This window comes from Podarcis melisellensis (assembly GCF_964234715.1).
Source record: "Podarcis melisellensis genome assembly, chromosome: Z".
In the NCBI taxonomy this organism is placed as follows: domain Eukaryota; kingdom Metazoa; phylum Chordata; class Lepidosauria; order Squamata; family Lacertidae; genus Podarcis; species Podarcis melisellensis.
This window is the reverse complement of record NC_138547.1, coordinates 22,502,789-22,618,916: the sequence shown is the minus strand read 5'-3', so window position 1 is coordinate 22,618,916 and position 116,128 is coordinate 22,502,789. Positions and strand designations below refer to the sequence as shown.

Below are 116,128 nucleotides of genomic sequence, written 5' to 3'. Positions count from 1 at the left end.
CAGCCTACAGCGCGGCGCAGACGCGGTTCGAGCGACCTGGGAGACCAGGGTTCAAGCCGCGGGGAATGACCACCTGGTCGTCTTTGCCTGCTCTCAACCTAACCTACCTGGCAGAGTTGTTGTGAGGCCACCTTATGCTCCTTGCAGGTGAAGGGGGAGAGTTATTTATTTAATATAATTTATACACCGCTATGAAAAGATAAAAAAATTAAATTGGGTGGGGGTGGGCAAAATCCGCAACGCTACTTTAAAACATAAAAAAGTTAAAACACTAAAACCTCCTGATGGGTTCCTGCACTTACACTTGTAGCCCAATCCTAAACACACATCCTAGGGAGTCAGACCCATTGAACACAATGCACTTTTGTTTTTCTTGTCTACACAGTTTCTCCATCAGTCCTAAAAAGTGGTGGGGTGTTACATAAACTGTGCCCATTTTATATTTGTTTATTATCATTTATTAAGTTTGCATCACACATTTATATGCAACTCTAGAAAGTATTGCTGCATGCCTCCCCAGTCTCCAAGTGGTGTGAGATTCCATGGGTTCCAATCACTTCCTTAAGAATGAGGTACAGTGGAGACTGGTATCTCTATGTTATATGGTTTATTTACACACATATATACAGTGGTACCTCAGGTTAAGAACTTAATTCGTTCCGGAGGTCTGTTCTTAACCTGAAACTGTTCTTAATCTGAGGTACCACTTTAGCTAATGGGGCCTCCTGCTGCTGCTGCGTCACCGCCTCACAATTTCTGTTCTCATCCTGAAGCAAAGTTCTTTGAGGTACTATTTCTTGGTTAGAAGAGTCTGTAACCTGAAGTGTCTGTAACCTGAGGTACCACTGTACAACGATGGAGGCAGTGCCAGATTAAAGCCCGTGGAAGCCCTTAGGCAGTCCAAATATCCAGGCCCCTGTTGCAGATTATCTCCTAATATGTTTTTTATTTTACCAACCAATAATTCTAATAAACCCATTTTGATCCATTGCCGTAGGGCTCCTAAAAGGCCACCTGGCACTAGATGGCATTAACACTCCAAGAGGGCTTTGTTTCCCCCATAGCCACAGCCTTGGATTTAAACATAAATCACACAACTCTCTGGCTTTCCAACCTGTTGCTTTCTGCTCCTAGCTCACATCTCCCAACTCTCTAGCCTTTGTCCTTCTAACTACCAGCCAGTTGAGGGAAGGGCTCAACCCATTTATCGTCTGGCACAGATTCACTTCTTTTGTTCACTTAATGGCCCATTAATTAGGCTTTCATCTCACCAGGAATTTGAACCCTTGTTTACATTTTAACACTTGGGTCTTGGCATACAGCCTCCTCCTCTGCACCAAACTCATAAAAGTATTCTGTGAGGTGACCTAAACGGAGAAAAACAGCAGCTGGTCCACGGTCAGAGAACTGACCTTGAAGTCAAACTGTCCAGCCAGTGTTTTATGGTGTTCAGATTTGCAAGCTTATCTAGATTTCCATTTTTCCTGTGGGTGCCTTTTCATCAAGAGACCTCTGAGCAGTAATATTACAGTAAGACAAAAATATTAAAATATAAGCCAATATACATAAAAAGAATTAGCATAAATCCAAGGAGCAAACAAAATTCATAATGCACAAGAACAGCAAATTAAGAGAAAATGAAACTCCCAGCCGAAGAGTGTGATGAAACAAAGCCCCTATCAGAAAGGATGAAAAGGAGTTTTAACCTTTTTTTAGCCCATTGGACTTTGAATTGCTCAAGAACATATAACAATAATCTTGAACTTACATTAGGTCATATATTTACCTTTGATTGACGCATGGCTCTGTTCAATCTTGCTTAGCAATGTTCATTCTTGGCAGAGATAATGTGAGAGAGCTTCAGAGTCATTGCTCGTGTCACGGAGAAAAACAATTTAAAATGAATGCACATTCTGACCAACTTGGAGGAGTAAACTGCAGTCTTAAGAAATACAAAAACCAATTTCAACATCTTCTATGAGATGCTACCTGAGAGGAATTCTTAAAACTTTCTAGCCCTTTTCTTGCCAGTAATTTCATATTTTGTAGGGTTTTTTTAGGATCCTTGTGCTATTCTTGTTGGCAAACATATCTGTTCACTACCCCAGGCACTGTACTACAGAAAACATTTGGCATTTCATAGTTTCATTACCTCACCAGCCTCTAGCAATATATTGGATGCATACCCATTACCTAGCACTACTCTGTTCCCCTTTTAACCCATGTATAACATTTGTATGTCATCCTCCCCAACAACAGGCATTTCTCTCTGCCTAGCATTTATTTGCACAATATCCCACACTATCTTCCCCTTGATGCACAAGGGCCTCAGTTAAGGATACCCAAATATTCCTTTTATGCCATTCAGTCCATGTCCCAGCTATTCCTCATTCTTGGTAGTTTATTTAAAAATAAAAAATACAAGCTCAATCATATAATTAAAAATGTTCTTCATTATTTTAGACATATTGATCAATATCATTCATTCTTATAGCTATCATCTGGAATTCATCTTACCCTATGCAGTCACTGGTATTGTGATTTTCAGACTCACTTGCTGGATCATCACCTCATCGTGGTGAATAGGCTTATATATTCCTATGACCCTTGTGAGCAAAGCTGCTGGGAGTCTTCCAGTAGGGTATTCCCGGTAGGGTCACGCAAGGCAGTAAGGTCAAAGGGGAGGAGCTAGACAAAGAAGGATCCAAGAAGTTCTCAACGGCAGAACAGGCAGAAGAATCTATCAGTCTTCGTGATACTCATGCCATCGGAGATTGTGCATTGGTGTCTTCCAAAACCAAATCCCAAACCCAAAAAAGTCCCATGATGATTGGCAAATGGTAACGGGGGCAGGACCGTGAAATCTGGAAGCCCCTAGTTATGAACCAGCACATGGGCGGTGGATACATATTCAATCACTCTGACCCAAGGAATGAGGCAGTTGAGCAGCTCAGCAGCTGTGTCCATGACTGAGCAGCCCTATTTAGGATCTACTCTTCTCATCCCAAAAAAGGCGGAGGGGCTAGAAAAGGTTCCCTAAACATAGTCCACCCTCCTTTCCCCCTGAATGGATTACCACGCCCAGTGGGGTTACCACCCAGTGGTCGTAAGACAATTGAACTTTGGAAGATGGAATATACGGACTTTGTTGGATAACACAGATAACAAACATCCCGAACACAGAACTGCCATCATTGCAAGAGATTTGTGACGTTTTAACATCGATATTGCAGCGCTTCAAGAAACTCGAAGAGCAGGAGAGGGACAACTGAAGGAAGAAAAAGGAGACTACACATTCTTCTGGAATACATGAACAAGAACGTTGAATACATGGAGTAGGCTTTGCTATCAAAAATGATCTTGTGAAGCTCTTGTCAGAAGTCCATACTGGCATTAATGAGTGCAGTGTGGTGTAGTGGTTAAGTGCAGTGGACTCATAATCTGGTGAACCGGGTTCGATTCCCCGCTCCTCCACGTGCAGCTGCTGGGTGACCTTGGGCTAGTCACACTTCTCTGAAGTCTCTCGGCCTCACCTCACAGAGTGTTTGTTGTGGGGGAAGAAGGGAAAGGAGATTGTTAGCCGCTTTGAGACTCCTTAAGGGGGGGGGGTGAAAAGCAGGATATCAAGTCCAAACTCCTCCTCCTCCTCCTCTTCTCTTCTTCTTCTTCTTCTTCTTCTTCTTCTTCTTCCTCAATTTGCTCACCATTTCCCCACATAAATATATCCAAGATGTCCTACACATAATAGAAAAATGGATAAAAATAACATCAATACAAGTACAGTCACTTCATTGCAAAACATATAACAATCCAATTCATTTTGTTAATTCATTTTGACATAATATTTTAAATTCCTCAAAACCTCACAGACAACTTTCAAAATTTTACTCAGCTGAAAACCTCAGCAGAAGCCCTTACCCTCTGCTTTTCTTCAGTACCTGCCCATTTCTCAGCATTAGATCCTGTGTTTCTGCATCTCTTAACATGTAGGTGGGTAGGTTTGTCTTTCATTTTTCTTCCTGTTCTGTGGTGTCATATGTCTCTATATGTCTGAAACAAATGGACACACCCTACTGAATAAGATGAGACACCTGCACTGTTTATGAAACAGTTTGCTCTGAGCTAAAACCACAGGATACAGAGCCAAATAAAAAAATCCCCCCAGGTTCACTAAGATACTTATGTTGGTAGAGTACAATAATGGTTTCTAAATTAAGCTTTATTCATAAGATACTGTTTGTTTTTTAAATTAGAAATATACCTACAGATAAAACTGTACCTGTACAACCTCACAGTTGTGTTTTTTGTTTTGTTTTAAAGAATACCTAAAGAATATTTCCCTTCTTATCAGGATAAGAGCTAAGAGGTTCATTTCCACTAGAACTATGTTACTTGTTCTCCTTAAGAATGCATGGATAGTTTTGGAGAAGCTTCAGCTCATTGCACCACAGAGCAATTCCCTAATTATTCAGCCACAGCAGTAGATAATATGCAGACGCAAAATGGGGCATTTTCTTTTGCCTCCATCCTCAAGACATAGCAACATACACCAAGAGCTACAGGAGGAGTCCTAACTGGGTGGAATAGTTTTGAATCCAGGGTATGTCCCCACACCAGGATATGGGTGGGCTCCATACCCAGGCACATCTGAGCCACTAAGGAGAGGTACTGCAGGAGTAGTAGGCCAATGCTGGGCCAACCAACACTTTTGCGTACTGTTGGTTAGTTATGTCCTCCAATAATGCAATTTGCCCAACCTTATTATGCCAGTTATCCTTGGTGGCTCCAGTGTCATCCTTCAAGTATCAAGCGATAACCAACTGAGCTGGCACAAATAAGCGTCCAATAAGAGGTTTAAACAGCAGTCCCACATTTTTTCCCTGGAAAAGGCCAAAAGTATGCCAAATCAAAGGATTTTACAGTTTTTTGCCCTGTTATTTCTTCTATTTATTTCATTAAAAATCCCCAAATTTGGAAACCTTACAACAGAGCCACCACATATATTAGCACAAGCCAACTTCTCTGTATCCTTTCCAACACAGAGGAGTAGCAGAAGGACTGACGTATTTGCTGCAAAATAATTTTTTTTTAGCATGTTCTGTTTGATGGATACAGGTGTTGACTTAAAAATAAAGGTTCCAAAAATAGAATACCAATGGGTATTTTCAAGATTAATAGACCAATCAGATTCCCACACTTCCTTCAGTTTGTCCACTGTGCCAAAGTCTTTATTGATCAGTTGTTACCCTACTAAGGATAGTGACTCAAAGACCCGGCATTTGCTTACACTCTCCTTTAAATTATATACCGTAATTTAAAGATTTGGGCAAATCCCTAGCTAAGGCAAGTGAAATATGGATGAAGTATCTAAATCTATAAAGACCTCCCTGTTCAAAGTTTATAATATTAAATTGCCTATCACATGAGGCAGAGTCCAGGTAATAGTGTAGCATGATTTAGAAGGATATGTTAGGTAAAAGCCTTTATTTTCTGTGTTTCCAAAGTTGTAGAGTCCCTGCCAAAGTGCAGTCTGTTTCTTTTCAGAGAAGTGACATAACACCATTTTAACAAAATGAATGCTGTCTGTATAATCCAACCTAAGATTCCCTTTTCCACCTACACCTACTGATTTATTTGCCTTCTTGCCATGAAATAAATTGGATGTTGAATCTGGTTTGACTCATAATAAATCTTAAATAGAGGAATGTCCCAGCCTTCTTCAGAGGCAGGTCTGTATCTATGAACGTTAGAGGTTCTTGATCTCTACTTTTAAAAGTTAAGAATTCAACTATACTCTGCCAGCAGCTTAGTATCAAGGACAGAATCACTGTTGTTAAAAACAAAAATATACAGGCAGGACAGCTCGGGAAGATTACTTTCTTTATAGCTGCCAGACAGCTGGAATTTTTTTAATTTAGTCTGTTCCATGGGCGTAGGAGGGGCAGCTGAGCCCCTCAAACAAGTTAATTAAAAAAAAAACCTTAAGCTGACCGACTGAGTCACAGATAGCTTAGTTCTGCCCCCGAAACAAAAGTCCTCCTCTCCCCAAAAACCCTGGCTGCACACATGGTCTGTTCCACTAGAAGTATTTTTCTGCCACATGGCACAATAATTTGCTCTAAAAGATTTATGCAGATGTTTATATACCCAAAAGTATTAATTATAGAGAGAAGAATACCTAATATCTGGAGTAAGAAAATTTGGGTACCTGGGTATATATTCAAAGACATCCTATGTCTTTCCAAAATTCACTCAAAAGCCTGCTCTCATTACAAGTTTCCAAGTCATATATGAGGTAGGGGAACAACTGTCTGGAGGCCTTGCAGGATGAGCAGAATGTCATCAGTATAAAAGTTTAACAGCTGTTCTGTGCCATTAGCATTAATGCCTGTGATACTAAGGTTGGACCAAAGAGTGTTAGCCAAAAATTCAAAGACTAATATGAAAAGTTGGGGGACAGTGGGCAGCCCTGTTTGGTACCCCCCTCTCTCTCCACACACACACACACACACACACAAATCTAGATCATTAGCTCATATCTATGCAGTGGTAGGTTGAATAAATAGCATGTGGCAGTAAATTTGAGGCCAAACCTATAACAAGAAAGAGAGCTTAATGAAAAATTACAATTAACAGGGTCAAAAACTTTTTATACATCCAGGGCCCCTAGAATTAGGGGTGTTTTGTGTATTTTATGGAACTTCATGAAACTAAAGACCTTTCAGATCAGCTATATATCTTTGAGGGAACTGGTTATGATTCATGTTCTTTCCAATATGTTAAGTCTGGTAGGAAATAATTTATAATTTATATACCTTTTAAAGTGCTGAACATAATATGGATATAGTACGTTTCCTTCTCAGTGCTTTGTTTTTAGAAAGGCAAATATTCATATCTAGGAGGAAAGCTTAATACTTTTTCTCAATAGGAAGGTAACCCATAATACTGAGGTTTGCATGCCAAATATAAAGATTAGTAGTATAAGGTTATGATCTGGGCAGCATGAGTAGTAATTGCAAATCTTACATTGGATGCTTGGTATCAATCACTCTGGAATATAGCTATAATGGAAAAAATTACAAATAATTTGAGATTTTGACAAGAGCTAGAACCGCCACACACTTTTTCTGTGATTTGGCATTCCTTTATGACATATACCGTGGAACCATTATTTTCAAGGCAGCCCTCATTGCAATTCTGGCAAATCTGGAAGCAGATTTGATAGTATGATAACTTTGATAGATGGTTGGATAGTGTTTTCGAAGCTACCAGCATGAGTCTGATCAAACTACTGGAGGCAGTGGAAGACAGAAGTGCCTGGCGTGCTCTGGTCCATGGGGTCACGAAGAGTCGGACACGACTAAACGACTAAACAACAACAAACTTGGACTTTGTTTTTTTAACCCATTTGCAACCATACTCATTCTTCATTCCTGTTTTATAACTTTGTTTTTCATCTTTTTAACTTTCATCTGTTATAATAATTGTTCTTTCTGTTTTATATACATCATAACATATAATAATAGAAAACTTTACAAAAAAGAAAATAGCATAAGATTAATAATGTACCAGGCTTTTTTAAGGTTATTCAGTTTAATAATATTCATGTCCACTTAATAATCTTTCAAACCCGATGCTATAATTGCTGTAGTTATGCAGTCATCATGATCTCATGGCAAGCTTAAATTTAATTCTGGAAATATGGCAATTATTTTAAATTAATATTTAATTTCCTCTCATTTTGTTCCACTACGAAACATTATTCACTTCTTTAAAATAGGGAGCCACTATGATATACCATATTTTTCGCTCTATAACACGCACCTGACCATAACACGCACGTAGTTTTTGGAGGAGGAAAATCTGTAGGCATGCCACCCGTAGGCATTCCCTCCATAACACGCACAGACATTTCCCCTTACTTTCTAGGAGGAAAAAAGTGAGTGTTATGGTGCAAAAAATACAGTAGTTGCTAAGGAATTGATGGTAGTCTCATTTAAATTTCACACTTGCATTGTTTTGAGAGTAAAGCAACGGAACTTGCAATAAATTGCTTAAGCTCAATTGCCATACCTAAAACGAACTCCCCAAGCTAAATGAAAACATGCTCTACTTTTTGATAAGAACTTAATTTTCTTCATCCTTTACAGCTGTGCAAGTAACGCTTCATCGTATCTTCCTGTTTTTGCACCTGTTAGTTACTGGAGTAGATAAATGTATGAATCATTGTTGTGAAGTAGATAGGAGCCACTGAGTCCTATGGAGAAACCTCCATTGATACAGAGTGCAACCAAGGGACAAAGTACTTTTTCTGTTTGTTTGGCTCTCCCACTTTTATAGGGAAGGGCATTTGTGCAGCTAGAAATCTGCTTTAAAAAATCCCAGCCTGCTATAGAGGTAGAATGGTCAGCTCAACTAGTAAAAAGCAGGACAGAGTAGCATGCCAGGAACAGAGGCATACCTAGGCTCCCTTGTGCCCTTGGCAAGGAACTGTATCATGGCAAACCCCCACCCCACCCCAATCCCATACTCACTTGGCAATGAGATGTATTTGTGCCTCCCTCCTTGTTCAGCAGCAAAGGAGTGGCCTGGGGAGCTTGTGAATGGGCAGGCAGGCTCCTAGCCACTCCGAGCCAAAGTGGAGTGGTGTGATTTTTGTGCTCCTCTGCCCCTGTACCGGGGGGGGGGGGGACGAGACAACCTGGAAGAAAAACTTCCAGTTGGTAGCACAGTAGCCATGATATATGAATTTCTCCCATTTAGTTTGCAGTTCTTGTACCCTTAGTGGGGTATTGCTCTCATAGATGTTCATTAAGCAGTATAGACTCTTGGCTTTCCATCTTGTCACAGAGAGTTGGTGAAGAGATTTACAAAATGGAAAGCTAGAGGGAGCAGGGGTGGGGGGGATGAACCCGAGACAATGTTCCTATTTTCTCCTTCCATACATTAAACATAGTTTGCGTAATCTATTTTTGATAGTAATAGTGTCTTTAATTCTAGTTTTAAAGAAGTGGTAGACTGTGCTTGGGATATTATCAATTATATATGTTTCTAATTGTACCCATTGGGAAGAGTTTGGAATAGGTATGTTAGTTTCTCTTTATACTGTATAGGCAAGGAACAGGTAAGGAAGAGAGGCAGCAGACAAGAGACCTGGGCTTGTAGCAGAGGGTTGAAGTGGGTGAGGAAGCTGGGCTTGCAGTGGTAGTTGGTTTGAGAGAGACAGTGCAGCATCACGGGGAAGCTGTAGAGGTTTGGTGAGTAAAGGGAGGGGATTAGGGGAGGGGGCTTGGGCAAGGTGTAAGGAGGGATGGACTTTGGTGATAAGGGTTGGAAGGGGACTGGTGGGGCTAGGGGATTGGTGAGCAAAGCAACCTGGGTTGTCAGCCCCTAGTAAGTTCATTTGGGGTGGGTGAGTTTTGGGGTGGGTTTTTGGAAGATGCTTGTGTGTGAATATTTTTTTATGAATCGAGATCAGTTCATGCAGTAAGGCTCTATTCTGATAGCCTGAGCATCATGACAACTAGTAGATTCTTATCTGCTGTAGCCTTCATCCACCTTCACAGCCGTTGTAACATGCTGCTTATTATTTTCTGCCTGTTCTGATGCTGAGGACTTCTTAGATCATTCTTTGTCTAACTCAGAGATTTTCAACCTTTTTGAGTCCACGGCTCCCTTAACCAACTACAGTCTTTCTGTAGCACCCATGTGGAGCTTAGAAGCCCAGTTATGTCACCCCTTGCCTGCAGAGCTGGCAGCCTCTCATCCTTTTTCAAACACCCTTCCTTGTGGAGTGTTCCCTCAGCCTCCTTTCCTCTTCCCTCTCCTCCAGCCAGCTGATGCTGCCATCCCTGGTCTCTGAGCTGCCCCTCCCCCCAAAGAGAGGTGCCTCCCAGAGGCACTATTCACCTGTGGAGCTTATAGCCATGGCTGCTGCAATAAACAGCTGTTCAAGCCTTTGGGAAGCAGAGACGCAGAGGACATCAGAGGAGGGAGGGAAGGAAAGAGGGACAGAGGCCAGTGTTGCCTGCAGCACCCCGACCATGATTCAATGCACCCCAGGGTGCAATGACACACTGGTTGAAAAGCACTGCTCTAGCTCCTCTCCTTTGACCTTACCTCCTTGGGTGACCTTGCTGGCAGTACGAGACTCCCAATGGCTTCGCTCACAAGGATCACAGGGATGTGCAAGCCCATGCACCACGATAAGGTGATGATCCAGCAAGTGAGCAAGTTGATAGAGGTTTTTAAGGCAGCAAATGCATGCTGATCATGTGGGCTGAGATATTATGAATAAGTATTATCTATTTGATGGCTAGATCAGAGTAATATTCTATGGAGAGGTGTTGTTATACATCATGACTGATGTAAAAGCCTCATTTGCCTGTAATTGTTTCCATAAAACCTCATATTTGCTTTCTTTGTCACCGGGAACATTAAGTAGGTTGGATGTAAAGACAACAGTGACATTTAAAGCAATTTCAGCAGGCAACATAAGTGCCTGCCTGCCATATCTGCGGGGAAATTATATGTTAATTGTAATAAATAACAAAGTACCGTAATGGACAGCAGAACAAATTTGAGGAAAACTTGGAGAGGACACAAAAAGGATACAGGGAGATAATGAAGAGGCACTTGGCTGGTTCCACCTACGTTTCTGTCACTGCTTAAGTGAAGGGACATGATGTTTCCAAAAAGGTTCTGTTCATGTTGCAACATGGTAAGAGTGAAAGGGCAGGGGGATAAATCTAAATGTCTGAATAATTATTATGTGCCGCAACTGAGATTCCCAAATAAACGGCTGCATCATATAAAATGAGCAATTAGCTAACAAATTGTTGCCAAATTGTTGCCTTGTGGAAATACATATTCAATAAACATGAGTATAATATATTTAAGGACAAGTATCCATTAAACTTCATTTTGTAATGACGCAGTACAAAAAAATGTGTATCTAAAAGAGCAGTTGTGCTTTTAAAGGGGATTTTCTAAGCATATTATTACTTGCTTCAGTGTTAGTTATATTTCACCTAAAAAGGCTAAACTTGTAAGCTAAAATTCATTTTTCTGCTTATCTTTTACCAGACCCCTTCATTTTCAACAGTTCTACCATAGGTGCATATATGAACCAGTGACTTCACAACCCCTCTGGTAAAACAGAGAAAACAAGGTATGACCATGACTGATCTTCACCTGAATCAAGGGCCAATGATATACTAATTTTAAAGTGCCTTGTGTATGACTATGGAAGTAGCAGTCAAGGTAAGCACTAGACCACATACTTTCCCAGGCATACTGTATTTTTCCATCTATAAGATGCCCCCATGTATAAGATGCCCTCTATTTTGGGGACTCAGATTTAAGAAAATGGGGAAAGATGGCCCAGAGTATAAGACGCACCCTAATTTTTGACATTATTTTTAGGGGAAAAAACCTAGTCTTATACATGGAAAAATGCGATAATTCATAAATTTAAACCCAATATCTCTTTCTCATGCCTGGCATGCTTTGCTTCCACTTTCATACTTGAGGTCCACTAGGAATTTAAATAGTGTAGAATTGAGACCTCATTGCTGTTTTGTGCCAGAATTAGAGAGATCCTCAAATAGGGTCAGTGAGCGTGATAGAGCCTCAGATGTATGAATCATGTGCACAAATGAGGGGACTTGAGCTAGGTGGAATCAGTTGTAGACTGGAGATGAGATGTCTCACTTTTGAAGCTTATATGGTTTGCACTCTGTGAAGCAAGTCTGCTTTCGGAAACATAAACAACTTTAATGCTAATACCTCAGTCTTTAAGGAAGAGATTACCTCACACCACACCACACCACGACTTGAGATCTATCTGTTGCCCCAAAATGGAAAGACTTGCATACAGTGGTACCTCAGGTTAAGAACTTAATTCGTTCTGGAGGTCCGTTCTTAACCTGAAATAGTTCTTATTCTGAGGTATCACTTTAGCTAACGGGGCCTGCCACGCCGCCACCATGTGATTTCTGTTCTCATCCCGAAGCAAAGTTCTTAACCCAAGGTACTATTTCTGGGTTAGCGGAGTCTGTAACCTGAAGCGTCTGTAACCCGAGGTACCACTGTATAGACCTATGTTATAAAAAAAATGGAATTGGCTATTGTCAAAAAGGTAATACAAATTCCATTTTGCTCAAAGCAAAGAGAAACTAGACATTTTCTTTACAATTTGGAGGCTTTTTTCATATATTAATTACAATCACAGGACAGATCAATTATCACCCATTCAACAACAGATACTATCATAACATCAACATCTGAGCATCCGATAGCAATTCTAGAGAGGTTAATGGTTGTCTTTTTCATCTCCACTATAGTGGACAAACGAAACTCCACCCAGACTCCTTCCAATCACTCCAAGTTGCACAATGGAGATGTATAGGATAAAATATTTTAGAGGCTGCTAGTGTCCTTACACCAGAGCCTTTCCTTACCCATAAGCATCAGAATTCTTATTTAATTTGTAATCCAACTGAATCACATAGTGTTTCTCTAACTTGAGTTCTAGCTGTTGTTGGACTATAACTCCCATCAGTGGTCAGGGATGATGGGAGTTGTAGTCCAACAACAGCTGGAGACTCAAGTGTGAGAAACACTGTGCAGGCTAGGGAGGTGGTAGGATGGGGAATATGGGATGTTCCTTTTCTGTTATTATGCCTTACTTATTGTTTTCATTTTTAGCTTTATAAAATTGTATCAAATCTAATAAAAATGGGGAGGGGAAAAGTAGGTCTTAAAAATATACATAAAGGGTTACCACCACATCTGTATTTTTCTCCTCTGCAAGTTTCGTGTTGTGGGGAAAATGCCCATGTTTGTTGTAAAAAGCCCTGCTATTTTGCACATTGTTCTCTTAAATTGAATATCCATTTGGGATTTGTAAGGCCTGCATCACTACTTTTGGAAATGGAAAAAGATGGAGACTCACAGTGACAAAGCCATGTTGTAGCAAGAGTGACATTGACTGGAGTCCCTAAACCACTCTGAATTTGTCTCGAGCCAGGTTAAGCACTTTTACACAGACTGAAGATACCCTCTGCTGTATGAACAAAAACAGAAATGAATGAAGTCATTTTGATGTGAACAGGATGAGAGGAAAACTGTGTAATGCACCAAGGGAAAAAACCCTTTATGATAGTCTAAGGGGGTCAGGTGAACACAACTCAAGTAGGCAGAGAAGGTTAAAACAGGTCTTTTTCATTTTTAAATGAAACTCAGGAAGTAGTGTCTGCAAGTCAGAGGTCAGTTTGGAGTGTTATCATGGTATATGGCATGCTTAATGCTGAAGATGACAACAGTTTCCCAAAGCAGAACTTGACCTGACTTTTTACCCATTTAAGGGCAATGGATTTTTTTTTATAAATTTGCTTGCTGTTAAATCAAGGTTAATCTGCTCTTTTAAAATAGTTTCTACATTAGATTTTAGCATGCATACAAAGGTTCAGAGACAAATTAATCAAAAAAGGACATTTGGGAAGACTCACACCAGTACAAAGAAGAGAAAACATGCCAGCAGAAGCTTAGGGCACTTCTAGACTGTCACTATTTCAAAATGCAATTCAATCACACAGCTGCAAATTAAGGCTGCACAATGAAAGTTGTCTTCTTTATTGGACTTCTTTGGGATAAGGGAACATGTACACCCACCCTTGTGGATGTCAGGATCTAGAATAAATCTAGATTGATTAATTGAGGATGAGCACAAACAATTCCATATTGAGAAATAATGCATTTTTTTGCTACAAACATGTGAGTATGTAGCTTCAGTGTTGCCCTCGTAGAATTCACTGGGGAGGAGGATAGGGGAAAACATTAGAATCATTTTTTTCTGCCCACCATTGCCTCTGCCTCTACCTACTATTTGTCTCCCTGCCTTTTGCCCTACCAGCTTCAATGGGTGCCGGCCAACACTGGGCACAAACTAGAAAGCTGCCAATAGAACATTTGGGTTTATGCTTTGTTCATTTTCACTTGTGCCAACAACTCAATTTACAAGCATTCCAGTTTGTTCAAGTGAGATCTTTGCACAGTTTCCGTGTAGATTAAAGTGGTCATTCTGTAGCAGAGCATCAAGAGCATTCTACCACCTGGTGCCTACCAAATGTGACTCCTATCACCCCTAACAATTGGCTGTGCTAGCTGGGGCTGGTAGTAACTGGAGTCCAAAACACCAGGCTGGAGGAAAACTGGACTCAAATGTTTCTCTATATTTACAATCACAAAGGTTCCCTGTTTGGTAGCAATGGAAGTTACAGCCATCGCCCCTCTGAACAGGTGTAACCTGGCAACATCAGTGAGAAAGGGGTTTGCAATCTCTTTATACATAAGGTTTATATACTGTCTTTTCCACACAAAAACTGGAGCTATCAACTTTCCTGGCATGGAAAATTATTCTATTTATAGTTCCATAAAGGAACTGCCAGCCAGTCTCAGTCACAGGCTTGTGGCCAGAAATGTGGCTGACAAGATGAAGGGAGTACTGGGAAATCTTCACAATGAATGTGAAATGATCTGAATAATGTTTACAGTGTATCTTTAAAGTGATGTAAGACACAATAATAGAATCAACATTTAAATATAATCAAAAATAAGTTCAAAGTGTATTTTTTCAACTATCCCTTGATCTTTGCACTCATTGGCTGTAATTCCAGAAATCAGGAACATGCTTACTTCTTTCTGAATATTTGGGTAGAGTACTGATTGCTGCTTATTTCCCCTAGCAGATGGGCCCTGGGTACAGTCTAAAGCTACATACATAAGGCCACTACTTGGCTGAAACCAAGGAGGTCTCACTGATCAGCACCTGAATGGTTGGCTGACTGGAAACAGCTTTGGGTTCGGTGATGGAAGAAAAAGCAGGGTGTGAATGTAATAGCCTAAAATAAACTCAACTAGGTTTTATCTCTCTTACCTCCAGGTAGAGCTCAGGGGGAAGTATGTTGAGACCCTAGAGAATTGCCAGAGTAGGCAGTATTGATCTAAAAGGGCCATTGGTCTGACTCAGTATGAAACAGCTTCCTGGGTAGAAAAATTAAAGCTGAAAGTTTAAGGAGGGGAGAATGTTTTGGCGGGTAAGATAGTAGTCAAGACAATCACGGATCTCTACTTTTGGTGATGAATCAAAAACTTCTGCTTTTAATTACCTCAAGCCTGCCAGCAGATGTCAGTGTAGATTTACAGAACAGGAAATTCATCTGGCCAGAAGGATAAACATTGCAGTAACTGATTCAGGCAGCAAAGCAAAATCACTTTGATGCAGATTCAGATTGAAACTCTGAGAGTTTCCTTCCCATATTGTTGGGGTAAAGTGAGAATAGAGGCTGGGCCCCAATAAGGAAATTCATATATGATGTTTGGCTGAGGTATAAAAACCTGTTAGAAAGAAAAACACCTTGGTGGCTATCCCCAGTGGAAGCAATATCTGTTAAAAGATTAAAAGTTAAAAGATTAAATATGAAAGGAAAATGGCCCACCTATAGAGAGATTTTGATGGAAACCGATAGTGAGTTAGAAATGAAACCATTTGATGAAGTTGGTGATGTATTAACAGGTTGGTTGCAATATTATCAAATAAATGATATATTTAACAAAGACAAAAGAAAAATGGTTTTGAAACTACAAGATCAGTGGCGGAGCTTCATGCTCCGGCACCAGGGGTGGAGAGCAGGTGGGGGCCTAGCCGGCGCGTGTCCTGGGTGCTTGGCACACTGCCCGCAGGGGTGTGGCACATGTCCCAGGGACATGGGATGTATAGATGGTATTTGGTATTTAACTCCAACTAAATTAGCTAAAATGTATAGAATGAGAAATAAGAATTGTTGGGAATGTAATGCTAAAGAAGGTGATTTTTTACCATATGTGGTAGACATGTGATAAAGTTAAATTATTTTGGGAAAAGATTTATAATGAGTTAAAAAACATGTTTAGGTATACTTTCCCCCCAAAAAACCCCTGAAGCATTTCTGTTGGGTATGACAGGAGAGGAAATATCAAAAGTTGACTGGAAATTGTTTATGTATGCTACTGCGGCATCTAGAACTTTATTAGCCCCAAAGTAGAAACAACAGGAATTACCGACGGTTGAAGAATGGCAGATGAAGATGATGGACTATGTGGAACTGGCAAAGCTGGTGGGGAAAATCCAAATCCAGGGTGATCAAGTGTTCAGAGAGAGTGGAGTAAATTTATTCTATATATAGACAATCATTGTAAACATATAAAGACACTAGCAGGATATAGATAAATCTCACAACATTTAATAGAAAGAAGCTTCTACATGTGCTTAAAGACTAAAATAATATTAAGGAAAAAGGTAGAATTGAGATGGTATAGATGTGTGGAAATATGATGTAGGTATACAAAAACCAGATGATGGAATGGAGGGAAGTCGAGTGGAGCTAAACATTTGTAAAAGGAAATAAGATGTTAATGTTAAAAATGGAAAACCATTAAAAAAAAAAGAGAGAATAGAGACTGGGCCCCAGTGCAACTCCTCCACAAACTAACACCAAGTCATTCTTCTAACCATTTATTAGGTGTTAAGAACTGGTCTTATGTGATGTCTACAACCATGGGAAGATGACACAAGGAAGATAATAAACAGTAGGCTCAGCATTGTGGAACAGACCAGAAGCTTAAGGCAACACCAAACCTTGGACAAGGACTGGTTCAGAACCATGGTTAGCAGTCCTGCAGCTGAGGGAGAAGAGAAGGTTATCTCAGCACTAGCCTGGAGTAGCTAGCAGAGCTTTATAACCAGGACTAGGTAGTCAAGACTGACTGCCCTGACAGCAACAATACTAATTGCAAAAAATTGGAAAAGTGAAACAGTACCAACAAAAAGAGTGGCAAGATAGACTATTTGATTACCTTGAATTGGCAAAAATGATGGATGCGATTAGGGGAAACAAAAATTTCAAAAAGAGTGGGGAAAGTACAGAGATTATTTTTAAAAAGAGTGCCCTCAAATTAAAACTTGGACTTGCTTCGAGTAATTTTTGCAAAACAAAATAGGGTTTACAAGTACAGCATATGGAAAAAGGTAGAAAAGACGAAACGAGAAAGAAACAGTTTATCAAGTATAAAATCAGACCCATGTTGAGGAGGAAGGAAGTCTATCAGAATAGAATAAGAATAGGAAATAGAAAATAGGAAAACGTAAGTCCGTGTGTAGAAACTTGCAGATTTATGGATATATGTTTACCATTTGTTTTGTGTTTTCTTTTTTTAGTTTGTTCTTTAAGTGTTGTGTGTGTGTGTGTTGTAATGATAAGTCAATAAGAAGCATTAAAAAGGAAAAAAAGGAAACTCTGCCCCAAGTACTGCATTGTGCAGTTAAGAGTACTGTGCCATTTATGAATCATTTGGCTTCTCCTAGACAATAGAGTTCCAAGCTGCAGGGGTTTCTTTGAGGAAGGCTCCTCAGGGTTCGCCTGAGCTATCAGTCTAATGTTTGAGGTATCTATTTAGGGTTCGAGGGATCAGATTTGGGTTCCAGTGCCAGTGGATGCACACGGGAAAGACCAGAGAGTGAACCAGATTTTTCCTCTGCAAAGCTACTTGAATGAGAGGATTCCTGATCTGAGTCTATGTCAGAATCCAAACACCTGGCATTTGATAGCTGACATGCAATGGAATTTGACAGCTTTTGATAGATAGCATGAAATGGCAGTTAGCAATGTTTGTTAAATGACATGCAATGATCATATTTGATTTCCAGAAGCTTTACAATAAACAGAAATGAATCAAGTGAATATGGACCACAATTTCTGACCAAATAATATTTATTTATTTATTAATTAAATTTATTAGTTCCTTATCATCCCACTGGTCCTGCAAGTGGAATACTTGCTATGTGACAATTCACTTATTTGAACATGAGCAATTCTTTAGCTGTGCGGCAGGGAGAGGGAATGGGATTGCATGCCTTATTTTCCTGTGGAAAGTTTCCAGGGGAAAGTTGGTAGCCTGTGTATCAGATAATTTTTTTGTGAGGGTTATGTGAAAGCAAGCAAGCAAGCAAGCAAGCAAGCAAGCAAGCAAGCAAGCAAGCAAGCTGGAAAAAGGTTTTTGTTTTTGTATATACTCACGATACATTGCACTGAACCAAGCTCTTGTGTACCCTCATTGCAGAACTGCAGCTTCTGAAGGTGGAAGCTTAAGCTAATTCTGCCTTCCTCAAACTGACATCCTCCAGATGTTTTAAATGACAACTCCTATCAGCTGTAGCCAGCATGACAATGGGAGATGTAGTCCAAAACATTGAGGGGGGCACCAGGCTGGGAAAAGCTTATTTAGCCTCTAGCTACTAACCACTGACAGTGAAAAACTTGTAAGCAGATCATCAAGTGGTTAATCAGTTAAAGGTAGCTTTAGATACTGCATCCAGTCTCCTGGTAACCAAATGGCCCCATTCAGAGGTCATGAGCATTTCCGGCTGGATGGGTTTTCTTCACAGAGCAAAATGTTAGAGTGGGTGGCATGTGATATTCAGCTAGAGCTCAACCACAGATCCCTTCTTTTCCGTTTGTGCCTGCTGCTGTTAGAAAGATACAGTTGACTTTTCTCACCATTACATTGACCCGTCAACTATGTGACTCACAATGGCATCATCATGTATACCTCCATGGGATGGGGTGAGGTGGAAGTTGCAGCTTCGGGGTTTTTGTGAGCTCCTGGACTATCAGCCCTCCAACCAATCTATTCTGTTTTTCTGCCTTAGGCAGAACATCTCTTTTGGAAAGGAGAGAGGTATATAAAATTGCGTGTGGTATGGAGAAAATGTAATACAAGAACTCAGGGTCATCCAATGAAGCTGAGCATTAGAGAATTCAGGACAAATAAAAGAACATACATCTTCATGCAGCACATAGTTAAACTGTGGAATTCGCTTCCACAGGAGATAGTGATGGCCACTAACTTGAATGACTTTTAAAGAGGATTTGGCACATCCATGGAGGATAAGGCTACTAGCCACAATGGTTACATTCTGGATTCAGTGGCAGTATGCCTCTGATTACCAGCTGATGGGAATTCCACACAGGAGGAGAACGATTGTATTCATGTCTTGCTTATTTATATTATCATTATTTATTATTTAGAGTTTTATGCCACTTTAAAAAGGATTCAAAGCAGCTGACATGAGAACAGAAATGAAAATCAACACATTATTATAAGAATAGTCCAATACAAAACCATTCCAGTTGTTCAGCGGGTAGTTGCTGAACAACTCCAAGCACGCCTGGAGGATGTGGACCATTTGGATCCCTTCCAGTCAGGATTCAGGCTTCACCATGGGACTGAAACTGCCTTGGTCGCGCAGTTTCTCCAGCTGGCTAGAGACAAAGGTAAGAGCTGTTTCCTAGTTCTGCTGGATCTCTCGGCGGCCTTTGACACCATCGACCATAACATCTTCTGGACCGTCTGGAGGGGCTGGGAGCTGGGGGCACTGTTATATGGTGGTTCCACTCCTTTCTCCTGGGCCGTGTCCAGAAAGTGGTGTTGGGGGATGATTGTTCAGACCCCTGGGCTCTCACTTGGGGGTGCCTCAGGGTTCTGTCCTCTCCCCCATGCTTTTTAATATCTATATGAAGCCGCTGGGAGAGATCATCAGGGGGTTTGGGCTGGGTGTTCATCAGCATGCAGATGACACAGAGCTCTACCTCTCCTTTAAATCAGAACCAGTGAAGGCGGTGAAGGTCCTGTGTGAGTGCCTGGAGGCTGTTGGAGGATGGATGGCGGCTAACAGATTGAGGTTGAATCCTGACAAGACAGAAGTACTGTTTTGGGGGGACAGGGGGCGGGTGGGTGTGGGGGATTCCCTGGTCCTGAGAGCAAGTCCAATAGTTGGCATGATGGGAGATGCTGTCCAGCCCCACATGAAAGGCCACAGGTTCCTCATCCCATGACCAAAGTCAGCTAACTTCTGGCCCTCCAGAAGTTGCTCACCTAAAACTCCATCCCTGACGTTTAGTCATGTTGGCGGAAAATCATGAGAAATAGAGTCCAACAATATCTAGATCTCACTGCATTTTACTATCAATTGAAATGAAACCACAAAGCCAATATTTACCTACTTAGTTACGTGCTTATTTATTTACATGGCTACTTATTTATTTAGTCATTTCCTATTAGTAATTATTTACTTAACTGTTTAATAATACTGTCATTTGATGGTAAGTTGTAAGTAAATTAAAGAAAGCACATGAATCTGACCTTTGAAGAGTTTTGTTAAGTAAACTATTTTATGACTTACCAAATGTCTAGCTCTGTGCTAGGGATGTAGGACAGCTTGAGAAGTGCTTTTAAAAAGGGACATTTTTTAGAACACATTGGAACAGCTGTTATATTTATATGGAGAGCATGATTTTTTGTTTTTTTCATAAGTGTTATGTTAGACGATATATTAATGTATTATATGATCCCTTCTTTCTCCCCTCCCTTATGGCATTTTGTGTATGTGTGTTAATGTAAGTTACTTGGAGACCTTTGGGTTACAAGTGACTAATAAATTTAATAAAGAATAAATAAATAGTCTCTGATTTAATAAGAATTGGGAGGGGTCACATTTGAGGAAGGGTGATAACCATTTAAGTTCTTCTCTGACCTTATATTTCCATCAATAGAATTACTGAGTCCACCAGTTTTGATTTACTCACTTAAGAAATTCAAGAATGAACCACCAACCATGGAAGTTTTCCTGTGACCAGAAGAGTGGGCAAAAAGTACCACCCCCAACTTCCTCACCGTTTTTGAAGTGAAAGCCTAATTCTGAGAGTTCGTGTGGTGCAGTAGTTAGGTCAGGGGTGTGAATGTGCCACTCATGGGCACACATGTGAACAGAGAGGTGCCTCTTCTGGGCCACAGCGTTTCCTCCCCACTTTGAAATTAGGCTTGAAACAAGCATCCTATTGTAGTCAACAGTTTGTAGTGGGATGTGGTGCCTACAATAGTTTCCCTTCCCTTAAGTGCTGTTTATCTTCTTTTCCATTCAGAAGTTCTTGCTTTCATCACTGAAGATCTAGAGTAGAAAAAATTAGATCTTCTAGAGGTGAAGAAGATTTTGGGTGCAGTACCCAGGCCATAGTGGGAACGTTAACATTGACACAAAGAGCAGCAGTATATCAACTGGCACTTAACCCCAGCCTTTCTAAGACTTTGAACTTTCTAAAAGACTTTCTAAGACTTTGAAAATGGGACTTAAAAGGAATTATCATCTTTCAAGCAGCTGAACTTTGATGAGAGTGGATAGGAGCACCAGAGGAAGCAATGGTCTCACAAATATTCCTGGGACCAATACTGGTCATGGATGCCTTTTCTGGTGCGTGTTTGCATGTAGTATTAAGTACCAACTCCCTGACGTTAGCTCTTTCTGACTCCCCTTTTGTCACTTTCTACCTTTCTATCACTTTGCAATTCCCTTGCAATTCCCTGGCAAGTCATCCAGCAGCAATATATAACAAGTAGGGATATGTCACTGTTACTTTAGCAACCTTGCTCAGCAATGGACATTGCTCCTCTTAATATTTGTTTTATAGCTTTCAGTGGATTAAGCCATTTTATTTCTTTAAAAATCTATTTTTTAAAAGAAATTATTTTATTCATACTTCCATGACTTAAAGAAATAAATTGGGCTTTACTTGTATTTTGTTAGTTAGAATGTGAGCCTGATGCATGTATTTTTAGAATTAATATTTTAATAAACAGTTGACTTCTCTTTCACCTCATTTATGCTTATTATTACAATTTTTTTCAATCCATGCAAATTGTATTTTTTGTCCTTTTTTCTGTGAAAAGTGGGTTGTTAGAGGGAAATTTAAAACTCACAGGACCCTGAAAGCTGTGCCATTCTAGAACTAAGAAAGTGGATTCTTTTTGGGGCGGGCGGAAATCTTGAACTGTAAATTCATCATCATCAAACCTTTTATTGGCATCACATATAAACATCCAAAACAAATCAATACAGAATTACCACTTCCCCAGTGGCACAAAACATTTGCTAAAAAAGAGGAGGCAGAGCAGTCTGAACTGTAAATTAATAACACAGTGTTACTTAATAGCTTTATAGAAGTCACTTACTGCAAGTAACATTACTCGTACTGTACTGTCACAGTATCCCCCTGGGATTTTGCAACCTGCCCCGTTCAGCACCCCTCTACAATTCATTTTACCATCACTACCCATTTCCCACCAGTTCAGGCTCCGAATCAATTTGATTTCCTTTCAGGGATTCTCCTTCACCCACAATCATTTCTATATAAAGTTGGCTAATGTCCCACTCACCCCCCATTAAATTCCTACTGAGGAACTTAAGGCAGTCCCCATCCCAATTCATTATAATTCTAAAACATCCACTTTAAAAAAAGAATAATGGTTCCCAGAGGTCCATCCCTAACACTTGTCTTGAACAATGAAGCCTCCACCTTTAGCAGCAGCCTCTCCATATTGTAAGAACAGATGGGTACCGGTAAATGACTGCAAGGGATGCACAATGCATCCACTGCAAGTTGCTGGCCATGCCCAAGTTTAATGTGTGCAACATGTGGAGGGTATTAGCACCACTGGGCTACATTATTATACCATATTTTAATATGGTCTAACCCAATGCATTCAGCTGTCTTGCAGACAGACACCCAGTGTACCACTTCAGTCTGCCTTCTTTAAGATAGGAAAGACTGACTCACACAACTAAAACAGTGTCTCCTTTACACCTTGATTTGGGCTGGTGGCCAACTGTGCAAACAGGGACAGTCAATGCAGTTTGCGCGCACACAGAGACAATGGAATACCACTTTTAACGTAGGCATGTCTCTAGGTCATTCCATTTATCGCTTTGTAAAGTGGGTGATTATTACCATTTCCCCTGCCATCCGCAGAGATGGTAATCTTGTGAATAGAAAGTTGCTTTGTAAAGTTGTGTTGTTGGGGGGGGGGAGGGAGAGGCATGGAAAGAATGCACTGGCCATCTGAGTGAGTGAGCCAAATAATTAAAAATACATTCCATTCTTTAAGTTTTATCAATGCTTGTTTAACTTCTAACAGAGTGCACTGCTTGAAGCTACATTCTGTTCAAGTTTCATTTTTTCAACATTACATACCTGTAACAACATCAACAACTGCATCAACTCTGAGGCAAGATGCATACTAGCCTGGCCAATTACTGGTTCATTGTTGTTGTTTTTTTGAAATTAACAATGGTTGCAATCTTCAGGGGAAAAATGACAAGCTATTTTTCAACAATGGAAAAGATCAGAATGGGAATATTAGTAGAACTGTGACGAGATGGGACAAGCAACACGTTTGGCTAATCGACAACTGAACCAGTACAAAAATACCCAGATTGCATCCCTATCTTATAGGGTGCTTTCAATAAACAGTCATTGCACTTCTCCCCATGTGTGCTGTGTGTTCAGAAGGGCGGGGGGTGGTAGCAGTGGCAGTGGCAGCCTGTGTGCATGTCTTTGGGGTGCTTGCAGAGTGTGTGATGTGGGGTGTGCTGATGATCTCTATGTGGAACTGGGAACTAGGAACCTACTTCAGCATCATGAAGAATGGGAATGAGGAAAACAAGACATCAAACAACATGCAACCACAAGCATACAGGCAATCACCAACACCAGACAACAGTAACTTCCATGGGAATCCTATGAATATTTAGTCAGAAACTAAGTCTCACCATATTCACTGGACCTTACTCCCAGGTAAGCAGAGGTGGGATTGCAACATTAATGAACTGTGTACCAATGTTCTCCAAGCTTGGGTCTCATGGTGTTGCTGAACTGCAGCACTCTACTTCCCCACCACCTTAGCCCAATGGTCAGGGTTGATGGGTGTTGGAGTTCAACATCTAAGGTTAAGGACCACTGATAAGACAATAAGCCATACCATCAGCGCAATAAAACTGTCATCAGGATTTGCTTATAAAACCCTCAAGTCTTTTAAGGCATACCCAGACAAAGCAGAGGGTGAGATCTACAATGGAACCACCTACCATTTTTGAAAGTGTAAACACAGCTACTTTGTTTTGAATCTGTAGTTCTTTGCTGGGGAAAGGTTAAATCCCCCCTGGACTGTTTCCTTGATGCAAATCCCCACCCACACACTTCAAGGGAAAAGTGAGCCAAATGTTCCTGCAAATTTGTTGGCACAACAAGCAGATTATTTATCAAAATCCATTTCTGTGCAATGTACTGTTTATGCAATAATGGGTTTATGTGGTTGCAGGTTGCCTTCTTGGAAAGTTAACCCTTCAGCTCCTTCTGATTTTGATCTTCTCTCCTGACTGCTGCATATTCCAAAGCTGTAATTATTCACATTGAACCCCAAGGAACGAAACCTGTATTTTATGGATGATAAAGGAAGTTTGTTTTCTGCTGCTCCAGAGTGTAGGACCCAAATCAATGGATTCAAATGACAAAAAAGGAGATCCCAACTAAACATTAGGAAGAACTTTCAGATGAAAAGAATTGTGGGACAGACTACTTTGGAAAGTGTTGGACTCACCTTCCTTGGAGGTTTTTAAACAGAAGTTGGAAGACCAACTTTAGCTGTGGTTCCTGCATTTCAGGGGATTGGGCTAGATCATGCATCTCCAACCTTTGGCCCTCCAGATGTTTTGGACTACAACTACCATCATCCCTGACCACTCTTTCTGTTAGCTAGGGATCATGGGACTTGTAGGCCAAAACATCTGGAAGGCCGCAGGTTGGGGGTGCCTGGGCTAGATCATCAGAAGCAATCAAGTCAGAGGGTGCAGAGTTTCCAGCGAAGGAGCCAGGGGTCTTAGCCTGCTTCTGGGGATCAGGAGGTCACTGGGCCTGATTTACATGAGCCCGTAGAAGAAAACGCCAACACCTGCAGAGCCTTCTCCTGAGATATCCAATGCCTCCCATAAGATATTACAGGTCCACTAGTGCATGAGCTTGCCAGGCACAAGACTTTGGAATGGAGAAGGAGTCTTCACATCAGTGGTTTGGCCCTTTAAGAATCTGCAAGGTGCTTAAGCCTGGGGACAGAGGTTTAAGAAGGCTGAGGTCACTACAGCTACCAGTTTTCTTTGGGGGAAGCAATGTGCTTTAAATATGTGGTCCAGATGTGACCTCAGCTTGCTCTCAACCTTGACTTGGAGCTCTGTGCAGACCTGCGCCGCTTCCTTCTGTGATTACCCCAAATGGCATTTGGCTTGAGCTCTGAAGAGAAGCACCACAGTGGTACCTCGGGTTACAGACGCTTCAGGTTACAGGCGCTTCGGGTTACAGACTCTGCTAACCCAGAAATAGTACTTCGGGTTAAGAACTTTGCTTCAGGATGAGAACAGAAATCGTGCTCCAGCAGCGCAGCGGCAGCAGTAGGCCCCATTAGCTAAAGTGGTACCTCAGGTTAAGAACAGTTTTAGGTTAAGAATAGACCTCCAGAACGAATTAAGTTCTTAACCCGAGGTACCACTGTATTTAGATATACTACAACAGTGTGTTGTAGATCCTTACCTTGTATACATATCAAATGTTGCAGCATACCTTCCTTATCTCCCAACAGGAGTGTTCATCAGCAGGCTTCCATTGCAGCCAGACCCTCCTTTAGGATACTACAAAGCAGTGGTTTCCAAAATGGGGTTACTTATGTGCCAAGAGGCAAGGGGGTAGCAGGGGGCACCAGAGATTTAAATGATGATCAGACGATCAGATGATCACGGAATCACCATCAATTTTGTTGAATTAATTGAACAGAATAGTTTTGACTGGATTTTGAATAAATGTGCAATTAATTGTTACTGCTTTGAATTTTATTGTGTCTTCCTTAGTGGGTTATGTGAATGCTTTTTATAGGGTGCGGTAGGGAGCACTGGGGATGAGTTTATGGAACCAAGGGGGCGGTGGTCTGCAAAATTTCAGGAACCACAGGTTAAACAGTGATTCTATCTGCACTTTTAAGATCTGAGCCACTGCTTTACAGTGTACCAAGCAGACTGTAGTTCAGTTACAGACGTGTATAGAGACTTCCTCCTTTTCATCTCTTTCTTCCCTTTGCCCTGTGCTGCTGTCCACTTCCTTCTGTCAGTGACACAGAGCAAAGGGGAGAGAAACCTTCTCTCTTCATTCTGTTCTCCTCTGCAAGTGGCAGCAGGATATTGGGATTAGGGTGAGCTGGGAGGGGAGGGAGGACCAGTTGTGCGAGTGGTAGGGGTTGGCAATGGAGTGAGGGTAGGCAGAGTTGTGGCAGTTGAGGGAGCTGTGAGGGGATGGGGTCATTGGGTGAGATGTGGGGTGTTGGCAAGGAGGGTAGGTAGGCAATGTGAGCTGGGGTGGCAGCTCCATGTACAATAACAGCTCTCCTCTCCCCTGCCCCTCCCATAACATAGGTGATGGGCTAGGGAAGGATGGGAGGAAGGAAGAAGGCATTGCAGAGCAGAGCAGAGCAGAGCAGAGCAGAGCAGAGCAGAGCAGAGCAGAGCAGAGCAGAGCAGTGCCTCTTTGTCCTCCAGCTCAGCTTCTGAGTTGGAAAAGAGGGAAGAGAAAGAATTAAGGGGGGGGAGGACAGCAGAGAGGGCTCACCATCCCATCCCCCGCTTTACGTCTGTCAAACTTCAGCAGCAGTTAGCTATTATGGAACAATCATTATTGACCCTAAATGGCATCCCAAATGGCTGGACGTGCTTTACGCGATAGCAAGAGGCCACTTAGTCTTCGGAGAGGAACAGGATCAAGAAGAAAGGAAGCGTTGGCTAGCTGGGTGGGAGGAACCCAGTGAGGAATATGTTGCATGCAAGCGTGGGAACCATATTTAGAGCAAAAGCTGCACTCCCATCTTCAGAGCAGGAAATGCTTCAGGGTCAGCCACACTCTCTTCACCCTTCTAGCAGAGCTGGAGTTTTTTTCTGGGAAGCTAGCTTACTAATTTTGTACACAGTTCTCCCCCAACCCCCAGCCTGCCTTATTTATTTTTCCTCTTGGCCATTTCCCCAGTTGGCTATCATAATATGGTGAAGCATGTCACAATATTAGCAGCGGCTTCCATACCTGACTTTGTCATTCCTGATTGAACAGGTCAACTGGCCACCCTGAAAATTATACTGGACATTTGCACCATGCTTTGAAGCATTTTCTCTTTGTATAAGAACAAGCACGAAGGAGGTTTCCCAGCCTGCTCACAGGTCCTCATAATATTAGTGGAAACAGTTGGTCCTGGCGAGTATTAAAAAGGTAAAGGTACCCCTGCCCTTATGGGCCAGTCGTGTCCGACTCTAGGGTTGTGCGCCCATCTCACTTAAGAGGCCGGGGGCCAGCGCTGTCTGGAGACACTTCCGGGTCACGTGGCCAGCGTGACGAAGCTGCTCTGGCGAGCCGGCACCAGCGCAGCACACGGAAACGCCATTTACCTTCCCGCTATAAAGCAGTACCTATTTATCTACTTGCACTTAGGGGTGCTTTCGAACTGCTAGGTGGGCAGGAGCTGGGACCGCAAGATGGGAGCTCACCCCGCCGTGGGGATTCGAACCGCCGACCATGCGATCGGCAAGCCCTAGGCGCTGAGGTTTTACCCACAGCGCCACCCGCGTCCCATGGCGAGTATTAACCACTTTCAATTTAACCTGAGGACTGCCATTTGTTTAGTTTAATTTTAATTTTATTTGAATTAATTTTGGGATGCATTTTAATCAATCGCTTGCTTGTTTTTATGTATATTGTGCTGTTAATATGATGTTAGCTGCTCTGAGCAGGGGAGGGCGGGATACAAATAAAATTTTATTATTATTATTAGCATTCAAATTCTTCGCACACATTAACCAGTTGCATTATCCATACAGCAACCAAGCAAGTTAAGTAGGGATCAAAGGGAGATATTGGGGTTGGATCACATTTTTATGCAAAATTACCTAATTTGCGCTTCCTGAGGCAATACGAGAACCAAAAACCAGCTTTTGGGGAGGAATTGCACCTCTCCAAATGTTGTGATACAGTTCTTAACAAACAAACAAATATGCACATAGTAGGAGAAAATGGGCATAAAAACACATATATCAGTGAAAATAACATACAAAATTAGGGGAAACTGCAAGCAAAATTGTGTATATTAGGAGAAATGTACACTAAAATGCTGATGGCTGTGAAAGACTGGCTTGCACATATTGGGTTCATGGCAAAGGAAAGATTTGAAGAAGGAACTTCCTGCTAACTAGCTTGTAAAATACCGTAATACTATAAATCTCTCCAAACTTGTTATCACAGCAGACAAGTGGGGGAAGACTGCTGCATACCTTCCAACTGCCATGATTTCATTGTGGCATTCCCAGAAATACGGATGCCATGATGGCCTCTGATTTAATCCAGAAATGTCCCAAAAATGGAGCAGGACCTGAGCCGCCTGGGTAGAGGTGAGGTTCCAGGGACGATCCTACAGTCCCCCTGACTTCTTCCCAAAGCCGGCAAGCATTTATGGGGCTTGGGGAAGGTGGGGAGGCTTTGGACATCTGTCCCAATTGTCATCTGTCGAATGTTGGAGGGTATGTTGCTGGTGGCTCCCATCTAGAAGACAGCCACACCTCTGTACCACTCCCTCTCCTATAATCTGCTGGAGGTTACATGCTGGTGATGGGCAGCACCAAATCCAGCAGTGGGTGTGACCAGAGGCCAAAGTACACAAGGCCTTGTTTCTCTTTCTGCCACCTCCTCTTTCATTCCCTTCTTGCTCCCTTTCTCTTGTCCCTCCCACCCACGCAACAGTTTGAAGGGCACTGGCCCAAGAGAAAGTGTCCACCTCACTGAGTTCAGCTGATCAAGATGCGCCTCTTGACTAAGGCCTTTGGTTGAATGAGTGTCTTCCTTTCTCCTGTGCTAATATTATTGCTGCTGTTCTCTTAACTTCTTATTGATTACTTTGGTATTTTGTTTAATTGTGATATTTTTGCAACCTGGCCTAGGACCATTGAGTGAAGGGTGGGCTGTAGGAACAAATATCTATATCTATATCTATATCTATATCTATCATCTATCTATCTATCTATCTATCTATCTATCTATCTATATCTATCTATCATCTATCTATATCTACCTATCTATCTACCTATCATCTATCTATCTATCTATCATCTATCTATCATCTATCTATCATCTATCTATCTATCTATCTATCTATCTATCTATCTATCTATCTATCATCTATCTATCTATCTATATGTTATGTATTGAAGTTCTCACCCTGGCCACCAGGAGTATTGTGTATGTAGTTTTCACTCAGGTCCACGTCAGTTATTTTAGGCGGGAAACCCTGGGTTGTTGTTGCTACAATGTTGACAGCCGGCTGCCTATAAAAGCAGGCCGGCTGAGCTGTGTGCTGTTCAGTTCTGTTCCAGCTTACAAATAAAGAGATGCTTGGAAGAATCGCTATGTCGTCTGCTATGTCTACCTACTATTCAACACTGGCGACGAGGATGGGATCGATGGACATCAGAGCACAACCAGACGCGGCAACCCTCTGAGATGAGCTGAATCACGGAGCTGAAACACTGAGCGAAATCATGGAGCAGAACCAATTCAGAGCTGACCGTCTGGCTACAGCACTGTGTTCCATCCATCGCCCTCCATGTCGGCATTGGAACCATGGCTTCACTTGTGCCTCTACTGCCATTTGCCCCAGCCTCTGAATCATGGGACTCCTACCTCGCTCAGTTTGACTGCTACCTCCAAGAAAATGAGCTGACAAGAGGGTCTATAGAGCAGAAGCAGGGCCTCTTCTTCAGCCTTTTTCACCCATGCAGCTGCTGGGTGACCTTGGGCCAGTCACACTTCTTTGAAGTCTCTCAGCCCCACTCACCTCACAGAGTGTTTGTTGTGGGGGAGGAAGGGAAAGGAGAATGTTAGCTGCTTTGAGACTCCTTAAAGGGAGTGAAAGGCGGGATATCAAATCCAAACTCTTCTTCTTCTCTTCTTCTTCCTTTTGTGGCCCCGAAGTGTTCGCGATGGCCCGAGCATTGGTTGCACCTCTAGCAGTCCAGGCAGCACCTTGGGATATGATTCAAGAGAAGCTCCGCAACCACTACGCCCCAAAGCCATCCAAGATTGCTGCCCGCCATGCGTTCTACCACCGGAACCAGCCAGAGGGAGAGTCAATTAACAACTACACCGCCGCCCTCCGACAGGCTGCAATGCACTGCGAGTTCCGAGATTTAGATGATGCCCTGATGGATCAAATCGTCTGCGGGGTCTGGGACATCCGTCTGCAATGGCATCTCCTCGCCAAGCCAGACCTCATACTGCAGAAAGCCACTGAGGAGGCCGTGGCCTCAGAAGCTGTTGAACTCTCCACCCAGGAAATCCACAAGGCCAGTAGACCGTATTGGACATGTAACACTGTTGGTCTAATGGAAGTATGTGAAATGTAACCAATATGCTTTGTGCCTAATTGAACCATTACGTGTAGTGCTGTATATAAGGAAACCATTACGATTGTAACTAACGCCTAATCTCGGTGGGGAGGGGTGTTATGTATTGAAGTTCTCACCCTGGCCACCAGGAGTATTGTGTATGTAGTTTTCACTCAGGTCCACGTCAGTTATTTTAGGCGGGAAACCCTGGGTTGTTGTTGCTACAATGTTGACAGCTGGCTGCCTATAAAAGCAGGCCGGCTTAGCTGTGTGCTGTTCAGTTCTGTTCCAGCTTACAAATAAAGAGATGCTTGGAAGAATCGCTGTGTCGTCTGCTATGTCTACCTACTATTCAACACTATATCTATCTATATCTATCTATCTATCATCTATCTATATCTACCTATCTATCTACCTATCATCTATCTATCTATCTATCATCTATCTATCATCTATCTATCATCTATCTATCTATCTATCTATCTATCTATCTATCTATCTATCTATCTATCTATCATCTATCTATCTATCTATATGTTATGTATTGAAGTTCTCACCCTGGCCACCAGGAGTATTGTGTATGTAGTTTTCACTCAGGTCCACGTCAGTTATTTTAGGCGGGAAACCCTGGGTTGTTGTTGCTACAATGTTGACAGCCGGCTGCCTATAAAAGCAGGCCGGCTTAGCTGTGTGCTGTTCAGTTCTGTTCCAGCTTACAAATAAAGAGATGCTTGGAAGAATCGCTGTGTCGTCTGCTATGTCTACCTACTATTCAACACTATATCTATCTATATCTATCTATCTATCATCTATCTATCATCTATCTATCATCTATCTATCTATCTATCATCTATCTATCATCTATCTATCTATCTATCTATCTATCTATCTATCATCTATCTATCTATCATCTATCTATCTATCTATCTATCTATCTATCTATCATCTATCTATGTTCTGGTAGATTGACCATATCTATGTTACGGTACCATTGTTGAGATCCATCTTGGATCAGTTTTGACTCCCATCCTACCAGTAAGTGGCTAGTGGATTGGATGATTATTGGTAAAGTTGCCAACTTTTCAACTAGCATCTTCCCCCTCATATACACAAACAAAACTCACTGCAGTCAACTGAAGGCAACCAGCCTGGATCCCCCAATCTCTCTCACTGCCAACAAAACTATAAAAAAGAAAGAAAGAATAGGATAGAACCTACCCATGTGACACTGACACAATGAAAGTTTACCTCCCCCCACTTCTCTCCCCCCCCACTCTCTCTCCCCACCTCTCTTCTCACCCAACCTTATGCTGTCTATATAACATTAGTGTCTCACATTGAATATAACTGATCTGTAGAAAGGACTCTATGAACTGAAAGCACAGACGCTGTATGTACTTTTGTAACCCAAGAAAATATTTGATAAACCATTAAAAAACAACAACACAACTAGTTTCTGTAGCTGTGTTTTTAACTGGAGGCTAACACTCAGGTATTATCCAGTGCCCCCTTGTCCCCCCAGGTATACCTCTGGTTTGCAGCCCTAGTATGTTCCTAACAGTGTTGTTGAGTCACACATTTCTTACAGTACTAGTTTCCTTTGGAAAGCATGCTGTGCCTAGTTCCCAAAGGGCAAAAGTAAAATAAAAACACACACTTATGCTTTCCTGGGGAATAAAGTTGAATACTGGGAATTTTCAAGCAGTGTGGAATTCAGTTAATGTCCAGTGTCCAGTGAACAAGGACCAGTATGGATCATGGCCAAGATGTATGCAATTCAGCTGCTTGTCTGTGAGCATTCCAACGGCTGCAGAGCTGCCCATCCCACACAGATCTGTCACGTTTTCTGTCTAGCAGGGAAAAGCACAGCATGTCCTCCCACTTCAGTGAGTGAAAGCCTTCCTTTGCGACATGACCTGCCCCAGATTGCAAAGATTCTCAACAGAGTGATGGGGCAGGGGGTGGGGAAACCGCCTGATTTGGAAAAGCAGCCTGAGAGCAATCAGTTATAATAACAGCTCAAGACCTGTGTAGTCCTTCAGCCATCAAATTTAGAAAAAGGATCTGAGTTCTTTGCTTTTCTGACTGCAGGGGAATTGAGTAAGGTACCCTCTGATAGTTTCCAGAAATGTAGCCATAGAGAAATTTGTCTAAAATGGAGAATGCTTTGAAATGTATTTTTTTAAAGGAAGAAGTGGCGTGGAAGGTTTTGCCTGGCAGGTCCTCAGCGAATAAGATTTGGAAACTTTTAAGAAATATGTCAAGCCCTGGCCACAATATGCAGTGACTAAGGGATTTGGAAAAGGGATTAGGACACAAGACAGGCCTATAAAAAGAACAGACAAGCAACAATCTTGCCTGGGACTAGCCAATGGCCTCAGTCTGATGTGGTGCCTGGGACAGCGGTTCCCAAAGAGTACAGGAGGTGGAGGGTGGGATTACCTAGGCGAGACACTAAGAGGCATGGGATGGCAGCAGGCACTGGAAGCTTAAATGACTATCGGACTTTGCAAAGCTGGTATCACTGGATTAACTTCTTCAATCTTGTGGAATTAATGAAACTAAATAGTTTTAATAGGATTTTGAATAACTGTCAATTAATTGTTACTGTTTTTTATTGTGTTGTTACCTTCCTTAGTCATACAGACTGCAATTCTGACTAATGCTTTTTATAGGGTAGGGGGCACTGGGAGTGAGTTTATGAAACCAAGAGGTCAGTACCTCAAAAAAGTTTGGGAACTAATTGAGTTAGACTAGAGGGTTAAAAAAAAAAAAAGGTAGAAAGGTAAAGGACTCCTGGATGGTTAAGTCCAGTCAAAGGCTACTATGGAGTTGCGGCACTCATCTCTGCTTTCAGACCAAGAAAGCTCCCTTGGCCTGAAAGCGAGATGAGCGCCACACCCCATAGTCACCTTTGACTGGACTTAACCATCCAGGGGTCCTTTCCCCGTGACAGGGTGATCTCCCGTTGCTCTGTCCCAGCTCCTGCCAATGTAGCAGTTCGAAAGCACACCAGTGCAAGTAGATAAATAGGTACCGCTGCGGCGGGAAGGTAAACAGCATTTCCGTGCGCTCTGGCTTCCGTCATGGTGTTCCGTTGCACCAGAAGCAGTTTAGTCATGCTGGCCACATGACCTGGAAAGCTGTCTGTGAACAAACGCCATCTCCCTTGGCCTGAAAGCGAGATGAACGCCACACCCCATAGTCACCTTTGACTGGACTTAACCATCCAGGGGTCCTTGTGCCATTTAACTTCACCCTACAAAAGGAGAGTTTGAGAAAAATGGGATTAAATTACCAACTGATGAATAATTCCGATAACTTCTGAGTTAATCTAAGATAAAGTTTGGAGAGCTTGCTCATCTATAATATGACTGAAAAGAGCAGTCGTACAGAACCACATTGGTTATCAAGTGGTTAGTAGTCATCTCAAGACTTGCAACCCTAAAGTAGCCCTTCCCAACTTGGTTCCTTCCAGTTATTTTGTACTACAAAGAAAATTGGTCAGTGGCTGCTATGTACTAAGATTTCAGTGCACCAGTTCCTCTGGAGGCGCTACTATATTTCTTCCCCCAAACCAGCATTCTCCAACCTTGTGCTTTCCAGGTGCTTTTGAATCAGATCTGCTAGCAGCCTTAGCTGGCAATGCCCAACCATATAGAATGATGGGAGTTGTAGTCCAATCAGTGCTTTCCCCCCCTTAAAAACTGTTTAGGGGGTACTCTCATTTTCCTACTCATATTGAAATACTGTCCCCCAATGAGGCCAAACTTAGATTCACAAAATGTTTAGGGGTATGTGTACCCCTGCATCCTCCCCCCAAAAAGCACTGAGTCCAACCATATATGGAAGGCATCAAACTGGGGATTGCTGCCCTGCACTCTGTCACTTTCTCTGCCAACCTGCCTTGTTTAGCTCGTTGAAACAGCAAACCTCACCCCATCGCACCCCATGCTTGAATGCATAGGAACATTGCACTGCTGGCACAAATGTTCTTTCCTATTGTCTTCTGTATACGGTATGTACTGGCCCACCTCCAAAGGACCTGGGAGCTCTTTTCGGGGATTTGTGTCTTTCTCGGTCAACACACAATGGAAATTCTATACTCAATCTAATGTTAACAGTTCAAATGTTATGATCTAAAGGGAAACTTAATTGTCCCCATAATTTCAGCATCTTACCTCCCTCTTTTGTTCTTGCTACATCTAATTACTTTTTTCTCCCTGTAGTCTGAAAACTGTGCCAGCTCAATTACGTATAGATAAATGGATGTGCCCTATTCTGAGTCTCTGGTGTTGATGCAGAAAAATAATTAACAAATTGTGCCACCCACAAGAGACTAAGACAGGGATTTCTTAATTGTTTCTCCTATTGGATCAAATAACCAATTGAAAGCAGAGGCTGCCTGCTGTAACTCTGCATGGCTTACTTTGCTGGCCATGCCCCCTTCCAATTGGCCTCTGCTGGCAATGGGTAATTCTACTGCATCTTTGAACTGGGTACAATATTATTAGTCAATCATTCTGAATGCACAGATGTGATTGAATAATTTGCTCACAGAAACAGATGCCCTTTGGGTCTCTGCATGAGTCACTGCTTTCAGCTTCATTCCTTTTTTTTAATCACAACAGCCATGTTGGAACAGTGACTTAAGATGAAGTAAAGAAAGTAGCCTCCTCTGATGGTAATTCTCATACACTCTAGAAAACAGATGTCCATTAACATGTTAAAAGGTTTAGAGCAGCCTTTCCCAACCTGGTGCTCTCCTGATGTTTTGGACTTTAACTCCCATAGGCCCCAGCCAGCGTCAATCCATGGCGTCTTTAGATAGGGCTGGGAATGCTCCCGTGTCTCAATCCCTGGAGAGCTGCTGCCTGTCATTGTGGACGATACTGAACTAGGTGGACCAATGGTCAGACTCGGTATAAGGCAGCTTCTTATGTTCCCATGATTACAATAGTCCAAAACATCAAGAGGGCACCAGGCTGATGAAGGACAGGTACAAGCAACTCTCAGCTAAATGTGTCAATGGTCTGGGTGACTCTAAGGCATGTTCTTATGTTGACCTGGCTCTAGGGCAGCCATATGTCTACAAAGGACAATCCTCCTCTGTTTGAAGTGTTGTTACAGGGCCATGGGTAGAACTAATGAAGGTTCCCTAATCCCAGATTAGTCCCAAAAGCGATTTTAGTCCACATTGCTTAATATATATATATATATATATTTAGTAGTTGATTAATTTTTTGCATATAGCTCAACAATCCCAAAGTCAGTGGCACAGATGTTGTAAAAGTTTTGAGCAATTGTAAGCAAAATCTGAGATGTAGTACTTATTAAAAAAATAATAATGTGGTGATATCTTGTGGGAACAACCCCACTGAAGAAGATAACAGTGGTTACCCAAACCTCATTGCTGGTTTTGAAGGGGGCCCCATAACAGTTTAAGCTACAGACCCCCCAAGGTACACTACTGTAGAGGACAGTCCTGTACACTGGTACCTCGGGTTACATACGCTTCAGGTTACTGACTCCGCTAACCCAGAAATAGTACCTCAGATTAATAACTTTGCTTCAGGATGAGAACAGAAATTGCATGGTGGCGGCGCGGCGGCAGCAGGAGGCCCCGTTAGCTAAAATGGTACCTCAGGTTAAGAACAGTTTCAGGTTAAGAATGGACCTCTGGAACGAATTACCGTAAGTTATTAACCCGAGGTACCATTGTTTTCAAATGTGTCCTCTGTTTAAAAATGGTCTGATCCATGCCTGGTTTAAAGCTTGGAGTTGGCCAATGAGCAGTGATTACCTAGGCAGCAGATCAGGCAGGCCTGATCCTGAATGGCCTGATCCTGTTTCAGGGCACCCAGAAAACGGGGGCGGGGGGCATATGCAATGCTGAGCTCATTGAAGGAGGCATCTGAACACAAGGTACTATTTGCTGGCATAAGGATGGGGCCTTGTTTGTTTTCTGGACAATTTAGTTCTTCTGAGCAGCCCACTCTGTTTTAATGCATTTTGCTTCTTTTTAATTGCCAAGAGAGCTCTCATCCTTACAATAATGTCTAAAAAAAAATATAGCATGTATGTTGGGCACAGCAACCTGCCCTTTTTCCACTCTGTTCACAAAACATGATAATGAGCTTTTATTGTCACCGTGACCTGAAATTTGGTGGACTGTCAGTGGAAAAAGCTTCAGAAATGAGATTGTACATGAAAAACAACAACTGGGAGAGGTATTTTAAATCCATATACTGAGTCATTTGCAACTATCTTCGTAAAGGAGGTTTTATCTAGCCCCCCACTAAAACTAATGACAGCAAATGTAGACTACATGGTGGTTTTGCATAAGTGAAATCATTTCTTGTTACAGCGTTGTAAAGGTTGTGGGGCTTTTATGGCTACATTGGGATGGTTAAAAAAAAAAAAAGCAAAGGTAAGCAGCTTTTCCACATAACTGCATTCAAGTGTAAAAGAGCAGGAAGCGGATGGCTGTATAGCTTAATTGCTGATGAGTCACAGGGCTCTTGGATAAACTCTAATGATTTCCTTCAAATTATTAACTCCTGCTGCTGTCCTGTGCCTGAATAAGCCCCAGGGTTGCATTGCCACCGGCAAACATAATTCAGTGTATATCCTGCCTCACTACAAAGGCTTGGAATGGATATTGATATGTTCAGTACAAAATTCCCAACTGCGTTGATTTTCTTTAAGTCCCATTTCTCTGAAGATGAAACATTGTTGAATAACAAGGATATGCCTTGCTTCCTGGAGACAATGAGATTCCGGTATAATCAAGGAACCCCATGATGGGAGGTAGACTTTTCTGTAGAAGTCCTCAAACTTCTACGTAGCCAACGCTTAGAATATGCAACAACATAGGATGGAACTTGTTGGTGACTAGACTGTACATATATACTAGGCAGGTAAGGATCGCCTATGAAATGAATGAATCTTAAGCTTTAGGGCAGGGACGTTCAGCAGGCCTATCGTGATGGAGTTTACTCAGTGAGGCTGTTTGTTTCCCCAGCGATCTGTTGATGAGTGGTTGTTCCCCTTTCTCCCTTGAGTTTAGGCTTGAATCCTCAAAAAACGAGGCTTTCCTCCTGCCTAAAAAAAACTCAAGAACTTTGACCTGAACCCCAAAAAAGAGGGTAGATCACGACCAGTTTTTAATTCTGTGAGTAGATCACAGTCTCTTGGGAGTTGGCCACCCCTACTTTAGGGCCTCTAATCCTGGAAGAGCCCCAGAAATTATTTAAGTCCACATTACTTAATTTTTTTGCTGTGAAAAGTGCATCATGCATGCATATAACATTTCCCCCAATTTTCATTCCTCCCCCATAGAATAGTTAGAAGGGACCACAAGGATCATCTTGTCCAAGCTCCATATTTTACCCATGTGGGGTTTGAACCTATGATCCTGAGATTAAGAGCCTCACACTCTACCAAATGAGCTCTAACTTGAAAACTGTAAGGCATAGGAAATTTTTATTCACACACCAGTGACTTTGACGTGTGAAATAATCCAGTAAAGCAATTTTAAATCAAAATCTGAGAGGTAGTAGCTATTAAAAAATTTTTGGGTGATGATCTGTCATGGAACAAACCCACTGAAGAAGTTAACCATGGTTACCCAGACCTCGTTGCTGGTTGTGTAGGGGCCCCATAACAGTTCAAGCTTCAGGGCCTCAAAAATGTAGATCTGCCATTGATAGTAGGAGTTGGGTCTTGTGTTCCAGGGCTGGCCCTACCATTAGGAGAATGAGACAAGCTCCTCAAGTGATAGATGCTCTCTCTCTCTCTCGGTCCTTTCTAAAGCCACACACTCAAGGGGAGTGAGTTACTGAAAACTCACATTTTGTAGGTATAACACAATACTCTAGTATTTTGGGGTTTATTCATGAGAGCTAGCGTAAGACTAGACTAGATCCCTGACCACTGGTCCTGTTAGCTAGGGATGATGGGAATTGTAGTCTCAAAACATCTGGAGGGCCGAGTTTGGGGGTGCCTGCTCTAGTCTTACGCTAGCTCTCATGAATAAACCCCATGGAACATGGTGGAGTTTATTTACTTCTGAATAGGTTTGTGTTAGTAACCACCAGTGTTTTGGAAAGTTCATTTAAAAAAAGGAACAAATAGGTCCGTTCAAGTTCATCAAATGCACTCTTTAGTTCATACCATTTTCTGCCATCTCATACACAGCTGTTAAATGCACACAAGCGCTACTGCCAACCCTATCATGTAAAGAAATAAAGAGTAAAAGGAGAGAAAACATACATTTGGGCATTAAAAAAAAGTAGTTAAAATGAGCATCTGTAATTGCAAATGTTATGGTTAGAACATTGGGCAAGAGCCTAGAAGATTAGGTTTTGAATCCCCATTCAGCCCTGAGGCTAGCAGGGTGCCTTTGGTAGCTTTTTGAGAAGGCAATACATAGCATATAACACAGCTGTACTTTCTCCTTGTTTATGTCATAATAGAAAACACATTATTATTAAAATCACTCCATTTTCTAAACTAAAAAACAACAAGTCTTTTTAATAGGAGAGGCTATGCTGCAAACAAAGTACCAGCTACAATGGCGATTTTCTCCATACATATCTGCTAGTTGATTTGGTACACACACAAGGAGATGTCCTTGGACCCTGGCTTACCTGATAGCACATGGAATTTAACTCGACTAAGACTATTGGCAGTGTTCAGATTGTTTTACCAATGCTAACTGAAATGGTGTCGGAGCATGGCATTTCTGAGTTTGAAGGATTGTAAGAGGCCTATTTAGAATAGGTGAACTCTAATAACACCAGAAAATCTTTTTAGCCTTGCCTAACTCCCAGCCTCAGCCTCAAAGGCTCATAAGTCATTCTCCCAGACAGCTTGAGATGTCTGCTAAGTATATGATGGAAATTTAAGTCCTACTTCTACTTACACAGGGCAATTTCTTCCCTTCTTCCCCAAAGCAATCCTTCTGAGGTCTGGAAGGCCTGCTGATGCCATGGAGTGCAGAACTGAGGAGGGGGCAAGATATTCTCCCCCACACCCAAATAATTAGGAAAGCCCCATCAGCACTAACAACACACCTGTCCTCTGTTGCTGCTGCCAACCACAGAACTCCTGTTCCCCTCCCCACTCCTGCTAGTAAAGGGGCTTTCAATGAATATAGCACCCACACTGCTGTACAGCTTCCCCCGCCCCAAACAAAGGCCTTTGGGGCCAGTAATATATACCCCCATTTCCACCCTGATTGCACATTTGGACAATAAACATAAAGCTAACCCAAGACATTTTGATGCCTGAGGCAGACTGGGTCAGTATGGTTGTCTCCCTTCCTGCATCCCTAATCCATATACAGAGACCCACGAGACTGACAATGTGATTTTGTTTTGACACTGGTGACTAGTTAGCATCCTTGACTGCACCTGAGGGCAGGTGTCTAATGTAGGGGGTGGCGGAATTGCCTGCTCACTCCTGCGCCTCCTACTCACCCTGCAAGACCTTCCAAAATGGGCTGCTGGTGTGCCTGCAGTTCTTCTTTTCTCCCAGCAGGTGACGATGATGATAAAATTATGATTACCAGGGTAGCCACCCTGTTTGTATGCCACAGCAGACCCTGTAAGCCATGGGAGAAATGGCCACCACAAATAAGCCTCTGCCTGCGAAGAGCATCCATTTGAAGGCAGACTGAGAAAACTATTTGAGGGTGGGGGGGGGAATAGAGGAAAGCGTGCCCTGCGGCAAAGATGAGGGCTGGTGTTGTATGTCCATAGCTGTCAACCTTCCCTTTTTTTGGGGGGGGGGGGAAATTCCCTTATTCCAGCACCATTTCCTGCTGCTTCCTGCTTCTATCCCGGATTGTTAGATATCCCGTAGACTGTCCCCAGGACAGGAGAGGCTGCTGATCCCTTATTTTCGAGGCTGCTGATCCCTTATTTTCGAGGCTGCTGATCCCTTATTTTCAAATCTGAAAGTTGACAGCTATGTGTATGTCTGTCCCTCCCTCTGCTGCTTCCCATGAAACTTCTGACCCAGCCATGGAGTTGCCCTACAACAGCCAACTCACTGTTCCCTCACTCCCATCTCCCATCCATAGGCTGGCAGACATGCTGCACCCAGTGTCCCTGGGCACCTGGGCCAGGGTGACAGGGAGGCCTCCCCCACGGCACCTCTTTCTCACCTTCCTTCTCCTCACAGTGATCCCTTCATGCTGTGGCCTGGCTTCCCCTCCCCTATCTCTTCCTGCTTTCTTCCACCAGCACCATGGGCTTCCTGCCTTCTGCAAGAGCATCCAGAGGGAGGAGGAAGAAGGGACGTCTTGGTGTCCTTTGGGTAGGCCTTGACGTTGCCCACAGCAGCCTCTGCCCATGGGGAGAAGCAAGGCCATGTCAGGATTGGGGGTGGGTGGTATGAGAGGGGAGGAGGAAGATGAGTTCAGGAATTGGTTCAGGAATTGGTTCGTGCCGGGGCTCAGCACCAGGAGTTATTATTTGGGGGCTCTGGAAAAAGGTGCCAGAACTGTGTTCCAGTGTGCTCCAACTGAAAAAAAAGCTCTGAATGTGCTTCATGACTGGCTGTCCCTGTTCACACTGGTATTTTGTTGCTGCTCCTTCAAAGGCTGGTAGGCTGGCCACAGAAAAAATGCTACTGCCTACTGCTTTAGCCAGCTGATTGCATATGTGAGGTAACAGCAATGCAAGCTGGGAGAAGAGCCAGCACAGCTTGCAGATTTACATGCATCCGATTGGCAGATTGAACTGCATGCATCTGATTGGGTGGGGAGGCTTCTCATAGTTCTGCACTATAAGTGCTGTATCTTTGTATACTGCTTAGAGACTACTACGGATAAGTTGCAAATAAATGGTATAAATAAAATGAAATAGTGCCGTGGAGTCGTCATTTCTGAGGGACTCCTGATTGACTAGAGTTCATTACCAGGGAAATATAGTCAAATCAAAGGTTCAGTGGCATCTTCTGTCCTCCCGCAGTCACTCCTATAGGAATTTGTCTCCAAACATTTTTTCACCACTGGAGACAGGGCTGGGACCTATATAGCATTGGAATTGGCTGATCGATCAGCACAGGAGATGGACAAAGGTAGGGCCAGAGCAGTAGAGCATGCAGAGATGTGGTGGGCAGCCTCCTCTGTGGCCAGATACTTTTGTGGAGGCCTCACAGAAGTCTTTTATATTGTGAAATCATTTTTCATGGCACACTTCTGAGGTGTAAGACTGGGCGATATCTGGTTTTCAAGATCACAATATATCACCAGCTAAACACTGCAATATATCACAATGTGTCTGAAAAGGATGGAGCTTGTTTCCAACTTTGTAATATATCAGCAGCTAAACATTGCGATATACTGACATATCACAATGTCTGAAATAAGGATAGAGCTATGTAGAAGCCTTGGCTGGCTTCATGGTTTCCCCCACATTGTGTTTTTTTTTTGCATAGCACGCACAGACATCACGATTCACAATGTAGTGCCAGGTCAAAAATTATGAAGCCAATACTGTGATATGGACTTGAAACCAGTTTTGGATTATATATTGCTATATCGCCCAGCCCTACTGAGGAAATGGGATGACTGAGAGACTTGCAAAGATGAGAGATATAAAACATGAGCTTTATTGGGCATGTGCCAAAATAGCGCCAAGACCATGTGTCCAGTTGAGGGGATGAAGCAACTTTAAACTTTTTTTCTGTCCTTTTCCCAGGAGAATAATCTGTGAGTCTTGTTGACGCAGGCTCCATGCAGTAAGTGTGTTTAGGATAAGATTCCCGGTCTCTACAAACTTAACTGAATTAGGGGCCCAAGCACTAAGCAAGGAGCAGTTGAATTTGAGGAAACAGAAGAACAAGATTCAAACACATAATGTCCAGTTTGACCCAGTTATATTGTATCAGAAAAATACCTTCCACTGAAAGCAAACTAGCTTCATCATAAACAACCTAATGTTAGGAGTGGGCAGTGAGATTGCCAGGTTTGCTGATGATACTAAATTGTTCAGGGTCGTTAAAGCAAAAAGAGATTGCAAAGAGCTTCAGAAGGATCTCTCTAAACTGGTGACTGGGCTGCAAAATGGCAAGTGAAATTCAATATAAACAAGTGTAAAGTGATGCATGTTGAGGCAAAAAAAAAAAAAAAAAAACCCACACAAAAAACCTTCATTTCACATATATATATACATCCATGGCATGTTGGTGGTAACAAACCAGGAACAAGCCTTTGGGGTTGTAGTGGGCTGGTGAGATAACTTGAGTACTGAGCAAAGCTGGCTTCCCAAAATTCTTCACCTTCTTTTCAGGTGGCAAAACTAGGGTAAGTGGGATATTTCTCTAAATATTATTAGAAGTGAGGTGGAAAATTCCCCAACAGTTTCAGAGGCACTGGGGGTAAGACCTCATCATTAGCAGTGGCACGATTGAGGACTCTTTTTTATAAGTGTTTTGGTTTTTGCTGCTGCTAACACAGGTAGCAACAGCAGAACTCCTGTGTTGGCAATCTGGGGCCCATTTTTGTATCCTACAAATGGCAGGAATGGCAGAGAATGTTAAGCAAATTGGCCCTCTTTCTCTGGGAGAGGGAGAAAGCTGAGCACAGCTCTTCATTTTATTCTAAATTCACCCCAGCTGAAAATTTCAGCCCGGCTCTGCATGGCAAAACAAGAGTGATGAGTCCAGTATGGATTAGCCTCCCTTAATTTTGTGCCCTCTGGATATATTCCTATCAGCCAAGGCCACCATGCTGGCTGGGATTGATGGGAGTTGTAACCAAAAACTAGAGGGCACCAAGTTGGAGAAGGCTGAATTAGGCCAGCAAACTGGGTTGCATATACTTGCAGCCTGATCACCATCACTGTGGAAATCAAACATATAGTTCCATCCATTTAATATACCTTTTGTAGCTACCAGACCAGGTAGATGGTGAAGTCTCTACAATTTTATGATATGGCAATTGCAGTTGGGACAAGGCAAATGTTCCTTTAAATTGGCATTAAGTGTACGCAAAATGCCCAGAATCGAATACAGAGCTAAGCACACATTGTCTTAACTATTTTATAGTGGCGTTATGCACTTAAGCACCATTAACTATGAGTTGGAATAGGCCTATTGGGCACTGCCAAGTTCTGGTTCATCATATTCATGGGTAGGCAACCTAAGGCCTGGGGGCCGGATCTGGCCCATTCGCCTTCTAAATCCGGCCCGCGAACAGTCCTGGAATCAGCGTGTTTTTACATGAGCAGAATGTGTCCTTTTATTTAAAATGCATCTCTGGGTTATTTGTGGGGCCTAGGAATCCGTTCATCCCCCCCCCCCAAAATATAGTCCGCCCCCCCAAGGCCTGAGGGACAGTGGACCGGTCCTCTGCTGAAAAAGTTTGCTGACCCCTGATCATATGCTGATCACACTGCTAAGCGAGGCATTCAGTCCAATCTTTAGTACCGTCCTAGATAAAACGAGAACTATTTTTCTCAAATGTGCCAGTGCAGTAGGGGTGAGATGAAGTTTTGGTACTTTTCTCTTCTAAGGTAAGCTCTTAAAAACCTAGTTGCGCAGGTTTTCAGTATGGTGAAGGGTGTGTGTTGGCTTGTGCCACTGCAGTCAACAACTACCCCTCCCATCTCTGCATCAGTTTTGCAACTCTGTTTAATATGTGGGCAGGTGTTATTTGATTGAATAAACATGCATGTGGCACTGAAAAATGAGGGAGTAAAGAGAAACATGGGGGAAGAGCAAGGTTGATTGGCTGGTACGGCTACATGTCATGTCAGTTAGGAAGCTAAGCTCACTGCATGGATGAAGAACCTGTCTTTAAGATGCCATTAGTCTCGGTGACAATTTCGACACAAAAGGCGCAGCTCTGAAAGCTTGCCATCCAATATCACCTTGTCATGAAGGGATTCTTTCGTACAAAAAATGCTGGCAAAAGAATGCCATAAATAGATATAAATATCCCATTGTCTTATCCCTCCTCTTAAGGCCCAGGCCAGGCTTGCTACTCTGAGATACATCAGAGTGTTGTGGCCGTTCTCCCCTTGGAAGACAAGGCCTGCTTCAGCCGCCTTTTCAGATCCTGCATGTTGGGGGACTTGGGCCGAACAAGATGAAGCCCTCTGCGTTTCTCGCCATTGCAGCTCCCAATCATCCTGCTCATCTCTTGGCAAAGCTGCTTAAAGGCATCGTGAACCTCCTCAAAGTTCTCCCGCGCAGACAACTCGTAGTTAGTGCAGCCCAGCTCGTTTGCCAGCTGGAGGCCTTCTTTCACAGACACCTGCCTGGCTCGCAGCAGGTCTCCTTTATTGGCCATGATCAGCAGAGGGATGTTGGCATTGGGGTGGATCTTCCGGATATGCTGGTGCAAGGGGCGGATGGTGCGGTAGCTGTTATGGTCCGTGATGGAATAGACAAGCACAAAACCATCTGCCCAGTAGATGGACCGGTTTATTTGTTCCTGGCAGCAGATAGTGTCACTCTCGTCCTGTCAACAAAACCAAGAAGAAAAAAGAAGATTCTGGTTGGGAAGGAACAATGGTGCCAGGGAGAATCAGAAGCTCAAACTAAACCAGCCTCCCCGATAACCGTCCATCTGCGACAAGAGAAGTAGTCTGGTAATGAACTGGCAACAGTGTAGTTTCTTTGTCCCAGTAGTAAATTATTCTTAGGGCCCAGTATCATCACCCATAATGATTTGGTGGAGGAGTCTTCCCCTTTGGGGATTTCTGACCTGCTGGACTCAATGCCTTCTTTCAGATACAGTGGCACTTCAGGTTACATATGCTTCAGGTTACAGACTCCACTAACCCAGAAATATTACCTTGGGTTAAGAACTTTGCCTCAGGATGAGAACAGAAATTGTGCTCCAGCGGAGCGGCAGCAGCAGGAGGCCCCATTAGCTAAAGTGGTGCTTCAGGTTAAGAACAGTTTCAGGTTAAGTACGGACCTCCGGAATGAATTAAGTACTTAACCTGAGGTACCACTGTACTGACTCCCCCCTACCCCCCCAGTATATTGTCCCCTGTCCACCCTACAGAGAAGGATGTGAGCTGTGGCAATCTGTTATATTTGACTGGCAAATAATCCTCATGAGGAGATCATTTTTCAAACAAACATACACCTGTGAATATATATACATATATATTTTCAAAAGATTAGCAGAAAAGAGCAAAATGATGTCCACAGGCAACTGGAAATTTTCCTTTTGTTATATCTGATAGCAGCCCAGAATGAAATTGGTGCAATAATCGAAATGGAATGTAGCCTAACGAAAGATAAAGGACAGCGGGGGTTTTCTATTTTTTGCTTTAAAGGAAATGTCTTCTTAATCATTTATTTCAACCAGAGACACAAATAGTTACTGACCATGCACTTTTCAGACAGCATTTCATCAGCCAACAACCTACATTATCTCTTTCCTTTTGGCTTTCTCTTTCAAAGAATAATGAATTAGGCAAAACCGATGCCCTGTCTGAAGTATTCTCTGGAACTTCTCGAAATTATGAAAGCACAACTACCACTGCTCTGCTTATGACACCCTCATCCATGCCAATAAAAGCTCTATTAATCTGGGTACAAAGAAGAACAAAATTACTTAGCATTTGGGCTGGAGACAAACTCCAACTTTTCCAAATATATATTTTTTAAATTGTGTGCTGGAACTGTTCTTAAGAATCCCTCTCCCCGGTCATGTCTGCACTCAAAATGGCCCAGTTATCTGGTTGCATGTAATATTACATAACCAATATCCTACTTTAAAAGCTTTGGCCCCTTTAAAAGCTCATTTTTAAGAGAGTTGAAAGTAGTATGATCAGGAGGCGCTGTTTCTAGCTGATAAAGATGAAAAGTCCTGAGGTTTAAATTTGCCCAGAAGTCCGTAATCCTTGGCTCTCAGTTTTCATTACCAAGAAAAATGCACTCTGTGGATCCTCAGAGGCACTTTCCCATCATACTAATCCCAGTGATTTTGTAGTTATTATCCCTGGTACTGAAAACTGGCCCTGCTTCTGAGCCATCTGTGATAAACCCTGGATCAAATTAAGTCCTAGATCAAATTAAGACTTTCTAGCCTTACCCAATATGGCACCCTCCAGATGTTTCTGACTCCAACTCCCATCAGTCTCAACCACCATGGCTGATGACTAAGATGATGGGAGTTTTGTTCAACCATGTCTGAAGGGTACTAGGCTGGGGAGGTTGGTGCATACACTCACCCCACACAGACACACCTCTGATCAAATAGGTTGCGAAGGCTTTTGAAATGTGAACAAAAATCATTGTGTGTTGAGTGTCTACAAGAGCAGTAGCAATGCTTCTTTCTTTCCACCTTCAGAAGTACTGTATCCAACCCAGGTCTGATCTTTCTACAGCCAGCTGGTGACAGAAGGTTGTCTCCTGTTCCTCAGTTACCAGCCACAATTCTGTTGCCTCTATATATCAGGGATGGGGGACCCTGTGCCTCTCCAGATGTTGTTGGACTACAATTCCCATCATTCCTGAGCATCGGTCATGCTAGGGCTGATGGAAGTTGCAGTCCAACAACATGTGGAGGACAATAGTTTTCCCATCCTTACTCTAGGCCAGGAATGCAGAAACTTTGGTCTTCCAAATGTTGCTGAACTAGTGAATTACAATTCTATTCAGCCTCAGCAAGCATAGTCAGTGGTTGGGGATTATGGGAGCTGTAATTAAGCAACATATGGAGGGCCAACGGTTTCCCACACCTGCTCTAGGCGATGTGGATTACTCTAGTTTGTCTAATTACACACTATAACTCCTAGACCTAGTTAGCTTTCTAGTATATTTTGTTTATTTCCTTAAGGCACCATTGTACCTCCCCTCCTTGTCCTTTTGCCCCTCATAATTCCTTAAAATTGCCTGTGGGGGTTATTGTGTGTATGGTGACTTAAAGGGAACTTCATCAAATGCCTAGGCCATTTGGCTTCACATCACGTGTGTGTATCTGAGAGACTCAAAAGAGAAAGGCATGCTACGTTGGGCTCATTACGAGACAGAGGAAAGCTGGATGCTCTCTTCACCTTTCCTCTGAGGTATTTGTCTTGCACCCTCCAATGTCACTTCTTCCCAAATGAAACATAAGGGAAGGGTGGTGGCCGTCTACTTGAGCTCCCACCCTTGGCATAGCTGCTGTACCCTGACTGGTAGTCATGGCAGAATAATGGAAATTTAAAACAGGGGCACCAAGCCAACCAATGTTGCTGAACTCCAGCACTCTGACCATTAGCTGTGATGGCTGGGGTTGATGGGAGGAGGAGTTCAACAACATCTGAAGAGCATCACATTGGCTACTTCTACATTAAGACTTCTTTTTAAACATCTCAACATTAAAAAGCCATTTTACCTCCAGTGAAACGAAGGGTGTATCCTGAACTTGCAAAGTGAGGTGCTCTCCATCGATGGTGAATTTCCTGGAATACAGTGCACCTGGCAAAAAAGAGAGAGGACAACCGGATGGATACATGGAATATTTCCCATCAGAGCCTGCGCAACCCAACTGGTAACTAAGCAAAAACCTGGGGCAGCCATGCTCCCAGCCTTATGCTATGCAAATGCTTATTGGCAGAGAGAGCTGGTGCCTGCATTTTTGGACATGGTACAACGGGGGGAATTTAGAAGTTCATAAGCTGGGCTAAATTCTTTTTGCACTAAAAGATGTGAGAGTGAGCCCCAAGTTGTTCAGAGCACATGCATGGATATAAATAGGGAAGAAGGATTGCAAAGACAGGTCTGGTAAGGGAAGGGGTTGGGACAGTCAACCACTGCATTAGGGGACATAAAAACCTATGCTAGGCAGATGAAGGTGATAGACTACATGGGACTGGCGGAAATGACTGGCAGAATCCGAGACCAGGGAAGAGAGACGGCGGAAGAAGATTGGAAGAAATTTAAGGACTATCTTAGGAAATATTGCAAAATTAATGAATGTTAGAATGATGTTGGTTTAGAAATTAAGTGGTTTTCAGCTGTAATGATTAAGTAAAAAGAAAAGAAAGGTTAAAAATTAAATGAAAATTAAGGGAGAGGATTTGTTGAATTAATAATTAGAAATTGGAATACAGAAAGGGGAGGTATGAGGAGGTCGGGGAAGTAAGTTATAAGAAAATAAGGGAACGAAACCTTATTTGTTTTTAAATAGTTTTTAGTTTTGTATTTTGTTTTTTTTATATCTGTTATTTTTTGTGTTTGTATTTTGTTTTTGCTATTGTTTTTTTTTGTATAACTTTTAAAACTTCAATAAATATCTTTTTAAAAAATAAAAATAAAAACCTATGCTTGATCATTGGGTTGCAAGGTGGCAGTGTGAAACCTGTCACCGCACGCAGAATTCAGCTTTTGGCATATATTGGGAAGTGTCAGGGGAAAAAAATACTTCCCCATATTTAATTCCCCCCCCATTCTGAGTGTGGTGATGGATGCAAAATGCAGATTTGCTAAAGGATAGGCTGCAAGGCAGCCTTTTCTTCACTATCAATACAACAAGCTGACATGGTTGTAAGTATGCGTCCTGGAACACACCTACCTCCACGCAGGGGGGAGCTAACCTGGAGCCCTCCAGGTGTGGTTGGACTACAACTCCCATTATCCCTGACCACTGGCCATTGTGACTGAGACTGATAGGAGTTGGGCCCAGCCAACAGCTGGAGGGCTGCAAGTTTCCCACCCCAATACATATTTGTAGTGCCCCAATGCCATTGCTTTCAGCAGCAGCCTGAGCAGGTGTAACATTTCCTACTGTGGAGACAGGCTGCTGTTAAAGGCACAGAAGTACCACCAGTTTAAAATCTGGAACAGTTATGCTTTAGGAAGTACATTTTCGGATTCACTTGAGATGAAAACTTCAGTCACAAAATGTCTATCTCCATCTCCAAGTATGCTTCCACTTTGATCTGATATTTTTTCTGGCACACTTGGTAAAAGGTTGCAGCTCATGTTTCCACCAGGTAGTCATTTAGCACTTACCAAAGCACTGGGGAAGCTTAATCCAGTGAGAATAACTTCTATGGACCTTTGCCAACCTGGTGCCCTCCAGAGGTTTGGTACAGTTGTGCAGAGAGTTGCAATCCAAAATGTCTGGAGGGGCACCAGGTTGAATAAGGCTGTAGGATTTGGTTCATGGAAGGAGGTGTCTCTCTTCTGTGGAAGACATTTGTTTCGAGCTCATCAAGGCATTTTACAGTGAGATAAATTCCCCATGGCCAAGTTTCCAACATCTGGATTTGATATTAAAAGAACATTGTTTGTGCAAATAAATCTAAGAATGTGTGTACAGTACTTCTACTAATCTAGGTAAAAGACCCAGTATAGTGTAGTGCAGGAATGGTCAGGTTGGTGAGAAGGGGTCCTGGCATGCACCCAGCCTCACAGCAGCACAGCTGTTACCTCCTCCCAAGAGAGGAAGGTGCAATGAGGTGTGTAGGTTAGCACAGCATGGGCGCATCAAGTGGGAGCACCAAACTGGTTCCACCTATGCAGCCAAACAGTGGCAATGTCCCTGCTGCCCCACACCTCTCCTCGTAACTGGCAGTGACCCCACTGCCAGGCCAGGTGCGTGGTGGCTCTGCTTCTAACTGATTGGTCCTGGTGGTGTAGTGGTTAACAGTGTTTGGATTATGTTTCCAGAGAACTGGGTTCAAATCCTTCCTCACCCATAAACAGCATTGCAAGGATCTCTAACCTTACCTCATGCAGCTAGTTGTAAGAGAGGTATAGAGAACCTGGGGCCCTCCAGATGTTGCTGCACTGCAGCTTCCACCATCCCTGGTCATCAGAAGCTAGCTAAGGCTGATAGGAGTCCATCAACATCTGGAGAACCACAGATATCCCCTATACCTGTTGTAAATGGGAAGAACCATGTGCAGAATCTTGAGCAACTTGGTTGAAGGGCTGGGGGATAAATTAATTTAATAATAATAATAATAATAATAATAATAATAATAATAATAATGGAATGAATAAATTATTTTCTGGTAGTGATCATAGTGCTGACTCTGATATTGGTGGTGGTACATAGCCATCACGATCACTCATCTTCTCAATGGGAGGAAGCATTCAGTCGCACAGATTTGTACTTGCAGATTGAAATGGTACACTCCAGGCACTGTTTTACTGCATCACCAGACCAGACCCTCCCCCTGGACTGGTTTTAAGTAAGAAAGCAGGCAGATGGGTTTGGAGAAATTAAGTCCTGGAGGTGGTGATGCAGTGTCCCATTTGCTCTAATGTGGCAGCTCTTCTGGGAGCCCCGTGGCTGCGGCACTTGCCCCACCATGCTGAGTGCTGGCATCAGGCCTGACTGGAAGAGTGAATACACAGGCAGGAGAAATGTACCTGGCTTGGAGCTGACACCATTTTATAAGTAGCCTATGAAACAAAGTCCAGACAGCATATTATTCCACTTCCATAACACATCAAAAGGAGATGTCTGGGTACTTCCAGACACAAATCATATTTGGCCCTACCCTCCAGCAATGGGAGAAGAAGTATTTCTCTATGGCCTCAATTATATATGACCACCTGTTTCCGATCTATAACATATTTGCTTCTGCTTGAAGGATTGCTGAAGGGATGGTTGCTTAATGGAAAAAGCATGCAGCTCCCAGCAATGCTTCTCTAGCAGCCAAATCTTGGAAACATAGAGATTTGAAGCACAAATCCTGTGCATGGTTACACAGAAACAGAAAGAAGCACCAACAAATCAAGTACATGAGCAAAAGATCAGCCCGTTGACAGCCTTAAGAGCAAAGGTGAGGAATGAAAAGCCCAGCAGTACATTTTAATCAGATGAAAGGGACAGAGCTAGAGGGGTGAAGTTTCCAGTTTTTCATTTATCAGTCAGGAGGGAGAATTGACATTTGATCACTCCAAGAGTCTTGTGGGACCTAAACAACAAAAGGCTGCAAACCTACATAGGTTGATTTAGAACCCACCCACTGCATTTTGGGTAGGGGGAATATGTGGTGTCCAGGAAAGGTGTCATAGGACCGCAGCCAAAGTGTCTTGTGGCACCTTAAAGGTAAGCAGCTTTCATGGACTAGGGACCACCTCATCAGATCCATAAAGAGTTAATCCTCAGTTGGGAGATGCCTGTCAATCTCTTGGATACCACAAGTCTCCTTTTGCTGCAACAGACTTCAGCTGTGGAATTTGCCATGTCCAGAAAAGTTTCTTAAAACTTTTGATTTTGTCATGGGCCCTCCTTCCTTCAGCAGCCAATTATTTTTACTGGGTTCAGTGCAGTTTTTACTGGCTCCTGTTTAGTCTTTGTTTCCTTGCTGGGTCATCACTGGCCTTTGTCCCCTGCCAATAGCCCATCCAGCTAGCTCTGCTGAGCAGCCTTGGCTCATGGGCATAACTAAACCCAGGAGGTTTCTGTGATCGGCAAAGTTTGATCAAACCTTGATTAATTCTCACTTTTACTAAATCATAACACATTTAAGGGGATCTAGTGTTGCCCCCCATCTCATAACATATCAAATGCTTTTTTAAAAAAGCTGGGGGGGGGGGACAGTTGGCAGAGTCACCTTGTTGTTATTAAATGTACAAGGACAGGCTAAGCTGCCATTTTGCTAGTCAACTGACAAACCCACTTACATCTATTTCAGTCTTGCCCTTTTTGAACAGCGCTAAAAACAGAAATAAAGTCTATATTTCAGGTTGGTGCTTTTTTAAACACAGTGTTCATTTCCACTGCTTGTTGGAAATGGAGAGCTGGATAATGCTTGGCCCTCTGTCCATTGATGGAAGCAACGATCTTTTGATCCTTTTTTTTAATAGGAAGGGTGTCAGCCAGACTCATTCCTCTGATCCTATTCTGTTAAAGTGAATAGAGTATTAGCTTAAGAAAAGGAGCGGGGCTGTAAATAATTGGACTTTGATTTATTGTTTTCATAGCCAGGGGCAGTTCACTGAAAATATGCACATTTTAGACAGCGTTTTAGCATTTTCTTTTGCCAGTGATCCACAGCACTAAAAGAAAAGAAGGCTGGCTCTGGAACAGTCTTCCCCAACCTGGTGCAAAAATCCCATCATCGTTGACTATTTGCCATGCTGGCTGAGATTGATGGAAGCTGTAGTTTGCAGGATCTCAAGGGTACCAGGTTGGGGGAGGCTGGTTTAGAAACATAAGAACATGATCCCAGCAATTAGCCTATTCAACCCATCGAGTGAGGGACCGAAGGAGCCAGGTATTAAAAATTGGAGCAGCCCCAAATCCTTTGGCTGGGTGACCTATGCAAACAACAACAACAACTAAGCCACATGGCAAATTAAAATCTTTATTTTCCAACCATAAGAGGAATAGCAATCAATTCACCTGACTTGACCTGTATATTTTGACCACATGACCCTTCGTTCTGTCCCCAGGACAGTTAGACACAAATACATTAGTTTTAATGATGTAGTGTTAGAAGGTTAGACGTACCGGTATTGGCCTCATAGTCTCCAATAAATCTCTTGGTGAGGAAGCGTACAATTAGGGCTGCAAAACAAGGGGAAAAATGCCGCTTTTTAGTCAGAGTTAGAAAATGTCAGAAACTGCAGCCGCAGGCTCAGAGTGGTAATTAAACACCTGCTTTCATTCCATGTGCTACACACATTTCATTGACAATAGTGCTAGATGGGAACATGTTTAGCAACGAAAGACCATTGCTCCAGACATGTGCAATGCAGTCAAGAACCACTCCTCAGTATGCACCAAGGTTTTGTGACCACAACAGGCATCACATTTGTATTTATTTATTTATTAAGATTACTGCAATGTGTTATACGTAGGGCTGCCTCTGAAGCTAGAGCAAAATTCAGCAGCCAGATTGCTCACCTGGGCAAGATGGTTTGAAAATATTACACTGATCCTAATCCAATTCCACCGGCTACCAATTAATTTCTGGGCCCAATTCAAAGTACTGGTTTTGACCTATAAAGCCTTAAATGGCTCAGTACCTCAAGGACTGCCTGCAAACATCATCATCATCATCATCACCAGTGCTTTCTTCCCCTGGTGCTACAAAAGGGTACGCATACCCCTAAACATTTTGTGAATCTTTGTACTTTTGTCCATTTACTGTATTTATTTTTTCCAATATGAACTATAAAATGGTGGTTTTCTTGAGTCAAATTGAGAGTACCCCTAAACGTTTTTTAAAGAAAAAGGCAATAATAATAATAATAATAATAATAATAATAATAATAATAATAATATATTTATACCCCGCCCATCTGGCTGGGTTTCCCCAGCCACTCTGGGTGGCTCACACAGGAATATTAAACAGAACAAAACTTCAAACATTAACAGCTTCCCTAAACAGGGCTGCCTTCAGATGTCGTCTAAAAGTCAGAAAGTTGTTTATTTCCTTGACATCTGGTGGGAGGGCGTTACACAGGGTGCGTGCCACCACCAAGAAGGCCCTCTGAGTCTCTTCTTCATGTGCCACCTTCACAAGAGGTCTGGAGAATGGCAACATGAGAATGGGCCTTTTCAGTAGTGGCTCCTCATTTGTAGAAGGCTCTCCCCAGGGAGGTTCAGCTGTGGTTTCAATACACACTTTTAGGTGCCAGGCAAAAAAGCATTCCTCTTCATCCAGGGCTTTGGCTGATTGACATCCGATGCTGTGGTGGTGGTGGGATTATTGGTGGGTTTTTTTGGTTTTTATTACTTAATATTGTGTTTTTTATATTGTGATTTTATGTTGTGAACTGCTCTGAGATCTACCAGTATAGGGTGGTATACAAATTTAATAAATAATACTACTAATAAATAATTTAATAGTCTCATTCTCAAAGTGTCTGCCCCAAAACAAAACTGCATTGGGTCTCCCAGGGCCATTTCATGCATTACACAGCAGCAAACCTTGGTTTCCCAACAGGTTTGCAATCAAATGGGAATTCCACTCAGACACACCTATGTATGTTTTTGAGTAACATTTGCATTTGCGAATGTCTTGGTCATGTTCAGGGAAGAGATGTAGTTCTGCTTCCCATGCAAAAGGTTCAAACTCTAGCATCTCCAGGTAGGAAAGACGCCTGCCTGAAACCTTAGAGGCAATTTAGACAGTACTGAGCTAGATAAGCCAATATTCTGACCTAGTATAAGAAAAGCTTCCTTTGTTGGGAAGGCCATAGTTTAACGGTAGAGCACATGTTTTGCATGCAAAAGGTCCCAGAAAGAGCATGCAGGCAACGCTCTGTTTGTGTAGAGGGTGACTTTCAGGTCATTAAGCACATCAGCAGTTGTATATAAGCCTGCCCTGCCCTGCCCCTGAAGCCCAAAGCAACCCACGTGTTGGCAGTCATGCATCAATCAAACGTACACAAAATGGTCACTGCCTATATTCAGGAACTGCTGTGAGAGGCCCCAGAGACTTTCTGAAAACTTGGAGAATCACTGCCAGCCAGTGTAGGTGATATTGAGCTTGATGGTCTCACTCAGGATAACAATTATGCTTTCAAGGGTAACCCCTAAAAATGCTTAATGTGTGAAGTGGCCTTCAAAAATATTTGACATGACTCTTTAAAAACCACAGTATTTGTCTATGGTTTTCTTATCACTTGCTGCAAACACATTTTCTAAGATGCTGCCAATATCATGAGAGCTAGAAACTTGAAAAGTAATACCCCAAACTCTTCAGGGTTCCATATGTTGTCACAGAAAAATGACTCTTAGGCCATCATCTCCTGCCCCCATTAGTACAATTTCCATGTAGCACATGTAATAAATTATTTGTGGCTAACAATTTGGCTTGGCCTGGTGACTGTATTACAGGTATGCAGCAGATTAAGCCATTCACGACTGAGGGGAATTGTTCATGTAGTATTAGTCCCTCTTTCTGATTCCCCCCTCTCCCCTGTGAAGTTCTTCTAGAGAGACAGCCTAAGTCCCTAAGTGTATTTACAGAGTGTAGCATGGAAATGGATATATTAACCCAGACGAAAAGTCACATAATTAATCTACAAAGGAAGCAGCAATCACAGCATGAACTTTCAGATTTAAGCTTAACTGTATTCAAAACAGAGCACATTCTTACAAAACTAACCCATATGCATTGTAATGCAAACCCACTCATAAGTTCAACGGGAGTTACCGTACTTTCATAGACATGTAAACAGGCTGGCAGCCAAGGACATCATTCTGCTAGCTGCTTTTAAGGCTATATGTCTGCTATAAAACCCCCATCTATTTGTTTTCACATTCACATTTATCGTCTTTTTCATGGCTTTCTCACGTTCCTGCATTTGGGAGTCTGGGACACTAAGTTTTCCACCACTGTCTCCCTTATGTTAAGTGGAATTCCCATAGCGCCTTTCAACCCAACTTATTATTATGAGGAAATGAACCATGTGACATGCACACACACTTCACATCTATTGCTTACCACAGTACGGAAAAGCAACAGCAGATACCCACTGTTTTTATGCAAACTTTTTTGATGCAATGAGCTAGCTAAAGGTGGAACTACTCAATGCTGCCACCCAAACACAGCGCTCCCTAACACTGTCTTTTGTTTTGTACAACTCCGTATCAGCCAGAATTGGAAAACAAACCTCAAGAAGGAACCAGGCTGGTGAAGGCGGAATTTTGCAAACAACAGGCATGCTCCGTAGGGTGAATGGGAGTTGCAGCCCAAAACTTCTGAAGGGCACCAAGTTGGTAATGTCACGGTCAATGTAGGTTTGGGAGCTCACCTTTGCTAGGGTAAAGTGTAATTCCATCTTCAGTGGTTTTCAGGCAGAAGATGAGGCCCAATGACTTGTGCAGCAACAACCTAGGGTGTCTCCCTGAATTGTCTGCAATGAGTAAGGGTCCTGTGGCAGACCTGAAGAGCATCCCTCCACTACATGGGAGAATCCGTGGATATGAAATAATATTGTAATATAATATGACTGCTATACCATAAGGACATAAGAGCCCCGCAGAATTGCTCCAGCCATAATAATTTTTGTTTGCTCTTTTCATGCCTCCCCTACTGTCTTCCCTGGCAACCCACTCTCTGAAAAGTGTTTCATGCATCTCCTGTTGGATTTGAGAGCAGATTCCCAATAGCTCCTTGCCTTCCACCAACAGAACATCATTCCCCAATGCCCGGCTCATGACCCTCTGGAAGGTGTCCATCCTGCACTCTCTTTCCTGTTTTGCAGGGCAGGGTCCAAAGCACAGTTTAATAACTGAGGCACTTGGCACCCAGTTCTGCTTTCAGATAGCCAATCAGATAGCATTCCAAATTCATGGGAGCAGCGGGGTGGAGTGGGGGGGCTTTTCCTGCGTTCACTCCTCTGTACAGAAATCCCAGTGTATTGCAGAGCATTTCAGGGCCTATTCAAGGGTGGGTGGCTTATTGGTGGTAGGTAGGGATGGTCAGGTAAGTCCATTTCAGATTTTCTCATTTTTCCCATTCTTACATTTCCACACCATGTTCTGGTTTTAAGTCACATTTGTTTGTTGCTTTTTAATGTGAATCTCTCCTAATAGACACACTTGTATCTGTCTATTACACATTTCCTCAATAATTCCCTTAATATATTTTTGTATGATTTTTTTTTACTAATAAATGCATTTTTATGCATGCTTTACCGAACTATATGCATTTTTGTACCACTGCTTGGATGGAGAACCGCACTGTAAAATTTAGAGAAGAGCGAATTTTGAAGGGGTGGCTGTGTTTAAGGTCTCTTGTTCCAGAAAGCGCAAATTAGGTAGGTTCACCTTTAAATGTGAAGTGAATCCAATTTCTGCCCATCCCCAGCGGTGGGTAAGTGCCTTTACTTGTGGAGCAAAAGATCGCTAATTCTCACTCTGAGCAAGGGGGCCATATATTCAACTAGGAATGCAGTGCAACAGTAGAGCACACGCTAAAGGGTCCCAGGTTCAAGTCCTGGCATCTCCTCTTTAAAGCAGGTGATGGAGAAAACCTTCCACCAGGTGACACCCTTGAGAGCTGCTGACAGTACTGGGCTAGATGGGCAACTAGTCTGACCCGGTATAAGACAGCTTCCTCTCCCTCTTCCGTACATACATTTCATGCAAAACACTGGAGGAGCCAGACCAGCTGCATCTCACTTGGGGCTGGTATCACAAGTCAGCACAGTTGGGCATCTGCACTCTGCAGGAAGGGGGCCCTCTAACACTGCTACAGTGAAGGAATGGTGTCATGAAGGAGAGGGGCCCCTGGAAGAGGTCTTGCCCAAGGACCCTCGCAGCCGACCCTAGGCTCACCATGTGAACTGACAGAGTAATCTAGAACACCATGCTGCAGGGAAAGCCTGGCAGCAGTAGCCCAGCCCTCTTTCAAGAAAGTTTCTCTACCATGGTGGATCCTCTCATTGATGAAACCTTGATAAGCTTCCGGTGAAACCCCGTGCAACATAATACAAAATTTGCTAGTGTAGGCCAGTGCCAACGAACCTTGACCTCCCCCCCCCCCTCAATTCATCTGCTTGAAAATCTCCAGGCATTATATTTCATAGCGGCATGGGGGTGGGGGTGGGAATCTGATCTGGTTAACCTTTACATTTTGCAAGATAAACATGGGCTCGGATCCTTATTTCCATCAAATATTAACATAAAATCAGATGGCAGATGTGGAGAGAGGAGAGGGAGGGAGGGAGGGGGAGGAGGGGGGGAGAAAGAAAAGACCAGGCTGCCTCCGCAGCAACTTCTGAAGACTTACCCGTTTTGCCAACGCCGCTGCCACCCAACACAACGAGCTTGATGACTTTGTTTGCTCCACAGTCCTGGACAGGATGTTCAGGGATGGGAAGTAATAGGAAATTTGTGGAGTAATGTGACATAGTATTCCTAGGTAGGAAGGGCATGCCAGTGGAGGAGACCTGATGAGCTCTGCTGATGGGGTAGGAAGAGAACGGAGCAAAAAAGCACAATTCCCCCTTTCCTCTCTCTTCTCTTGTGCCACCCTGACAATGGAATCTCCCGGCAGTTTCATTGAAGCAGCATTTTGGAGGAAGAAAAATAGAGCAGCCGCCAGTCCCCTCTCCCCGCAAAAGATTGTGCTCCGACAGGCAGAGGGGAACGTTTTGATCATCCCCAGTGAAAACTGACTCCTGCATTCCTCAGCCAATCAGAAGTCAAAACATGACATTCCATTACTTGGGACATAAAGTCCGGGCCTCACAGTAAACTGCACTCATTTTCTGCCATTTTCACTCATTCTTTTTCTTCGCTGACCATTTTACTGGTTTAAACTTGGAACTAAGCAGGAGGAGATTATATCAGGAATAACATTTTGGGTGGGGTGGGGATAGGGAGAAGAAAATAAAATTCGCTTTGATGTCTTGCCACTGGGTTCTGAGGGGCTTCGTTTTGTGCTGCAGAAACTTTTGTTAAATAAGCAAAACCACAAACACTGAGGGAGGGAGCTCTAGGAACAATGCTCCCAAGTTGGATGGAGGCACCCACTGAAGCTACAAATTTTAATGGGTTCATCAGCACGATTAGTAATCGGAAATAGATATTGGCCATGAGTGGACTCTGAGGTAGGTCTGGTCTCCTTAAGGGACTGTAGGTAACAAGGGCTGGGTGAATTTGTCATTTTAAATTTCTTATTTTCCCAATCTTGAGTTCAGTTTTGCACATTTATACATCATTTTGCAATTTAAAAAATAAATACAAAACCCCCTCATGAAAATTCACCAGCTTTTTAGTACATTTTTCTCCAAAAAGATATACAATTTCATATGCAGTTTTGTCGCAGCGCGATTTCTGACAGGAGTGAGACCTTGTCAGTATGTAACAGCTGTGTTGGGAGACCTGTGATGCTTGCCAATCTGCCACCAGGCCAAGTTCAAGGTGTTACTATTAGTAGAAAAAAAGTGTAACAACTTGGGACCAGTTTACTATGAGATCGCCTTACCCCATATGTGCCCACTTGACTGCTTCAATCTGCAGAATTGGCACTACTACAGGTGCCACATAATACCTGCACAGCATTTTAAAAACTCAATTTTTTACTGTGGCAGCAACGGCACTTTGTGACTCCCTGCCTATGGATAGCAGGCAGTCACTGTTATTATATTCTTTTCCATGCCTGCTAAAGTCATTCTTATTTAGACAAGCCTGTACAGATGGTTAGAAGGTTTGTATAATATATTTTAGTCTGTTCTATTGTGGTATTATTAGCTTTCTGTATGTTTTAATTTATGGTTGTAAACAATTTAGCAATGATTTTATTATTTTCTCTGTTTTGTAAACCAGGCTGGCACTGCAAATAAATCAATAAATCAATAAAAAATATACACATTTTTGCAAAGCTATTTTGTCTAACATGCTACATTTTTTATATGTTATTTTGAACGATGCATGTATTTCTATATATTCTCTGACCTAATACGTGTGTTGTTCTACACATTACTGGGCTGGAGCATTGCATTTCAAAATACAGTGTGCGTTATTGAAGGACAGCTGCACATGGGTTTGTATTTTGTTTTAGCAAGTGTGAATTAGACAGGTTCGGTTTAAATGTGAACTGAGATTCTCTCCTGTGCTTAGCTGTATCGAGTGTTAGTCAAGCCACTGAAATTAATGAACACAACTGACTTAATTTTCTTAGATCTACTCTCAGTTAAGACTCAGTTGGCTACAATTTTGCTTCCCCAGTTACCAACCCAGAAGCTAGAGCAGGGGTAGGCAATGAGGTGCCCTCTAGATGTTATTTGGCTGCATCTCCTATCATCCCTGACCATTGGGCATGCTGCCTAGGACTGATAGGAGTTGGAATCAAACAATATTTGGGGGGAATGCACTACATTGACTGTCCCTGGGCAGTAGGAAAGTATAGCGGGAGTTGCACTCGTAGCAAAAAGGTCTGCAAGTAGCCTCTTTTGAGAAGAGCTAGTGAATGCTTGGTTCATGAGCCTTCACACATACACACCCCAAGTGCTGAGTGCAGCTTCAGTAACACAGCTGCTGGCCCAGGAGGGATAAAGTATCAGTACTGATCCCATTGCCCCATATAATTTTTGATATCTGTGATATTCAGGGGTTTTGTTTGTTTGTTTATAAACTGGACTTGTTTTTATGTATTTTAATTCTCATATCTGTAAACTGCTTTGAGATTACGTTGCTAATGGCAAGTGATACATAAATATTATTAAATACAAAGTACTGTAAATCAAATCGAATCGAATTGTCTAAGGCTTCAGCCACAGAGTGAAAACCAAAAAAAGAACATTCCTTGATTAAATGGTAGGATTGTAAACAAGTAACAAGTTTGGAATGTTTGAAAGAACATAGGAAATACCCTGATGGAAGGGAGTTTTTTAGTCATTAGTATTAGCACTAGATTTCAATTCAATTCAATTATGAATTGCTTCTCATAAAACACCCTGAAGTGATTTTACAATAAAATCACACATTAAACAATTTCTAGTAGCAACACATTGGGATAAAAATATTCCCTTAAAAGTCTTTTTGGAAAATTGAAGGTTCAAAGGTTATTTAACCAAAGGTTATTAAACTTGTGAGACTGGTAGCCTCTGTGCTTGCAGAAAACTCAAAAACACAACGAAGAGTCTTGTGGCACATTAAGAACTAGAACATTTTATGATGGCTGTGGACTAAAACTCGTGCTGCGCTATGATCTGCAGTTTTCTGATATATTATGCCCACATGAATGTAGGGTTAGGGGGGATGTAGACAATGGAGTTAAATGGCAATAAAATTGGAAATATCAGTCTCACAATTCAGTTAGAGCTTAGATGAACTTTCCTCAACCCAATACCATTCAAATGCTGTTGGATTGCAACTCCTATCACCTCCGATTGTTGCATGCTGGCTAGGGCTGATGGGAGTTAGAGTCCAACAGCATAAACTAGAGGGCATCAGGCTGGAGTAGGCTGGCTTAAATGTATGGTGCCACTTTTATTCAGCAATGCTAAAACGATTGCGATATCATGAATTATTGCCACTGTGGTCATTTTGCGTGCATCTAATAAAATTTCCACAGAAGTGACCTGCTTCACTGCAGCAGGTCAAGGGACTTACTGTTAGTGGACCCCCTGCTGAGGAGCAACCATCCACAGATGCCCAACTATGCTCGCTTGTGGTACCAACTCCAATTTCCATTTAATTCCAGTCTTATATCGCCCACTTTCAAATGTATTTGCTCAGTGGGCAGGACACACATGCATGAATGGTGGGGGTGGTGTCTGCCCCCATTTCCCTGACACACATTATTTAAGCAGAGTTATAATGCCCAGATAGGGCTACAATATAGAACTGAAGGGTGTTCCAAGTGTTAATGAGTAGAAAAGCAGATTGCCTGTGGCTGGAATACGAAGATGAACTTATCCACATTTACCTTTTGCCTCACTCTTACCACACTTTAATCCTCTGTGCTCAAATGTGGGTTCCTCTCCAACTTTCCCTGTGGAAATATACACTTTAAACTGAAGTGAAACCAAACAGCAATTTGGGGTTTCCGTGGACTGCTGTTTGCTCCAATTGAGCTTTTAAGAGCAGCTTTTTGTGGGGAAAGCTGTGGGGTAAACAAAACAATACAAAAACAAAAGCACTCAGACATGGAGCTTTTAAATGTGGACCATGCCTAGAAAGAGCAGAGGAAAGGTAAGTGTGGATAGGCCTGAGAGATTAACATTTCCGCTCCTAGTTCTTGCTGACATGATTAACAGAAATCCCTTTAGCCTCTCTGTTCTCCTGCTTGTGCCTCTGTGCAGCTCTGTTCTGCAAATACAATAGTCTTGTTCCAGTGCAATTTAATTGCAATTGTTAAAAATACACTGAGAGCCTCAAGTGTAAAGCAGTATAAAATGTTATTTTTGGAGTTCTATTGTTGCTTGAGGCTGCCTGGGTGCCAAGCAAAATATAACTAAAAACACATTTTTAAATCCACAGCCAAAAGCAACACAGACTCTAATGATGATGAAATGCTCTGCAAACACAACTAGAAAAACTTCTCCCACAGCTGCCACCCCCTTCCACCAATGCAGATATTTAAAGAAAGGCTGCAATTCTATTAGGAACCCTGGCCCACTGCAATCAATGAGACTCTCTGAAGAACATGAGCAGCCCCCTGTTGGATCATGTCCACGTCCCATCTAGTCCAGCAACCTGTTCTCATAGTGGCCAACCAGGTGCCCATGGGAAACACTCAAGCAGGACCAGAGCATAACATCACACTCCGCACCTGTGATTCCCCAGCAACTGGTAGTCGGAAGTATATTGACTCCAAAAGTGGAGGTACACCATACCCATTGTGGCTAGTAGCCATTGATAATCATATCCTCCATTTTGAAGCCATCTAAGTTGATCTTCCATTTCAACGTGGCTAGGATTAGGCGTCAAAGAGAAAGTGGGGGATATCTAGTGCTGTGTCTGTTAAAAACTCAGTAGGGCCTGCCACCTCTGCTCACATTGCTCACCAACCCTGCCTTCCTGCCACACACCCCAAGCTCCATAACCTTTGCTAACCCCCTCCCTGTACACCTCGCCCCAAAGCCCTTCCCTTACAGCTTACCCCCGAAACCCTCCCCTCCCTCCTAGATAAGAATATAAGGGCCTGCTGGATCAGGCCATTGGTCCATCTGGTCCAGAATCCTGTCCTCACAGTGGCCAACCATATACCCTAAGCAGGGCACAAGAGCACCCTCCCCTCCCATGGTTTTTTGCAGCAGGTATTCAGAAGCATTACTGCATCCATCTGTGGAGTTCACACAGCCCGTTCTCCCATCCCTCGCAGTTTCCACAACCCCACTCCCTGTCCCCTCATAGCTTGCTCCATCTATGCTCATTCCTGTTCATTCCCCACTCCCATCCCTGAGGCTTTCTCCTCTTGGCCGAGGTGCCGGCAGGATGAAGGGGAGAAACACTTTGTCGTCATCACCCCTGTTATATTCTGGTGGACCAGAACATAACAGGATTTGCAGATACCCTCACTTCACCTTGCTGTTGCATATCCCTGAGATACTGGTGGCCTTGTAGTGGTTGGAGATAGTTCCTTCTTGCTGATTTTGCAGCTGGCACTGACATGGAGGAAAGGAATAGGAGGCAGAGAGAAGGGGAAGCTGACTGAGAAAGGGGAGAATCTGTGAGGAGAGGCAGAGCTTAATCTGAATCTGGCCTTTTCCCAGTTACTCCTTCTCTCACCACCACCACCACCACGTGTTCTTCATACCTTCTCACTTTGTGTCTCTATCTCCATGTAAGCTCCCTGGAAAATGGGGTGGTGGCCATGGAGTCTCGGCTTCTCTCAACACTATTTAAGTGTATGTAAAAACAGTTTGAATTTGGGCAGAAAGGTCTTGCCACTCCCCTTGAAGCTCACCTTACCCACAGATTCACCTCAACTTCTCTGTGCCTGGGGCAGAGAAGAGCAAATGTACCCGCTTTCACCAAGTTTGGAGAGAGGGAGGTGTTCTGGCAGCGGTAAAAGTGGGGGGGGGCATGGTGGCAGGGGGTAGTATATTCCCATTTCGGCTCATTTCCATTTTGGCCAACAGTGTCTCTGAGATTTGTTTCTGAGTAGACACTCATAAGGGGATTGTCTCATGAAAATGTGATCCCTGCAGAAATGAAAGTGACCCACTTCCAAAACAATGCGGAAATGTACCATGTGCACAGTTGCAACCCCAATTTTATATACTTCAGACTAAAATGCCCAATTATACTGTAGGGCTTTTTGCAATCTTATTTGGGAGTAAGTTCCACTGAACAAAGACTTACTTCTGAGTAAGCCAGCAGAGGAATGTCCATGGGGCTTACCTCTGAGCAGATGCACACACATTTGAACTCCTAGGCTACAATGCAATTCCTTAGCAAACTTAGATGGACAGATTGATTTCAGTGCAGCCGAAGAAACTTGTTGAGCATGGAGGTGAAGGTGGGGGATGAATGCTGATTATGTCCTCAGGTAATAGGGTGGGGGAAGCCAAGATTGAATTGGGGGGTTAAGAAGAAAGGAGCTAGTGGCCTAAGTAGGTAAAGGTAAAGGTACCCCTGCCCGTACGGGCCAGTCTTGACAGACTCTGGGGTTGTGCGCCCATCTCACTTAAGAGGCCAGGGGCCAGCGCTGTCCAGAGACACTTCCGGGTCACGTGGCCAGCGCAACATCGCTGCTCTGGCGAGCCAGAGCCGCACACGGAAACGCCGTTTACCTTCCCGCTGGTAAGCGGTCCCTATTTATCTACTTGCACCCGGAGGTGCTTTCGAACTGCTAGGTTGGCAGGCGCTGGGACCGAGCAGCGGGAGCGCACCCCGCCGCAGGGATTCGAACCGCCAACCTTTTGATCGGCAAGTCCTAGGCGCTGAGGCTTTAACCCACAGCGCCACCTGCGTCCCAGTGGCCTAAGTAGAACAACCTAAATGCCTGTAAAGCCATGTACGCTGAAATATAAGAGAAAAACTTCATACATAAATGATCCACTGCAAAAGTCAGTTTTTTTTTTATTCTTCTGCCATTCCTCCAAGGGGTTGAAGATAAAGTTAATAATAATAACAAATTATTTTATTATTTATACATCGCCCATTTGGCTGAGTAAATAAGTGGGCTTCTTTACCCCCCCCCCCCAACAACAACAACAAACAACCAGCCTGTAAAGGGAAGGCAAAGAAAGACTGAATGGCCCACGGTCACCCAGTGAGCTTCGTGGCTGCACTGGGAAATCGAATACATCGCTTCCTTTAAAAACCGCGAGGACCTAGCACGAGGAGGGAACCTGTGGCCCGCCATGTGCCGATGGATTTCAGCTCCCACCAGCCCGTCTGCAAGGCCAGTGGTCGTGGTTGGAAACAACATAAAAACATAAAAAACATAAAAACAAACAACCCTGTACAGTATATAGGACCATGGCTTAAGCTTAATAGTTAATCAGTCCGCCTGTAAACGGAGGCGCGAGTGGAAATGGAAAGGCGGAATACAAGCAAGCGAAGTAGATGCAGGATGAGTTTCTCCTGTTCCCACAAGGAGGTGCGGGGAGGTGGGAACGGGACGCCGGAACTTACGGTATATTTCGGACTTGTGGAAGGGACGCCGGAGCCATTTGGGCGAAGAACGCGTGGCTACCCGGAGCGCTTCAGCGGGTGCTCTAGTGACGGCGGGAACCACCATGGCGGGTGGATGGTAATGCCGGTGACGGTCCGAAAACTCGCCTTACCATGGTAAGGGGTGGAGAATGGGCTCCAACCCCCCCTCTGTCTCACAGGGGGATTCTACCCCATAGGAGCTCCCCTTCTCCTCCCCGCCCCCTGTCAGCACTCTTCTCCCTCCCTCTCCAAGCATGACTCCCCTTCTTAAATTGGCCGGGATAGAAACTGGAGAGGGCAATAAGTAGGTGGGTAAACAAATAAAATAAATGAAAGCCCTGCCCTGTAGGACTACGGCGACCAACTTTTAAACACTCCGCGTCCTCCGAATTCTGTTGTCCCGCGTGTGTTTTGAGCACATGCAGAGTTCTTCTCCACTTCCTCCCGACACCCGCTAAAGGGAAGCATCAGCTTTTTCTTTTTTAAAAGAAACGACTGTGCATCCAACTAAGTTGGGTGGGTATTAAGTAGACCCATTGAAATCATAGCCATGTCTGAATCTCAGTGGGTACGTTTTGAGTGGAACTTAGTTGGGTGCAGCCCAAAGTGTGTAGCTGTTAGCACGTGTGCATAGTTGTTCCTCCACTTCCTGGCACACCTGTCCCACACTGCCTCATGAAGAAAGAACAGCATCCATTTCAAAAGGATGAAGTTGATTTTTTTTTTTTAAATGTTTAAACGGTCTCCCTTCCCAAGAGTGACACATTTGAAAATAGGAGGGAATATTATCAAACATGTTTTTTTGTGTGCATCTCTGTGTTTGTTTTCTGGCTTTACATCCTCCCATTTTTGCAGCTGAGAATAAAATTCTACCTACTTCTTCCTAGCAATACCACCCGTCTGCACCTTTCATATCAAACTGGCTTGCCAAGATTTTACCTCTGAAAGTTTGCTTCAAGAAGATATCTCTCACCTTTTTGCCCTAGCTCTTGTAAACCTTCCTTCCCCCCGTAGTTAATATCACCCCTTATCCCAAGGCTATTTCATGTACAAAACATTTATGTGTAGGAAATGGTGTGAAACAAGTCTGTGCATTTGTCATCTATGGGGATCATGCATTTATTCATTGAATTATCTTTATGCGTGGAGCGCAGCTGCAATGGGAGTTTGCAGCCTGGATGTGGAGGTTCAGTGAATTACAAATAACTGACAAAAGGGTTTCTAACATACTTTTCTCCACTTAATTGTTTTCTGGGTAGGACTTGCTGGATATGTGAAGCAGGAAGCTGAAGGTAGAGGTCTAATTTCTGGAAAGAGTGGAAGAGATTGCATTTTTTTTTCTTTTTCCTCATCTTCCTATCTTTTGCTGAAAGCTGGGTTTTTTTGTGTTTTTTTGCCAAATCAGAACTCACTGGTTCCTTCTTTCCCTTTCTCTGTGCAATCCGCAATGGATATTGTACCTTTAGGTTGCATCAATATCCCTTTTCCAACCTTTGTTTTGTATAGCATCCTCCTTTCTCCTAGATACTTTCCACGCCAAACTTTCTCCAGTAAATATCAGAAGTTCCTACTTGGTGTTTTTGTTCTCTTCTTTTTAGGTACCTGTCTTAATCTTATTTATTGCATTTATATCCCAATTTGCTTCCATTGTGGAACTTGGGGCAGTGTTGTGCGTCATGTTTCCAGGGAATCCAAGCATTGACCAGCAAGGCTGCCGTATCCTGTATCTTCAGTCCATGCATCATTATTCAATGTGTACCCATTCTCCTGGACTCTTTCCACACTGCTTTTGTTCTTTCATGTGTTTCTTACCTACATTTGCCTCTGGAACCCTGTTGGGGATGAAACAGGTATGGGAAAAGTCAGGGAAAGAGAAGGATTAAAGAACTGCTGTTCTCTATTGCAAAGTTTCTCCTGTTTCATCTTTCTTTTTTGCAATGGTGTGGGGGGGGGGCATCAACAGAGTAATATAGCTTAACATATAATTAGGCCCTCACGATACTTCCCGGAAACTTTATTGCACCTGCCCTTTGTAGTCATACCCTGGAACACGTAGGAACCTGTGGCCATTCATATGTTGCTGGATTACATCCCCAGTCATCCCTGACCACTGGCCATGCTGGCTGGGGCTGTTGGGAGCTGGAGTCCAGCAAAAGCTGGGTTTCTCATCAATTCCCTTGAAAGTTCTCCTTCCAGGTTCTCTTTCGAGCTTGTGTCATCTTCAGTTATTCCAGATCTTTCTCCTCCTGTGAGGTGGCTTTTCATAGCTGATGTGGTCTGACCAAGGCAGAATAAAGTGGTAGTATTACTTCTCTTCATCAAGACACTAGACTTCTGCTGATGCAGTCTAGAATAGCATTAGCTTTTTTTGCTGCTGCATCACACTGTAGACTCATGTTAAACGTGTGGTCTACTAAGACCTCCAGATCCTTTTCACATGTACTACTGGCAAGCCAAGTGTCCTCCATCTTATCTTTGTGCAGCTGGTTATTCCTGCCTAAGTGCAGAAGATGACGTATGTCCCTACTGAAATTTATTTTGTTCATTTTAGCCCAGTTCTCCAATCTGTTAAGGTCATTGCATCCTGTTTCTTTCTTCAGCTGCATTAGCTACCCCTCCCAGTTTAGTGTCATCTGCAATTTGGATCAGCATCGCCTCAGTTCTTTCACCCAACTCATTTAGATAGACATTGAACAAAAACGGACCCAGGACAGAATCCTACAATACTCAACTTGTCCCTGTTTTCCAGGATAACAACGAATAACTAGTAAGCACTCTTTGGATTCAGACACTCAGCCAGCTACAAATTCACCTAAAAGTTACCTTGTCCAGTCTATATTTTACCAGTTTCTCCACAAGAATATCATGGGGGACTTTGTCAAGAGCCTTACTGAAATCAAGATACGCCACATTCACAGCTTGTAACTCTATCAAATAAAGAAATGATATTTGTCAGGCCTGACTTGTTTTTGAGAAACCCATGCTGGGTTTTAATAATCACATCATCCTTTTCTAAGTGCTCACAGATCAATTATTTAATAAGCTGTTCTAGGACCTTTCCTTCTATCAATAAGCTCACTAGTTGGTAGTTATCTGGGACTTCTTCCTCTCCCTTTTGAAGATGGGGACAACTTTTTGCCCACCTCCTGCCTGCAGGAACCTCATCTTTTCTAGAATTCTCAAAGGTTATAGAACAGAGGTTCTGAGATTACATGTGGAAGCACCTTTAGTACCCTTGGATGCATCTCATCAGGTCTTTATCTCCATTGTGGAATAGAAATGTGATAATAATAATAATAATAATACTTGACATTAAGTTGCCTTAAATATACATGACCAGAGCACTTGCATGCACTGCCACAATTAAGCATAGCAGATGGAGGGTGGGAGAACAGTAAATCTGAAGAAGTATTGGTACAGATGGGACAAAGGTGGCATGCTCATATCTCGATACTCCCTCCCCAAGGAGTCATGCTCTACCCATCTCCCATTTCCATCCATGCTTTGAACGTTCTCCAGCTCCAGTGTAATTATGTGCTCTTGAAGCCCACTTTGCTTCCAAAGCAAAGTACTTTCTATCTGTAGCTCTTGGCTGCATCTGTTCTTGCAATAGCCTGACAACCTTCCCCAGTGCCCTCCAGTTCCTAGTGCCCTCCAGATGTTTTGGGCTGCAATTCCTGTCGGCTCCAGCCAACTGAAATGGAGAGTTGCAGTCTAAAAGTTTCCACATTTGTGAAATAGTCCACTATAAGGGGAAATGCCTAGCACCATGTTGCCCTTGATTAATTGTCAACTGGGTCACTTGCCAGAAGACTTATCCACCATGCATGAATTCTTGAATGTGGGGTGGAATGTTTAATTTCTTCTTAATTTTGAGATATAAATATGGATATGCTGTTGTTAGGGTGTCTAATAAGTCACATGAATTAATTTTGCTGGGCATAACTTTTCAGTGATTTTGCCATATTTTTATTATTATTTTTGGTCCCAGATGGATATTTTGCTTAGGAGAATGTAGTTATCTTTGTTTTATAAATACACACCCCTCAATCCATATCCTTTTGAATTTTACCAGAAAAGTGAATAACTGCGCTGGCTATACATTTTATAATGAAAGACATTATTGATGATTATTTTACTTGCTGTATTTATGGACCATCCTTCCACCATAACTGCCCCAATGTGGTTTTACAAAAAAGAAAAGGAGATTTCAAAACAGTTCACGCAATTACAGTCTTAAAAATAAATCTAGCAATCATTTGGCAAAAATAGCAGCAGTCAAATAGGAATAACAGCAGGAGAGTCAAAACAGAGTGTCAGAACAAGTAACAGTACAATAATAACTATTAATTTCATTTCTGAAGGCAAAAAAATAGAGAAGAGAATTGCATGTCACAGAATGCCCCATTTCTTGCTTAGGTAGGCAGCCTGTTGTTCCTAATTTCAAAAGCCTTCAGCAAGCAGTCAGTTCAGATCTCTTGCAAGAGTAATCTGCCCCATGTCCAATATCTTGCACGGTGTGAAGGCTTAGGTGGGGGAGAGAGATAGCGAAATGTCAGAAAAAGAGAAAAGGGATTGGATGGGAGAAAGAAAGAAAGAAAGAGGGGCAGACACATACTTTGCATGGTGTTCTAGACCACTGCTTGCTTTGGTCCTACCCAGCATGTAGCCCTTGACAGATTACCTCGAGCCCTGGTTTCTTGGAAATGAGCAGCATGTTGTGCACACTGCCCGGTTGCTCTTGCTTCATTTCTCCCTTGGCACAAGCACAAAAAACAATCATGACAAACAAGCATGACTCCCTACCACATCTGAGCCAAAGATTGTGGTGTCTCCAATATAAGTGAGTATTCATAAGCCAATAACAAGCCATTTTTAAAGCTGGCTAGTGCTCATAGCTTTTAAAAGAGAAAGACCTGTGATTCAGATGTTTTAAGAAGTGAAGCTTAATTGCAGTGTCCTAGTCTCTTCTTCCACTGACTATGGGATAGGAATGAAGGAGGAATGATCAGGTAAGGAGCAGGAGTTGATTAAGAACCTAAGAACAGTCCTGCAGGATCTGGCCAAGCTGTCATTCTAGTCCAGCATCCTGTTCTTACAGTAACCAGCTAGATGCTTGTGGGAAACCAGCAAGCACAAGAGCCCTCTCCCTTCCTGTGGTTTCCAACAACTTCTATTCATGAGCATTGCTGCCTCCAGCAATGGAGGGAGAACGTAGCCATCATGACAGTTCTTGATGCTCAGAAGATCGCTTCACAGGAGAAGGACAAGCATGATCCAGTCTATGCTCTGTGTACAGGAGTGGAATGCCTGCAGTTCTTCACATGTGGGAGATAATGGTTCAGTGGCTGGGCAAATTGGCTCACAGAGCTACATTCCAGGGTTTGACTTTAGTGAAAAACTATTGACCTTTATTGAACAATGATAATACAGTGGTGCCTCGCAAGACGAAAATAATCCGTTCCGCGAGTCTCTTCGTCTTGCTGTTTTTTCGTCTTGCGAAGCAAGCCCATTAGCGGATTAGCGCTATTAGCGGCTTAGCGGGCTTAGCGGATCAGCTGATAAGCGGCTTAGCGGATCAGCTGATAAGCGGCTTAGCGGATCAGCTGATAAGCGGCTTAGCGGCTTGGGAAAAGGGGGGGAGGGAAAAAAACCCACAGGAACTCGCAAGACATTTTTGTCTTGCGAAGCAAGCCCATAGGAAACTGGTTTTGCGAAGCAACCTCCAAAACGGAAAACCCTTTCGTCTAGCGGGTTTTCCGTCTTGCGAGGCATTCGTCTTGCGGGGCACCACTGTAAATTATTTACATTGATTTTGTCACAAAGATTTTAAAAGTTTTTTTAAAAATTCATTCATCATGATCAATGTGGCTATTGGCCAAGAGACGTCGCCTGGAACACATTATCTATTTTGGAATATCTGAATTGCCACAGTGAGAAGCAAGCTGCTTTGATATTTTGGAATGCAGGAAAAGCCTTTGACAATGTGAATTGGGTATTCTTGTTTAGAGTATAGCAAGAAATGAACTTGGGAGATAACTTTATTAAATGGATAATACCTATTTATACATCACAGAAGGCCCAGATAATTGTTAATGGAGAACTGATAAAACCATGCAAAATATAGAAGGGGACAAGGCAAGGGTGTCCATGGTTCCCACTGCTTTTCATTTTGGTCATGGTAGTCTTGCTAAGAGACATTACACAATATGAGAGAATGATGAGAGTAAAGATCCAAAAAGAAACTTATAAGTAACAGGCATTTGATGGAAACTTGATGTTAGTTCTGGAAAATCTGCTACAGGGAGTAGAGATTCTTATGGATAAACTAATTTTGATATGTTACCAGGCTTTAAGGTTAATCACCAGAAAATGAAAATGTTAATAAAGAATATGACAACAGAAGATCAGAAGGTTTTGTTGAAGAAACCAGGGCTCCAAATTGGGAAAAAGTAAAATATTTGGATGTTGTTATGTCAAATGTCAAATTGTATGTTGTTTCAAAATAATTATGTTAAGACATGGGCTGAAATTTTGAAAAATATGTCAAGGCGGGAAGCTAAAAATGGTTAGAATCTCAGTGATAAAGATGAATGTTTTGCCTAGAACAGGGGTGTCAAACTCAAATTCATCGGCGGCCGCATCAGCAGTTTGGTCACCCTCAAAGGGCCGGTTGTATCTGTAGGACTATGTGTCCACTCTTTATTATCATAAAATTTTAAGCAGAATAATAAGCAGACCCCCCTCCCCCCATACATCATATGTACTTACAGTACAGGAGAGAAGGGTTCAGGCAGCCGTTGGATCTGTCACATCGCAGGATGGCATGTGCTCAATATAAAAACAAGTGGAGGTTTCCTGAATGTATGACGCCGCTAGAGGGCAGACGTTCTCTGGCTTGTAGGCTGCCGTGCATGCGCTGAAGAGGCGGCTTTCTTGTGTCAAAAAAAAAAGCGAGAAGAAAAGGTGAAGGCTGGTGGCAGGCGGCGGCTAAACGGGCCACATGACGAGGTCTGGCGGGCCGGATTCGGCCCGCGGGCCTTGTGTTTGACACCTGTGGCCTAGAATGATGCCTTTATTTCAAACAATACCTATTTTGACTAATGATTTCTGTTTAAACAATGACAGAAAGATTAATCTAAGTTTTTATTTCAGGAGAAAAAACCACGAGTTAAAATCAAAGTATTGCAAGATGCAAAGGATTGGGTTTACCTGATTTGAAATTGTACTTTGCAGCTTGTTGCTTAGGGTGGAAGAAGGAATGGCTGACATTGAGAAATAAGAGATTTTTGGAACTAGAAGGATGTGAGTTGAGGTTTGGATGCCATGGATATTTGTGGTACGTTAAAGTTAAAAGTTAATGTGGATTTCAAAAATCCACATTAGATGTGCCTTATTAAGAATCTGGAATAGAAATAAACCTAGGTTATGTACAAAGACATTGTTATGGATTTCACCACAAGAAGCCTTTATAGAAAAGAGGTGACAGGCAAAGAGAAATGGTTAACCTATCAAGACTTCTTAAGAGTGGAACCAAGGAGATGGTAAAATTAAAACAAGGGAACTTTTAGCACTGGAAGGTGATAGCTTCCAGTGGTTTTCTCATCTACAACTAATGGAGAATCAAGCTGGATAAAAAGACTTTGGTGTAGAACAAAAAAACAGTTGTGTACAAATGATGAACATGTTGCAAAAATGTATAAACTTTGGTTGAAATTGAAATTTAATCTAATACTTGATTAAATGTGGAATTTTTGGGGTTGTAATAGATGGAACATATGTGGATGAAAGTGCTAAGATTTACATTGTATTATGGTCTTAAAGATTTTTTAAATATAATGATGTATCAATGGTATACCGTCCTACCTTGATTTTCTAACAGGATGTGTTCCGGAAATCTGTCCAACTTCCGAAACATTTGGAAACCAAGGCACGGCTTCTGATTGGCCACAGGAGTGTCCTGCAGTCAATTGGAAGCCGTGCCGGACGTTCAGCTTCCGAGGCAAAGCTCGCAAACTGGAACACCTACTTCTAGGTTTGTGATGTTTGAGTTCCGAGTTGTTTGTGAACTAAGTTGTTTGAAAACCAAAGTACAGTGGTACCTCGATTTATGAACTTAATCCATTCTGGAAGTCAATTCTTAAACCAAAACCGTTCTTAAACCAAGGCGCACTTTCCCTAATGAGGCCTCCTGCCGTTGGTGCTCTTCCACCATTCAGATTCCATTCTTAGACCGAGGTAAAATTCTCAAACCAAGACACTATTTCCGGTTTTGCAGAGTTTGTAAACCAAATCGTTAAACCGGACTGTTCTTAAACTGAGGTACCACTGTACGACTCTATAACTCTGGCAGTTATTCGGAATGTATAAAGATGTTCCAAATGTTTGCTGAAAGTGTGAAAAATATGAAGGGACATATTATCATGCTTGGTGTACTTGTAAAAAAGCTAAGAAATATTGGATACAAATTTAGAGGTTTTTAAAGGTTAAAATTCAATTGAAGCCAGAATTTTTCCTGCTAAGAATAATGAAAATACAATTAGAAAAGGACCGTGAAACATTATTTCAATATATGATTACAGCAATGAGATATTCACAAAGATTCATCACTACCTACTATGGAGGAATAGTTGTTAAAATTATTGGACTTAGTTCAGATGGTGAAGTTGATGTGTTTAATTAGAGAAAAATCATTGTTGAAATTTACTAAAGATTGTTATAGATTTTTGGCGTGAAAAGAAAATGAGCATGTGATATCTGGGTTTGAGGATTGAAGAAATTAGTGGTCTACAGGAAGTGGAATAATTGGGTGGATCCACTTGGAGTGGATGTTTTGATTAATTCTCTCTATATAGCTGACAGGCAAAAATGGGAAATTATTCTTTTTTCTTTTCTTTTTTCTTTGTGTTTTTATTTAGATTAGTTTTTTTATCTTTAAAATTCTAAAAAGATATTGGATATACGGTATTAATTTTTGTATATCTTTTTTCAAACTTCAATAAAACCTCTTGGGAAAAATAACATGTTAGCAGTCTTTATTCTAGATTTACATCTGTGCTGAAAGAGAGGAGAAGCCAGAATATTTAGGATGGTTATCACCTAATTAAACGGAGAAGTGACTTATCCCATGAGTTTTAGTTGAGTAATTATTAAATTTCCATATGGAAGAAAACAATATTTTGGAAAGAGAATAGGGAAATTGTTCTTGAACAGTAGGCTTCAACCTTTTCAGACCTAGGACCCACTTTTAACCCAAGCATGCATTTGAGGACCCATTTATTAATCTTTAACCATATATTTGTATGCTGGTAGTGCTCCTGTTGCAACCCTTCTTGGATCAGGACCACCAGTTGAATATCAGTGTTCTAGATGATGCATGAAGCATTGCATCCTGCATGGGAGATAAAGGAGGCGTTCTCCTTAAGATGGTACATGTCCTCTTCGGTGTTTGTAATTATACAAGCAATAGAAATTAAAGGTAACATGTTTTAAAAAACCATTTTGGGGCATTTTTTCATCAGTCATAAGTTTTAAATTGCTTTGTCTTAACATACTAAGGCTGCAGTCCTATATACTCACTTTCCTTACTTCTTCCCAGACATACAAATAATTAAGCTGTGAATTTTGCTGCTGTAATTAGCTGCTTTGTTTTAAACTATGCATTTCTTTTTGAAGACTTTTGTCTGTAAATACTTTCTGGGACTCTTTAAATCGTTGAAGTGAAAATAGACTGACAAAACCCAACATTTTACTCAAGGCCATGTTCACACATAGAATCATAGCACTATGCCATAAAGGAGGTGTAAGGAACCTCAAGCTCGGGGGCTAAATGTGGCTCCTCGGTCTTCTCTGTCTGGTCCTCAGCAGTTTCCTCAGGCCACACTCCTTCCCTGGCCATACCCCTCACTGGCCTGCTCCATGCTCTTGAGGGTTTTGCCTGTCTGGAATATGTCCTAGAACTCTGACCATACCTCTTCCTTTCCTGGATAGAAACTAGTCTGCTGTACAAAAGTAACATTTACATTTGTTGTTCTGGCCCTGCTCACTAGTGATTGTTGTTGGGGGCGAAACAAACCCTGATCCCAGGTTCTGATATCTATATCATTTGTGGTTCATTTACCCGCTTGCGCAAAGAGGGGAGTGAAGCGGGAGCGCATGGGCAGTTCATGGTGTGACTTACTAAACATTATGATTTATTGTTACCTGCAAACATGGCCAAGAAGTGGCAATTTATATATTTTACTCAGAGCAGTGTCTTAAAAAAGAAAAGAAAAAAGAGCAGGGCTTCTGCATCCTTGAACCACAAACAGAGGATGTGCCTTCAGAATCTTTACAGTAAGGTTTTATATGTGCCAAGGATAATAAATCAGTTCTAACTTTGCCCATGAATGGATTTCATTGCACTGTAAAATGAACTGTTGTAGCAAAGCAATTACTCTGTGAAAGATGGGAGAGAACAAGAAGTTCTTCAGCAAATAAAGTAGGAAAGGAGGCTTTAAATAACTGGATGAAGTTTTGTTGCATCTCATAGTAGTAAAGTAACATGGCAAATGTGTGCTTTGTATTAAGAACCTGGGTCTGGTTTAGATCCAGCCTTTTTGAGCTTTAAGTGCAGCTATGAGTCACTTGCTTCTGATAAGACTCCTCCAGGGCCTGTGAAGCTGGTTTCATGTGGACATTCTATAGACAATTTTTACGACCTGTATATAGTGTTATTCTTAAATCCCCCTCTTCGGGAGTACTAACATACTTGTCAAATAAACCAGTATCCTGCATTCTTCCATGTCTGGCTAAAGATGGTTGTTGCTGGTTTTCTTAACAGCTTGCTGGCTTGGGCTAGACTCTGTCACTGAATTGCTTTTTGAAGTAGTTTGTGCTTGTAGAATTCAAACTGGAAAATACAGCAGTCTATATATGGACTCTGCATCGTGTGCTGTTGTTTTGACTTCTCAGCCCTGCTGGTTTTCTGGTAGTCTTTGGCCTTGGCCTTTTCTCTTTAGGGTCTGTTGGATTTCATACCTGATCCTTCTGCCCCAAGGATTTGTATGACGAAAGCTGCGTGGGAAATGCATGTTTGTTCTCCTGAGCAAGAGACTGTGTTTTGGTTCTGCGGCAGGCTGCCTCCCACAGTCACATTCTTATCATGGGTGTATGAATGAAGTTGGAAAACACTACGAAACAATGTGAACACCCAGTTACCTGCTCAATTTTCAGGGCTTTGGAATGTCTCCCCTAGGAGCTGCTTCTTAAGCAAAATGTAATATCTATTTAAGTGTGTATCTCAAAATACGGTGTGTAAATGAAACAAATAATCATAAAACATTTTTTATTAAAGACTTGCCCTAAATTGGCTGAAGCTCCTGGTGTGTATGAAGTTTAATAGCAAAGGTGGGTTGGTCTCACCTTTATAAGTAGAATGGCCCTCAAGTACAGCATTCAAAATCCTCCAGACGCCAGGCACATTTTGCAACTGGAATGTTCTGTCATGGTCATGTGGGCCCTCATCTGTAGCCACATGTGGTATAAGCAAGACTTAACTTGGTCACCTCATTGCTGTCTGTGAGAACTGAGTAGTTGTGGGTTGTTGTCTTCCTTTGTGGTTGGGGTAGAGTTGATTGTGTTATGTTTTACTGGACTATTGATTTTTGTATTTATTAGGATGCTGTTTTTGTTGACTTAGGCATTACCTGGAAAAGCAGATTAGAAATATTTTTCAAAATAGAAACACACACACACAAAACCTGGGTCCTCCTGCCCCTGCCTCTAGATTCAAGTGGTACAGGCCAGATATAGGAAGGTCAGCCACTTCAGGAAGAGCTAAGCCTTGCAGGAACTTGCACTAGATACCAGCTGGCTCCAAGCCCCGAAACCCCCTGGCCTTAAATAACCATTTTCTAATCCAAAGGTCCTGTAGCACATTATGTTTTGTGGCCAGCCTGTGTAATCCTTCAGATGCTTTCTGAAACATTTAGCTAACCGCTGCCCTGTCACTTTCCTAGGAAACCATCATGTTCCCCGTAAAGGTCACTTCTGCTTGCTCCTTGCCTCCTGTTGGTTATTAATTTTATTAAATGCATGTTGCCCACAGCTTGTTCTTCAAATAAAATACCACTTTAAAAAGGTGCATTTAAAATAGAAGTGAAAGAAAGTTGCGCCTGTCACTTAGGGTGAACAATTGGCCTTGGATTCTGAAATGATTGGAGTGCATTAATACTAGCTGCTGGAGCAGCAGCAGCAGGCTTCTTCAAAATAGCAAAGCTTTCTGGTTGTGGTGGTTGGTTTTTAATGGAAATAAAGCCTATCTATAGACACCTGTTGCACTGAAACCAGTGTTCAAAATTAGCCAGGCATCAGGCGCATTTAGCACCTGACTATCGGCCACTTGTGACCAAGTGAAGATGCCTAGGCACCAGGATGGCAGCTGACATCTCCATCATCAAGAGGTGCGTGCCTGGGAATTCTTGGACCGTGACTGTTTTCACACATTAATCCTGTATAATTCTATCAGTTATATTTTAGCTGGACAATCAGTATGAATTTCAGGAACCTAAATGCAGCGAACAATGTTATAGTTAATTGTTGTAGCTTGTCATCACTTACCCCACCCCACTGTCCAGCTTATAGTTGTGAAGAGGGCACATGGGTAAGAGCACCAGAGATGCTAGTATGTGTTAGTTGCCCCACATTTCTTCAAGCTTTGAATATATGCTGTTTGGACAGGTGTGTAGTACCATCTGTGGATCATTTTCAAAGAGTTATCCTTAATAATTGCTGATACGGTTTAAATGGTTTAATGAATAAAATTGCATTCTATAATGCTTTATCAGTTTGCTCTCTCAAAACTGTCTACCACACGGCACGTAAATTTGCAACAGAAGTGAACATCCCTCCTTGGAGCATTGTATACAGATGACTGGCATCTTATGCTTTGGGATGAAATAGTCAAAACAACCTTTTAAAAACTGGAAAACGGCGTGTAAAAAGCACAGTATAGCACTTACTGGTGTATGGTCACTGTTTTTAAGCTCCCAAACTTACTGAAGAAAACCTGGTGCAGAAAGAACTTTTAAGCTCTCTGCTGTCTGTGCATTTAATTTGTGTGATTTCAACTAGCCACGCTTCAACTGCATAAAGTTGAAATCACATAGTCTTATCTGTGCACAAGCTGCAAGTCACCTCTATATCCTTGATATTTTACTCTTAAGGCAGGCATTTAAACTTAGGTATAGTAAATTTTGTTGACAGTTTTTGATGTATAAGAGGTGATCAGTTGTAATAAAAATCTTTACATGAGACCAGCTTGTGTGAATAATCTAGAAAGTGGCCTTTACTGTAGGACTGAACAAAGGATGTTAGTGCAAGGTCAGAAAGAGCAATGAAGTGGGGAGAACAAAGACTCTTCTTTTGCTTCTTGTTCTTCAAATTGGAGATACTGAGTAGAAGTTCAAAGTTTGCAACCTTGAGTCGCTGAAGTTGAGCAGATAGGTGAATTCCAAAGTCAAGGTCCTCTGACACAGTTGTTTTAACTTCTTACAAAAATGATTTGAAGGCAGTTTAGATTTCCTAAATGTTTTAAATATTAAACCAGCTCTTCTGAGAAGCCCTTAAGTTGCTGGAAATACTATGCTGCAAATTCCTTTTATATCAATGTCACAAGGCTTTCTCTCTATGTATTTCTTGGTTTCCTGCCTTGACAGTCATATTGGAGGCCTTGTTTGGTCACAGTAGCAGTCTTCCAAGTGGGACAAGTACCTGAACAATAAGTTGTGAGGAGTTTCTTGCATGTGAGCAATAGCCCCCAAGGTAGTCCCAACAAAGGATGTGAAATGTTTGGTGACTCCGGTTGTTTTAGCAAGGTTAGGGGAGCTACATTTGTGGTGAGGGTCAGAGCATGCTTCCATTTAGCTCATGAGGCGTCACTCCCTCTTCCCTAGGTTCAATTCCTGACATCTCCAAATAGGAGATTCCTGTCTGAAATCTTGAAGAGCTCCCCCCAATCAGTGTAGAGCAGACTTCCCTAACCTTGTGTCCTCCAAATGTCTTAGACTGAAAGTCCCAACTGCCCCAGTCAGCATGGTCAATAATTAGGGGTGATGGGAATTGTAGGCCCAAACATCTTGAAGGCACCAGATTGGGGAAGCTTGATGGAGACAGTGTTCTAACTAGATATTAGGCAGCTTCTTATTTTCCTATATAAGAGTGCATTCTTCCCCCTTTCTCCCACTTGGAAAAAAATGTGTGTGAAGTGTCTCTCCATGACCTAAATTGCTTTACAGACAATTTCATTAAATTGGCGGGGTTTGGGGGCATTTTATGTAATGACACAGTCTTCCATTAGCTTTTGGGGTTACAGGAAACTCTTCTGTTTCAGTACCTCTTGGGAAAAAGTGTTCATGTTGGTGCAAAGTTCTTGTTGAGCTAGGGCTGGGGAGACCAAGCTAAGATCTCCACTTAACCCTGAGAGGGCCTTCTCAATGTTTGCTCCCAGACTTTGGAACTTCCTTTCTAGAGAAGGTAGACTGCCTCCCTCCTTGGTGTTCTTCCGCTGGCAGGTGAAGACTGTTTTATTCTGATTGGTGTTTTGGAGCTGACTGATTTTTAAGGAAAGGACTCTCTGCTGTGCTTTTTATTATTTGTATTTTAACAGATCTTTTTTATACTGTTTTAACTCTAGTGGAGTTTACTGACTTCCTGATGATTCTGTTTATTGGATTCTCTTTTAGCTTTTTGTATTTTATCTGTGTTTTTAAAATTTATGTAGGCTTCCTTGAGACCCAGTCTGCAGAAAAGGTGAGATGATGATGATGATGGTATTCCTCTGTGGATCATCTTGAGCCAGTCACTATTTGTCAGCCTTTCCTACCTCACAGGGTTATTGTGTGGGAGTGAAGAGAGAATCATGTATGCTGCCTTGAGATCCTTGTGGAAAGGTTGCAATATACATGCATACATTCATAAGGACATATATGTTGCTTTGACTTTGCATCTGTGATGCCATATACCTGCCCTGTTCAGTAGATCTTAAGGGCATTTTAATCACAGTTTAGCACATGGTATAAGAACATCTGATGTCTGCAGCATTTGCAGAACTAGAAAGCTGTAGACAAGATCACCCCGTTTGAGAGACTACTGGGAACCCTATATAACAACAGAATATTCTATATCTCTGTGTGTATTCATTAATAATTTCTCCTTGCTTAGAGATGCAAATGATGTAAGCCTTTTTCCTCCTACTCCTTTCCTTTGTCTTCCAGGGCTCCAGTGCGTCTGCTGTGGAGAAAGAGATTGGTGTAGAACAGATTCCTGGGGATGAAAATTACTTTGGCTTGGTCAATGTGAGTAGCTTTTCTGTGTCTGGGTTTGTATTTAACAATACCTTCTTACTTCCACCTTTTGGGTTCTAAAATGAAAAGTATTTGTTCCTGAGCAGCTTCAGTCCGTGGGTGCTGCTACTGACACAAAATTGAAAGAGGCTTAAATTAGCACCCTGTGATGGGCAAGCTCCATCTTTTTATCTATATTTATTTGATGAGCTTAAAAAAAGCAAACTAAAGAGAGTTGGTTTTTAAATATCTGTTGCTTTCCTTTTGGGGCAAATTCTAAGTATTTACAAAGACATGCTAGAGTAGAGATTACATTTCAGCGAAACTTTTTACCGCTGATGTAATGTAATTATTATTTATTAAATTTATAGACCACCCTTCATCCAAAGATCACAGGGTGGTTCACCACTGAAAAATACAAAATGAGAACACAAAATACACAATAAAACAAAAACAAAGCAAAACACCCTCCCCCCAATGGCTGTAGAATGTTGAATCAGTCAGAGGCAAGACTGAGCAGGATTTAACCACTCACCTGTCAGCTGTTAAGTGGGGATTAAGTCCTGCTGGGAAAAGGCAACCACAACAATGCAAAATTCAGAACCACTCTCCTGCCCATCAGCTGATGTGATGTTATTTGATTGGCAGGTGGGCACGGTTGAAGAAATTGACCAAATTGGACCTCTTATTGAGATAGTCTTCACCTATGGCTGCCTCCCAAGTAGTTTTATGTATTTAAACGTCTTTTTTCAACTGTTTAATATTTAATAATCTCTAAGTTGTATCCAAATGTATAACATAAAAACAGTAAGACAGTATCAATAAAACAGATATGTGATACAAAAACCATTAAAGCAATATTGCACAGATAAAAACAGAATTTCAATAATAGCAGGACCTTATGGGTCAGTGGAAACCTGGGCAGAAGGCTACATCTTTGCAAGGAGTCAGAAGCAACTCATGGATGTTGTTTTGGCATGGGAGAGGAAAGAGCATTTCATGCAAGGATAACTTGATTGAGTATTCCCTCAAAGGCGCAGTGTAGACTTCAAAACTTTTGTTCAGTTGTCATGTCAAATTGATGAAACTGGTGGCATGTTTTGTGACAACAATTTCAGGTGTGAAACAACTTTACAAGCTGGCTTGTCCTCCCTCGGGGTAGTCAACAGCCATTCTAGAACTTTGACATTGGAGGAGATGGAAGGCAAGCTTTGGTTACAATACAAATAGCAGGATAGCAGGAAGAGGATCCCAAAAAATGCTTCTTACCACCCGCAGTATTCACATGGACAAATAAAATTCCTTCCAGTAGCACCTTAAAGACCAACTAAGTTAGTTCTTGGTATGAGCTTTCGTGTGCATGCACACTTCTTCAGATACCAACACGGCAGACCAACACGGCTACCTATCTGTAACTGGAACACATGGACAAATGTTTGACATATTATTTCCTGCAGTGGTTTTTTTGCTCCTCCTCCTGCCTTTTTTGGTCAGAAGGAGCTGCTTCTTCAGTCCTACTGTTTTATTATCCTTACAGGTCCTCCGTCATGTTTTGTAATGATTTGAAAGGCAGCATTACTTCCTGGAAGTGTGCCAAGTTTTAAAGGCTGCATTTCCACTTGTTATCTTCGTAGACGCATATGGGATGGCTGCGAGAGCCCATCACCGTGACGACTTGCTTCCTTTACAGCCAGGTTTTAAGCTCCAGGGCTAAAGCCTTCTTGCAGGTCTCTCAAGTGCTTTAGAGCAAGCTGAGGTTTTTGTCTGCTTCTTTGTTGCCTGTTTGGCTGCTTCTGAGATGTGACATGGGAGATATCATCATGAATCTGCAGGATTTAAGCAAATGCTAAACATTCAACTTTGAAGCAGGTGCAGAGCACTCCAGTTTTGATCAGTGCATTAGTATTAGAGGAGGTATTTAACCTTTTCCGTCTTTGATGTTATCCTAATTTAAATTGCCTCTCTGAAGCCGTGAGCCCTGTAGCAGAGAAATAAAGAGGTAAGACATATAATAGAATCATAGAACTGTAGGTTTAGAAGCAATGTTCGAAACTCCCATTGTTCTAGGCGCATTTTGTGACATGGAATTTCATTAGCGTGAGCAATTTCTGAGCTCTGGGTCTGGGCACAATACTTCGCCTAAGATTTCAGATTAAAATTGCAGAGTGGAAGGAAAGGAAAACCTCCCCACTTCCAGCTACTTTCTGAAGACTGGAGAAGAGACCCCCTTAAGAATATTAGGGGGTGGGCAGGGGAAGGACTAGACCAGTGTTTCCCAACCTTGGGCCTTCAGCTGTTTTTGAACTACAATTCCCATCATCCCTGACCACTGGTCTTGCTAGCTAGGGATGATGGGAGTTGTAGGCCAAAAACATCTGGAGGCACAAGGTTGGGAAACACTGGACTAGACCATGTGAAAAATTAACATAATATTTTAGTTGCAGTTCGTTCATTTTCAGCTTTGTTTCCTTGTTATAAAAAAGCACACCTAGACATTCCATTGTTGTGCCCATAACCTACATTTAAGGTGCCATTTAGGTCCTAGCTTTCATATCTCAGTTTCTACCACTGGTTGGAAGGGATCCTGAGGATCATTCAGTCCATGTACCTGTGTATTTTCTCCTTTTGGGTAGGAGGTCGGTTTTGTGCTGAACTAGATAGGCTTCTGGTCTGATCTAGCAGGCAGGAGGTGATCCACACTGCTCCAGGCAATTTATCTATGTCTAGGTTTCAAGACTGAACTCATTTAACAATACATGACTAGGCAATGCTCTGAGCACATTCATTGGCAACTTTGCAAACAGTGGTGTCCAAGTCACTGTGGATGTGAATGATTCTGACTTCAAATTGCCTAACAAATAAGCAATAATGGACCTCTATGGAATTTTCAACACCCACTTGCGGGCTGCCTTTTGGAAACACCTGTTGAAAAGGTATGGTCATATGGATTACATCTTGCCAGATCAAAAGAACTGCTCTGGCTGCAGGCCCATTTCTAAACTCATTCTAATGCACTGCTTCTACTTTTGTAAGTCCCTAAATATGTTGAAAAGGTTAAACCACAGAACCTAGGACTTGCCGATCAGAAGGTCGGTGGTTCGAATCCCTACGACGGGGTGTGCTCCTGTTGCTCGGTCCCTGCTCCTGCCAACCTAGCAGTTCAAACGCACGCCACAGTGCAAGTAGATAAATAGGTACCGCTCCGGCAGGAAGGTAAACGGCGTTTCCGTGCGCTACTCTGGTTTGTAAGGAGCGGCTTAGTCATGCTGGCCACATCACCCGGAAGCTGTACGCCGGCTCCCTCGGCCAATAAAGCGAGATGAGCGCGCAACCCCAGAGTCGGCCACGACTGGACCTAATGGTCAGGGGTCCCTTTACCTTTAAATATGTTGAAACTAGTGTACATACATCTAGGCAGGTTCTCTTGCGTGAACCTGCCTAGATATATTATGCCTAGAATGAATGAATATATATCTATATATCTATATCTATATCATCTATATAATCTATATAATCTATATCTATATCATCTTCATCTATATCTATATCATCTTCATCTATATCTATATCTATATCTATATCTATATACCGTACAATGGTACCATACGCTTCAGGTTACATACGTCTCAGGTTACAGATTCTGCTAATCCAGAAATAGTGCTTCAGGTTAAGAACTTTGCTTCAGGATGAGAACAGAAATCGTGCTCCGGCGGCGCGGCAGCAGCAGGAGGCCCCATTAGCTAAAGTGGTGCTTCAGGTTAACAACAGTTTCAGGTTAAGTACGGACCTCTGGCACGAATTAAGTACTTTACCTTAGGTACCACTGTACTTTTCCATGTATGATGAGTTTTTTTACTCAAAATTAATGTTAAAAATGGGGGGTCGTCTTATACATGGATAGTGCAGGGGGGGGGACGGGGGATTGGTTGCAGCCGCGAGCAGGAGTTTGTTAGCAGCGATTGGGTGGGTGAATAGTGTCTGCTGCAAGGGCTGCTTTGGATTAGCTGTTGCTGTGTAAATCGGATGGGTTATGTTTGTTTGCATCAAGGGCTGCTGTGGATTGGCTACCGCTGTGGCAAGTGGGTGTGCGGTTGCTGGCTTCTGGTGGCGAGCCGGCATACACTTTGTGTGCTCTGTGGCTTATGCGATTGGTAGTGTTTGTCAGTTGGGTGAGTGATTATCGGCATATTCCCCCCCCCCAGCTCAATAACTTCATCCCCAAAAGAAGCTCAACAACTCTGAGCCATCTCCCCCCATTTTCTTAAATTGTAGTCCCCCAAAATAGTCTTATACACAGGGTCTTATACACACACCTACGTATTATTATCACCCTTGGTGTTGACCTTCAGAGCTGAACAATGACAGGGCCTTATGAGTTGTGATTCCCCAGTCTTGGAATCAGGAAGGCTTGCCTGGCAACAGGACTGATGTCTTTTCTGCGTCAAGTGAAAACCTGTTTATGACCTTTTAGATATTTATGTTCTTTAGTTTGCTTGATGCTATAGAACATTAGGTGCTGTACTTTTATTGTTGTCTTTGTGTGCTTTTGAATTACTGCTCGCTGTTTGGAAAGCCTTCAGACGTGAAAAACAAGAAAAGAAAGTTTCTAAATAAGTTAACTAGCCTGCAAACACTTTTAATGGCGTTAAAATATTTGTATTACACGTTAATATTTGTATTACACTGACAGTCTGGAAGAACCAGCTCCTTATTTTTGTCAATTTACAAAAACTTCTTCATTGCTAGAAATGACTGGGCAAGTGTAGATTTTCCCCCCTCTCTCCAAGTTTGAGGGGCTTTATTGGACCTGTGCACTCTATGTAAGGGCCCTGTACAAATGTCTAGTGTTCGGCAGGGTAGATATGTTGGCCTAGCACTGGGTAGCATGAATCTTCCATTGGGGCTGCATGCTTTTATATCTCTAGGACACTTATTGGAAGTTGAAAACCCAGATGTGACAACTAGAAAATTATGCACCAGCAAGATCACTCCAGGGAGAAATAAATAATTAAATAAATGAAATACATTTTGCACACATTATTTGGCTGCATGATCTAGTATGTTAGAGTTTTTCATTCGCAAGTGCAGAAATGCTGCAGTTTTCACTTTTTTTCCAGGGTGCCCTAATTATAAAACAACAGATTGGTAGGGAAGCAGTAACAGGATTCACAAAGCACCATAGGCATAGCCAGGATTTTTGTTAGGAAGGGGCAGGACTTTTGTTAGGGTGGGGGCGGAACCAACGTGATTGTTCAGTTAAGTATTTCTATTTTCACTTGATTGGGGGGGGGTGCTCAACTGCCCGCCCCGCTTGGCTATGTCCATTCAGAGCACTTATTACCAGCAGGGACAATGGAGGGGAGTTTCGGTGGTATGTTGTTGTTTTTGCATATCACCTTTCTTCCAAGGCAACTAAGGCAGTTCACAACATTAAAACACTAAAACAAATACATGATATAAAACAAAGACCCACAGAGGCCTCTCATGCCAACTGTGAGCTGGTGATATGTTTACTCCCTGACCACAGGCTGATATGTGTGCTCCCTGGCCTGTGGTCCTTCATTTCTGTTGGAGCATGCAGGTCTTCAGCAGCCGTAGGGTAGGAACTGCCACAACATTTCTCTAAGGCAGCTGATGGTTCTGTGATGAGCTGTTGGTCTTGGACCTTTTCTTTTGCAGGGATGGTGGCAAACATTATTTTTCCACCACTGTTGTGACCTTGGAGTGTTGTCCAGTGGGGTTTTTCCAGTTGGGGCCTCCTTCAGCTTGGCCCAGCAGATGATGTGAAGGAACCATCATGCTGTGACATGTTTGGCAGTGTCTTTGGGGGAGGGATGAAAGTGCCGTATGCAGAGTTCTTACAACTAGCAGGCTGACTTCTGTTGCTGTAGAAAGGGATCTAATTCTTCAGTGGCTTGAGGGTCAAGCACTCCAGGATGCATCCTTCCTTGCTAGATTCTGTATCTCATCAGCCCCTATCCTCCTTTTTTCCATGAAATGAGACAGCCTTCAAATGTGACAGATGCAAAACAGCTGCTTCTAGCTATCTCCGGCACATTGCCAATATATCCTTGTAAACAGGAAATGTGAACTGGATGTCTCATTTTGCCCCCAAAGGCATCTTTCCCTGTCAAACACCAGCAACTTTGAATTGTTTCCCACCCACCTATCCCCACTATAAGCTGGCCCAGAGGGAAAACCTCAGCCTGCTTGATTATTTGGAGCAATCATATCAGCTTCATGTTTCGGGGCGAGAGGTGGGTATTCTCAGTGGTACCACTGTGTGTCAGAAACCACAATCTTTGCCCTCCCCACAAGCCAGCTAGCTGCTTACTAGTCTTAACCCACGGCAAGAGCATTGCATCTGCTCCCTCTTGAGCGGCATCTAGCAGGACAATTGTTTTTTTCCCTTCTCTGCCAAACCACATCACAAGGCTTTACAGGGGGGGGGGGTTGTCTTCACCCAAGCCTTTACAAGTTACGCTAGAATTCCTCGTTTTAAATCTTATAAGTGTATCAGGATGAGGTTGAGGAAGGCTGACCAAAACGGGAAACACAACTTGTTTAACAGAGCTAGCAATTTTAAATGTTGCACCAATGGCTTTGTTTCCACAGTATGTGCTATTTATTTCTGAGTTCTCCTCCTCCTCTGAGAGTGTGCATATGAGACTGAATTATACAGTCAAGCCATAAGTCCATTTAGCCAGCAGTTGCTTCTACACTGGGTAGCAGGGCTCTCTTTTTTCCCTGCCCCTTCAGCGGATTTGACTAGTTGACCTTGGGTTCCCATCCAGTTCTGTGATTCTGTTATTCTACCTCCTTCAGCTGGTGGGAGAGAAGAGATTGTGACTTTCTGCCCACAAACCAGGTGCTTTGCCACTATCTGTGCAATCAGGTTAGCCTTTCCAATGCTAGCAAAAATGTTTATTCCCCACTTGCTCAGCTGTTATGGAACTATTTTCAAGATCACAGGATATCTAATTTTAGACCTGAGCCAAAAGTTCTCTTGAGAATTCTTGGTTTGAAATTGTGGAGGGGGTTGAAGCTACACACACAGCTGCACCCTTTACCTTTTCTATTGTTGCTGGTTTCATTATGGGAGCTACTACCCACACTTAACCCCTCCCATTCCCCCCTTTGGAATATTGTTGTGCAATCATGTTGCATTGTTCCAAGGGGCATTAAGGGAGGGGAATAATTAGGTAGCAAGAACATTTGCTGCCAAAACAAAGCTGCCTTTCCCCTCCAATCCCCCTCCCCGTTTTTCGAAATATATTTTTATTGAATTTTAATAATGAATCGGTTTCGGGGGGGGTGGGGATAAAGAAAAACTGTTTTTTAAAAGTAAGTTGTCACAATTTCCAGGGGAAAAAAACATAGGATACAGTTATGTGATTTACTAAGTGAGTACCAAGAGGAGGAGGACACATTGTCTGTCATTGCTAAGGGATCCATGGCCTAAATAAAAAAATAACATTTTTTTATTTCTAAAAACGAAGATTGAATGAAGGAATAAACTTTATTACAGTCACAGGCCAGCATAAGAGAAACATATGAATAAAATAGTTGATGAATAAGAATTGTTAATTAAAACAGATACAAACTAAAAGACATGCAGTTAAAACAACTATAAGGGGTGGAGCTTAGGGGAATATCGGTCTTGCAATATGGGCCTTCAGTTTAGGACTGGTTTCTAGCACAAACCATCTTTGGGCGAATATCCATCACGGCAGTGCAAAATCTAGCAACTGAGTATGTAACATCTGGGTTTTCATCCTGGAGTAGTAGGGAGATGTTGAGTTGTTCTGTGCGTCCTGGGAATTTGTGCAGGATAGGCAGGATAAACCTGGCTCATATGTCTACATAGTACTGGCATTGGAAAAGGGCATGTTCTGTTGTTTCCTGCTGCCCGGAGCCCCATGGGCATTTCCTCTCCTCATATGGTGTCTTCCTATAACGGCCTTCCTGAATGGCTGAGGGCAGGGCCTGACAACAGGCCAGAGTGAAAGCCCTTCACTGTTTTGAGATTTCAAGGTTGGTTTTATATAGTGGACGCGCAGGTTGCGATTCTGCACATGCGCAACCGCCGAAACTCGGAAGTAACCTGTTCTGGTACTTCTGGGGTTTGGCAGTCCGCAACCCGAAAAAACGCAACCTGAAGCAGCTGTAACCTGAGGTATGACTGTATGGCATTTCGGAGGTGAAGTATCTTCTGGTTTCACTGATTAGAAATTTTGGGGACCTGGCTAGGCCAGCTTGGCGTTCTGTGTCTTCCACACGCTGTTTAATGTTTCTTCTAGCTTGTTCATGCCCCATGTCAAGTAAAATCTCTGTGTTGAAGCCTAGAGTAGTTATTATATTTTTCACAGCTCGTTTCCATGTTGATTGGAAATCATCCTTAATAGTCAGGGGAGCAAGGCCATTCAGGAAGAAGGATAGTCTCAACCAGTAATTAAGAGTGGCACGCCACACTCTTGCCTCAATTCTTATGGATCCAGTTTCAAGACGTATGGTAGCATTGGAGACATGTTTAGGGAATTGTAGAAGACCATATAACAGCTGTGCAATCAATTTAGCCTCAAACAATTTGAGGGCTGCAGGTATATCGTGTCCACCTGAGGTACCTGAGGATAGCATTTGTGCTTCTGTGGGCATTCCTTGCAATGTAGTCACCGTGGGCTTTTCTGCTTCCCGATGAATGTGGGGCTAGACCCAGGTATTTGAAGCAGGTGACCTGCTCGATCTTGTGACCATTGATGAACCATGCATGTGGTTTGGGCCTCTTGGCAAAAAATCACAATTTTGGTTTTCTGGTAATCGAGCTCCAATAGGCCCTCCTTGCAATATGCTGCCAGTGTTCTCGAGAGGCTTGTTGCGTCATCTGCGTAAAGCAGCACCGGAATATGCTTTCCTGTGAGTTTTGGAGGGTGGAAATTCATATTGTGGAGGTGGGGAATCATATCATTTATATAAAAATTGAATAAAGATGGGGCCAATATGCATCCTTGCTTGACTCCCTTCTCGGTCTCTATTGCGTTGGATAGATGTCCCTGGAGGGAACAAGGCACTTTTAGCAAGGTCCCTTCATGTGCTGTGCGTATTAAATATAGCAAGCGTCTGTCAAGTGTGGAGGTCTCCAGTTTTCCCCATAGCTTTAAATTATTATTAATTTAAAGCTAGACTCCATCCCATTTCATGAAATCACGTGCATTGTGCAGTCAGCCTCCGTCATACTCTGCTTATTTCCCTCATGCCCTTTCACTGCAGCTAGTTCAGGTACTTTTTGCCTCTCTCTCTCTCTCCCCCCCCCATTTTAGTAGACCTTGAATAAAAATTCTTCTTTTTTTGCTCTCTTTCTCTCCCCCCGCCCCCGGCTTTCTTTCATTTAGTTTGGCAATACCTGCTATTGCAACTCTGTTCTGCAGGCACTTTACTTTTGTCGTCCGTTTCGGGAAAAGGTTTTGGCTTACAAGGTCCAGCCGCAAAAAAAGGAAACCCTTTTGACATGCCTCTCAGAGCTTTTCAACGACATCGCCACACAAAAGATGAAGGTGGGGGTCATCCCTCCCAAGAAATTTATTTCCCAGCTGCGGAAAGACAACGGTAACTAGACTTCTTAAATCTCCATGTCCACTTCAGTGTTATGCATCCTTGGGGGCCTTTCAGGTGTTCCTTTAGTGGCTTGGGAGCTGCTTCCTAGAGGAACATGGAGATGGGGGTGCAGAGAGGGTAATGTATTGGTTTGAGTGTTGAACTGGAATCTGGGAGACCAGAGGTCAAATCCTTATTTGACCATGAAGCTCACCTTGGGCCAGTCACTGCCTCTCAGCCAAACTTACCTCTTAGGGTTGTTGTGGCGATTAAACAAGGAGGAGAGAGCCATAAACAAACAAACAAACAAGTTGTTGTTGTTGTTGTTAAGTACCCACCCTTCACCCTATTGTCCCAGAGCAGGTTACAATATTAAAGCACAACTGTAAGAACAGCTTAAAACAATTTACAATAACAAAAAGAAATCTGTAAGAAAGAATGGGACAGAAAAGGCCAAAAACAGCAGAGTGATGTGAGGTTTGTTGGGGCCCTAATCTTATTGCAGGAGAGAAGAAGCCACTCGCCAGTTCACTCCAGTGTGCTTTGTTATTCACCCCTCCCAATGCACACCCACAATAAAACATAAGTTAGAACTGTTTATAACTATTTATAATTTAGATCCTGCTGAGATCAATGGGACAAGATGGCCAAGGCTTAGTCCCTCATTGAAATAAATGGGACTTTAGTGCAGCTGCTTTAGCCTGGATCCTGCCCATTACCTGGATATTTGAGATGGGAAATTAGCTGCTGATATGGCACTTGTTGACAAGTGCTGAAATTTATGATCCTGAAGGGATGGCATGAATGTACATATCCAGTGTTGAAAGAGTGGTTAATGGAAGTCTGGAAAATTAAAATGATGCCAAAATTAACTAAATTAAGAGATAACAGCCAACAGATAGCAACTTCTAATAGTTTGTTCCCTTTTACTAATTTTGTGAACAATAGCGTACAGCCTGGATATTGAATGCTGAAACAGGGGAGTGTGTTTTCAAGAGGCATTTAAAAGTAACTACTGTGTCCACCACCTTATGCCCTTGGGAGGGTGTCCAGAAGGTTTGTGCCCGTACTAAGAAGACCCATTCCCTAGGTGTCATAGGGCAGCATCCCAGAGGCTTCAGTATAGCCAGCAAGGCTTTGTCTGAAGATCTTATCCATTGGCCAGGAATGTCTGAGGGGAAGTGGTATGCTAGGTATCCTGCTTCTAAGTTCTTTAAGACTTTATATGCCTTAGTACTGGGAATCTCCATAGTGGATCTGCACTTTCTCTACTAGATCTAATATATGCGTATAAAAATACATGCAGCAATCAATCCAGCTTAGTTTAAAAGCGCTCTGTGCCTCAGTCAGTCAGCTGTGTCTTACCTAAGCCTTGTGTCCATTGTCAGTCTCTAAATAACTCTCCAGACTTAATGAGGCAGAGTGGAGCACCAATATCATGTGGCACGATTAAGAGGAACAGTATTACGCAGTGCATTTCACCCCCTTCTGCCCCACCATACTTCATCTTGGAAGTAACTGAAACTGTACGCTACGAGTGACCTAACAGCATTTTAATCGCACTTCCTTTTGTTTGTCTTGCACATCTTCATTGCCAGAACTCTTCAACAACACCATGCAACAGGACGCACATGAATTACTGAACTACCTGCTGAACAGGATTGCTGACTTACTACGAGATGAGAAGCAGCAGGAAAAGCAAAATGGCAAGCTGCGGAATAGAAGCAAAGGGGAGAAGATGGACCGCACTTGGGTCCATGAAATCTTCCAGGGGACACTAACCAATGAAACCAGATGTCTTACCTGTGAATCTGTATGTTTTTGTTCTTTAAATCCCCCAAAGCTCTTCCTTATCCAACAATAAGCCATTAGAGTATGTTGGTTCACTGATTTCAGTGGGCCTACTCAGAGTATGACTTCTTTTCTTTTTGTTCATTTCTGTCCTGCCTTTCCTTCAATGAGCTCAAGGTGGTATACGTGGTTCCCCTTCCCAGTTTTATCCTCACAACAACCCTGGTAGGTTAGGCTGAGGGACTATAACTGGACTAAAGTCACCCAGTGACCACTCTCCCTTGGTGAGGTGTGATTCAGACTTATGCTACCACCTCCTGTGCATGCCTGTTTTTCACTTCTTGGTTCCTCATGATCACAGAGGAGGGGTTTTTATTGTGTCTTGTTTGCAATAATTTACTCTGTTATGGGATACCAGACAGAAGGGGCACAAGGTCCCACAATGATGTAGGAAAGCAGTTTTGCAAGAAGTGTGATGTATCAGTATTGGATCAGAGGTGAAGAACCTCATCGGGGGAGTGGGGGCAATTCTGGCCCTCCAGGCTTCTCCATCTGGTCCTTAGAACTCTTCCTAGGCCACATCCATTACCATACTTGCTTCTCACCATCCTTGAGTGTTTTTGCTTTGCTAGAATGTGTCCTAGCATGCTTGCCTGATGAATGCTAGAAATTCACATCTGCCTTCTTCACCTCTGGCACCACCCACCAGTGCCGTGTGGCCCCCAGAAGGTTGCCCAAATAGAATATGGCCCTCAGGCTGAAAAACATTCTCCATCCCTGTGGTAAATGCTGGGGAGTCTAGTATGGTGATAACTTTGGTCTTACCTGTTTTATTACATTTTAAGTGTGCTCTTCATTCATTCTGGATCCCATAATGGGAGGCAAATAATATTTAAACAAAACAATTGCTACATCTAACCAATAAAACACAGTTTAAATAAAACAAGGAACACAGCAGCCGCCAAAAAAATTAAAAGAAAAGTGTCAAGCAAACTTTCTTTGCAATGGCCATTAACTACACAGAGACCTTGAACAATCAGATAACTCCAAAAGCTTGGGAGGATGAGTGATTTTTTAAAAAGCAGGTTCCAGAAGCCCAGCAACACCAGGACCATCAAGCTAGGTGATTGGTGGCACGTCTCAGGTATTCCAGCAAAGGCCTTGTATATTTAGCTTCATGGCTAGTATGCTAACAAAATGAAAAAATGAGTCAAATAAGAAGATATGAATATGTTGACTACTTGGGGGGGGGAATCTAAGGCAATCCACACCATACATTTAAAGCACATTTCATGCCTATGAACTCCCCGCGAAGAAGCTTGGAAAATGCCATTTGTTAATGGTGCTTTGTATTTCAGATCTGTTAAGAGTAAACCACAGCTCCCAGGATTCTGGGAACTGAGAGCCATGTGCTTTAATGTGTGGTGTGGATGTCACCTGTCTAAGATAACCAGGGGAGATTTAAGGTGAGTTCCCCATAGATTGAAGGAGTAGAGCAGCCTTCACCACAGCCTGATACCTTGTTGATGTTTTGGATTGCAGCTCCTATCATCCCTGATGGGAATTGTAGTTCAAAATATCTGGGGGGCACCAGGCGGGCAAAGGCTGGAGTAGACAAATGGCTGTAAGCCATGGCAGCTATATGGAACAGTCAGTGTTATCAGTTTTGCTGGTTTTTGCCACCGTACTTTAGACTTTCTTGATACATCTGCCTTATCACTCTTGGAAACTGGTTTGAAGTTAAAATATACTTCACTTGATCCAGTAGGGCTCTTCTTAAGATGCATTTCAGTCTGAAGAAGATTGAAATAGGAACCAGTTAAGTCAGCCAGCCATTAATTTGCATCGTTTCCTGGAACAAATCCAGTCAATCAGCATGTCCTGCATCCAAGGAACTACATGACTTGCTTTGGATGTGTTTCTCAAAGAGTCCCTTCTGCTATATGGTGAATTGGCTTTGAAAACAAGAGATGAGCTTCCAAAGCAGTGTGTGTGTGCCCGCGCGCATGCGCACGTGTGTGGGGCTCTGAAAATAGCTCTCTAGATCCTGACCTATTTCGGAAAAGTAAAGTCCTAAGCAGAGGGGGGAATCTCGAGTGGGCTTTTAAACTTAATGTGCTTTAAAAATAGCATTGGTTTTGATACCTGCTCCATTCTAAAGGGATCTTCTCAGCCGACATGGCGCAGGTTGTGAAAATTTGGTTCTGCGGCAATTGCCTGTCGCCAATGCAAGGCTTTCCAAAGGCCAAACTAAATATAACCCCACTCACATAATTAACAGTTGTGTGAATGGTTTGTTTTTTAAAATATAAATAGCAATCACAGGTGAGCTGAATTCAGAGCCAATCAAGGGAGTAGTGGGGAGGGGTTTAAACCTGAACATGCCCAGCTGCAGTCCCTGTCTGGATTGGATGGGGGAAGTTGCACATGCCTTTGCACTGGAAAGAAGGCTTCTATTTGCACCACTGGAATTGCTGATTGGACAAATAGTGTTCTGCTTAGTTTGTCATTTTATATGGGGAGGTGTTCTGAGTGGATGAAACTACATGTAGCCTGCAGCTGCCCCTTATTTTGAGAAGAGGCTGAGCAGCTATCTGGAAGATTCGGGACACATAAAAGGAAGTATTCCTATGCAGTGCATAGTTAAACTATGGAACTCACTCACACAGGAGGCGGTGATCATCACCAGCCTGGATGAGTTTAAAAGAGGAATAGACAGTTTCATGGAGGAGAGGCCTATTGATGGCTATTAGCCATGATGGCTGTGCTCTACTTTCATAGATAGAGGTAGCAATGCTTCTGAATACCAGCTGCTGGAAGACACAGGAGGCGATGTGCTCTCGTGCTTAGATCCTGCCTGCTGGTTTCTCACAAGAATCTTGTCCGGCCACTGTGAGAATAGGATGCTGGACTAGATGGGTTCCTGGCCTGATCCAGCAAGCTCCTCTTAAGCTCTTATCTTCAGCAGTCTTCAACCTTTTCAGACCTGAAACCTTTAACTCCAACCAGCAATGTGAACCTTAGACTGGAACCCATTTGCAGCTTCCCATTGTGGCTACACAGATTCCTCTGGGAAGCCCACATTAGGCCGTGAGGGCAATAGCCCGCCTCCTGGTTTGTTTGTTTGTTTGTTTGAGCACCAGATTTAAAATACAATAGCTTCTGAACATGGAAGTTTTATTACAGCAGGGGAGGGGAACTAGTCAGGGATGAAGGGAGTTGACGTCCAGCAATTGATCCAACATGTCCACCAGTATATGAAGAGAGGCAATAAGAGGCAGCATGGGGCTCAGCATTGATTCTTTAGCATCATTTAATTATTCCTTGTCTTTATTTCTCACTGCAGACATACCAGTTTGACGGTCATTCCTTCTCTGCAGGAAAACCCTAGGAATTGTAGTGTGGGGGCAGGGGAGCAAACTACAATCCCTGGGGTTTGCAGGGGGCAGGGGGAGTTATGTCACATAATTTTGTTGTCTGTTTCTTCCTTGCCTTCCTTTCTTCCCTGCCTTTCTGTTTATCTCTTTAAAAAAAAGGATGAAAAAATTAATAAAAAAAACAAATGTTAGTGGAACTGGTATGCCCCTACTGAGGTCAGGTCATGACTAATTTGGGGGTTGCAACCCATTAATAGAAAGCCAGTGGTCCATAGCTGCCTTCCTCAGTCTAATGCCCTCCAGATGTTTGAGATTACAAATTCTGTCAGCCCCAGTCAGTATCTGGAGGCTGTCAAGTTGGGGAAAGCTGATCTATAGCATATGAATCTGCATTATAAGCTGTGCTATTGATTTATGAGTGCGAGAGGATGCTGCGTGTCAAATGATGCTTGACTGCATGAGATCAAAGAACCGTGTCCATCATTCACTGCAGTATTGCCAAGGATTCTTGGGTACTCCTGTTTGGTTCTCCCCTTCCTACCACTTTTCATTGCTTCTGTGGCCACCCCTACTCATACTTCCATTTGAGTATAAGCAATCCTGTGCGGGGGTTCTGCGTGCATTGGCGGAGCTTGCATAAGCCTGCTTGCCCCCGCTCTGTCCCTTTGCATGATGTTTTTGTGGTGTTTGGGGGCTACCTCCAGGTTTGGCAGTGTGCAATTGGTTTGGCAGTGTGCGTGATTGCACATTATTCCGACATGCCTAAACCGGAAGTTGCCTGTATTAAAGATGTCTTCTTTCTTAAACTTGAAACATGACTACTAACCATGGTGGCTGTGCTGTGCCTCCACAGTCAGAAGCAGTGATGCTTTTGAATAGCAGTTGCCGGAAACTGCAAGAGGGGAGTGTGCTTTTGTGCTCACATCCTGTTTGTAGATTTCCCACAGACACTTGGTTTGCCATTGTGAGAACAGGATGCTGGACTAGATGGACCAGTGGTCTGATCCAGTAGACTTTTCTTACGTTTTAGCATTTCTAAACTTGCTTATTTTTATTCCATTTACCCTGCCTCTTTTTTTCTTTTTTCTTTTCAAGGTTAGCAGCAAAGATGAGGACTTTCTGGACCTTTCAATTGATGTGGAACAAAATACATCAATAACACACTGTTTGAGGTATTTTTTTTTTAAAAAAACCCAAACACCTCAAGAGCTTCCCAGATAGGCACTTGTGTAATGCTGTCAATATACGACACTTTACAGGAGCCTTTTGCTAACCTCTGGATCATAGAATCCTAGAATTGAAGAGTTAGAAGGGACCCCAAGGGTCTAAGCCAATCCCTTGCAGTGCAGGATTTATAGCTTAAAAATCCCTGGCAGGTGACAATCCAACCGCTGTTTAGAAACCGCCAGTGATGTTTTGGCGATGGTTGTGCTCGCTGGAGTTGATGGGAGTCATAGTCCAAAATGTTTGGAGGTCACCATGAATACTGTTTTACTGAGAGATGTCATTAAAAAGTTGTATCCTTCCCCAAGGAACATATCCTCTAAATTTTGACAGATGGGTGGAGTGGGGAGAAAAGCCAGAGTCCGCATAGCAAGCATGTTAGTGACTTGTGCAAGTCAGTTATTATTCTTATTGCATTAATTTAATTTCTATACTTCCCTATATCTGAAGGTCTCAGGGTGGTTCACATAAAATATCAAATACATAAAATCAAAACAAAACCAACAACCCAATAAAAAAACAAAAGCCCCAAAGAGCCAGCATTTTTAAAAAGGGTATAGGATGTAGATCAAGTCAGACAAAGGCCTGGTTGAAAAGGAACATTTTTGCCTGGCCCCTAAAGGTGTATAGTGAAGGCACCAGGCGAACTTCCCTGCGGAGAGCATTCCATAGACGGGGAGCCACTGCAGAGAAGGCTCATTCTCGTGTTGCCACCCTCCTGACCTCTGGCAGAGGAGGGACTTGAAGAAGGACCTCAGTGGATGATCTCAGGGTCCGGGTAGGTTCATATGGGAAGAGGCAGTCCTTGAGGTAGTTTGGTAGTTCACCATACCTCAGCCAGTGTGATGTATCAGCAGAGCATACAGAGCCCCAGCAGAATCTTCAGAGATTTCCTGCTCCCAGCAGAACAGCTTCCAGAGTCCCCAGGTACAAAGCAAAGTGAAACAGTACTATCTTCTAAATAAAGTTCTTCTGGGCTTTGAAGTAAAGATAACGTGTACAGATAAATCCGCTAGCACTGCCACCATGTAAAAACCACAGCCTCTTTTCTTGACTCTCACAGATTCAGAGTTGGATCCTGACAGCATCAGGACAGAACATGGACCTCAGGACATACACAAGACATACTGAAAGCTAGAGATTATTATACCCATCTCTGCACCTACCGATGGGAGGGTGAATGACTCAGCACCCTTATCTCAGAGCATCCAGACTTAGGGGATGTGCTTCCTCCAGACATGAGCCCAAGCACTGTCATTTAACCCATTGTTCACATCACACCAATGAAGGGAAGAAAACGAGCAAGTTCACTTATGCTAGAAATGGGAAGCCTTGAGAACATAGGAAGTCACCTGGGGCTCCTTTGGAAGGAAGGGCAGGATATCAGTTCAGTCAATCAGGTAATCATCTGCCTTCTACTGAGTTGAGTAACAGGGCTGGACATGAATGCGACAGCACTCTGTGGTTTCCAGCATTCCACCCTAACCCTAACCCTCATCCAACACATTATCGCCTGTGCAGAGTAGTAGTGGTTTTCCACAGATCTTATTTCTCAGCTCTCATTGGAGTTGCTGGGCTTTGAGTTACAAGTTCCCTATCCCTGTGGTGCAGAAATGCGAGGAATGGAGCCTTAGGAACATGTGACAGAATAAATCATGTGACAGAGGAAGCTTCAGCCTCATCCTGCCGGCTGTCCAGTTTGTGGGCCGGATGGGATGTGAATTTTCTCCCATGAACCTGAGTTTCCTATAGTATAAATAAAAAACAGTTTTATTTATCTCATAAAATTTATACACTGTTTGATTGTAAAACATACAATGTGCTTTACAAAACAAAACAAAAAAAATATGAAAAGGAATTAACAACAATAATTTAAAACTTTCAAAAAATTAAAATTATGAATAAATTCAAAACAAAACTTGCACCACCTTTCTAAATATCTAGGTAGGCTTGTCTAAATAAAAGTGTTTCTGGCAGGTGCCAAAAAGAGTACGGTGCAGGCGCCTGCCTGATATCAATAGGCAGGGAGTTCCAAAATGGAGATGCTGCCACATTAAAAGATTTTAATGTATTTTTAATCTTTGTTGGAAGCTGCCCAGAGTGGCTGGGGAAACCCAGTTTGATGGTGGGGTATAAATAATAAATTATTATTATTATTATTATTATTATTATTATTATTATTATTATTAAGTGCTTACAAATGCGGAGCAGGTATTAATGTGGCACCTGAAACAGTGCCAGTTCCACCAATTGAAATGGTTGAGTGGGTGTAAATGGGGTAAGGCACTCTCATAGGTAAACTGCTCCCCAGTATGAGGTATGAGCAAACAGGAGTTCTTGGTTGGTGATGAAACGCCTGAATGTGCTAACTCAGTGGTTGCCAATTGGTGGTCCATGTAACCCACCCAGGGGGCCTGTGGCACATACCCGTCAGTTGTCCGGAACATCCTGTTTTGGGGGGCTGTGCTCTTGTGTGGGTAACATGACTTGCACAGGAGCAAGGTGCAGAAGACTCACATCCTGGTTTTGCACTGGGACTCATTGAGTGCTGTTCACATAACAAAAACTATGACAGAGATACCAACATTTTCAAAAGTAGGGGATCCATGGCTTTGGCTTTTGAAAAATGGGATTCGCAGTACTTGGCTAATTGCCCTAACTGCCCTAACTCTGATTTAACTTCCCATTTTTACAGGAAATTCAGTAATTCTGAGACTCTGTGCAGTGATCAAAAATACTACTGTGAGCAGTGTCGCAGCAAACAGGAAGCGCAAAAGAGGTAAGCCTAAAAGCTATTGGTTGTTGCATTTTTATGTCACTTTCCCTCCAATCTGCTCAAGGCAGTAGGCATGGTTCTCCATCCCCTTTTGTTCTTACAATAGCCTTGTGTGGTAGATTAGGATAAGAAAAAGTGATAGAAAAGTCCATTCGGAATCTGAACCTGTGTCTTCCTTTGTCCAGCACTTTAATCATTAAACCACCCTGGTTCTCAATAAAAATAAGATAGGTTGGTTACAGTTTTCTTTTGTTTGAATTAGGGACAATACATTATTTAGAGAGCCAGGTGTGTCTGCTGAAATACTATGAGTACAGAAAAACACCAAACATGATATTGCATGTTTACTGCTTTGGTGGTGGTGGCGGTGGTGGTGGGAACTCTCCATGCTACAAAGCAGCACTTATTTCAAAGCAACTGCAGTTTGGAACAATTTGTATTCCCTAGACTTTCTGTCGCTGAACCCCCCTTTTTTTGCTTGCTTGTGGGGTGCCCCACTTTTGTGATGGATGTCTTGAAACTATGCCTGCTGAAGTCTCAGGTGGTGGAAGGATGACTAAACTAAGTTTCCAGTAGTCGGGCATTGGTTGAGGGTGCACTGAAGAAGCTCTGTGCATCACTTTCAGAATCTGAATCAATTGTTCAAACCTGTTTTATAAAAGGTGATGAATGATTTATGCAAAATAAGAGACTGAACTCAGCAAGTTGCAGAATTCAGCAGGCACAAAACTTCGTATTCTTGATGCAGATTGTTTGAAGGTTTACATGTGGAGGCTGCGACCCTGATAAGCTTCATCCTGTGTGACTTATGTAAAAGAAAGCTGTCATGTCTCAATACAAAGCAGGAACATATTTTGTGTTTTGAAGCAGAGCCAATCAAATATCTTCTGTTCAATATTTTCTCCTTTTGGAAAATGCCGACTGATAACCTGCAAAAACAAATTAAAGCCATCTGACTTGGATGGTTGGGTAAGAGTAAGTGTTACCACTTTTGCCTCCTACTTTTCTCACGGATACAGGAGAAAATCAATTGTTCTTATTTCTTAGTCAATAGCAGCCAGAGCCAAAAGGCAGAGTTCATTCTTTCTTCTGCTTTCCTTGTTGTGATGAGAGACGGATGCTTTTGGGCCATATAAGTAGTTGCTTTGAGTCCAGATGCTCCATAATGCTCTTTCTCAGCCTTCACCAACCTTGTGCCCTCTAGATATTTGCACTCCAGCTTCCATCAACCTCAGCCAGCACAAGAGGGCTTGTAGGCTGAGGCTGATGAGAGTTGTAGTTCAAAACATCTAGAGAGCAGCAGGTTGGCAAACAGCCGCACTGATTCTTCCCAATGCTGCACAAAAGAGGTACTGAGTAATGTTTCAGATTTGCTAATAATGAAAAAGCTATCCATTTATTTGAATAACTTACCATGTTTACTGTTTTAAACAAGCTTTCTTAGAATTCAGAGTGATTTCATAAAATGGATTCCACCCTCCACCATCTCATTCTCTTTTGGTCTTATTTTGTGGACCTAGGATGCGAGTGAAAAAGTTGCCCATGATTCTTTCTCTGCACTTGAAAAGATTCAAATACATAGACCATCTGCATCGATATACCAAACTTTCCTACCGTGTAATCTTTCCTTTGGAGCTTCGACTCTTCAACACTTCAGGAGATGCTTCAAACCCAGATAGGATGTATGATCTTGTGGCTGTAGTTATTCATTGTGGCAGGTAAACTATGAGAGATCACATGCATACCATGTGATATAGCATTTGCTATGTATTTGGGGGGAATATTTGTCTGTTCTCTGTCTGTTTGGAGACGTTCTGCTTGTAGGCTTCCCATAAGCGTTTGCTTGGCCGCTGTAGGAACAGGTGCTGGACTGCATGAGTCTTTGGTCTGCTCAAGCTTTCTCTTACTTCAGGGGTGGGGAGAATGTGGCCCTCCATATGTTGCGGAACTACAGATTCAAGATAATTCGCCTGTGATAATTGGTTCCCTGATCATGTTGGCTGGGAGTTGTGGTCCAGCAATACCTGGAGGAACACAAGAGTGTCTTGCATGTTCTCTATTACAAGCCTTCTCTCAAAACATTCACCTCTCTTCTCTTGTGCAAAGTAGTCCCCCTCTTGTTCATTCTGCTTCTGCTCTTTGGTACCTGTCTTCACCAGCTGATGGCACTTCCCATAGGATGGTCTACCCTCAGAATTATGGAGTCTGGTGGATTCCTGAATGCTCTGGGGGATTTCCCAGCTGACATGTTGAGACTCTCATCACACTGTGGAATGGTGATGTATGTGGAGCCATCAGCATGATCTCTCCTGAGTGTACTCACCATTGCTGTGGAGCACATAGGTTGTCTTTGTACTCTAGTGACCTGCATGTCTGAGGATGAAGACCAGCTTGAAGAAGTGTGGTTGACCACCTACCCCCTTGACCATATTGGCTTCTTAAAGTTGGCCATAGTAGATGGACTGGGTGGGTCCAGGGAGTGATCAGTGCTTCATTTGAGGAGGGAGAGGTACCACCCACTCTGAACTTCCTTAGAACCTCCCTCTACCTGGAAGTGTTAAGCAACCATTAAAAAGGTAAAGGACCCCTGACAGTTAAGTCCAGTTGCGGACGACTCTAGGGTTGCGGTGCTCATCTCGCTTTACTGGCTGAGGGAGCCAGCGTTTGTCTGCAGACAGTTTTTCTGGGTCATGTGGCCAGCATGACTATGCCACTTCTGAAAAAACCAGAGCAGTGCATGGAAATGCTGTTTACCTTCCCTCCGGGGCGGTACTTGTTTACAAATATCACTTTTTGGGACAAGGGTACTTGAGAGGGTGGTGTTGGTCCAGCTTCAGGCATGCTTTGAGGAGACTGAATATCTGGATCCATTTCTGTCTTGCTCTGAAACTGCCTCAGTTGCCCTGTTTGGTGACATTGTTGATGGATTGGCTTAAGTGAGACTTGAGCACACTGTACTTCAATAGTTTTGCTCATATCTTCAGGGGCATTTCCACAAAGTAACTATGGGAAGCTACTATTTTGACACTGTGGGAGCTTTCCTGCGATATCTTGCAGGGTTCTTGCAGGGATATGTGGATGACACCCATCGCTATCTGTCTCTCCCATCTGAGTCAGGAGAGGTGGCTGAGGTGCTATATTGGTGTTTGGAGGTATTGGTGGGTTAGATGTGGACCAAGAAATAGAAACTATCCTGAAAAGACAGAGATGTTATGTGTTCCAAGTTCTCAAGTCAAGGACATGGGAAGATGGCTTGCTCTGGACAGGGTTGCACTTCCGTGGAAGGAGCAGGTCTGTAGCTTGGGTGTACTGCTGGATTCAACATTATCACTTGAGGCTCAGATGGCCTCAGTGACTAGGAATGCTTACTTCCAGCTGTGGCTGGTTTGCCAACTACAGCCCCTTCTAGACAGCGATGACTTAACCACTGTACTCCATGCTCTGGTAACTTCCAGATTGGATTATTCCAACATGCCCTTAAAGACAACTCAGAAACTTCATCTGGTTCACAATGCTCCAGCCAGATTACTGGCTGGGCTTCCCTGTTCTAACACAGCTGCATTGGCTGCAGGTTTATTTCTAGGCATAGTTCAATGGGCTCACACTAGTGTTTGAAATACTAATTGACTTAGGCACCAAATGACCCCCTCCTTCCCTACAGACTCACTCCGGGCGTAAAATCAGCAGAATACCTGGTAGTTCGTCTTGGTAGTTCTACTGCCCTCAGAAGTTTGGGGTGGCGGTTGTATCCCTGCAGAGGGCATCACCTCTGGCAACCCCTAAGTTGTGGAATTTCAGATTTCAGGAAATGTGAAAGAGGCACCTCTTTGCTATGGCTTGAGAAGTATGTTTTCAGGATGCACACTAATCCTGTGCTTGTAGTTTGTTTTAACTGTTTTTAATACTGATTTTTAGAATTGTTGTCACCCACCCTGGGCCCTGCTAGTGAAGGGCAAGTAATAAATGTGGTTGTGATACTAGTAATAATAATAAGTCTGCATCTCAGAGAGTAGCTCACTAGGGAATTGCTGCTCATGACTGCAGGTGACAGATGACTGATAACTATTTTATATGTTACAGTAGCTTAATGTGTTCCATCTCATTTGTACAATCAAGGAAGAGTTCTCAAGTTGTTTTTAAAAAGCAAAAAACTATTGTTGGATTTCCCCCACTCCCTGCCGCCCCCTACAGTAATTTAAGACATTTGCTTGATGCGCGCACAAATTATACATGAATTAATGTTTTCGACTGATCGTTTAGAAATGCTGAGTTATTTGTAGAAGCCAGGTGTAGGCTGCTCCCATCTTCTCTGAAAAGGAAATTGAAATAAAATCTATTATTGGAACAATGAAATTATTTAAAGCAGTATAGTTTGACCAAATGTTTTTAAAGGTTTATATTTTCATGGAGTCAGCGCCACCTGGTGAGAATTCATCAGCACCGAGTTAACAAGGATAGCCAATTAAAAATGGCAAAAGGGAGCATTGCCTGCACATAGGAGGCTACCTTAGACATATTCAGAATGTTGGTCAGTCTAGCTTAGTGGTGGCTGCACTATCTGGCAGTGGCTCAGGAGTTCCTCTCAGCCCTGCCTGGAGATGCTGGGGGTTGAGTCAGGGGCCAGCAGCATCCAAAGCATGTGTGCTGCTCTTGAGTCACACGGCCCTTTCCCAAATAACAGTAAATGCCAATGAGAAGGGTTGCAGCCTAACCTCTACCCTGACTAGTTTGCCATGCACATGATATGTTTTCGTTTGGAGGGCTGTTCAGTCTTGTGAACCGCCATCTGCTTGAAGTGGTAGAGCACAGACACAGATTCCCAGGTTGCTAAGAATTAGGCCTACATTGCTGTGTGGATCCTGTATTCGCACACACTTTTTAAAAAACCTGTAGGTTTCAGTGACAACCATTAATTTATGATATTAATATACCACCTGTCTGACTGGGTTGCCCTAGCCACTCTGGGTGACACCCAACAAATTAAAACAACACAGTAAAACATAAAACATTAAAAACTTCCCTATACAGGGCTGCCTTCAGATGTCTTCTAGACGTTGTATAGTTGTTTATTTATTTGACATCTGATGGGAGGGCGTTCCACAGGGCGGGTGCCACTTCTGAGAAGGCCCTCTGCCTGGTTCCCCATAACCTCACTTCTCACAGGGAGGGAACCGTCAGAAGGCCCTCAGAGCTGGCCCTCAGTGTCCAATGGAGGTGGAAATGTTCCTTCAGGGCACTGAGGTATACACGGTTAAAGGTGTTCAGGGCTTTAAAGATCAGCACCAACGTTTTCGTTTTGTTCCAGTGGTCCAAACCGTGGACATTACATCACCATTGTGAAGAGTCATGGTTTTTGGTTGCTGTTTGACGATGATATTGTAGAGGTAGGTCTATATATTATGCCAACTTCTCACACTCTGGTGATAACTCTCACGGTGTCTTGGATGTAAGTCATTGTCACAACACATTATTTAGGTGTTTAACCTTGACTAGTGAAAAGTGAGCTGCTTTTACCAGTCCCGTAAACACTTTTGGTGGTTGGTTATTTTGCTGTTGTTTTCTCATTCTTTGCCACTGATGGTCACAAAAGATTAAGGGTTCAAAGGGGGGGGGGAAGAGTCTTAAGAGATCTGCCACCAGGTGCTTTTGCATAGCCACATTTGCAGAAGTCCTGGATGGGCTTCATAAGTAAGCAAAGAGCAGGATGGGGAAGGGAAGGAGAAGGGAGGCAAAAATTAATAAAGTTCCATCTTGAAGGTTGGGGTTCAGTGCAGGTCCTGGAACAACTGAAGTCAACTGATATAGGTGCCCTGACTTGAAGGTGGTTGATATTGAAAAGTGATTAAATTATTACACTCTGTTGGTTGCCTTGTTAAAGGCAACAGCATGATTTCAAACGTCTCTTCTAACCATGGTGTGCAAACCCACTTCAAAGCATGTGTTCAATCTCTCATTTACAAAGGAATTGTGACTTGCATTTAAAATGGTTTACATAGATGCACAGTAGTGCAAAATCCCGGTTAAATATCCAGAATAAAAGAGGATGATCACCCTGGAGTGGGAGAAAGGGAGGGACTGTTTCGTTCCTGTCCAGTTCCAGATTTGCCAACCAGAGTACCCATGTTACATCTGCACTGGACAAAATTGATCCCATTTACTGTCCACTGTCTAGATCAGCTGTTCTCAACCTGTGGGTCCCCAGCTGTTGTTGTACTACAACTCCCATCATCCCTGACCACTGGTCATGCTGGCTAGGATTGATGAGAGTTGTAGTCCAACAACATCTGGGGACCCACAGGTTGAGAAACACTGGTCTAGATCATGTTTTCTCTTCCCTGTTTGATTGGAGCAACATCTGTTGATGTCTAGACATAGCAGTCAATGGGTCAGAGTGCTGTCACTATTCACTGCTTTCCACCGGAGAGACAAAGGAGGCCATTTAGAAAAGACACTCTGAGTCAACACTGAACTTGTACTTCTAAGTTTCAAGGCTATGAAGATGTAACTTTTCCAAAAATACAGTATTGATCCTGCAGTATTCTTGATATTAGGGCAAGGAACATAAGGGTGTTGGTTGCCATGAGACTGATGTGTTTTCACTTCCAGAAGCCAATAGTTTCGCCAGCAGCGTCAAAGTGTTTATCAGATTGTGAAAAATAGCTGCGGAAACGGGAAGAAGTTGTTTTCATGCCCTGGCTATTTTTTCTTAAGAACCGTTGTTGAAAGGACTGGCAATGAAAATTGGAACCCATTTCCTTTTCAGTTCTTAGTCTGAAAGATTTTTTCATGTGTGGAGAAAGTTCTGTTTGTTTAAAGGAAAATATATTGCAACCAAGCTGTGTGGTTAATTAAGTGGCTTATTGTTGGGTGGGGAGGGGAGCCCTCCGCAATTTAGCCACTGGTCAGGGTTATGGGACCCTCAGGTTTCCCCTATCAGTTCTTCATTTTTATTACAGAATTGGTAATCAGCTGGTTGGTTGATGGGTTGTGGAAAGGTCTTCTCCCAGGGACCACAGTGTATTCTAGATCTGATGCCTATAACCCCATAGAGACAGAGCTTAGCCTCCTTTCTTTTCTCTTATATGGGTCTGGCTCCATTATCATTCCAGGACACATCTTCCACATCTTCCATCAAGCCATAAATACAGTGTGTACCCTTTCCTTTGCCGTGGCACCTGCCTACCTATCTTGGGTTCCCCATTGACATTTGTGGCATGGGTTGCTGTCAGTCTAGTGTCCTGGGGCTAGGTTGGTTTCTGAGGTTTCCACTGGGGTGAGTCATCAGATCACTCTGGAGGACAGCTGTTCTTGCTCTTTTTTCTTTTAGAAATGGAATTCTGTGTCTACAGGTATTCTTTGTCAGTGTTATAGTTTCTGTTAGGGTGTCGTTGGCAAGCCTTGGTGCTCTAGGGTCACCATCTGGATCCTGCTCCACATTGAAAGTGGCAAATGCCTGGATGGGATGGAAGAATCCTCCCACCACTGCCTGTATGAGTCCTCAGAATCCCAGTTTCTCACCCCAGATTTATGTGTCACCAAATCAGTAACTGCAGCTGCTGTTTTATTGATGGCTACATATCCATCCAAGATCTGAGTTGGTCTCTGCTGGATTGCATTGAAATAGCTTGTATCCAGCTCCCCCAGTACTACTATAGCTGGGCTCCTGAACCACTTTTCATAGGAATCCTTACCTTCGTATCAAACAGGTAGGGGTTCAATGGATCTCTTGAACCATTAGCCTCTGCTAGTGCATTTAAAGTCCCAGGAGACCTACCATGACTTTTCCACAGCCTTACTGCCCATGTGAGCCAGAAGACTGTTCATTTTGTCAGTGGCTCTATTTCCCTGGTTAGGGCCTGGATCTGAGTAGCTGTCATTGGCTTAATTCGAGTAATGACTTCTTGTTGCTGTATTATGAGCCCTGTGTTGGCTCATCTTTTCCCAGCTGCCTTTTCTGTTTTTCTTTGTGATGTTCTGTGAGTGCTCTCAATTTTTATTTAATCATCTTCTCCCTTTTTCTCCCTAGTAACTTGCCTCCCAGCACCTGCTAGTATCTCCTGACGTGACTTGTCTGATTCCTCCTGAATTTGTTGGATGGCTTATATCATATCCTCTGCTACCCAGTTGATTCTGTTAAATCAGACATTGGTATCAGTTGCCTGCCTTCCACCATTACTCAGGACATTGAGAGCCTGGTTATGCCTTCTGCTGTTTTTGTCCAGTTTTTGACTTGTTTTTGCTTTGGCTCAACAGGAGGTTGGCAAGGGTCTGAATCACAGGTCTGCTCCTGTGGTGTAGTCATTGCAAGTCCCAAATGCCCATATCCCTTTTCACCTTCATATACAAACATTTCAAAGAATCATAGAAGTGTCACCTTGTACAACCCCTGCAATGCAGGAATCACAGCTACAGTATCCCTAGCAGAATGGCCATCCAACATTTATTTAAAAACCTCCATGGAAGGAGAACCGACCACCTTCCGAGGGAGTCTGTTCAACTGAACAGCTCTTAATGTTAGAAAGTTCTTCATAAGGTTTAGTCAGAATTTCATTCCGTGTTAATTTTAATCTATTGGTTTGGGTCCTACCCTCTGGAGCAGCAGAAAACCAGCTCATTCCATCTTCCACATTACAACCCTTAAGATATTTGAAGACTGCTATCATACCCTCTCTCAATCTCCTCTCCTGCCGGCTAAACATACACAACTCCCTCAACCGTTCCTCATAAGGCTTGGTTTCCAGACCTTTTGTTATCTTGGTTGCCTCCTCTGCACACCTTCCAGCTTGTCAATATCCTCCTTATACGGTGGTGCCCAGAACTGGTTGGTGAGATCCGACTGTGCCTTTGGGTCCTAATATGTCTAATAAAGAATAGTGTTGGCTATGAGAAACAGTGCTCCCAAGTTTATTTAACACATCTTTTAAGAATATAAAACCTCAATATTGGTGGTACTTATTAATACAACATAGATTTGGGCAGAAATGGAAACCCCAGTTTGGCAGCCATGGGGTTTGATGAAAAGATGGGGCCACCATCACATCCATGGGTCTGCCTCTTGTGCTAGGGCAGAAGGCAGGGAACGGGGCAGGTAGACAAAATGCTGTGAACCTGAAGCTGGCACGGTTTTTTAGTCCCAGATGAGTCTTGATTGTATCATGTGCTGCTCTGGGTCCTGTGCATCCCAGGCTAACTCAGGCCCTTCACACACCTTGTTTCTGGGGTTTCCAGCCATCCATTTGCCCAATCCAGCCCATCCCATTGCAAAAAAGGGGGGCTGTTGGATTGTATCCATCAAACCCAAAATCTACTTTTGCACTGTAGATTAATACTAACAGTTTTCTTTATATTTTTGGGTTTTTGCCAATAATTGCCAGTTTCTGAAGAACTGTGCTAGCTATGATAAGTTAAATGTCTGCTTATTTTTTAGCTATACATCCAAATGTTACCTTCCATTACTGTATGGGCCTTATCAATGAAATGGACTTAGCACTGGTGATAAATCCTCCTGTGGCGAAGTCTCCTCCTCCAGACTCCCCTCTTCTACCGCCACAGGCAGCTGTCTCACCGGTTCCACAGAACCACACAAATCACTGGCCCTCCCCTTAGATTATCCTTCCCACCTCCCTCCTCTGCCCACACATGCCCCCACTCCTCGGGCTCCTGCCCATCGCTGGCATGGAGAATCTAAAGGAAAGCATTTCCTTTAACATTTTCAAATATTTTTAAATTAAATTGTAATAACAAGCAGGTTACAGGAAAAAACACATGAAAGTAAAATCAGTTTTTTGTTTGTTTTTTAAAAAAGAAAAGATAAGCTGTCACAATGCCAGTAAGTAACTACAGGGTAGAATTAATGCAATTTACTGTTGATAACACTGGGCAACAATTTTTTACTTTTTGAATGTTGTCTAGATTTCTTCAACTGATTTAGGATATTTTTGCACTGCTGAATCAGGAAATGGCATCCGTTTCTCTCCATCAGGTCAGGTTTTCTGTAAACTGAATGGTGGGCATTGATAAAGGTAAGTACACGTAAATTGCATGTTGCTTCACCATTTTTCAAACTTCAGGGCTTGAACTTCTGTTTCTTGGAACTCCTGGAATGCTCAGCGGCACGGAGGTCTCTCTTCAGAGTCGAACAGTAGTCAGCCATCATGACTGCGTCCCAGCGACCCTGATACCTGGTCTCCATCTCTTTCATGTCCTGATGGAATCTCTCCCCCTGCTCGTCACTCATTGAACCCAGGTTCTCAGGGAACCGGTCCATATATGAAAATAGGTAGTGCATCTTTGACACTCATGTTGCAGCCCAGGTTTCTGAAAGCAGTCAGCATGTTGTTGACAAGTTCTGCATAGTTTCTGGCCTTATTGTTGCCAAGAAAGTTCTTCACTACCAGAACAAATGCCTTCCACGCTTCCAGTTCCACTTTGTTCATTGAGTTTCCGAACTCTGGATCTCTGATGAGCTGACGGATCTGAGGACTGTCAAAGATGCCAGCTTTCAACTTCTCCATGGTCAATCCTGGAAAAGCCTGGCACAAGTAAATGAAGAAGTCACCATCCTTGTCCAGAGCCTTGGTGAACTGCTTGATTAAGCCGAGCTTGATGTGCAGCGGTGGGAAGAGTATTCTGTCTCTGTCCACCAGAAGGTCATTGATGATGTTCCCTTCTTTGCAAGGCACCAATTCCTCCCGCACAGGCCAGTCCTTCTTCATGTAACGCTGAGCACGGTCCCTACTATCCCACATGCACAGAAAACATGGGTACTTGATGAAGCCAGACTGTTGTCCCAACAAAAAGTTCACCATCTTCAGGTCAACACAAATAAACAACTTATGCTGATCATAACCAATTTTCTCCAGCACGTACTTCACCGCTTCATAGTTCTCCTTCAGTGTACTCGAGTGAGCCAGGGGTATAGAGGCAAACTGGTTGCTGTTGTGTAGCAGAACACATTTCAGTGATCGCTTGCTGCTGTCAATGAACAGTCTCCAATCTTTGGGTTCGTACTGTGGCACTCCAAGCTTGAGCAGAAGCTGCGCAATATCTGCACAGTACACCAAGTCCTTCACTTCCGAGAAAAAACGGAGGTACTCTTGATGCCTGTTGCGGAAGAAGCTGATGCGAGCACTGTCAGAGAGGAGGTTTTTCCCCTCCTGGATGCCAACAGTTCGGCAGAGTCCTTTGACAAGCTGAGGTCGTGAACTAGATCATTCAACTCCTTTTGGGAAAATGGATGTGGAGCATCATCTTCAAGAACCACTTCTTCTTCTTCATGTCCTTCAACACTGGAGGCATCTTTGTCACTAATGTCAGGAAGTTCTCTGAAGATAGGCACTGGAATTTCATCACAATGAGCTACAGGACGACGTGCTGATTGAAGATCAGGATACTTCGTGGGGTGGCTGCCCCATTAACGTAGTTTAGATCCCCCAACTTTATGCTTTGCTGGACCAATTTATGGAAGATTTCGAGGTTTTATGACTTCAAACTGATCCCTTTTCGACATAATCACCCAGAACTATCGGACCTGAATACTTCTTGTCATTAAAATAATCATTTCCAATCAAAACAATTATTTGACAAGGCATTTTACCTCCACCAACTTCTTCTAAAATGCTCCAGAAAAGTACATGTGAACAAAAATGTAAGAAAAGACATGTGGCCATAGCTCAAAAACCTGACCTGATAGAGCAAAACCAATGTGGTTTTTGGATTCAGCGCATCAGATTCATCCTAAATCAGCTGAAAAAACGCAGACAACATTGTTGTTGACCAGTGTAATAGACCATCTTAAGAGGGAAAGGATGCATGGACTCTAATTACAAAGAGTTCCATAGCCTAAAGCAAAATACAGTGGTACCTTGGGTTACATAAGCTTCAGGTTACAGACGCTTCAGGTTACAGACTCCGCTAACCCAGAAATAGTACCTTGGGTTAAGAACTTTGCTTCAGGATGAGAACAGAAATTGTGCGGCAGCAGCAGGAGGCCCCATTAGCTAAAGTGGTACCTCAGGTTAAGAATAGTTTCAGGTTAAGAACAGACCTCCGGAACGAATTAAGTTCTTAACCCGAGGTACCACTGTAGCTTTTCTAAGATGATTTTCTAAGTTTCTATAGAAATTGAAAGCTTTTATATTTTAAAATGAGCCCCCTTTTTAATTAAAGTCCTGCTTGATTAATCAGTGGTACCTTTTTAGGCTAGGAAATATTTGTTTTTGAACAATTTTTGTCCTTCTGTAGTATACTTAGAGGTAATGTGTGGCTAATAATCCAAATTAAATAGCTGGTTGCATAATCCGTGAATTTTCCAAGTCTTTTAATTCTGATGCAGTCTCTCTGTGACCACCACCACCTCCCAGAAATATTTTGCTGAATTTAAGGGGGGGGGACACTAAGTGAGATTCAGCAGATAGTGATGTTATTTCCCCCTCCTTAATCTTCTTGTTGTCTTAAATTGCAGAAAATCGATGCTAAAGCAATTGAAGAATTCTATGGATTAACATCGGACGGTTCCAAAAACTCAGAATCTGCATATATCCTCTTCTATGAATCAAGGCACTAAGGCAGTGCACCCTGAAGCATCTTGCATGTTTTCAGAAAAGGAATCAAGCCCCTGCTCAGATAGGACATTGTAGCAATAGTAAAATCAATACCTCATCATTGCCATAGGACCACAGGACGTCACCAGGACATAAACTGGGACATTTTCTCAAGGACGACAACTGCCATTAGCAAGAAGGCATCTTGCTTTGGATTTCTTTCTGGGATATTTTATACTTGTTGTCTTCCCAAATCTGTGTTACCTCTATTTGAAATATGCCTGCTTGAACATTCAAGAACCAAGGAAATATTTTCTTGCTTTTCAGTAGTATTATACAGTTAGTTCATCATTCAGGGTTGATGGCCTGAGACTGTCCCTTGGTTTCTATTTCTCCTGTTTTTTTCTGTATTCTAGCAGAATGATTTCAGTCTTCAGCGTCAGCTCAAGACCTGTTTTAGGGTGTGAGTTGCAGAAAGTTGCTGACTGCTGTTGGTGGCCCAAAACAGGATTGCTGCCAGATTAAATTGTATTGGAAATATCATGCCTTTAATTCTGTGTGTGGCAAGAGAAAAAGAAAAAAAGTTGTTCCTATAGTGTTGTGAATTTCCTTAAAGGGTAGCATTTTGATTTCAGACAACACTATTCTTCGTCTTCATTTATCCCCACTTTGTTCCCCCCCCCAAATCTTATTGAAATGTTATTTTTATGTGCTTTATAATGTATTCTCTACTCAAAGCCGCAATATTGCAGAATCTAAGGGAGCAAAAAGTAGATGGAAGTCTTTGAGGACCTGTAAGATGAATTGATTGTATTTCTTGGAGCTCTTATATAAGCCAAAAGTGCCCTCTACTGAAAATAGATATATTTGTTGTTTGTTTCACCGTATAACAAACTCTACAGACACAAACAAAAAGGCAGTTTTTGGAATGAATCTACATTCTATAAATACCTATTAAGAGGCAACTCTAATTCTGAGAATTAATGAACAAATCATCCTTGTTTTGCAAACAGCGGGAGTTTACGAAGAAATAACTGAGGTCAACATGTACCGATGCCTTGAGAAGTAGCCAATTTAAGCTGCGGACCATGTATAATTGCCCAGTTCTCGATTGGCTGCTGCTTCAACAGAAAAACAAGGCTGTCTCATGAAGACTGAATTTCACTTAGTGTCTGTTTACCAGATCTGCTGCCCCTGTTTATCCTGCCACCTGAATTGGTCACCACTGTGCCTCCTGGGTCGGGTGGTCCAGGATCCAGTGACCAGTTTTGGCTATGGGGAGTCTTTGTTGTGCCTAAATTGACATTCCCACCTGAAATGGCTTCCCAGCATGTTCAGGTGGAGGGGAGACACTTTGAGCAGTCCTCTAAAAACATCAGGATTGCCTCCATTGTAGCAATGGGAAACATGTGCAGCAGCTCCTTGTAAGCGTTAGAGCACATGGAACTCTGTACTGGGACACATGAGTGGAAGTGGAGATTCAGCCTTCCATTTGGTTGTAACATTAAAGCCGCCTCTGCTTGTCCCAAAGCAGCCCTCCGTATCATGCTCACTGTCAAGGAGGAGGAGATCTACTTAATTGCAATTCCATAACTTGTGCTCTGGTTCTCCCCCCCCCCAAAAAAACCCCCCAACAACAACCATTATGTACAAACATCACGTCACATTTTCTTAATGTCTTCTTACGCAGTTGTCTCCCCGGCAGAATTCTGCTAGCAACAAATTCTGCAATTAAAAACGGACAAACTGTCAGGTTTCAGCATTCACACTTCAACCACTTCAGGGAGAAAACTGATGTTGCCTAATATATTAATGCCAAAATATGCAAAAGTAATCTTTTCTTCAGAGGTTGTCATCACTAATAAAATAAGTCTTTGACAACTGGCTCTTGATAATGCACTACAAGTGAATGTTCTCTTGGCTAGAAATCCACCCGTAAAGACCCAAAATGGGGCCGTTAAGCAAAGCCTGTCATCTTGTAGGTCTTCAGAGGAAGGTCACAGGTATGAAGGCACTCACTAAACAGCAAATGGCAGAGTAATGTAGGAGAACATAAGGCAGAACATAGGACCACCCACTTCTATTTTGTATAATTGGTGATAAACCTTTTACAAATAAAATGCCTTGTAAGAAATAGAAAATATTAAGAGATATATATACTGTAGATTAAAAGTGCACTTTTGCTACAGTTACTATTGTGAAGAGAGTGGTTTGATGCTGCTTCTGTATAATTAAATGACTGCCGAAATGTTTCCAATAAAAGATTGAGCATGGTGAAGGTGAAATGCCTCAAATGTATGTGCGTTGTTGCTGTTTTTAAATTGAATTTAAATGCTAGACTAGGGGATATGTTTATTCCATTTCTATCCTCTGAAAGGTGGTATGTGTGGTCTGCTTGTGTTGAGATAAAGTGACTCATGCCAGTTATATATTTTTATTTATTTATTTAGCACAATGTGTGTATTGCTTACCTGTAAATAAAATTTGTAAGTGGTTGACAAAACGGCAAAACAAAAGTATAGATTAAAATTAGCAAAGGTGAAAGCCGTTTTTTAAAATTAGAAATTAAAGCTCATGGCAGCTTTTATGTGTCTGGGTAGGTTTGCCCAAACAGAGATTTTAGTATGTGCCAAAACAGATATAACAAAGGTGCCTGACTGATGCCAGTACAAGATATATGTTATAGTTCAGAATATCTGGAGTGTTCCATGCTGATTACCCTTGTTTGTTATAACAAACAAGGTAATGTTGGTAATATAGCCATATAGCCAAGGTATGTTGGTAATATAGCCATATTGCATATGAGAGAGCTAGAAGTAAGATTTGAAATGGAAGCTTCCTGGTTCACAGCTCAGCCTCTTAGAAGGCATGTTCAGGCCTGGCATTAGCACATAATACTTCAGTAGGCAAGTGTAAGGGCAACTTGTAGTGCCCACTGCACTGATGCCGGGATTTGGTTTCTCCCCTTAGGGAAGTCTAGCCTGAAATGGCTCTCCCCACCTTTGAAAGCCACCATGGGTTGTCAAACAAAAAACTTTACATTGACTATTTATTTCTCCAAAACTTCATGCTGAATGTTGAATAGCCTTGGTGAGCAACTGTCCTTGTGACAACAGTCTCATCTCTGTGTGTCTGTAATAAGAGTTTTATGTTCAACCCGTTTCTTTGCACATAACTTCTATTAAGAGCACGGGTTTTGATTAAATTAATGATTTCCACACCTTTTTTTCTAGACTAGAAAGCAAGACTTCACCCACATGTTTGGAAGCTAATGCTTCTCTGGGGAGAAAGCAACTTTGTCAACACAAATTACACTATCCATTAAAAAAACCACATTTGGTGGTGGTTTTCTACAAATTTTTGGGCAGTATCGGGCAGTTCCCACTAGTTCTAAATGTATTGTACTCTGGTTTCTTGGGATTGCCAAGTGTTTAAACAGAATGTAGAATTTTTCATCACTTTTAAACAGACTGGGTGAAGTACAGTGTAGGGAGGTCCTGGACTTAGTAGCCTCTACTGTCATAAGACATGCCATTAAGGTAAAACATGTCAAATCACATGGCAGGTTCATACAGGGTAGGTGGGGCTATGCACAAACCGAGTGGCAAATACATACAGATATGAGACTGCCTCAAATCAGGACAAATATGTACTGCCTAGTATTTCACTCTTAAGAGGCAATTTCTTATGAGGCAGAGAGCTGGGCCTGGATAGCATGGTTGAGTATTTTTTTGTCTACGTGTCTCGTATCTCCTGGGATTGTGAGTTAAGAGGCTGCAATAGCCAATGCCATAAGAATCATTTCTGCCAGTTCTGGTGGCATGCTGTCTGGGGGCAGTGATTAAACTCTTTTGAGCTGAAACAAACAGAAATTTGAGGTTTCTGTGCATTGCTGTTTGTTCTGATTCAGCTTTAAAGAGCAGGTTTTCACAGGGAGAGCTCCAGAGCAAAAGTGTGGGTGGGGGCATTTGAACACAGAGCTTTAAATTGCCTGAAAAGTGCAGAGGAGAGATAAGTGTGGATAAGCTCTTAGTCTTGCCTGTGTAGCAAGTGCTAGCTGCCCTGCTGCGTTGATGGTCCATGGTTCACAAATAAATACAGCTTTTAAAGTTTTCCTGGTTCC

The 116,128-nt window shown here is 42.7% G+C and overlaps 2 protein-coding genes across 5 annotated transcripts; one reads left to right on the top strand and one right to left on the bottom strand.

The window, feature by feature from the left end:
- Positions 1-43,754: 43,754 nt before the first annotated feature.
- On the bottom strand, positions 43,755-58,491 carry LOC309361687 (ras-like protein family member 11A-like). Its single transcript, XM_081896767.1, has 4 exons — positions 58,057-58,491; positions 52,818-52,874; positions 47,739-47,821; positions 43,755-44,861 (listed from the first exon to the last, which is right to left on the bottom strand). Exons 1-4 carry the CDS (start codon positions 58,451-58,453, stop codon positions 44,394-44,396), a joined length of 1,005 nt encoding a protein of 334 aa, XP_081752893.1. The 5' UTR covers positions 58,454-58,491; the 3' UTR covers positions 43,755-44,393.
- Positions 58,492-65,122: 6,631 nt separating this feature from the next.
- LOC309362284 (ubiquitin carboxyl-terminal hydrolase 12-like) lies at positions 65,123-114,275 on the top strand. 4 transcript variants are annotated; one of them, XM_081897920.1, is made up of 9 exons: positions 65,128-65,516; positions 80,636-80,716; positions 90,094-90,307; positions 91,894-92,108; positions 96,559-96,635; positions 99,383-99,466; positions 100,984-101,181; positions 104,769-104,847; positions 111,927-114,275. In XM_081897920.1, the coding sequence occupies exons 1-9, from the start codon at positions 65,514-65,516 to the stop codon at positions 112,026-112,028; spliced, it is 1,053 nt and encodes a 350-aa protein (XP_081754046.1). In that variant the 5' UTR covers positions 65,128-65,513; the 3' UTR covers positions 112,029-114,275. The 4 variants fall into 4 exon arrangements, with proteins under 4 accessions (XP_081754049.1, XP_081754046.1, XP_081754047.1 ...); XM_081897923.1 differs by lacking the exon at positions 90,094-90,307 and having other exon boundaries at positions 65,123-65,516; XM_081897921.1 differs by lacking the exon at positions 104,769-104,847 and having other exon boundaries at positions 65,129-65,516.
- Positions 114,276-116,128: the final 1,853 nt, after the last annotated feature.

Coding starts and splice junctions, on each gene's coding strand:
- LOC309361687 (XM_081896767.1), bottom strand. CDS start 58,453: ATGCAGGAGTCAGTTTTCACTGGGGATGATCAAAACGTTCCCCTCTGC. Junction 52,875..58,056: donor CAGCGGCGTTGGCAAAACGG/GTAAGTCTTCAG, acceptor CTTGTTTTGCAG/CCCTAATTGTACGCTTCCTC. Junction 47,822..52,817: donor AGACTATGAGGCCAATACCG/GTACGTCTAACC, acceptor CTTTTTTGCCAG/GTGCACTGTATTCCAGGAAA.
- LOC309362284 (XM_081897920.1), top strand. Junction 92,109..96,558: donor GATGTCTTACCTGTGAATCT/GTATGTTTTTGT, acceptor TTTCTTTTCAAG/GTTAGCAGCAAAGATGAGGA. Junction 104,848..111,926: donor TTGACGATGATATTGTAGAG/GTAGGTCTATAT, acceptor CTTAAATTGCAG/AAAATCGATGCTAAAGCAAT.